Genomic DNA, 144,179 nt, shown 5'->3' on the forward strand with positions numbered 1-144,179 from the left:
GAGTTGCCTATCTATAGAGGAAATGGCCATCTTTGTTCCTGCATTAGTTTCCTGATTCGTACCTCCTGATTAGAGAAAGGCAAGCCATGGCCAAGGGATAAGGACAACTGAAAAGCAGTATACGTGGGGTTGCCTTTTTCTGGAGACTCCTCTTGGTTCAAAATGCAGGCACTGGAATGCTGGTGGGGTTGTTCTGTAGCACTCAGGCTTCTGAATTCAGATGGGATGCAGAAAGCAAGAGACGCATCTGCTATTTGGGCAATGCATTGGAAGACAAGGCAGAGCAAAGTCCAGCCATGTCAGGTCACAGTTGGCAGGACAGTCGTCAACAAGGTGAGGCAGAGTCAAGGCAGATATGACGTCGTCTATCAGAACCTTGGACTCGCCACTACAGGAAAGCTGATTGTAGGACTTCCAGTTCCGGTTTCGTCGCAGTGATACTGCTCCCGTTTGGGGCTCTGAGCGGTGAGGGGTATCCCATGCTCGGAGGTGTCCGTAGGAGACATGGGGGGGCCTGGAGGGTCCTACGAGGACAGATGCAATCGCAATCGCAGCGGCGACTCATGAGGGACCCAGTAGCCTCTTTCTACCCCATGGTGGTGAAGAGGAGGAGCTAAATAAATCCCTTCTGAAAAGCGGCCAACTCCGGAAGACCGCAATCTAGCGAAAAATAAGTGTAACCCTCTCTAGTGAGACCTTTGTTGGCTTTGTCTTCTCTGTTTTCTTCTATGCAGATCAAGAGGGACGAATTCTAATGGTGGAAACAGAAGTCAACAATAGAAAAGCATTGTTAGTTGCTATATATGCCCCAAATGAAGCACAAGAAACATTCTATAAAAGACTTTATAATCTTTTGATGGAGAAAAACTATCAAAGTATTTGCCTAATTGGAGATTTTAATGCTATAGTGGATCAAACAAAGGATTATAAAAAGAACCACAAAGGGAAAAGCAAAAGAAGGATATTGCCTAAAATATTTTTCCAAATGGCAGAAGAGTTGGGGTTGGAAGATACATGGCGCGGACATAATGGAGAAAAAGTACAGTATACATTTTACTCAAACCAACATAGATCTTGATCTAGAATCAACATGATATGGACGACGATGGATTTGAGGTCAGGAATTGACGAATTGAATATACAAACAAGCACATGGGCAGATCAAAATGCGCTTAAAGTCATTTGGAAAGAAAGGATAAAACAAAAGGGAAGATAGAACCTTAACATGGCAATTTTGAAAGAACAAGAATTGATAGATAAAGCTAAAAAAGAAATGCAATGTTACTTTAAAGAAAACAAAATACAGCATTCTAAATTACAGGGCATATGGGACACAGCTAAGGTAGTATTCCTTGGCTTTGTGATTTCATATATAATTAAAAGAATTAAAAAGAGAAAACAAGGATATGATAAGATGAAAGAAGAAAATAAAAGATTGGAATTAGAACTTCAAAACAACCCTAATAACAAAGTGGTGAAAAAGGAAATGGACGTGTTGAAACATAAACTGAACCTTATGGATACAGAAAAAATGACACAACAGATAAAAGCTACAAAACAAAAAAAAATTGAAAATGCAAACAAGCCAGGAAGATAGCTACCTTATAAACTGAAGAAACAGAGAGAAAAAAGACAAATAAATAGATTAAAAGATATAAAGGGTAGTTTACAAACTCAAAAAAGTCAAATGCATAGTATAATAGTTACACCAACCTCTATAAAACACAAGCAACAGACAGGAATAAGATAAAGGACTATTTGGAAAATGCAAACCTTCCCAAACTACTTGAAGAAGTTTAAAAAATAATAAATGCAGAAATAACATTGCTGGAAATTATGGAAAGTATAAATAAATAGAAAAATGAGAAAACCCCAGGCCCAGATGGACTCCCCACCGAATATTATAAAACATTTTGAGATGAATTTGCGGGACCTCTGAAAAATGTTTGCAACCAAACACTTAAAGAAGCAAAGATTCTGTCACGTTCCCAGGGGGTTTCAACAGGCAAAAGTCCAATAAGCCAATCCAATATCAGAAGTCCAGAAAATGCAAAGCAGTTACCAAAATGCCAAAGCCAAAACACAAACCGTAGTCAGAAGTCAGAGTCCAAAGCCAATGGTCCAGAGAACAAGGTCCAAGATAAGCAAGAGCATGGATGCAAGCCAGAGTGTGGACTTGTTGCTTCCACAAGCTTCCAAGCCTTCTAGGTGAGATTATATAGCAAAAACAGTCATCAAACTCCTAGAAGCCTTCCATCCTGTTAAAATGCAAGACTGGTTGACCTGATGTTCCTGTGGGAAGCATACATGCAATCCTCTGACCTTCGTATCATGAGTCTTTGCTGAAACTTAGGCCTCACTCTGGCTACTGGGGCAGGAGAATCTGGTGATGATTCAGCTGTCTGTGCTTCTAATTGCCCAGCATTTTCCTCAGCTGTAATTAATCCCTCAGATTCCAAAATCTTGGTCAGAGGCAAATATTACACTCTGCAGTGATCATGGAGCGCAAGAATGGAAGTGTTTACATAACGAAGTTTGCTAAACTTCGAAAAAATAACTACTTATAATGAGCTTTTGAATTCGCATGGACTTTTGAAGACAAAAAATCAATTAGAGAACCAAGGACTAGTCTTTTCATGGTGTCCTCAAATGCAAATACAATCAATTTATAATCAAGATAAGAAGGTTTAAGGCTTTTATAATGAATATTCAACATGTGACAAAATATTACTTACTATAGAAGAAAAACAAATTCAAAAATTGTATAAATGTTTACTGCAATGGGATACACAAGATGAAGAATTTAAAGTTACAATGTTAAAATAGTCCAAAAACGTTGCCTATAATATAGAATTAGAAAAATGGCAACAACTTTGGACAAAAAAATTATAAGTTAACATTAGCAACTTCCTACAAAGAAAATTTATATAAAATGTTTTATAGTTTGCATTTGTCGCCAGCTAGACTTGCAAAAATGTTCCCAAATATGTCAAATAAGTGTTGGAAATGTAAAAATAATGAAAGGAAGTTATTGCCACGTATGGTGGACTTCTGATAAAGGAAAAAATTATTGGGCTAAAATCCACATGTTGAATATACGAACATTCACATGTGGATTAAGCAAATGTCAAAATAGACAATAGAATTCAAATTTAATTATGTTCAGAACAAAAAACAAAAACAAAAACAAAAACATAAAATAGTTTTTTAGGATTACTACCAAATATTGTAAATATACAAAGCTATTATTTAATACTACGTATTTTGACAGCAGCTCGGTTATTATGGGCACAGTTTTGGAAAGATGAAAGTCCACCAAATGATGATATGATCATTAAAAAAATATTAGAAAGTGCAGAAATGGATAGATTAACTAAGAGGCTAAAGGGACAAGAAGAATCATCTTTTCATTTAAACTGGAATTTATTTTATAATTGGCGGAAAGTAAAAATCCCGCTGTAAAGGAACAGAAAATGAATTTAAAAATGGGATGTCATGTACAAGATCTCATCAGAAGAATTATTCCAATATACAAGATTGTTTCTATGTTGAGCCTTAGGCTTTTTTTTTCTTTTTTGCATTTAGATTACCTTTGTTTATGGTTCGACGATTAGAGATTCTTACACTTTATGTTTACTGTTTAAATGTGCATTGTGCTATATATCTATGTTTTAAAATCTTCTGTTGGAGAAAAAAAAGGTGAGTGTAGTGCCCTTGCTTCAGCAAACCTGCAGATACCTTCTGAGGCCTAGTGATCATTTCCCATATGATGTCTGAAGGCAGAGATGGAGTTGCTCTCCTGGATTTTCTGAGGGAAAACGGTGCATGCTATAATTGAGAAAGAGATTTTGTGGCCAAGCTGGCAGAGGGATTCTGAGAGTTCTTAACCAGACAAACAGATAAACAAACAAACTTTTCCAAGTTCTGTTCCAGGAAGGATAACTTTATTCCAGCTGATTCACCTCAGAATGCAGGGGGACATATGGAATCCATTGCATTCCAGCTCTCCCTGAGGAGCTACCCATGCCCTTAGAGTGCTTTGTTGTTCAGTCGTTAAGTCATGCCCAACTCTTCATGACCCCATGGACCAGAGCACGCCAGGACCTCCTGTCTTCCACTCCCTCCCAGAGTTGGGTCAAAGTCATGTTGGTTGCTTCGATGACACTGTCCAACCATCTCGTTAGAGTGCTATCTTCTGTATTTTTGGCACATGTCTCTCTTTCTGTGAGAGAGTGAGTCAGAGAATATGAGATATAAATAGGGATTGTTCTGGGAGTACTATTCTAAAGTGCACTCTATCTTGCTTCATCTGGTAGAGCAACATCATCCATCTTGAAATGCCTTAGAGTGAGATACAGAGACTTTTAAAGATATTTCTAGGAAGACCTTACATTGAGGGGTAGGACATTCTCCTTATCCCAATACTTTCCGTATTCGTTATCATTATTATTTGCTTTTTGAGCCGTGAACAGTTGGGGACCCAGATAGCTAAGAGGCCTTGAGATCTCTTTGCATGCATTAAATGTTCTCTATATTTGAATAATTTACTGTTTTGTACTTGTAAAATTGAGTTTTTGATTATGTAAGTCTTTTTAAGGAAAAAGGTGGGGTAAAATATTTTAAATAAAATACATTTATCATAGAAGGAAGCTCAGATTTGTCCCACTTCCTTCTGAGCTGAATCCTCTGGAATAGTGTTTTCCTTCCTGGGACAGAGCTTAGAAAAGTTTGTTTGTTTACTTGTTTGTTTGTCTGGATGACATCTCTCAGAATCCCTCTGCCAGTTTTGCCACAAAATCTTCTTCTAAGCGATTGTTGTTGTTTAGTCGCGTCCGACTCTTCAAGACCCCATGGACCAGAGAACACCAGGCCCTCCTGTCTTCCACTGCCTCCCGGAGTTGGGTCAAATTCATGTTCGTTGCTTCAATGACACTGTCCAACCATCTCATTATCTGTCGTCCCCTTCTCCTCTTGCCTTCACACTTTCCCAACATCAGGGTCTTTTCCAGGGAGTCTTCTCTTCTCATGAGATGGCCAAAAATACTGGAGTCTCAGCTTCAGGATCTGTCCTTCCAGTGAGCACTCAGGGTTGATTTCCTTCAAAATCGATAGGTTTGTTCTCCTTGCAGTCCAGGGGACTCTCAAGAGCCTCCTCCAGCACCACAATTCAAAAGCATCAATTCTTCAATGGTTAGCCTTCTTGGTGGTCCAGCTCTCACTTCCATACATCACTACTGGAAAAACCATAGCTTTGACTATCGCTTTCCTCTCAAGAAGCAGGCGTCTTTTAATTTCGTGGCTGCTGTCACCATCTGCAGTGATCATGGGGCCCAAGAAGGTAAACTCCGTCACTGCCTCCATATCTTCCCCTTCTATTTGCCAGGAGGTGATGGGACCAGCGGCCATGATCTTAGCTTTTTTTATGTTGAGCTTCAGACCATTTTTGCACTCTTTAAGCGATAGCATTCACAATTTTCCATCAGAAAATCCAGTAGAGCATCTCCATCTCTGCCTTCAGACATCAAAAGAAAACAATCTTGTTCCCAAATTCACCAGATTTTATCTTACCCATTTTGTTCTTTCTATTTTAATCCTTGTGTTGTTGTTTTCACGGTAACTTTTTGTTTTTTCTGGCCTGAGCTTTCATAATGCTAAATGTCTGCCTCAAAATCTGGAGAGATAAACAGGAACAGAGTGGGCAAAACAGCTTCTTTTCCTTAGGATGGAATAAACCCCTCTGTTTTTCACATTGTTGAAGGCTCAGATGCAAATTTTCAAAAGGAAATTTTAAGTGTCAACATTTCATCGCCATGAAATGGGCCATGTTATACTTCCCAGAATGCCCCACTCCGGGGGTTGTTTGGAAAAGGGTGTATAGAGGCTACCCCCTTCCAAAAACAGAGGAGGGTAACTTTGTAGTGATTGGCTGTCGCATGTCCCTTACAATAGTGTATCTCGTTGCCTCTTGAAGGAATTGTCAAATGCTCACAAGGCGGCCTTGTCAAGTCCAAGACCATCAGATCATGTACAATCCCCAGAACAGCAAGATTTAAAACAACAACCTGGCAACTGATTGGAGAATAAGGACTCTAAAAATCTTGTCAAAAAGACAAACCTGTAACAACAGTGCAGGTGCAATGTTTTTTAAGTTCTATGGGTTGTTTGTTGATTTAGATATCTAGCGATGAACCTTGTAAACACAATTTCACAAAATGCGTCTCTTCTGATTCACCGTTCACAATAGACAACTTGAGCAAGTATAACAACAAAATGCACCCAAGGCCTAGGCAACAGGAGCAAAAGAGAAGTTGCTTGCAGATTTACGAAGTCCAAGTATCCCTTCGAATTCAGACTCAAACAAAATTCCAACATATTTTCCCCAACTGGGTTGGGTGTCCATAACATATAGAACATTCATCTCTAGAGATGAGCAAGAACCAAACCACGAACCAGAAAAACCAACAAACTGTGCTGGTTCGTGGTTTGGTTCATGGCACGGTTTGTGGATCCTGTTTTGCCAAATGGTGCTGGATCAGGTTCATGCTTGTCTCTAATCAACTCCGCATTCAGAACCCAGAATAAAATATTGATATCAATGAATTCACCATGTGGATTACAACACATCATACAGGAATTATACCTAGACCATGTTGGCAAAGGCCAAAGCAGTCTAAATGACCACAGTGGCTCCAACCTCTTCAGGTCTCCTGCTCTTTCTGATTCAAATCTCTTACTCACAGCCCCACTCTTTCTTATTCTTTGGGCTGAACCAATACAAGCCTTTGATGCTGTACCTCAAAGTTGCCCTACAACTTAAGTCTGTGGTTGCAGAGTGTTTGAGCCTGAAAGACTACATGATGCTGAGTCACAATATGACACAGTCACAGATGAGAAACCTCTGGTACCGTCTTTTCTTATGTGCCAGCTTTATTTCCCTCCTCTTTGTCAGCTCAAGCATCACCACCTCTGTTTTATTCAGAAGACAACCTGCGGGCAGAACAAAGGTGGAAGAGAGAAGAAAATATAAAACTGATTGCTCCTGCAAACAGATAGCAGTACCATATTTATTATTATTCATTATTTTAAGGGATGAGAAACCTTAACTTTCATGATGTTCAAAGCAGACAGAGGCAATTTATTTCCTATGTTACCTGCATTCTTTATTTAACAATGGTTGTAGATTAAAGCCTATTTACTGGCTCAGAATATATCGCAGACGTTGCTGGGAAAAAGGAGTCTGGGAATAAATTATAGGCTACTGTGAATTGCAGGGAAACTGGCTTTCTTGTGTTTAAGATCATCATTTCTTTCAGAATAGCCTTCAGGGAATGGAGCAGTAAAAAGACTGGGTATCAGATCACCTCTTGAGGTAGAGATTTACAAGGCCAGGAAAAAGGGATTGCCATCTTTTCTATCCTTTGGCGGAAGTCTTGAGCCTCTAAACGCCTTTGACCAACCAAGATTGAGTGAGAATTCAGCCTGGAGATAGAATCATGGGGACAGCTTCCCCTGATGAATTACAACTTATGCATTTTCGTATGTGAAGCTGGAAAGATGCATTAACTTCCATCGGCATCAACGCATCTGTAAAAATCTGAATTGGCCAAAACATCTGCATACATTACGTTTTCTGTTTCTGGAAACTAATGCTCAGATCATATAAACAAACAGCATGTTTATTTATGTCTAGGGCCCAAATCCTGTTGCTTAGTGTAGTAAATCACACTAGAGTAGGCCCATTGAATCACTGGAGATTTGGTGAGTCAAGTCCTCCTTAAGCTCCATTGATTCAAATGGGCCTACTCTAACTGCAACTTACTTTAGTAAGCCAGAGTAGGCCCTTTTAAATCAATGGAGCTTATGGAGGAGCTGACTCACTAAATCCTCATAGATTCAGTGGATGTGCTTTAATATGATTTATTATGCTATGCAACAGGGTTTGGGCCTTTTTTTCCTGTTTCTTGGAAAGAGTCAGTGCTGCTCAGTGGGTTGGAGTGCCTGGTTCCTGAGCCACGGGAAGGGCTACGGTTCAGTGGATATGGAACAGAATGTACCCCATTTAGAAGAATTCATGTTCAGTTCCTGGCACCTCCAGATGAGGCTGAGAAAGACTCCAGTCTGAAAGCCACTTACTGTTATTTTATTTACTTATCTAGAGAGGCCAATGATGTGCCTACAGTATGGGTGCACAACTTCCAGGGGTCAGAGGGCAGCATATGCCCACCTTGGAAGGCTGTACTAGCTCCTGCACCACTATCTGCACATTTAATTCTCTTAAAAAGCAACAGCTGTGTAATGGAGAAGACCCTGGGTATAACAAGCCCAACGGAGGAGTCCTCCAACAAAGAGGAACCAGAATCCCCGTGACTTGACAGTGGGAGAGAACTGCCAGGTTCTTCACACTCTGGACTTAGTCCTCAAGGCTTAGCCTGTAGCTGATGGTGGCCATAACTCAGACTAAAGCAGATGGAGACCCAGTCCACAGGAGTGACACAAGCTGATGGCACAAGATCAGTGCCTCAGCAAACAGTGCAACTATGAGGAAGGATTCCTCAGGACTAAAAGCCTTTTGTAGAGCAAGCAGTCTCCTTATGAGAAAGCTGTTCATCCCTGGAAAACCAGGAGTCCAGTCATGCCTACATTTCCAAGATGGCCAAATATCTGCAGCTGAGCACCGAGTGGAATCCTGGCAGCCTAGTTATGTCAACCCTCATTTGGAGATGATGTTTCTCTGGTTTCTCCTTGTGCCTCAGACTATGGATGCCTTTTTGGCTTTGGCTGTGGTAACTATTAAACTCGCTTGACTTGGACTCTTTTTGACTCTGGAATTCTCACTCCTGTACCTGGTTTACATTATTCTCTAGTAGGCGCTGTTTATTGATCAAAGGGGCCAGCCATAATGGAGAGTAGAACTTCAAGTTGGTTATGAGGTGCAAGGCAGAATGCAGCAGGGCTGTGGCCTTTTAAGACAGTCTTTGTTCACAACCAGAAGGTGAGTATTGATCAAGCTGTTAGTTCATTCTGAAGAGACCAGTCACCTTCACAGCACGGAACCAGTAGCATGTCTGTCAAACTTTCCAGGAACTGCACAGATAGCACAGAATAGCAGTTAAAAGATAAAGTTCTAGGTTGCCTTCCACAAAGGTTCTGCTGATGGCACACATAGAATTTATTTATTTATTGGACTTATATACTGCCCCATAGCGCTACAAGCACTCTCCGGGCGGTTTACAATTTAATTATACAGGCTACACATTGCCCCCCCACCCCAGCAAGCTGGGTACTTATTTTACCAACCTCGGAAGGATGGAAGGCTGAATCAACCTTGAGCCGGCTACCTGGGATTTGAACCCCAGGTCGTGAGCACAGTTTTAGCTGCAGTACAGCATTTTAACCACTGCGCCACGAGGCTCATTACCACTCCCAGTGAGCTTCTTCCTGGTGTCCTGCTATTTCCAATTAGCATTCAGCCTCAAAATGCTAGCTATGTTTTTTCTCAGATCTTTTCAACTTGCACCTCTTCCTGGGACAAATGGGCCTCATATCTACTGCACTCTCTTCATCCTCTGATACTACCTTTTCAATTGTGCTGTTTCTGGAACAACAGTAGCTGTTGAAGCCCTGAATTCCCCTTCCACACCACCCTCCGTTGGATGCATGATGTTGACCTTCTCTTCTGAAACCGACTCAGCAAGGTAAGGCATGACACTGGGAAGGCTCTGCCTACAGCTCTGGGGTGTTGACCACTTGTCTCCTGTCAAAGGACGAGCCTAACCAAGTATGGAAAAGCTTGTGATGAGAAGGACAGTTACTAGGTGATAATTGGCCATACCAACTATGTATGTAATAGTTGCTCTGGTGGAGGGACTACTTATATCATTTATTTATTTAATTTATAAAATGTTATTAACAATTTATAACTTATAATTAACAATTAATAATTCACTATCATGTAATTTATATTTCATTTTGTACTTAACATTTTAATTTACTTTATACTGAATTTTACACTTGAAATTCTAACTAATAATGCAAACCTAGTATCTAATTATATGCTGATACATAATGTATAATAAGTGGGGGGGGGAGGAGAGCCAAAGCAATCCAAAGCATAGCGAACCATTTTACATGCAGAAGCTAATTGAGTTCACTTTGACATGGTAGCATCGGGCTAAATCTTCCCAATGAATGAACAGAGCTTGTGAAGTCAATTCTTACATCAGTCCTACTAATTCCATGGGTCTACTCTAGTTGGGACCAGCAGTTGGACTTCACCCATGTTAGAGCTATGCATAGGTCCCCTCAATAGGATATGAACACTGATCTGGAGATTCTGAAGAAATCCTAATTCAGTCTAGATCTGTGATTCCCAACTTTGAGTTCATAAATGTTCTTAGACTACAAGTGCCAGAAACCTTGGCTAGCACAGCTAGTGGTGAACACTTATGGGAGTTGTAGTCCAAGAACATCTGGGGACCCAAGATTGGGAACCACTGGTCTAGACTCTAGACTAGTTTGTGCACCATCCAATTCTATACATGCCTCAGGTCTGAAAAAAAAATCTGTGAATCTCTAAACTACAATACATTTGGAAAAATTAAAATGATATAACTTTTTTTCTTTTTGAATGACTCACTTGACATTTGAAGACTCTTTCTTTCTTTCTTTCTTTTTTTTTTACAGAGGGGAGCATAGCTGCCGAATTTCAGATATGAAGCTCCAAGGATTTGTCTACTAGGACAAATCATTTAAAGTTTGCTTTTTTCAAAATAATTTTAAGAACTGGCCAGCTGAGGAGATTTGGGTTTCAAATAAATCAACTGGTGAACTCGCTTTTCTTTGTTCTAGAATGAGAACTCGTCGTTCTACTTCAATGTGGACTTCAGTCAAATCTGTCCAAATTAGCCTGATACAGTATGGAATTTGTGATTTCCCCATATCTAGTGCACAGGCCCTCCCCATATTGTCTGCCTCTCTGAATCACTGTTTTGCACCTGACTGTTAGCAGATACTGGGGAATCGCCTTCCTTCCTACCTTCCTTCCTCAAAGTACCTAGACTTTCTCCCTTTATTATGATAACACTGCTGGGCTGGTTATCTCGCCGCCCTGTACAGCTGTGTACAAATGCCTCCTTTCTTAGTGCCTGCATTTTTGAACACTTTCAATTTAGTTTTGGAGCTTATATAGACCAAAGAAAGGTGCAGAAAGTATAAAGAAGCTCAGTATGTGTTTGATATTCTAATATATTTTATCATGCCTAATGTGCTCAGTATAAATGCATGCATTTATATAATGTTGAGAGTCCCAAGCCAGGTGTATATATTGCATTGAGCCAGAACTTTTTAACAACTCATTTAAAGAAATATAGAATAAAGAACTTGATTCTGTTTTCTACCTCCTGAGGCTTTGTCTCTCATTTATAATCTGGACTTCCGTGGATGTACCAGTTTCTTTTGTTTTGTCTTGTCCATAACTGTCTTGTCTGGAGTTTCTGGGTTGATTTTTTTTCTCCAAACATTCAACAGTAACTTTTTTATTCCAAGTGGCATGGTGCTGCATCAATGCTACAGATAGTGTATTTTTCTCTAGTTGACCACCTTCTATTAACAATAGTCCTTCCTGTGCAATAGGCCGGTAAAGATTGCAAATACAACAATAATGAACAGGAAAAAAAACCCAGCCTACAATAATGCAGATGTGAAGAAGAAGAAGAAGAAGAAGAAGAAGAAGAAGAAGAAGAAGAAGAAGAAGAAGAAGAAGAAGAAGAAGAAGAAGAAGAAGAAGAAGAAGAAGAAGAAGAAAGGACCTGGCATAATGTTTGTATGGAGAAGCTAAAGGCACTGGATGGAAGGTAAACCACATGTCAATAACAAGCCAGACTCCAGCGCCTATGTGATGTAGCGCTATAAGGTTTGGGTATCTTGCTGTGGCTAATTGTGGTGTGTGTGGGGAGTTATTCCTCATTTGTGTAACTGCATACATGACCTAATTTACAAATAAGACACATCCTGGTACCTTGACAATCAGCTGTACTGAGTTATGCAAACCCTATGGAAAGATCAATAGGATTGTGGCCTGTGTATCCTTCCTTCCTTCCTTCCTTCCTTCCTTCCTTCCTTCCTTCCTTCCCTCCCTCCCTCCCTCCCTCCCTCCCCAGTATACTGTCTGGGACAAAAGTAAGTGCCCCAAATGGCAAAAAACAAAACAAAACAAAAAACAGTAGAATTCTTTGGACATTTCTTGTCTGTTAAAAAAACCTGTATATGTTCAGAGGACAAACCTCAGTACATTCTTTACTCTTTTTTTCTCTCTAAGCGAAAAAGGTTATACGTTTCCCTTTAGTTCTGTGTGAATTCTGCAACAAAACACGAGTCTGGGGGGCTCAAATGTCCTGTCCTAATGAAGGACAGTTAAACAGAAAACTCAGTTCACACCGCCCGAGAACCCCAACCATTTTTCAAAACAGCAGGCCACAGATCTAATTCAGTGCTTTGAAACGGCAGTCGCTGGCTATCCATTTGCTAATCTCAATTTCCAAACCAGCGAGATGGCTAAATCCCCTATCATCTCTGACAAAGATGTTCAGACCCGATTAAATCTGACAGGTCAGCGTGAGGCAATTTGCGCCAGCTTCAAATATGGCACTCCCGGATCTTTTTTTCCCCCTTCCAAAGATAAATGCTCGTTCCTAGGGTCTTCCTGACACTTAGTTTTCAAATGCAGATAGCTAAGGTGTGTGTGTGTGTGTGGGGTGCATTTAGTGTTTGCTACTCTTTTCCTCTCCCCCCTTTGCCGTTTTCCCTCCTGAAGAACAAAAGGAAGGCATTGTGAGAGTGCCATCTCTTGGCTGATAAAAGCCACTCCAAATATAAGAACAGTTTTTCAGGATTCTGTGGGCATTTCACATAAATATACTTTAATATATGCATGCACCTTGATGCATGTATTGCTGTTAAAACATATATCTCTTTGATTTTGTTCCCTCTCACCAATTCCAATTAAACGACATTCTAGTAGAAAACTGCATGAGTAGATTGCTGCAAACAATTGATGGTACACTGGACATGCAATTAGAAAGAAGATGACATGTTTTTCAAGAAAAGGCAGCTCTGGTGTTGAGTTCTTGGAGTAAAACCAGTTGATTTTTTTTTTCCATTCAAGCCCACTGAATGTGTTCTGGTTTTGAATTTCCAGTTAAATTCCACTAGCTGCACAGCAGAAATGCAAGAATTCACAGAGCAAAATAGCTTTAAGTTTCCCAGAATAGGCCACCCCTTTTTCTTATCAACTGGGCTTCTTGCTTTCTGTGGTGCTTCTCCACCCCACCCCCTTTTTTGGACTCTTGAGCTAGCAAAACATAATCAGCAGAGCAGTTCTGTGGATGTATTTATTCACTGGCAGATCTCTACATTTGGCATTTTACTGCCCTCAGAAGAAGTTTAAAGGTAAAGTTTCCCCTTGACATTTAGTCCAGTCGTGTCCGACTCTAGGGCATGGTGCTCATCCCTGTCTCCAAGCCGTAGAGCCAACGTTTGCCCAAAAACAGTTTCCATGGTCACGTGGCTCATGCGTGGGCACTCGAGCACATGCATGAAGGGGTGGGGGAGCGCTCATGCTGGTGCGCGTGCACAAGGCTGCTGTGCGGAGGGGAGTGTGTGTTGGGGGGCGGGAGGTCTGTCTCTGCGGCCTGGTCTGGTTCAGGCCACGAACCGGCACTGGGCCACGGACCGGGGGTTAATGACCTCTGGACTAGGGCACACCAGGCCCTCCTGTCTTCCACTGCCTCCTGGAGTTGGGTCAAATTCATGTTGGTGGCTTCAGACACCTTAATGTGGCTCACCTGGGAGAAAAGGCCTATTGAGGCTTAGCTAGGCCTAGCTCTGCCCAAATTTCCTGTTCCTGCCCAAGTGGTAGCTGGGAGCTTTCTTTCTGAATCAAAAGCCAGGTGAAGCTGAGCTACCTGAGGCTCAAAGCCTCCCAGTTTAGGCCTTTTTGCCCAGCTGAGCCACATTTAGGCATATGCAAGTGAAGCAGAACTCCCAGAATGGGGAATTATAGGATATGTGGTCCGATAATTTTTTAAATATCTCATCCTTAGTGTCTGTCGTACAACTGGTTAAACATCAGACACATTTCCAAATTGCTTGCGCAGAGATAGCTAATTGGGCAGAAATCTCAAATAGGATATTGGCCACAGTCTTTAGCTGTGGGTGATTTTGAATTATTCCCTCCTGGAAATATTATAGGACAGCCTTGAATTTTGTTGCAGTGAAGGAAATTGGCTTACTAAGTAGTTAGCTGGTGCAGCACAGTGGCTGAAATCATATCAGTTAGCATAACAAACATTCGTAGCATTCATTCCGGTCCTAGCTGTCAAAAATGTGCCATGCCGTAATTTATGAGTGTATACCAAGCCAGTGTGCACACGCACCCTCAAGAAACACAGCAGAATCTCTCTTTTTTTGCTAGATAGGAAGATACTGATTGCCACACATAGTATTATAGGATTTCAGCCACTTAGTCATATTGTCCATATTCATCCATAATCAGGATTCCATATAAATCTCAGTTCTGCAGAAAATCCAGAAACTATGGGATTGCGCAGTGAAAGCTGGGCATAAAGTGCATGTATGTGCATACACAGAGTGGCTGATATATTTCTTGAAAAGTAAAATAGTGTTCATTCACAAGACAACAACATTCACCAGTGGACAATCATCCAGGCAAAGTTCAAAGATTTTATGGAGCAATCCTAAGGGTGTTTACTTGGAATCAAGAAGACCCAAAGAATTTAGGAAGGCACAGTGGCTGAAATCACGTTGCTTAACATAGCAAGTCTCAAGTAGAGGAGGCCTATTGAATCTGTGAAAACATACCACGGAGTCGACTCCCCAACTCCCCGCTGATTCCATGGCCTTGCTCTATTTGCAAGTTTTATCATTCAGCTGCTATAGGAATATCTTTCCATCTTTCCATACTGCCCACTGGCTCTGAGTAAACAGCAACTCCACAACCTTGTAAATTATTTTCATTCTAATAAAAGAAATCCCTCTTTAGTTTTGACAAGTGGATATGGAACCAGAGACACTTTTTATTCAGATTCTGGTAATAATGCATGTTCTGCTCCCTCAGGCATACGTTACAATGAGAGCCTAATTGGCATGTAGATATCTTTATTTTTTATTGCTCATTATTTTGTCGCCTCTCTATAAGAAGTGCCATTATAAAAAATGCAGAAGCCCTGCATTCTGTTTGGGTAGGATAAGCCGCTATTGTTATGTTCCAGTACAACAAAATGAAAGAGGTTCCCAGAAAATAGTTCTGTTCTTACTGTCTGCAGAAAAATGTCCTACTGGATTTGACTGTGGTTTCGATATATTCAAATTAGTTTATAAAGTGATCCACTTTAATAAGCATAACTGTGCTATTAAGCTGATACTAATTTAAGTCGGGACTTGGTGGTTGTGTGGGTTAAACCACAGAAGCCTCTGTGCTGCAGGGTCAGAATACCAGCAGTCGTAAGATCGAACCCACGCGATGGAGGAAGCTCCCGTCATTGTCCCAGCTCCTGCCAACCTACCAGTTCGAAAGCATGTAAATGTGAGTAGATGAATAGGTACCACCTCAGTGGGAAGGTAACGGCATTTCATGTCTAGTCGTCTTGGCCACGTGACCATGGAAACTGTCTTCGGACAAACGCTGGCTCTATGGCTTGGAAACGGGGATGAGCACCGTGCCCTAGAGTCGGACACGACTGGACTAAATGTCAAGGGGAACCTTTACCTTTAAACTTCTTCTGTGGGCAGCAAAATGCCAACTGTAGAGATCTGCCAGTGAATAAATACATCCACAGAACTGCTCTGCTGACTATATTTTGCTAGCTCAAGAGTCAAAAAAAGGGGTGGGGTGGGGTGGGGAAGCACCACAGAAAGCAAGAAGCCCAGTTATCCAAATCTCTTCCAGCCCGGGGGCATGGGCACTTTGCTAGTACAAGATTAGGCCTAGGTCACGGCAGTCCTGGGTAATATCCAGCATCATTAGGCTGAGGGGCTTGGATTCATTGACATTGGCTCAGCTGGTCCTTGACCATTTGCCCCAATTAGGACTGCCGTGTAAGTCATGCTCAGCATAGATCCATTTGAAAACAACAGAATCTAACTTAGTAACAAAGGCTACTTTATTTGAGTGCAACCGAATCTGGATCCAACTACTTGAGTACACACTTGCATTGACAGGTCAAGGTGTTGTCCACTGTAGTTTCCTCAGTGAAATTTATGAGTAGCATCTAAAACAAAATGTTGCAGTGTGGCGTGTTCTTAATCCACGTTACAGTCAGCTGTGCCTCTTCCTCGGATGTTTCATTCTCTCCGACCCTTGTTTGCTCATTCTTCTTCGCCAACGCTTGGTATTCTGTGAACTCTTCAGAGTTACGGAAATAGTATTCAGCTAGCATTCTCAGTGTTTATCATTCTGTTGTTCCTGCTTTTATTAACATATCCTTATAACCTTGTTTTTTTCATTCTTGAAAATCCTATTCCAATTCTGAAAACCATCTTTTAGTGAAATAAATATTAGAAGTTTTTCTTCCTTAATCTGGTGTACAGTTTATTCCCAAAATTAACTTTTTTTGTGATGGCATAAGTTCTCATGGACTACAAAGATAATGTGTGATATGGGGGTATTTAATATAGGATAAATTATCCTAGGCAGGGATGGATGAAAATCTTGGTTTCGATAAGAGTATGCCAACATGTTCAGACTTCTTCATATTCAAGAGGGAAAGACTTGAAATATTTGGTCTGGGAGAAACAGAAACTGAAGGATTTGTCCATCTAGCCTTTGAATGCTTAACAGTTAAGAGTCTTAAAGGTTTTAATTAAAATGGGTATTAATCAGCAAAATGGTGATTCATTTTGATTTGTCATTCATTCAAATTTTCTCTTTTTTTCTGAGTCAATTTGTCAATTCATTTTTTAAACTTTAAAACCCTCTAAAATGCCTGCCGACAAACCTAGCAACACCAAATTTACAGACAAGCTTCCCCTCACGTTCCTCTACAAGCCCTACATGTTTGGTGAAGTTTAGGTTTTGGACATCTGAGTTATACACTCCGAAAGAAGGCCCCCCAGGAAAGTTTTCCCCAGGCACCTAGAGATACCAAAATTACAGAGAAGTCTCCACTGACTCTCCTGTACAATCCCTCCAAGCTTGGTGAAGAAGTGGGGGCCCCCAGGAAAGTTCCCTTTAGTAGGTGGCTTGGGTAAACCCAATCGTCACCAAATTTGGAGAGACTGTAGAGGAGAGTCATGGGATGTTTCTCTGTAATTTTGGTGTCTCCATGTTCCTGGGGGGAGGGGAACTTTCCTGGAAGGGCCCTCCTTGTGGGTCTATAACGTGGACATCTGAAACCCAGTCTTCACCAAACTTGGATGGACTGTAGAGGAGAGTCAATGAATTCGAGATTTGTTTTAACAAATTTGGTGATTCGTTTTTGAACTCATGCCTGCCTCTAGTTTCAATCTCTGGTGCTCAGCAACATTCATGCTGATTTCAACATCTTTCACATGATTCGGAAATTAAAATACTACACCTCCAGTAGGAGGGCTGATTTAGATGAGTTCCTATATGCCAACAAATCGCCCTTGACATATGCCGACCTTATATAAGCAATCTCCAAACTGTCCTATCCTTAACCTCCCTGCTCAGATTTTGCAGACTCAGGCCTGTGGCTTCCTTTAGGAAGTCTGTACATCTCACATTCAATCTTCCTCTTTTCCTCCTGCCTTCCACCTTTCCCAGCATTATTGTCTTTTCTAGAGAATCCTGCCTTCTCATGATTTGCCCGAAGGAGGACAGTCCCAGCTTCAACATTTTTCATTCCAGAAATAGTTCAGGCTTAATTTGATATACGACCCATTTGTTTGTCTTTCTGGCAGCCCAGAGTATCTACAAACCTCTCCTCCAGCACTACATTTCAAAGAAATTGGTTTGTTTGTTTTTCTAGTCAGCTTTCTTAATTGTGTAGCTTTCACACCCATATGTGATGACTGGAAATACAAGTGTGATACTGGTCTGGTCTCCAGCAACACATCCTTAACTAGACAATCTTCTCTAATTCCTTCTTTGCTACCCTCCCTAGTCTTGGTCTTCTGATTTCTTGGCTGCAATCTCCATTTGGAGTACCAATTGAGTTAGAATAGGCACCTCTTTTTTCAGACATCATTAGCCACAAAACAGACAGGTACAACCTGGTCCTTCCACGCTGGGGAATTGCTATTATCTCTTTGATTTGGCCAGTGTAAGTGACTGAGTCTTTCATTACTGTTTGGTTTTCGAAGAATGTATCTGACTTCACAAATTTCTTCATAAACAGGATAGAAAGATCCTTAAATAACACCAGTAGGAATGTAGGAGACATTTAAAAAGGATAGATCTCACCATCTCTTGATTTTTTAAGCCTTACAAATTTGAATGTTGATATGAAATCCTGACCCACATTTTTGAATGCCGACATACACTAGGCAACACAGAAGCAAAAATACACAATATAAAGAATAATGCCTCCAAATTGGGTGTTAAACTGGCTAGCATTTTCTTTATTTAGTCTGAGAGTGCCATCTTGTGGTAACGTTTTGAATGATCAAATCACACAGCCACCAAAGATTGAGCAAACGCATGGCGGCTTTTCAGAGGCTGGGATTTAACAGAGAGAGGTATCACCATCATCTTAGAACTACGGAGCTGGAAGGGATCCTATGGATATTTGAGTCCAGCCCCTGTCAAGGAGACAATTTTGAGGCTCTGAAGAATTGATGCTTTAGAATTGTGGTGCTGGAGGAAGTTCTTGAGAGTCCCCTCAACTGCAAGGAGAACAAACCTATCCATTCTGAAGGAAATCAACCCTGAGTGCTCGCTGGAAGGACAGATCCTGAAGCTGAGGCTCCAATATTTTGGTCATCTCATGAGAAGAGAAGACTCCCTGGAAAAGACCCTGATGTTGGGAAAGTGTGAGGGCAAGAGGAGAAGGGGACGACAGAGGATGAGATGGTTTGACAGTGTCATCGAAGCGACCAACATGAATCTGACCAAACTCCGGGAGGCAGTGGAAGACAGGAGGGCCTGGCGTGCTCTGGCCCATGAGGTCACAAAGAGTTGAATATGACTAAACAACAACAAAAGCACTGTAGGTGGACTGCCCTGGGATACAGCCAGCGCCCCTGTGTTAGTAAGAAGTTACTTTTTTAAATCTACAACTCCCTCTGAGCACCACTTCTGGGAAAGGCAAGTACCCCAAACTCAGTGTGTGTAGACGGTGTGTGTGTGAAAGAAACAGAAAGACGAAAGCTGTGAAAAATAACACATTCCCAGGATATAATTCTATCAAAATCTACAGATTCCGAGGTTTCTTTTATTAAGATTCCAGACATATGGGTTTCTGACTCATACTGGGATTGGGTTCATGTGGCTACTTTCTTTATGCCAAGGAGATTCCATGCTGCCCTTCCATGATTATCGAGGGCCATCTCTGCTTCTCTAAATAAATGTAGACCCTTTTGGTCAGTTGGTTTGGTATGTTCACACACCAGGCAACCTCTGCAAGTCACCCTGCATGTCGGGGCTAGCCCAATCCTTTAGGAATTGGGGTTGAACTGGACGGGTCCCAGAGGACAGGAAGTGGGGTAGTAGTGTTGGAAGGTCCTAGTCACATTTCCGCCTGTTCCTTGGTTGTTTCACCAAGCAAAGGCACAGGCTACGTGTCGTTCAGTTGCCACCAGATGATTAGGTAAAGGTCCCCCTTGACAATTTTCATCCAGTCGTGTTCAACTCTAGGGGGTGGTGCTCATCTCCATTTCCTACCCATAGAGCAAGTGTTTGTCCAAAGACAATCTTCCGTGGTCACATGACGAGCGCAACTAGACACAGAACACAGTTTCCTTCCCACCGTGGTGGTACCTGTTTATCTACTCGCATTTTTGCATTATGCATGCTTTCAAACCGCTACAGTAGGTTGGCGGGAGTTGGGACAAGCGACGGGACCTCCCTCCAACACGTGGATTTGATCTTCTGACTGCAGGTGGTTTAACCCCCCTTCTGTGGTTTAACCCACAGCGCCACCGCTATTAATGACAAAGAGGTCCAGGCAATGTATCCTTTAAGAAACAAGCAGAAATTGTTTATTGTTACAGTTGATAATAGTCCAGTCAATATCATTGACTCTCAACCAAACAACCTTCTCTCTTCACTCTCAACCGCCTACTCTCACTCCCCCACCTCTCCTTTTCTTTTCCTCCACTGAACTCCACCCCTCACCAACTCCTATTGGTGCATGCAAATCTCAACATAAATATTAATGAGCAGGGCGAATGCTACCGTCCTCTTGCTGGGGTCCACAGTTACCGTGGCGGGGGTCCCATCTGCTGCTAGCAGAGCCTCCTGGGCTCCGCAGAGATGGTTCTGCAATCCTCCTGGTTTTTCCTTTCTCACTGTTTCCACCAGCTCTCGTCTGCATCTCAGCTCCATGGGTTTGCGTTGCCTCAGTTCTACACCCCAATGGACATCCAGCTGGGGCCCCGTGATTTGTAGAGGGGAAGACCAGCAGTCGTAAGATCGAATCCATGTGACGGAGTGAGCCCCCGTCGCTTGTCCCAGCTCTTGCCAACCTAGCAGTTCGAAAGCATGTAAAAATGCGAGCAGATAAATAGGTACCACCATGGTGGGAAGGTAATGCCGTTCCGTGCCTAGTCACGCTGGCCATGTGACCATGGAAGATTGTCTTCAGACAAACGCTGGCTCTACGGCTTGGAAACGGGGATGAGCACCGCCCCCTAGAGTCGAACACGACTGGACTAAATGACAAGGGGAACATTTATTTATTTATTTATTTATTTATTTAATTATTTATTTATTTATTTATTTATTTATTTGACTTATATACCGCCCCATAGCGCTACAAGCACTCTCCAGGCGATTTACAATTTTTAATTATACAGGCTACACATTGCCCCCCCCCAGCAAGCTGGGTACTCATTTTACCGACCTCGGAAGGATGGAAGGCTGAGTCAACCTTGAGCCGGCTACGTGGGATTTGAACCCCAGGTCGTGAGCACAGTTTTAGCTTGCAGTACAGCGTTTTAACCACTGCGCCATGAGGCTCCTTACCTACAGTATGTCCACATAATTCCTGTTTCTCACTCTGGCCATTTTTTTCAGTTGTAGCTGAGGTTCTGCAGTGGCTTCCAATGGCTCTTCACAGACAGCCATTAGTATAAATGGCAGCTGTCAATACTGGTTATCATGTGTCATTAAACTGCTCCTCATGTAAGCATTTTTACTTGATGTTCATACCACCGCTGCCATCCCTTTCGGTCCAACTAAACTTGATAGAATTTCTGACTCAGCAAGTCAGAGTTTAGAAATGTGAATTTTTGGAGTACATATCCTAGACGTTGACAGTAGCCATGCTGGCTGTGGGGATTTTAGGCACTGTTGCAAGAATAAATAAGTGTTCAAGTTATGCAACAAAAAAAGGCTAGATAAACCTGCTGTTTTATGTATAAAACCTGTTTTGGGCACGAGTGGCCATTAGGAATCGGAATTTCAGTTGTTTCAGAGTATAACCCCAAGAATTCCGCAGGCAGAATTCTACAACTCGAAACCACAAATCTACAGACCACCTGTATCTGTGTCTTCTTCAGCCTGTTTCTACTTTCAACAGCCGGGAACCTGTCATAGAACCACTTGGGAGTCCTAAATCTTCCTGGAAGGTGTAGTTCTTTGGGAAGTATCCTCTCTAGATCCTTAAGAACAGGCACCGTACACCTCCCAGAAAGACTCCCCAGTAGCCCCAAGATACCTTCCTTGTTGAAAGTAGGAAAAGGGTTTTAAAAGCTGCCAAAAGAGGGAAATACAGCTGGTCTGTAGGCTTCTGTTTCTGGGCTTCCTTACCTGGGAAATTATTCAAAATATTCAGGGAGTAGCAGGCCAAACACACTCCCCAAACATTGTATACCTAGCAGGCATCTTCTGGCCTGGAAGCCTTATTCAGCTCCCCTGGAGCATCCCATGTGCACTCCTGCCCCCTCAAGCTCTCCAGGTACCTCTGGATCCTCCTACACCTTCTACATATGAACCTCGTGGTGCAGCGGTGAAACTGCTGTACTGCCGCCAAAATTGTGCTCATGAACCAAGATTCAATCCCAGGTAGCTGACTCAAGGTTGACATAGCCTTCCATCCTTTTGAAGTTGGTAAACTGAGTACCCAGCTTGCTGAGGATGGGCACAATGTGTAGCCTGCATAAATGTAAACCACCCAGAGTACAGTCGTGCCCTGCTTAAAGATTACCCCGCATTACGACGAATCCGCTTAACGACGATGTTTTAAATAGGGTTTTTTCGCTTCCCAATGATCACTCCCCTGCTTCGGGAATCGATTTTTTGCTTAACGACGATCAAAACAGCTGATTGTTGGGTTTTCAAAATGTCCACCGGGTGCTTAAAATGGCTCCCCGCTGTGCTTAGGGACGGATTCCTCGCTATAGAGGCACTGAAAATGGCCGCCGCATGGAGGATCCTTGCTGGATGGTGAGTTTTTAGCCCATTGGAACGCATTGAAGGGTTTTCAATGTGTTTCAATGGTTCTTTTATTTTCACTTTACGACGTTTTTGCTTAACAGCGATTTTCCTGGAACGGATTATCGCCGTTAAGTGAAGCACCACTGTATGCTTTAAGTGCTATGCGGTGGTATCTAACAAGCACACTTTGCTTTTTTGCTTCTGCATGGGAATATCATCTCCCTTTACTTTTATACACATAAACACACACACACACACACACACACACAACACCCTATGAAAATTATTTTTTAAATGCTGACCACTAGCAGGACCAAGAAGCTTTTCGTGTTCTTGTTTTTAAAAAGCTCTTTTTGGTCTGTTTTGTTTTTAAACTACGTTTATATGAAAATTAGGGGGAGGGAAGAGGAGGGGGTGCAGCCCTCTAAGGTTCTGAGACAGGCATGTCCAGCCCTGGGGAATCGCCCATCCCTGCTTTACAATTTGGGAGCTGGATGTTTTGCTTCACCACCCCAAATTACTTATCCAGGGGAACATAAAAGATGGGTTGTTTTGTAGGCAGTCGGGCACATCCAACATGAATGCAGTGGCAAATTATAATGGGTGTCATGTCCTCTAAAGTCAGGTTGTGCATTCCTTCAGTGTCACCCTGCCATCGGAAATGGTAGCTGTTCAATTTACTAGACTGCCACCATTCATTAACGGTGTCACTGAAGGGAGCCTGAAAGAGGAGTAAAAGTGAAGTTAATGAGCAATCGCTGCTTCTAAATAGGGGGTCTTTTAACATCTTTGTGACGATGGGAACATCTAATGGGCTCTGACAGATCAGAGCTTTTTTTTCCTAGTGGGACTCATAATTCATATTGCAATGGACATATAAGGGGGGAAATGCTGAGGTTACCACCTAAGCGCAAGAATTACCGAAGTGGAAAAATAAAGGCCATTTAATAATCATCACCATCTAGAGATGGAGAGACAAATGGCTCAGTTCTGTGCTTGTATCAGGTTAGATCAATGGTTCCCAACCTTGGGTAAGTCAGATGTTCTTGGACTGCAATTCCCAGAAACCCCAGCTGGCACAGCCAGTGGTGAAGGCTGCTGGGAATTGCAGTCCAAGAGCACCTGGCTCAGATTGTTCACGTGGCACTTCAATGAGAAATTTGGAAGAACCCCCAAATTCCTTGCTATCAGTCAAGAACGAGTCAAATAGCTCTTTTTTTTTTCTTTTCAAGGCTCCGTAATTTGTTCAAAATATCTTTAGTGTCCTTTTCTCTTGAGAAACAATGCGCATTCACATGTGTAAACACACACAGGAGACAAAAAAAGGACTGGCTGATTGTTGTGGAAAATGTTAACAATTCATTTAGTCCCTTAGATTCTTGAATTTAAAAAAGCAATGATCCTTTTTTTTTTTAGCAATTTCCACAATTCACACATTGTGAAATTTTGTGCAAAATGCCCCCAAACAACTACAGGCACCCCTCCTTTTTTGTACAAAATACCTTTCACAGCAATAAGAGAATTCAAATTTCAGAAAATGCCTCCCACCAATGTGGGTAAGAAAGAAAAGGATGCAATTCCCTAACTTTTCCAGCAAGGACAAGATCTATGAAACTTTATTGTGCGCCAGATCTGAGATAAGCCTCTGCAAAGGCTGGGATTCAGCTGTCATGGGCTGTTCTGTTGCAGAATTCTGAAATTCTGTGCTTAATTGTGCATAAACTCTACTGGGTCCTTGGGAAGACAGATTTGGCAATAGTTATCTATGTTTTACCTGCCTCCTAATTAATTAGTCTAATCAGGCTGCCTTTGAAAACTGTTCTGAGGCTACCACTGTTGCAAAATGCAGTGGCCAAAGTATTGTCCGACGTGTGTAAAGACCATATATCAAAGGGATGTTCGTTATCCTTGGACAAATGAGCAAACTGAGGCCAAGTCAGGTTCTGAGGAAACTACTGTTGAGGGGAAATCAAGGATCATAGCGGCCATCTTCAAGATAGGGCAAGTCTACAATGAAACTTTCGTATAACAGCCATAAAGTTTAAAAGATGAGCAATGATTCAAATTGAGGAAAGGGGAAATGAAAAGTAATACAGTGGTGCCCTGCAAGACGGGCGCTCTGTTTAATGATGAAACCGCTTGACGTTGATGTTTTTGCGATCTCAAAATGATGTTCCCTATGGGGGAATTTCGCTTTGCAATGATCGGTTCCCTGCTTCGGGAACCGATTCTCGCAAAGCGATGATTTTTTAACAGCTGATCGGCGGTTTCAAAATGGCCGCTGGGTAAACAAAATGGCCACCTGCTGTTTTCTGGGACGGATTCCTCGCTGCACAAGCAGCGAAAATGGCCACGCTATGGAGGATCTTCGCTGGAAGGTGAGTTTCCAGCCCATAGGAACGCATTAACTGGGTTTTAATGCATTTCTATGGGCTTTTTAAAATCACTTTATGACGTTTTCATTCTACAGCAATTTCACTGGAATGAATTAACGTCGTAGTGCGAGGCACCACTGTATTCTAGATTGAGCTGCTGGTATTGTACCTAAACCAAGTGTGCAACCTACACTCAACAGCATTCTTGCGGTTCCACAATGCATTAAAACATGGATCACAGATTATGCACTATCTCTTTGGAAAACACGTCTTCTTATTGATCTTCTCTTCTGAGGTGCTCCCAAACTGGAGCACTTTGAAAGACATTTATATAAACTTATCACAACCCTTCCAGCTTCACAATAGTTCAACAGGCCACCATCTGGCTTCTCCAAAACAAAACATGTGTTTGCCCATCTATCGGCACAAAGGCTTCCACAAGCTATTTAAGCATCCAAATCCTCTTGTAACAAAGTTGTGTGTTGTGTGCACAAAATACAAGGTGACCATTTAATAAAGCCATTCCTAAGAAAATAAAACCTCCTTTGAAGCAGGTGAATGTCTTGACCGTACTATATGAAAGATTAATTTTTAAAAAACCCAATAACTTCAAGACAATTTAACATCACAGATGGTTCTCTGCAGGAAACTGGAGCTCAGAAATTCTCTTTGTGCTAAGCAGTCATGAAAAATAAGTGTCTAAGATTTTCTGCATGCATTTCAAAACACACGGTGGGCCATTCTGCTTATTGGAGCAATCAGACTGTTTGCCTTTCTTTTTCCTCCATTAAGTTTTGAAAACTTTGATTCCGAACATCACTTTGTGTGCAAGAAGGAATAAGAGAGAGAGAGGTTTTTCTTTTAGGAAGTATCTAGCTGAGGATTTGCTTTGTTCTTTTACTCCTCTGATCATTCAACAACTTGACCTAAGGTGGGCTGCAGGAAGTAAAATCATATTTTTCTTTCCCTTAAGGCTTCTCATGCCCCAGCTTTTATAAAAATAGCAGAGAATGACCAGCCATAGAGCAGGATAGGATGCTCTTAGGAGAATGTTCTTCTTCTAAGAGTCAATTTTCACGGACCATCAGTCTAACTGGGAACCTCTCTCCTCCGATTTTGAGTATGCCCTGCTTGAACTGCCATTCCAGAATCTTCTGCACCTTACGGGACAGCAACTGCCAATGCATCTTCTAAAATACTTTTACTTACTGTGAAGGACAGGATGATAGGAGTGTGCCGTCTCCTCCAGAAAACAAGGACGTAAAAGGGGAGAGGGATAAGAGGGAAGTGCTAAAGGTGAAGGAAGACGAAGAAAGGGTTATAGTGGAGGTGTGTCTGTCAGAGGAAGGGAAAAGGAATGAGGAGGAGCAGTGGATAGACGTGTGGGAGGAAGACATAAAAGCTGGGGCAGGAGCGCGAGATTTTCGAATTGAGACAAGAAAGAGGGAGAAGAAGGATGTGGGTAACCTGCTGAAAGACTTCCGCTTTACGATTGCCCCGCATTATGATGAATCCGCTTTATGACGATCTTTTTGAGATCACAATTGCGATCGCAAAACAATGGTCTAAAAGGGGGAATTTCACTTTGCAATGATCGGTTCCCTGCTTCTGGAACCGATTCTTCGCAAAATGTTTTTCTAACAGCTAATCGGCGGTTTCAAAATGGCCACCGGATAATTGAAATGGCTCCCCGCTGTGTTTAGGGACGGATTCCTCGCTATACAGGCAGCGAAAATGGCCGCCATATGGAGGATCTTCGCTGGACAGTGAGTTTTTACCCCATTGGAATGCATTGAACGGGTTTCAATGCGTTCAATTGGGTTTTTTATTTCACTTTACGATGTTTTCGCTTAACGGCAATTTTCCTGGAACAGATTATCGTTGTTAAGCGAGGCACCAGTGTAACTATAAGAGAAACCTCAGAATGGACTGTGGTGGTATACCGGAGGGGATGCGGCCCCTGGGAGAAGGTGGTGCGACCGGACTCCACCTTCAACAAACCACCCCCAGAGGGGGATTGGGCCCAACCCGGCACTATATGCGCAGTAAGGAGTGCACCTCTGAGAAAACCCAACGACAAGGAGTGCTTTGGTCCAGCACCCCAGATTTAAGGAGAGACTTTAGTTATGACAAGCATGATAGATTCTTTGATGGACAGTTAAACAAATGGGATTCATTCGTCCCCACAGAGGTTGTTATTAATACACTGTTGTTGAATTTGAATAAGGATAGTTATGGTTGTTGTGGGTTTTTCGGGCTCTTTGGCCGTGTTCTGAAGGTTGTTCTTCCTAACATTTCGCCAGTCTTTGTGGCTGGCATCTTCAGAGGACAGCACTCTGTGCTCTGGTGTAGTTAGCTTGGGAGTGCTGTACTCTGAAGATGCCGGCCACAGAGACTGGCGAAATGTCAGGAAGAACAACCTTCAGAACACGGCCAAAGAGCCCGAAAAACCCACAACAACCATTAGATCCCGGCCATGAAAGCCTTCACGAATACAAAGATAGTTATAGTTTAAACAACTCGACTCTGTTTCCGCGCCAAATTCAGGACCGCCTAAAACTTCTAACGAACCCTCTGACACTTACTTGTTTACTTACTAAGTTATATACTGTACTGCCCAATCTAGTGAATACTCTGGGCAGTTTAACAAAGGAAATCAAAGGGAAAAAAATTCCAACCAATAAATGTAAGCCTAACAATTAAGTCAACAATAAATTAGAGAACAAGAGAAAAGGAAAAAAGGAAAAAGGAAAACCAAAATCTAGTCCAGTAAAGACCTAACCTAAAACCTAAAGGATGGTGGAATCAGTGGCTGAAATACATTGTGATTCAAGAGAAGATGCCCTTAAAAGCTTCTTTAAACAGCGTCGTTGTGAGCCTCCTCACTCAGAAGGACGGAGGGTGCTTGGCGATGCACATTTCGATTAGCCAAAAAGACAGCACAGATGGGCTGTAGTGTGCATATACAAGCTATTGAAACAGTTCTGAAAAATGGGCACAGAGATGTGCATGTTTTTTTTTTAAAAAAAGACCAAAAATACAAACATACATTTAAAGATACATTTAGTGAATAAAGTTATCTTGTTAGGACCTGGGGTAACTAACAAGGACGGAGTTATGTCCTATGAGAAATCCAGGTCTGCTCAAGTCTGGTCAGTGATGATTTTCTTTGTTTCCCCTACCCCATTTGCTGCCAAACATGTAATTGCCAATAATGAATTTAAAGCACCTACCTTCCTTTCTGAAAAAAGTTTCTTCTACTATTTTGTCTTTATTTCAGCTAATCCTTCCTTTAGTTTTAAACATATAAGCCATCGACAACACTTGGAAAGAGGAACCATTCATCAAATGGTCACACTCAGTCCGCATTTATGTGGGAGGTGCCAAAGTCACTGTTAGTAGGTGCCGTTAAAGAAACCACGAATCAATACTACGATCAGGGAGAGTGTGGGGAGAGTCTTAGCAGTGGTGAGTTTCCAGTTTTAACTAATCCTCATTGAAGCTTTAAAGTCTGCAGAACAGTCAAATCAAGAGAAAAAGGAGGTTGGCACAGCAAATCAAGATGGAAAAGCATACAGAAACAGTGGCATGAATTGTGATAAAATCTGACCCCCTTTTTCTGTTCTGGTTCCAGTTACATTTTATTGATCATCCTTTCTCCTGTGGGTTCAAAATAGTATTTTTAACTCGCCCTATTTCTCTTCACAAACCTAGACAGCATCTTGACAAACGTAGGCAGCATCTTAAAAAGCAGAGACATCACCTTCCCGACAAAGGTCTGCATAGTCAAAGCTATGGCTTTTCCAGTAGTGATGTATCGAAGTGAGAGTTGGACCATAAAGAAGGCTAGCTGCCGAAGAATTGATGCTTTTGAATTGTGGTGCTGGAGGAGGCTCTTGAGAGTTCCCTGGACTGCAAGGAGGACAAACCCATCCATTTTGAAAGAAATCAACTCTGAGTGCTCAATGGAAGGACAGATCCTGAAGCTGAGGCTCCAATATTTTGACCATCTCATGCGAAGACTCCCTGGAAAAGACCCTGATGATAGGAAAGTGTGAAGGCAAGAGGAGAAGGGGACTACAGAGGACGAGATGGCTAGACAGTATCACCGAAGCGACCAACATGAATTTGACCCAATTCTGGGAGATAATGGAAGATAGGAGGGCCTGGCGTGCTCTGGTTCATGGGGTCATGAAGAGTCGGACACGCCTAAACAACAACAAATTTCTCTTCACAGTAGCCCTGTGAAGAACTAATGGAGTTGGAAGGGGTCTATAAGGTCTTCAAGTCCAAATCCTGCTCAGTACAGGAATCCAAATCAAAGCAGACCTGACAAGATGGTTATGTAATGCCTCCTGTGTTGGAACTCACCACCTTCCAAGGTCACTGGTTCCACTGTTGTACTGCTCTAACTAAGTTAGGAGCTTTTTCCTGATATTCAACCTAAATCTGGTTCCCTGTAATTTGAGACTGTTATTCTGTGTCCTGCTCTCTGCCATGACTGGGAACATTCAGAAGCAACATCCCACGTTCATAAACCAGAGGTTTTTCTGAAGGACTGAACAATACTTGTGAATCACTTTTCTAAAAGTGATGCAGAAAAACAAGAAAACATTACTTCAAGGCAAGATTCTATAAAAGTTTCTTTTTAAAATCAATTGTTAGAAAGCAATTCTAAACACCAACTTAAAATCCAAAAGCAAGCCTTGCCAGTTTTAATAAATAAATAAATATTAATATTAATAATAATAACCCACAAAAATAATCAGTTAAGAAAAATTCATTAAATAAGCCCAAGAAACGTAGTTTTTCAGACCACAGTTCCCAAAATCTCTACAATTTTAATGCACTATAGGTGGTGCTGAGCCTGAAGAAGTGGAATTTTCTCCACGAAAGCTTGCAATCTGATGCTTTAAGAATCCAATTAAAAGGTATCACCAGCTTCCTACACGTGCAAAACCCGTACATAAAACCATGCTGGTTTAAATTCTGGGAGTTGTAATTTCTCTAACCCCCGAGTCTACAATATGGGACTCTGCTTGCCCCAGAACTAGCAAGCCTCGTGCCCGCCTGCACCACGCTCCGCGTGGAGGGGGGAGGAGAGAGAACAACCCTCATGCCCTTCCCACTCTCACTGCATTGCGCAATGGTTCAGTCCGTCTTCAATCAAGCCCAAGCACTGGTTCCTCCTCCTCTCTCTGCCCCTCACATTAAACCAGTTGGTCTCTCCGCAGCGGCGCATGCGCAACGCTTCTTTCCCCGCCCTTCTCCCCCTACCTCTCCTTCTCTGTATCTGGCTGGCTCTCCGCGGGGCCAATAGCTTCGCGCTTGCGTTCTAACGCCCCTTCCCCGCCTCTCTCTCTCTCTCTCTCTCTCTCGTTCGCTTCATGAACGTTCCGGAAGCTTCCGTTCGGCTTTTTCCGGAAAAAGGGGGGGAGCCGGCGCGCGTGCGCAGGAGCGAGCGAGCGAGCGAGCGAGGCGGCTCCTTGCCTTCTTTCCTTCCTGTCAGTGAGGGAAGCGACGGGAGCGTCTTTTCGCCGGCTTTTTCTCTCTCTCCCTCACGCGGCTCCGGCGCTGCTTTCCGGCCTCCTTTTTTTTCTCCTCATGGCTCAGCTGTGCTACAACCGGGGCTGCGGGCAGCGCTTCGACCCCGAGAACAACCGGGAAGGTGAGGCCGAGACCGAGGCCGGGAGGTGGCGGGACGAAGTAGCCCGGACGGTGTGAGGGAAGGGGAAAGGGCCTGAGAAGAAGGGAGAGGAGAGGGACCTTCTTGGCCTGAGGGGAGATGGGGGGGCAAAAGCAGACGGAGGGCTGAGAGAGGGGGGGGAGGGAGCTGCCTTTATCTATCTCCCCCTCCTTTTGGGGCGAGTTGGAGGCCCGGCAAAGCCCGAGCCGAAGCCTTTCTTTTCGACCCGATGGTCTTCGGGGTGACCTTGGGACTCGTTTCCCCCTCATGCACCTGCTTTCAGACACTGGCCTACCTCGCCGGGATGTTGTGAGTACAAAAAAGGGGGGAAGGGGAGGAAGAGATCTATATAGGTTGAATAAGGTCTCTTTCTCTGGCATGGGTGAGGGAGACTTAAAGGATGCTGTACTGTGAGATCCACCCCACCTGACTCTTAAAAACATGAGTTTTTAGTCGCTGGGGCAAGTGACATCTCCTCTGTATGAAATAAAAACTATATTGGTATGACTCTGAAATCTATGTGGCCCTATTATGTTAGGTCTCATTTATTTCTGGCAAGTCATCACCTTATTCTGCATTTCTTTTATGATTTGATTCTAAGCTATGCCTCCTCTTGACCCTTTGCCTCCCACTGGTTTGAGAGGTGAAGGATTGTTAGCTTCCTTTCTTCTCTCCAGTTTTATACAGTAGTTTTCTTTAGGGTGACAGAGAAACCATTTCCTTTCAAACCTTTAATCCTGGTCCTTTCTTATCTCCTGAACTTTTGGGAATTGGTGAGGCCTGATTTCTGCAAGAAAGATCTGTGGCTGACCTGAATAGACAGACAGAGGTGAATCCTTGGAATATTCCTTATGCAGAGTATTTGGCTGATGTGATGCCTCAGCCATTCATTCTCTGCTTTTCTGACCCTTGTCTCCTTCATCTCATTAAGTGCTCTCCCTTGGCACATTTCTTGGCTTGCTTTGTGGAAAATTGGATCAAATTTGGATATTTATGCCCCAGTAAAAAAAAATTAGTGAATGTAGTCTTTGATTGTGTTATGACTGTCCTGCTAACTTGCAGTGAATCATAAAGCTAGAATACTTTACTATGGTCCCTTCTAGTTCAACTTATGTTTAAATATCATACAGGAAATATCCTCTAATTTTTAATACCCAAATATTTGTAGGGGAAACAGATTTTCTTCTGCCAACTTCATATCTGAATGAATAACAATGGACAACTGTTATTTTGTCACTCCATAGCACCCGTAATATTTCAGGCTTACTTTGGGAACATTTTGTTTTGTTGCAGCAAGCTGATAATAGTCTTGAATTACAAATGACATTTAAGTTATTTTAGGAGGTGAGCCAGAGTGGTTCATGTGATACAGTTGTACAGAATACAGAGTAGTAACTGTAGGCTTTGGTCAATGGGGACTGGAAGATAGAAGACAAGAGAATGAAAGTCAAGAATAACAAGTTAAGAGAAAAGGAGGGATAGAGTACAAAATTGAATAAGAAGGCTACTTCAAGCTTATCATTTGCTGAGAGGACCAGGCTGTTCAGTGGCTACTAGTCGTAACAGTTACATACTTTCCCCAGTACTGCAGGTTCCATTTCTCTGTTTATTAGTTGCTGGGAAACATAAGCAGAAGGCTGCTTTTGCACTCATGTTCTCCTAGTGAGCTTTCCATCTGGTGCAGATGAAGCGCTGGTGCAGTTGGGCTTCTGATCTGATGGAGAATGGCTCATTTTAGATTGAGAGCTCTGTTTGAAATGTAGTTCACAGCATATGTGATAGTAGGGGAGAGTAGGTGTGCCACTGCAGAAGCAAGGCGACCATATGGCATCTTACAGACGTATCTAATTGTGACACAATTGAAGCAGTGCCTCAAGAGCAACTGCATGTGTTAATATAGATACCGTGTCTCACTCCTGAATACTTTTTCAAAATAATAATTTCCTTAGATTTGTACTCTGCAATCTGATGGCTAGATCTGTTTTAGTATTCTTGTGGTTCTGTGTACTAATGTGTTGTGTTCACCCCCTATAAAACAGGGGATGAACACAATTGATTGTATGAATAATAGACTATTCATTAGTTAATTTTTCAGAAGCTTGTGTATGAATAAATAGAATTCTGGATGAAAATGCAGAATTGCCTTGTTCTTAATTGATGTACGTATCATATTGTTGCAAGCACTATAGAAGAGTCATTCCCTAATACAGTATACAAGATGGAAAGAGTATGCCATTGTGTGTAGATGATACTCACCAAATGCAGGTTTTGTGAGTTCTGTCTTGCTTTTTAAATTATCCAGTTAGTCTCAGACATTTTTAGTGGAGGACATTTTAACTGATTACTTGTCACAAACTTGCCATGGAGAAACATGTTAATTAAATAATTATGGTTTCATATGAAATATGTCATTTCGTATTTATGATTCACAAAATACTTGAGACCATGATTGGTCATTAGAACAGAATTAACATATGGGGCATCAGTTATCTGTGTATGTGTTTTCCTTGGTAGATGTGTTCACAGTATTTCACATGGTCTAAGAAGTGCTGAATAGTGTGCAGCATAATAGTTAACAGTGCAGTCATCACAGAATCTAGTGTTCAGTACTAATATCTGGACTACTGTTCAGGGCTGTTTTTAAAGTCTATGATTTGCTTCATATCACATTTAATTCTTTATGTTACAACTGAGTCAGACATTGCCCTTGAAAAAGTGAGAAATTGAAGTATTCTTGAACTCCAGAACAATTTAGCTTATATTAAATGTGATAGAGCAAATAGTATTCTTTTTGGTTTTAAGAAACTTCTCACTTGTATAAACTTTTTAAATGTATGTATAATTTAAAATGTGGGATTGGGTTGTGTAAGTGGCTTGAAAAAAACTTGTTCGGGAAAATATTTTATTTTCCCCCCTATTGGAATAGGATTTTATGGTTTCTTTGATGCTGCCTTGCGATAAGTCCTCCAGCAGCTACAGACAACCATGAATTTCATGCTTAGAATATCTTCACATACTTAGTTACAGCAGCTGGATGTAAGAAAGAAGATCTCAGTATTCTGCCCCTTGAATGCCCTTCATACAGTACTCAGTTTCTTCTCTCTTTTGGCAGAAGGGATAATGTTATTTTCAGAGGGTTGTCCAGTTGTAGACTAACACTCCCCTCTTCCATAGGTAGTCCATAAATAAGGCGGACCCTATATTTCTGAAGACGTTTAGGATTTATCTCCAGTTTAAATTCATTTCTTATAGCTCCTTTGTTTGGTAATTTATCCTAGAAGAGATTTGGTATACTTCTCAGGGTATCCTCACAAAACTTTATGTTGATATTGTACATCTGAAAATTAGGGTTCTTTGACCTACCCTACACATGTCAGATAATGTTTACCTAGATTCTGGTCTATTTTGAGTGGTGTTCCCTATTGTAGTATTGAAGAAACGCAAATCTAAAAGCCTTTTTAGGCATGCAGACTTAAAATGCTATCTTTTAGATCTGAGCCTTTGTAGCGGACCACTCAAGCCTCTGTCAACTCAGGCCTCCCAGCGTGCTCACTACTCTTCTTCAAACTGCTGCCACTAAAGTTTATTCAGTATTCAAAAGGACAAGTGTTTCTTCTAAACAAAACCATTGTTTATTGATTTGACAAAATAAAAATGGTGAATCACAGGTAGTAAATCAAGTTGTAAATCACGTTTCTCAATTACTAAATCACACAGACTTTTCCCTCACTGACTAGCTCTCACAAATCTATCTCACTCTCTCAAACAACTCTCATCTTCCAAAACTCTCATAAACTCTCTCTCTAACACATCACACACACCCCTTATATAATCCAGCTCCTCCCCCTTCTGCACCACCCTCCGTCCTCTCATTGGCTGATGTTCCCCTGCCCAACTGTGACGGACAGGTGAGAGCAGAGCTGTTATGTTACAGCCTTAAACTCTTTGATTGTAGGATTACTTCCTGTATACGTACTAGTTGTCTTAGTACATGGTTCACATGACTGTACTGACAGGCATAGTGGTGGAAGGAGTAAAATAATCTTCCACTTTCCGCCTTTTGTTGTTCAGTGGTTACATTACAAGAGAAATGAGGGTAAAACACTGTATGATGGCACTCAACTTCAATTTAATTTGATCTATATACAGATTTCTCAGGGACGTGGTGGCGCTGCGGGCTAAACCGCAGAAGCCTGTGCTGCAGGGTCAGAAGACCAAGCAGCCGTAAGATCGAATCCACGCGACGGAGTGAGCTCCCGTCGCTTGTCCCAGCTCCCGCCAACCTAGCGGTTCGAAAGCATGCAAATGCAAGTAGATAAATAGGGACCACTTCGGTGGGAAGGTAACAGCGTTCCGTGTCTAAGTCGCACTGGCCATGTGACCACGGAAGATTGTCTTCGGACAAACGCTGGCTCTATGGCTTGGAAACGGGGATGAGCACCGCCCCCTAGAGTCGAACACGACTGGACACAAATTGTCAAGGGGAACCTTAACCTTTACCTTTATATACAGATTTACATTTTTCCCCTTGCTGTTGGGTTTTAAAGAGCAAATGGCAGCAAGAAAAATGTTGTACAGAGTAACACAGTGGCTTAAAAAGGTGTTCTTATGCCTCCTGAATCCCAAGATTTCCAAACAGAGAAGAACATCTAGTGTGTTTTTAGATGGGCTTGTTGTATTTAGATAATGTGGCAAACATGTGAAGGTAAGTACAATTCAGCTTTGTTTGCTACTGTCCTTGACTAATTTGTGTTTCTTTCTCATTTTTAGACTCATGCACATATCACCCAGGAGTACCCGTATTTCATGATGCTCTTAAAGTAGGTGTGCAGGTTTAATTATTTCAAAGTAATGGTATTTGCAATCAGTGTAGATCACTGTTCTTATCGGAAGTACTTGCTTATTTCTATATATTTTGTTCTAACGAGAAACATTGCTAAATGTGTTTACAGTTAAAACAGGACATAGCTCCTATATCTGCAGGTGGTAGTGAAGAGATAGATGTGATGGAACTGAGATACAAAAAAGAAGGATTCTTATCGTAATAACTTAGTTAAGATTAAAATATTAGGCTCTGGCTTTGTTTTTATTTCCTGCTCTTAGCAGTTGTTAAGAGAAATGAAATATTTCATGTGGTGTGTATTTTACAGGGGTGGTCATGCTGTAAAAGAAGAACCACAGATTTCTCTGACTTTCTAAGCATTGTGGTATGTATTGATAATATAAGGGTTTTGAATTACAGAACAGACTTGATGCTTGAATGGTACATCATGACTGAGATAGCCAGGGTTCTTTTTTTTTTCTAGTGCAATGTTTGGCAACCTCGTTTAACTCATTCACTCATCAATAGACATGAAAACTGATATTCCCAATAACTTTATTTGAAATATTATAACTTAAAACCATTTGTAAAATTAGGGGAAAGTAGTTATCTGCCTTTTCAGTTTATTTTATATTAGCTAAAGTGATGGCATTAAATGTTTTCTTCCCAAATTAGCTATGCCTTTCCCAATATCCCGATAAGCGCTGAGGAGAGGGCTATGCCTTACCGGCTATTTCAGTAGCTGTTTAGCTGAGCATGTTTCAGAGGATAAGGGCTTTGCACAATCTCCCTGTGAAGGAATTTCCTTTTTGCCAAATTGTTGAGAGTACGGGAGTCCTAATTGTCTTTGCATTCAAGTATACTGCTCAACATTATGAAAACCAGGATGCATTTTTTAAAATTGATACTAATTTGCAATATTCTTTAACTGTAATGTGATACTTTCTGTGATAGTGCAGTTTTTGCTACATAAAAATAGCACTTAGAGAGCTGAGATTGCTACCCTGTTTCCCCCAAAATAAGACGGGGTTCTTATATTACTTTTTTCTCCAAAAATGCCTTAGGGCTTATTTTCAGGGGATATTTTATTTTTTCATGTACTATAATCTATATTTATTCAAATACAGTCATGTCATCTTCTGGTTGCTGCACAATGGTGGAGGGCAGGGTTTCACTTAACTAGGGCTTATTTTTGAGGTAAGGCTTATATTATGAGCATCCTGAAAAATCGTACTAGGGCTTATTTTCAGGTTAGGTCTAATTTTGGGGGAAACATGGTATTAGTGTAACAGTAGTAACTCTAATAAAATATAGAACTCGTTTTAAATCACATAAGTTAAAATCATAAGAATGTAGATCTCTGTATGTGAGATAAAGATAGAGATATAATAGGTTTAAATGTGTAGTGTTACATAGTATTGAATGACAAATGGTTGAGAAGAAGCAAAAGCTTAAAATTTACATTGATGGAATAAAACCAATTTACTTGTATTAATACTTTTGCATTTTACAACAGGGTTGCACCAAGGGTTTCCATAACAGTGAGAAGCCACCTGAACCTGTCAAACCTGAAGTTAAAACTACCTCTGAGCGGAAAGAGTTAGCTGACTTGAAACCGAAATTTCAGGAGCACATAATTCAGGCACCAAAGCCAGTGGAAGCCATTCAGAGGCCAAGGTATTAGACTTAGGTTGGACATTTATGCCGAAGTTATGTTCAGTTGGTAGTGTTCTTTTTTGTAGTTTATATAACCTTTTTTCAGCCTTTGGGTTCGCATGTAATGTTAATGTTGAAAGCCAAGCTGCATGTACACATTTTAAGGCTGAGTAACCACATAAGTAGAAGGACTATAGCATGGACAGCCCTGATCAATGGCTTTGTTACCTGGAGCAGATAACATTTGGAATCTAACATCTGGAAGTCTACCACTGGTAATTAGGGTATAGTCAGTGAATATGTAGTCCTATGACCAAATGATGAGGCAAAGGTTCTGAAACCTTATTCCTAGGGTAAAAGCATGCATCCAGATGAGTTGTAGCAATGAAAGCTTCATGTCTGCTTTATCCCTGCAATAGCAGACTTTCCAATGGAGATACATACAAAGGAAACAGGCCTTGTAGCAAAACTGAATGAAAGCTCTCTTCTCATGTTCACAAGAAAAAGAAACACTATTAAAAAACTAATAATGTAATGCACAACACTAGGGTTTCTGTATGTGCTCATTTTGTAATTTGAAATAGGTCATCTTCCAAAAATGTCCTACATCATTTTATGTAGGACGGTTGAGCCAATTTTTACACAGAAGAATAAATGGACATAAATCTGACATTATAATTTCTCAAAAAGCAGTGGGAAAACAATGCAGTGTCCCTAGGTGTGTGGTCTCCAACCTCCCATCTATAACTAATCTATATCTCCATCTTCAATTGTATTAATGTTATTTTATTTTATTATTACTTGAAGTGTTGTTAGCCACCCAGAGTAGACTTCGGTCTAGATGGGTGGGGTATAAATTAAATAAATAAATAAATAGCTGAGGAGAAAGAGAGAGTGAGAGAGAGAAAGAAAGTAAGTAAGAAAGAAAAATTCTAAAATGAAACAGGTGAGCAAGAATATATGAAGTTCAGTTTATTTGCCTTGATTTGAACAGGGTCAGGAGCTTTTTAGCTCACTACATGTATTAATCAATTCAGTCAAAAGCAAATTAAAAGTCTTTGAAGTACTACAAAACTTGTTATTTGATAAAATAAAATTAAGTACCCCTCCTCCAGGCTCAAGATAGGCGCTTTAGCAGACTTCATAAAATATGGAAACTAACACTTTTTTTCAGATTAAAATCAATGCTAACTTTTCTCTCTATTTTCTTTAGCCCAGATGAGCCAATGAGTTATTTGCAGCTGAAAGTATCAGCATCCTTGAAGCAAGCATTAGAAAAGTTGAAATTGTCATCTAGTAATGAAATTAAAAATGGTATGTAACTTAGATTCCATGTGTTTATGTAAATAAATGTGCTAAAATGTTACTTTTAATATTTTATCTTCCCAAGGTCATTCATGTTGAATTGTATCTAATTGTCACTGTATCTAAATGTCAGTTATTTGCCAAATACAGAGTTCTTTATTTAAAAAAAGCTAGGCTAAAAGTTCCTCCAACATATTATCGTCTTGTACACAGTCTTATACACAGAAAAATACGGTACTCTGGTTGGCATTAGATTGGATCCCTTTAATTGAGCATTTATTAGACCCCTAGGGAAGTACAGGCAGAGTATATGAAAGTGTTATATCAGTGGAATTCTCACTAAGGTGAGGGGGGAAACCCACAACTCAAAGCAATGTTTTAGAATCTTGGTACATGATTAACTGATATATAAATCTGGGGTAGAAAATTCTCAGAATATCTACTTTTCTTTGGTGTATACCTTGTAAATACAAGTTTTAAAACAGAATCTTAAGATTGTTATAACGCACAGCATTATTATTTTACAGAAGATGATACAGATGAGATAAAGATTGGTACTCCATGTAAAAATGCGGGCTGTACTAAGGTAAAGATCTCAGATTTCACATGCATGCAGAAATGCCACTGATGTAAAAGTTCCCCCTTTGATGGAAGTTGTAATTCCATTATTGATGGAAGTTGTAATTCCATTATTGTCAGTTAAGTGAACACTTGACCGTTTACTTCACTTTTGTAATTTTCTATATGACATATCAAATACACTGTAAAATGAAAATTGCTTGCAAATTTAATGGCATGCTTGATTATTTATGCTGTAAATTGTTATTATGGAGGTGTAAGAGATTACACTTATTTTAGAACTGCTTTATCAAACCTGGTGCTCCTTAGATGTTTGGAAGTAGATCTCCCATCACCTCAGCCACTATGAGCAGTGGTCAGGGATGATGGGAGTGGTACTTCTCATAAAAAGCCCATCCAGAGTAGACTTCGGTCCAGGTGGGTGGGGTATAATTTAAATAAATAAATAAATAAATAAATAAATAATCCAACCCCACACAAACAAACTTGGAAAGCACAGTGTTGAGGGAATGGTGTTTTTTATTTAAGTATTTTTCATTTTCTATAACTGTAACATGAACAAAAACATATACATATAACATATAAACTCAAGTACAATGACTGTGTTCCCCACCACCATGTATGGGACCTTCTTCTTCTTCTTCTTCTTCTTCTTCTTCGTCTCTCCTTTCTTAATCTTTAAATTACAAGTTAATTTATCATCTATTGCTATATTCCATATTTCTTTGTACCATTCTTCAATTTGCAATTCAGTTTTTAATTTCCATTGCCTAGCAATAATCAGTCTAGCTGCTGTTAATAAATTAGATATCAGTTCTTTAGTCATTTTGTCATATTCCACATTCTCATATATTGATAACAAAACAATCTGAGGTAATGGTGTTTTAAGAAAGGTGCATGTTACCTTTTCCTTCCCGTCGGCTGGGCAGTTGGAGGGAAGAACAAGTCTGCTAACGAAGCTGCTGTCTCAACTGATGGTGGGTGGGAATTATAATCTTAGATAACAATAATCTTAGAACTGCCGAACTGGAAACCCTGTGGATCATTGATTCCAGCATATGTCAAAAGAGGCACAGGGGGGAATCGAACTCCCAACCTCTGGCTCCACAGCCAGAGACTTACACCATTGAGCTAATAAAAGTTACAGGGCTTTCCTCCTTCCAGATACAGAAATGTTACTATGTACTATAATGTTACACATTGGTTAGTAAGAAATTAATGTTGTTAATATTTCTCCTAGACATTTGAAGGACCACACAGCATGGAAGAAATGTGTACATACCACGCTGGTGTGCCTATATTTCATGAAGGGTCAGTATCATTTGAATACCACATAGTGACCTTAAATTCCCTATGACTCTTTGGCTCACTTAGAATAGTGTCTCTTAATAGGAGCCATGTAATGAAACTTGAGGCTGGTGCTATTGTGATTTCATTTGGCTTCCTTAACATTTGAATGCATAGGATGAAGTACTGGAGCTGTTGCAAGAGGAAAACCTCAGACTTCAATACTTTCTTGTCTCAAGAGGGTTGTACAACAGGAACCCATGTATGGATTAAGAAGGATGCTGTGAGTAGCTGGAAATCTCTTGACACTTGGCTTCCTTATCTGTTTTGGATGTGCATGTTTGGATGGTGTGTGAGACTTCCACCCAACACACACATTGGTTTTCCTCCCACTTGCACTTTAACGCACTGAAACATTTAGAAGAAATAAGTAACCTGTTTGAGCATGGTGTTCAAGGAAATTGTATATATTGAGGAAAATTAAAATTTAAAAACTGTCACAGCAAATTAAATGAGGCTTCCTGGATCAAGAGAGCCTCCAAGAGCCTTCTGGTTATCCTTCAGGTAGCATAATCCACAAACCAGGTAGATTCCCTGGTATGTTAATAAAGAACACCACACACTTTTGTTCTTATTCTTTCATTTAATTATTTCAGTGGCACATCTTATCAGTGTCTTCTCCAAACTGCTACTGTCTAGCTATGCTCAGCAATAAATTGCATAGCTAAATGTGAGGGATCTCATCAGCTTTGGACGTTCCATGAACTTGTCTGTATTCAAACTTTTCTCCTGAGAGTAGTTTTTATTTTTATAATGCCTCAGGGTACAAAACCTACCTGTTTTGAGCAGTGTCTACCATTGTCAGTATTTTGCTTCCTGAAAAGAATTAGTAGCAGTAAAGTGTTTTAAATCAGATTAAAATGATATTTTGAGCATTTAACTTTCCACCTACAGGGGAAAAAAGTGGTTCCATGCAGGCACGATTGGCATCAAACTGGAGGGGAAGTGATCATTTCAATCTATGCTAAGAATTCCATTCCTGAGCTCAGCCAAGTAGAAGCAAATAGCACCAGGGTGAGTTACTGTTTGAATTTGTTCTCATCTTGGAAATTCTTGCTATGTCTCTAAAAAAGAGTTAAGCCTACGTTTGTTCCTCTTTAAAATTAAGGGTTAATTTACATATCTGAAAAAAGCAGTGGTGAGGTCTTACTTTTGGGATGGTAGTTGTACAGTATGTTAGCATGTAGAGTACAAAAGCCCATGCTGCGGACATCTGGCATTTATTACCTGTTTGGAGATACATGTTTGAACGTAATGGCTGATGTGTGAAACTTCCATCACCCACAGCCGAACACCCACATTGTTTTCCATCTAACTTGGTGTTCACTTAAGGTTTGTATAATTTACTGTTGCTAATTATGAGAAACTGACAAGGTGCCAAAGCATATCTTGGTCACATTGCCTCATCACATACTCTGTTATGGAAAGAAAATGGGGCTGCCACCTTGTCAGCTACAATTAGCTGCTCAAAGCGATGCAGATTGTATACAGAAACTAATAGAACTCTAGACACTGGAATAAATCTGTTTGTCTTTTAGGTGCCATGGCTTTTTGTTGTTACACATGCTGAAATGGGTTAACATGGCATCTTGGTGCTCTCAACATATCACATTAACATAGGATAGGTGGCATTTCCAAGAAGCAGTGTCTGTCAAGTGTCTTAGAGCAAGCAGGAGCTAAATTAATTTGTGATTTCAGCCCCCGGATATTGGAATAGTTGTTTCTTTTTTGAACTAAATCACAACTGCAGCTCTTATTCTAAAAATATTGTAACAGGATTGATAAGAAGGAGACCAAGATGGAGTTATTGGGAGCTGTGGCCTTCACCTCTCCAGAGCAAAGGCAACGTATCTCCTCTGTACTCTCTCAAAGAGGGACAAGAAAAAAATGAGGGAAGGAATGATGTAACATCAGCAACCATAGAAATATAAGTCAAAGTTGAAGGAAAGTCTGTGTAGGTCAGGGAAGGTAAAGGCAAACCAGTAGTGCCACAGGCCAGGGGGTAAAGGTCATCAGCTAGTTTAATTTGAGGACATTTTCTTTTGTGATGCTGAAATACAGGGATATATCAAAGCCTGTGCGAAACATTCTTTGCAAAGGAAATTCTGTAGAAGGTCATATACTGTGTATGTATTACGCTTTGTCCCAGATTTATTGGGGACTGGGAATCTGAACCTTGGGAGAGGAGTGCATGTCCTTATTCAGACACACCACCCCTCAGGGCACTGGGTAGCTTAACCCTGTCAAGCAGAGTATTCCTGGTGGTGTCTGTTTTTCCTCTCATGTTCTTCAGCTTCCAGTTCTTATGTTCCATCCAGAAAGTGATAGGACATTCAAAGCTTTAGTGATGTAATTATTTGTTAAATGCAGTGTGCTTCTCAACATGCTAAGTCAAAACTAGTTTTATTTTCTAATAAGCATTCACAGGTTGGATGAATATAAAAATGCCACACATAAAAATACTGAATAATAGCCTACTGTTGCATATTTCCCATTTCCTTTCGCAGGTAAATATCCATATTGTATTTGAACATGATAAGGAGTTTAATCAGCATCTGAATTTATGGGGTGTAAGTATTCACATACTTCTCAAGAAAATTTCAGATAATATTGTAATGATGTCTGGCTTAGTTTTTGGCAGTTTTGATAATCTTGTGAAGTGATGGAGATTATGTGCCAGAAGAAATATATAATAAAAGATTAGTTTCCATGTCTGTATATATGACTTGGTATACGTTCGTGTTTAAAGGAGCTGTTAAGTAGCTTAATAAGAATGAATATAGCTATTGAACTATTCAGTTTCTCTTCTCGTTCATCATTTTGTGTTCTGGCAACTTAATGGTTTTTCAGCAAGATGGGTGCAGCTTGTACCTTGAGACATGTTTCAGTGTGGCAGAGCTTGACAGTTTCCCTGTATTTAACCACTCTGTGAAATGACACTTCTCAGTGGTTATATTATTCCAGTAGGTTCAATAAATTCTGTTTTGTGGTGGTTGTCTGACATACAGTTTTCTTCTGAAATTGAGTGTTCATGTTCACTTGCAGGTAATCGACGTGAAAAGGAGTTATGTAAATATGACGGCTACGAAGATTGAGCTCACGATGAGGAAAGCGGAGCCCATGCTGTGGGCAGGCTTGGAACTCCCCAAATCCAAAGTACAACAGAAAGAGCAGGAAGACATTGCAGAGCAAAACTGAATGCAAGTAACAGTGGTTGCCTCTGAAGTGGTGACTTGTTGTTGTAATAGGAATTGATTTTATGTACAACCACTTTTTTTAAAAAAAAAATCCATTCTAACTTAGGGAAAGTGCTAGGCTTTTCAGTAATGTAACAGATCAATTTTTCTGTTACACAAACCCTTATGTCCACACTTGATGCTGGTGCTCATGGGATGATTAGAAATGTCAGTTTCTGCCCTGTCATTTTTAAAAAAATTAATGTGATGCATAGTTTCCAGTAGGTCATATGAGACAGACTTCAGCCACAATTCCAAGATATCCTATGAGGTGGCATTAAAGAAGTTTGTTTAGTTGACCCTCTGCTTCAGGAACAGCTATTATTTTCTGCCCTAGGCTCCCCAAGTCTTCACCTTCTCACTAATACTGTATAATAAACCTGTGCCTGTCTGGTGCCACTTCAGACTGCAAAAGGGCAGTCATATGTAGTGACTTAAGCTTACTGAAGATGGAGATCAGTAGAGGCACTCGTATCACTGAAGCATGTGCTCCAATTGCACAAAGAAACTGGTCTTCAGTTTTTGAAGGAAAAGACCATCTATGGCTTTTCTTAATACTCCAGTTTTGTAATAACGTGGAGATTGTAATCTGCTACAGTTTTATCAGGGAGAATGATATCATCTGAATACACGCAGTAAATTCTTCTGAGGCATTAAGCAGGGTTTAACAGTATTCTTCTCTGCAAATCTGAACTCCAGATCTAGCCAGCCGTTGTTGGTCTTGCATCTTGATGTCCTAGTTATTTGTGTGCAGCTGCTTTAGCTGCTTTGCCTTAAGGATAACTTGACATTTTTCTTTCTTTGCTGGCATTCCTGGGTCTTGAGTGTGTACATGTGCAATTTTACAAATGTAGTTATCATCTCTATTTTTAAAGCCATTCTGACATTCTTCACAAGCCAGTGTAAGTTTCTTCTCCTCAAATGCCCTGAAAGTGACTGAAGATCACACCAAAAGCATTTCATTTAAAACTGGCAGAGTAGTTCATTGAGTTCTATAGTTTTATTAGCTATGCCCACCACATAAGCACAGCAGCATACCAAGAACACAGATACTCTTTTTGCCCCTTTTAGTGAAAGTATAGATGTGGTACTTGATTATGACCCGTGGTTAGTCTGGCACAGAAGCATGCCAATTTTAAACTTTGTGCAACAGAAATTGTGGGGCAAAATAAATAAAAATTATTTATCAATTAGAATCAAGAGTCCAGCATCCAGAATGGGAACTAGATTGGATGGGTACAAATTCTGCTCTAGATTGTGCAAGGGTAACATAATTGTTCATGGCAACAGCATTACTGCTTTGGTCAGATTCTGCACCTGATTCATTCATGCCATGTGCCCCAAAACAGTCTAAAGTGCAGGCTGAAATCAAGGATTGTGGACACTGCGGGAGGGGGGGGTCAGTTGTGCAGTGCTTCCTGTGCATTTGTCTGCTGCCTTCAAAGTCCCTGCTAGAGATGTTGTTGTTAAAATTCCTGTAGTCTCCCTGGCAATGGGGTAGATGAGGAGCATTTTCCTTTTTTCTAGTAGAGCTCCTGCCTTCGGGGAGTGAAGGAACCTGCATCAGTGTTGAGGATAGTTTTTTTGGGTTCCCCGGTAATAACGTTTTCACCATGGTCGACAAATGTTACCAATCTCAGGAAAACTTGATCAGAAAATTTTATTTATCTTGCTGTCCTACACAAATTGAAAGATGGTTATTGGCTATGATTCTCCATGCTTTAAGTGCCAGTCATCAAGTGTTACCAAAAGTACTTTAGTCGGTTAGAGATGCTGGTGGGTTTTTTCAGTGGCACCCTTAACATGATGCTGAATTTTACTACCAAATCAAGATGAAGTTGCCACTTATGTTAATTAACTATTCATATGAGAATAGTGATTAAAGTTAGCTTTACTGCAGTTACAATTGTCAACTTCTATGAAATACATGCAAATATTTGTGTACAAAGTACAGTGAAACAAATTAGATGTAGATTGACCCCCTCACTTCCCTTTGGGGGGGTCTTGTATCAAATGAGAGACCAAATTGTTTTAAAATATTTTAAATGCTTGCTTTTAATAACATATCCTTACCTAGCACTTGATGTGGCAGGCACATTGTTAACCACAAAAACTAGTTCCAGCCTGCAAACCATCCCACCATTCGTTCAGAGGCCTTCAACTGTTAGGTGACTAACAGTTGTCGTAAGCAGTGGCTACAGATCCTTGCAAGAGAACATTCTTTTCTGTCCCTCTCAAGCTGGCCTTGGTCACTCATGCTTCTAACAGCAAAAATGGGTATGGAGGCTGCTGTCACTTCGTCATCTGTCTCTGCTGTTGGAATAAGGCAGCTGTTCTTGCGGGATAAGCAAGCGATAGCATTAAGAGAGCTCTCCACAGACATGTGCAGTTCAGGCTTTTGCAGTTCCTATTTTCATTAAACTCAACACAATCTGCTGTCATATACAGGGAGCCTGCCTGGGCTTGACCAGCTTTCCCGTTTCTCTAGTCTCAAGCAGGTGACGAAAACAAGAAACTGAGCTTTCCACAAACTCCGTAGGCTTGGGGCAGCTATTCTGATAGGTGATGCCACGTAGAGTAATAATTTCCCAGGCTGCACGGCAAACCAGAGCATTCGCATTTAGAGGTGCAAAATTGTCTTTTCCAGGACAGTATAACTTTAGTCAGCTTGCAGTGGGCTTGCATGTGCATCTGTCTGGTTCACAACACATATTCATATTGGGGTCCACTTTGTGCTGAAGCTTCCTATTAGAAATGTTACATATCAAAGTCACCACTTCAGAAGGCAGGACTTCAGTTGTTTTTGCCTTCAAAAGAAGAAACCATTTTATCCTGTGTAATACTGCAACTATTTGCTTTAAATTATAGCATGAGACTGTAAGAACTTCAATAGTGGTAAGTTAATTTTGAGTTTTCTCTGTATTGAAACCAGGAACTTCATTTATATATGCAAAATTGAAGAAAAAAAATAGGTGTCTGGAACACTTGATGTTTTTTAATTGACTGTTTTTTTATTGTTCTTTTTCCTCCTGCATGAATGTTTATTTTAATTTTTGTTGAATGTTAGCAGTCTCATGCCTTCAGACCTTTTTATAAATTTATGAAATAAACAGTGAACATGAAACGGTTTAATTCTGCTTCTGATTTCTACAGTACTGGCAGAATATTGCAGCATTAGGGAAGGATTTGCCTGGGTTTTTTACAACTGTGGTGAAGGGAGGTGGTTTCTACTACACCATGAAAACTAATTTCTAATATTTCTCCTTGTGTTCAGCCCAAAAAATTATTTCTGACTTCCATTTTCCTGTCATGTATATGAAGAAACACAATAGACTCTATCCACACCCATAATGAAAATTTAACCCTGCCCATAATACTTTTTCCTTACATCTCACTGTTCTCATTCTGCTTTGGTGAACCCTCTCCCAAAAGCTCCTAAATGTGATTTTAAAAAAATCTGTGGAAGCAACTGTGACTTACTTCATACGACATTATGGAACAGAGGTAGAGTTTATGAACTCAGAAGAGTCAAGGAGCATTAAACAATGGCATTAAACAAATATTTAGTCAGAAAGGTGGTAAAATGAATGTAGGGGAAAGTATACTTTACTCTTGGCTGGAATTCTGATAAAATCCTTTTGGATAGATTCATTTATAAATAGTAGAGCCCTGCAGAAAGCAGATTTATCTCTTCTATCTTAGCAGTCTAAAATGGCGATAGCTTTACAAACATGCTATGAAGAGAGAACCTCAGAACTGGTCTGAGGCAGATTAGCAGTGTGCGCTACCCAGCAAAAGTAGTACGTGTGCTGAAAGATCACCTTTTTAACATGAACAGAGGTGTCGAGGACCAAAAATCTGATGAAGGGAAAATAATTTGCATGCCAGAGATCAGTGCCCTCTCTCTGACATGGTGGTGAACTGCCTGGAAAAGTAGACAGTACTAGACTCCACGATAATCATTTAGTCTGACCCACTGCAAGCCGATCCCTTTAGTACGTGAGATCCCTTTAGCATCTGAACACACAACTACATGGCGAAGCTGGGCTTCCAATGAGAGTCTCAATCTATCCATTAAATTTCACCTGGAACCAAGCTCCTGGCCAATGAAGCTCTCTAAAACATTTCTTACTACCTTCAGCCTCAACATTTCTCAGCCCAGCCTAATTCTCCTGGTGTTTTTTTTTTGGGGGGGGTCATCTAACAATAATCTGTAAGGCAGGTTGGGCTAAAAGGGGATGGTTACTGTCTCCGTCATGCTTCATGGGTGAATATGGGTTTGGACAGCCTGGCATCCCCACCCTAGTATAACATTCCCAGTATAACATTCAATATTGGCAGGACCAAAGCAGCATTTGAGCAGCTATAGCATCTGTCGGTGGATCTTTTCTAAGTAGGGATAAATGTATTGCTTCACCCTAACCCTCAAGCAATGCTGCAAAGATGCTGTGTCAATTCTGGCCTACCCTTGTTCTGTCAAAGAGTCATACATCAATAAATGAAGACCAGGTGTCCTATCTCCTCCTCGCAGAATGAGTAACACAGTGGCCTAGCAGTACTCAACTCTCCAATACAGAGTGGTGCAAGAATGGCCAAAATCCTGTTGCTTCGCATAGTAAATTGCACTAGAGTAGGCTCATTGAATCAATGGGATTTGATGAGCCAACCTTTCCATAAGTTTCATTGATTCAAATGGGTTTACTCTAGCTGCAACTTTAGCATAATAAGTCACAGTTAGAATACAGTGGTGCCTTGCAAGACAAATGCCTTGCAGGACAAAAAACTTGCAAGACATATGGTTTTGGCAATGGGGTTGATGACTCGCAAGACAAATGTTCCTATGGCCATGCTTTGCAAGACGAATATTTTCCGTTTTTTGTTTCTGCCTCATGTTTGCTGATTTTTTAAATGTTTTTCTGTGATGTTTAAAAAGTTAAAGGTTTTTGATCAAAAAATTTTAAATCATCTGCACAATATGTATGGTTTTAAAGAGCACTTAATAATCCCTTTGTAAAACAAATTTGACTTTGTTCTGACTTTTTTTGCCCATAGGAATGCATTAATTAGATTTCAATGCATTCCTATGGGAAAAAGCATTTCGCAAGATGAATTTTTCGCAAGACAACATTAACTGCAGAACGAATTAAATTCGTCTTGCGAGGCACCACTGTAGTCCCATTTGAATCAATAGAACTTTCATCCCCATTGATTCCATGGAACTATTTTAGTGTGATTTACTACGCTAAGTAATAGGATTTTGGCCAGTAATGACTACGCTGCCAGATCAGCTGTCTGATCCAAGACAGGGAACGGCACAAAGTAGCCTTGCACCCTCGCCTGACCAGCCATTTCCAGCAAAAAGAGAATATTGAAGTGACTTTACCTTCTAAATAAAATGCAAGCTCTCCCTGAATAGTTTTTATTACGTACCATCAAGTCAGAACCAACTTATAGAAACCCTAAGAGGACTTTCAAAGTAAACAATGTATCTCAGGAGTGGCTTTACCAGTTCCACACACACATCCCAGTGAATTTCCATGGCTGAGCAGAGGTTGCCTGAGTCTAGTCTGTTTCACTATCCATTACAACACAATGGATATCATGTTTGTTGACAGCCTAAAATATCCATATTTGAACACTTTCACATTTGGGAAGTCTGTAAAGCTTGCAGACAGTCCCAGGAGCAGAAAATGTTTAAGTCATTTTGATGAGCAACTGTGACCACTGAAACTGAAAAGAAAGAGAAAGAGGGGATGCTGCCCTCATAGGTGGGTCTTTCTGCTCACCTCTCCTGAAAACACAAAGGAAAAAGAAGGAATATATGAGTCTCCAGATGTCGTATTTCAGTCCGTATCAATAGCAGCCAAAATAAAAGGAAACTGGCAGTTTTCAGTCTGGCAGTATCTTACAGGGACACATAGTCGCCATCTCTGGCACAGAAAACCACATCATCCTGGCACTACTACTGTTGGAAATTCCATCTGCTTGGAGGGTGCTCATTGCCATCGGCAATGTGGTGTCATTGCCCTAGATCGCATCTTTCAGTGTTCCCGCGGCAGCCTGCACTGTGAAAGCAGCAATGGAGATCTGCCTCTTGACTTCCTCCCAAGCTTGGTGTTGATCTCTTTTGTTGTCAATGTCAAACAAGGCGTCGTAGATCCCAGGGAAGGAGACTCCGGCATACTTGTTGTGACGGCTTGGGGCAAAGATGATGTGTCTGTAGGGCAATAAAATCATCAACGAATAGCAAATCTGAGTATATTTACGGGCACTGTACCCTTGAACAAAAGATTCCAGGATGGTTTTTACAGATGTGTATAAAAACAAAATATACCAGCAGAAATTGCAGTTCAGTCAGAGAGTATTCATAAAGCAATTTACCGTATTTTTCTGTTTATAACACACCCCCATTTATAAACCACTCCCTCCCATTTTCTAACCCCAAAATTAAGAAAACTTAGCTTCGAGGATTCAGCCTCTGGGCTCAGAACGTCAGACATTTTATCTCTGTTGAATCTTAAGCCTACAAGCTCCACCTCCAAGGAGGTGTGTTCCAATTGGTTTGTTTAGGATCAGCTGACGTCGGTTCCATAAGGCTCATGATTGGAGGAAGCTAAGTCTCCTCACTGTAGGAAACTAAGCCTTGTGGATGAAGGAAGCCTGTTTACAGAGGTAAGATACGTGCCATTTTGTTCTCTCCTCAGCTATCTCAGCTTACTTCCATGTAAAAGACACGCCTCAATTTTTAGGGTAATGATTTTAGGGAAATGTAGCATCTTATATACAGAAAAATACAGTAAAACAGTACTGAAATAATAGTTTTCTTTAAACAAAGTTTTTTTTTTAAAAAAAAAATCTTCATTTGTCACCAGAAAAGATAATATTGTAGCTACTACACAAGCCATGCAGTAACATGATATATTGGCTTATTGAATTTATATCCTGCTTTTTGACCAAAAAAGCATGGTGGATAACAGGGATGAATGTAAAAGCAAATGCAATTACAGTGGAGTCTCGACTTACGGACGGCTCCACTTACGTACTTTTCGACCTATGGACGTCCCCGGCCGCAAAGTTTCATTTCAACTTGCGGCTGGAGAATCGAGCTACGGACCAGAAGGGGGAGGCGAGGAAAGCGGCAAATTCGAACTTGGCGCTTTCCCCACCTCCCCCTTCCGGTCCATAGGCCGTAGGTCGTGCCTCCGGATGCCTTCCAGGGCTTCTCCGCCGCCATAGGAGGCATCTCGGAGGTCCCCACCACCACTGATAGTGCTTCGGAGGCATTATTGGCAGCGGGGAGGGGGACCTCTGAGATACCACCCATGGCGGCGGAGAAGCCCTGGAAGGCCTCCGGAGGTCCCCACCCCCCGCCGACACAGGCTTTCCCAGGGTGGACCGGGCCTACCAGGGGAGGGTTTCCCCCGGTAGGCCCGGTCTACTCCCTGGGAAAGCCTGCATCGGTGGGGGGGAGGGACCTCCGAGAGGCCTCCGGCAGCGGTGGAGAAGCCCTCAGAGGCCATGGGCAGCGGTGACGGCAGCAACAGAAGACCCCGGAAGGCTTCAGAAAGGTAAGTTTAATTTTTATTAAAAAAAATTTTGGGGGAGGGGGTTCTTGGGCCGGGTACAGATTAAGTGGTTTTCAATGCATTTCTATGGGGAATGCATTTTCGACCTGAGGACTTTTCGACCTATGGACCCCATTCAAATACGAATTAATTCCGTAGGTCAAGACCCCACTGTAAAACTTTCAAAAGGCTCAATAAAGGAGAACCTCCAGCATCCGAGTAGTGTTAAGTGTGCATCATGCCAATATGAATAAAAATGTATTTGCGTGGTAGGAGTGGTCGTATAGACCAGATGGGCGGGATACAAATCAAATCAAATCAATCAATCAAATCAATCAAATCAAATCAAATCAATCAATCAATCAATCAATCAATCAATCAATCAATCAATCAATCAATAGGAGAAAGAAGATACCACATGTGTGGGAATCAAAACAAAGAATATACCGTATTTTTCCATGTATGAGATGCTATTTTTTCCTAAAATTATTACTCTAAAAATTGAGGGGCTTACACTATTTGGCTGCTAGAGACTTAGCTTCCTCCAATCATGAGCCTATAGGCAGTGCTCAGATTCAACAGGGACTTGTAATGTCCGAGCGCTCTGACCCCAAAGACTGAATACTCAAAGCTATGTTTTCTTAATTTGGGGGTTAGAAAAGTGGGGGGGGGTGTCTTATAAATGGGGGTGTCTTATAAATGGAAAAATATGCTTTGTCCTTCTTCTGCTTGACTAAGGACCAGAAAGGAAAAGAGGAAGCATTTCTTATGGAGATTACAGGAAGTGGGAAAGAGAAATTATCATGAGGAGGCTCTTTTTGAAGGATACCAGTGCAACCTCAAATGTGTTGGCATCTTCCAGGTATATTTAATGGCTTTGAAAAATAAGCCTCTCAGTACTGCAAGGATGGGTGATTTGGGGAAAGCTGAGGGCATTTTTGCAGATTGGTTGCCCATGCAAAGGTTGGGCTTCTAAGGGGGTAGAGCCGAATTTGCACGTTTTTCAGAATGCAGTAGTTATGTAAAGTAAATATAGCTAGTAAAGATTTCCATGACATGTTTTTATTTAATCCCTTTGCACCCTGCAGTGACCAAAAACACATTTAAAACAGAGTAGGAAAAGGTATGAGGGCCTCAGGGGTTCCCAGAGCCCCTCAAAACGGGGTAAAAAAAATCTCCTATACCTCCTATGGGATTCTTCTGAACACCTTCCCTCTTAAAAAATAATAGGGGGTGTTTTTGGAACAGAGATGCTGGGGAGTGCAGAAATGAGCCAGTGGGGTTGCATGCAGCCTATGGGTCAATATTACCCACACCTGTTATATTAGGACAGTTTACCTGTAAAAGGGCCTGCCTGGTAGACCAAGAGGATCAATAAAGGCTCTCTCTAGAAGCATCAGCTGATCATTCGTTCGCCGCAGGGCCATGGAACTGTGCAGGACGAAGAGAACATGAAGATGTCGGAAATGTTGTAGGGCGGACACATTCGACTTTCTGTTCTGTTTTCCATAGACTCTCTTAAACTAAGGGATGATATGTTCCAACCTGCCTGCTGTTCCTATATATTTAGTATTCATGCTCCTTAGGAGATTGAAGGAATTTTTCACTTCCTATTTTTTTGGGCCATCTCAACAGCCTGGTCCCCTTCATCATCCCTCTACTATAAATGGACTTGAACAGGCAGTACCATTCTGTGGTTTCCGTTTCAATGTGCAGTGAAGCCAGCTGGACAGCCCTGAAGTATATGAAAGCACCCTGGCTAGAATCCTGTCGCTCAACTGTGCATGTGCAAAGGCTGATGACATCATCCGCTGTGAATTTTAATATTTAAATTAAAGTTTCCTAAACAACCCAGCCCACTACCACCAAGTTCTAAGGTTCCCTGGGAATCCCCTTCAACCTTTGAGAGCCTCAGCATGGAGAGGCGGGGGAATCCTTTAATATCTGAAAATAATTGGTCCTGATCCTGGCAAATATGATGCTTACTCATTCGGATCAAGCTGTGCCAGTTTGTGGTGAAAGTCTGTTGCTTCTTTTGTGAAATTTGTCACCGCAGAAAAGAGGGAATCTGCAAATGAAGAGTTACAAACTCAGCGACAAGAGAACGGAAAGTATGGTTGGAGGTGGCAGGACTATGATTGGCATACAGATGGTCCCAAGAGGAAGCCTGTGTCCCTCCATTTTTTTTAAAGAGGCAAGAAATGGAAGTACCTTATCTACCTGAGACACACAGGGCCCCTGTTACTGAGAGCAGACGGTAGTAGTCCCAGTCCAGAGCGGACATGCAGGGTGCATGTAGAAAGTTTCATTTTCACTAGCCCTAGGCTAGTGAATAACTTCTGATGTAAAACATCTGGAGGGGCTCATGTGGCCTCCTCCATACTGTAGACCAGTGGTTTCCAACCTTGGGTCCCCAGATGTTCTTGGACTACAACTCCCAGAAATCCTAGGCAGCACACCTAGTGGTGAAGGCTTCTGAGAGTTTTAGTCCAAGAACATCTGCTGTAGAACAACTGGAACAAAATTAGATGATGTTAATGCATGGAAAACATTACGATAAGATGAAGAAACTATTTAGATTGAAGAAGAGAAGATTGAAGGGAAAAGAGGTGATAGGTTACAAACACTTGACATTCTTCCATAAAGATGGCAAAATAGATGCTCTCTAGGACAGCGATCAATCTAAGAGTTACAAGAGGCTAAGTTGGTTGATTATTAAGGGGAAATGCTTGAGGAGTTTGATAGCGGAGTCAAATCACAACACTGGGCATCTAGACATTTTGGATTTCAAATCCCAGAATTCTTAACCATTGGCCATGCTGGCTAGACTTTCGGGAGCTGAATTCCAAGATATTTAGAAGACCAAAATTTAAGAACCCTTGGAGATATGGTGGCACACTGTCACTTGACAGAGGCCAGGGCTGATCTCTTGATCTAAGCAGGAGGTTAGACAGGATGATCTCCTCCAATGATATGTTCCCTTACCTATTAGTTACAGAGAGAAGCCCTTGGTAGTTAGGGCTGCCAGCTCTGAGGGCACCACATGAAGTAATACGGCGTTGCTACACTTCCACAAATGTCTATGCAAGTGGCATGGGAGGAACCAAAGTCTGAGTTTGGAACACAAGATTGTTTGAAAGCCTAGGTTCCCGTTTCATAGAAACATAGATCGGTAGAACTGGAAGGCCCTTCTAGGCTTATTGAGTCCAATAATGGGAAATCTACACCCAAAGCACCCCTGACAGACGGCCATCCACATTCTCATTTAAGAATATCCAGTGAAAGAGGATCCACCACTAGAGATGGGGGGTATTCGTATACAAATACCCCCCATCTCTATCCACCACCTTCTGAGGCAGACCACACCATTGTCAAGTATCTCTTAGAGCAGTGGTCACCAACCTTGGGCCTCTAGATGTTCTTGGACTACAACTCCCAGAAGCCTGCACCACTGCCTTTTCTGGCCAGGATTTCTGGGAGTTGAAGTCCAAGAACATCTGGAGTCCCAAGGTTGAGGACCACTGTCTTACAGCCAGGAAGTTCAATCAGAATCTCCTTTCTTGTCATTTGAACCCATGAGCATAGATCCTACGTACACTCCTGAACTGCAAAAAAACAAACTTGCTCCATTTTTGTGTGTGACAACCCTTAAAATATCTGAAGCCAGGTATCCTATCACCTCTCAGTTTTCTGTTCTCCAGGCTAAACATACCCAGTTCCCTCGTCTGTTCCTCATAGAGCTTGGTTTCCAGACCTTTTTGCATCTTGATGACCCTCCTCTGGATGCTACCCAGCTTGTCAATATCCTTCTCAAACCATTGTGCTCAGAACTGGACACAGGATTCCAGATGGCACCTGACCAGCACAGATTAGACCACCTGACTATTGATCTGGACAGTATATTTTCTCGATGCAGACTAGTGCCACGTTATTGGTTTTCTATACATTCTTGGCAACAATTCTTGACAGAACGCCTGCTTCCACCTAGATCTACTCGGATCACCCGCACGAGCCAGGGGGTGAGGCTGAGGAGCCTAACGACGAGGGAGGCCCGGAAAGAAAGGACACGAAACCAGGCCTTCTCGGCGGTGGCTCCTCGCCTCTGGAACAATCTCCCTCCTGAGATCCGCGTGGCCCCCACTTTGGACACTTTTAAAAGTCAATTAAAAACATGGCTATATATTCAGGCCTTCCCTCCAGTTAATATCTGACTTTTCTGTTTATTCTCTCCTTATGTATTTTCTATTCTATTGTTGTATTCTGTTTATTACAATATGATTTATGTAACTGTTTGTGTTTTTTTTATTATTTCACTGTTTTTACTATATTGGAAGCCACCTAGAGTGGTCTTTTAGACCAGATAGGCAGGGTATAAATCAAATCAAATCAAATCAAATCAAATCAAATAAATATATACAGCTAACACTCTAGCACACTGGTTCTTAACCTTGGGTTACTCAGGAGTTTTGGGCTGCAACTCCCAGAAGCCTTCACCACCAACTGTGCTGGCTGGGGTTTCTGGGAGTTGCAGTTCAAAAACATCCAAGTAACAAAGGTTAAGAACCACTGCTCTAGCACAACGCCTCAAAGAGCTTCAGATTCTTACATAGGGCTTTAGACACCACATGAAAATACTGTATTTTTTCGTATATAAGACGCCCCCCCCCATTTTAAATCCAAAATTAAGAAATCTAAGTGGGACTTAGCAAGGGTGGGGGGAAAGAGATCAAAGCGCTGCAGGATCGCTTTGATCCCTGCTTTCCCCTCCACTTGTTTTTGTTCTCTCCTCAGCTTACTTCCGCGTGTAAGACGACCCTCAATTTTTAGTCTAAAGATTTTAGACAAAAGTATAGTCTTATACATAGAAAAATATGGTATCTGCATGTGTGTTGCACTTGTGCAGTGTCGGGACCCTTAAAGGGCTGGTGTGAGTGGAAGCAAAATTGAAGAGAGAGCCGAAGGATGCATGAACTTGAGCCATTCATATCAGTCAGGGAAAGGGAAGGAATGGAGCACTGTCACTGAGACTCATAAGCTTCTTTCTTGCACACTGTGGGTATTTTGGACTGTTAAATAAAGACTCATCCCTGTTCACTGTTTTGACACGAAGGTTTCAGGATATGGGAAGCTGGGGATTTAGCAGTCCTAAACAGAGGGGTGGCAGAAGTGTTAAGAGTAGTAAGACAATGGAACCAATTACTTAGCACTCCAACGCTGGAGGCCTTCGAGAGAAAACTGGACATCTGTCAGATCTGCTTTGATTTGGATTCCTGCACTGAGTAGGAGGTTGGACTCGATGGCCTTATAGGCGCCTTCCAACACAATTATCCTATGAGTCTATTGCACAGCTCTATGAAAGCACCGCTGTATGGATCCAGAATGGCACTAAAGTCATGCTCACCAAATGAGACTCCGTACATCTCAAGTTGTGTTTTGTGTTTTTGGGCCAAATCATAGATTCCATTTGCATAAATTCTTAGCGCTTCCGCATAATCCTGGCAATGAAGAGGAAGGACGAGGGAACTGGCAAGTTCATAGACCAACCCTGCCCGTAGCTGAGCCACCGCAAGCTGCTTCTTGAAGGTGGGGTCGTAAAAGCGCTCGACCAGCTCAAAGGTCTCATATATGGTGTGGTAAACAGGATAGTTGCTGAATTTGTCCACTTTCTGCCAGGGAGATCAAACAAACAGGTCAAAAGACAGCAGCACCCACAGCATGCCAACAACGTACAAGCTACCTTAGTATTGCATCACTTCTGCATCAGAAGGGCAATGTGGTATAGCGGTTACAGTGTTCGGCTGGGACTTGGGAGATCCATGTTCATGTATCTATTAAGCCACAGAATTTAGGGTTGTGAGAGGTTACAGAGAAAAGCCACAAAGGTCTTTCGAAGAATATATAAAGATAACCTCTCCTGCTGCTGCTACTACTACTACTACTACTACTACTAATAATAATAATAATACAGGAGGACCTCCATATCCACAGGGGATACATTCCAAGACCGATTGCAGATGCCAGAAACCACAGATAATAGCGAACCCTATTTATAGCATAGTCTCTGGTTCTCTCTAGTGGCCAGTTCATGTAATACACCTTGAAAACACATATTTCTGCTGCTGCTGCTGCTGCTGCTGCTGCTGCTGCTGCTGCTGCTGCTGCTGTTGTTGTTGTTGTTGTTGTTGTTGTTGTTGTTGTTGTTGTTGTTAGTAGTAGTAGTAGTAGTAGTAGTAGTAGTAGTAGTATTACTATTAGTATTAGTATTAGTATTAGTATAATAATAATAATAATAATAATAATAATAATAATAATAATAATAATAATAATAATAATAATAATAATAATAATAATCAGCATAGATTTCAGTGGTTAATTGAGCTGAAACTGATTTGCATATTTGTTATGTGTATGCTTTGGGAAACCAAAACTAGCTATGACATTTTATGATTTTGCACTGATGTATATGAAATTTTGGTGATGCCCTAGGTAAAGGTAAAGGTTCCCCTTGACAATTTTTGTCCAGTCGTGTTCGACTCTAGGGGGCGGTGCTCATCCCCGTTTCCAAGCCATAGAGCCAGTGTTTTGTCCGAAGACAATCGTCCGTGGTCACATGGCCAGTGCGACTTAGACACGGAACGCTGTTACCTTCCCACTGAGGTGGTCCCTATTTATCTACTTGCATTTGCATGCTTTCGAACCGCTAGGTTGGCGGGAGTTGGGACAAGCGACGGGCGCTCACTCCGTCGCGTGGATTCGATCTTACGACTGCTTGGTCTTCTGACCCTGCAGCACAGGCTTCTGCAGTTTAGCCCGCAGCACCACCACGTCCCCCAAATTTTGGTGATGCCCTAGACTGGAGCCTAAAAAGGGAGTAAATCTGCCACATTTCAGATAGCTAGTTCCACAGGTTCGTGCTCTAGACACCTTTAAAGTTGAACTTTTTCAACAACAATCAGTTTGTAAATACATTTCACTTTGGCGTAGAATCTGGCCATTCAGCTTTGATCTGTATCTCATACAGATCAGTCTGAATTGGGCTGCTTTGGTTTGGAACCCAACGCACAGCACTATTACTGTAGAAACAAAGACTGATGCTTCTATAGCCATAAAGGCATTTCTCTCAGCCTTTTTTGTGGGGCTGGTGCCTGTCTCGAAAAGAAAGCAGGCTGTAGTAAAGAGAGAGAAGGAGTCCCATTTCAGTGGTGCATTCACAGCCTTCCAGAAATAATCTCACAAACAACAATATCAGCTGTCACACAAATTGATCAGCTTACCCTATTCTTAGTATACCGCGCTCTGCCCGAAACAATTCCCAGCCGCTGGAAATAAGCTTCAAAATCACTCCCTGAGCCCAGTTTGTTTATCCTGCCCAAAAGGGGACAAAAAGATGGTATAGTTAGACCACTTGTCATGTCACCACTGAATCGCTGTCATGCAAAGGATAGGTCCTGTGAAAGCATGGAAATTTATTGAAAAGAAGTCCTGAAATGGGGTACTGATATACACTTCCAAAATTTGCCACACCTAACGTGTGTGTTGTGAAAGTTCTCTCTGTCTGTGGCGTGCACACTTTGATGGCTCACTCATTCATGTTGATGATCAACATGAAAAGCCCAACCTTGGGCCTCCAGATGTTCTTGGACTTCAACTCCCAGATATCCTGGCCAGCAGAGATGGTGGTGAAGGCTTCTGGGAGTTGCAGTCCAAGAACATCTGGAGGCCCAAGGTTGGGGACCACTAACTTAGACAACAGTCCAGTGGAACCAACATTCTCGCAGTCAAAATGAAGGATTGTTTCATCGTCATGGATGTCACTTGCCACAACCTGTCCTAGGTTTTCTTGATCTTCAGCCTCAGTGTGTCTGTGATCCTTACATTGACTTGAGGGACAAAAACTTCTTCCTAGAAACAATATGTAGTTGTGAGCAATCCTTCTTCCACCATGTAAAGTATTGGGGGGACAGCTCCATCAAGAACGGGCAATTAAGAGCCATTGCCATTAAAAAAGGCCTGTTCCTGATGCAGATTAAAAACAGTCAGAATGATTTAGTTGGTACAAACAGCTGCCTGCATCTCTGGACTCTTCTTGGGGGACATGGCTAATGGATGCCTACACTCATAAGATTTGCCACCAGAAAAAAAGACAAGGAAGAATTTTTCACCTGGGAAGGTTCTCATGTTCTGGGGAAGGATCCTTTGCAAACCAGCTCTCATAGAGAGATCTGCCTTCATATTCTTCATCAGGACTTGTGATCTAGAGTAGGTAAAAGAAAGGGGGGAAATGTGCCCAGATCATTATCACTGTCTTTATCATTTTAAGCAGTTGAAGATACAGTAGGACTGTGGTATCTGCAGGGGACTGTTTTCAAGCTCCCTTCCCCACGGATGCTGAAAAACGCAGATATATTGAGCCCTATAGTCTATTGCCTCTGTCTCCCTCTGTTGGCTAGTTCTGGTAAATACACCCTAGGTAAAGGTAAAGGTTCCCCTTGACATTTAGTCCAGTCATGTCTGACTCTGGGGCGCGGTGTTCATCCCTGTTTCCAAGCCGTAGAGCCAGCATTTGTCCATAGACAGTTTCCGTGGTCACGTGGCCAGCGTGACTAGACACGGAACGCCGTTACCTTCCCACCAAGGTGGTACCTATTTATGCTTTCGAACCGCTAAGTTGGCAGGAGCTGGGACAAGCAATGGGAGCTCCCTCTGTCACGCAGATTCGATCTTACGATGGCTGGTCTTCCAACCTTGCAGCACAGAGGCTTCTGCGGTTTAGCCCGCAATGCCACCATGTCCCTAAAATACACACTAGAAATGCATATAAATACGTACTTCTATTGGTTTTTATTTAGTATTTTCAGACAGCAGATAAGTGAATCAGTGGACAGGAGGGTCCGACTATATTGCAAATACATCAAAAACAGGTTTAAGAGGACAGATCCCAAATGCAATCAATAAAATGGGATGAGTTTTAGGACTGAGCTGTTTGAAAGCCAACATTATCTTACAAAAGCCTGCCCTAGTTTTGCGATCTTTAGGGCAGTCTTTCTCCAGGTCTTGCCACCATCAAAGGCATGTCTAGGGCAGGATGAGAAACAGAATCTTTTCAGTAGCTGCTCCCAGAACCTAGCAATTCTTTGCCAGTGGAGATCCTCCTTAGGATCTAGAAACGTGACATTGAAGTCTTAGATTCTTAAGTAGCTTTCTTTGTATTCGATTGGAGTAACCAAGCCCATACGGACAGAGGAAGGCCAGAAAGAGAGGTAGAAGCAAGTGGAAGTGGAGACAGCTAAAAAAAATAAAAACGAAGTGTCTGTACCTGTTTTGTCAGATTATATACCAACTGATTGAGAAGGGGTGAGCAGTCAACTCTTAATGTGTAGTTGCCTGAAAAATCAAACCGTAGACAGGAGTTGCTTTCTTTCAGAGCTAATGGGCCTCCCTCTTGAAAAACGAATCATTAAAAAGGTGGCTTTAAAAGGAAGCCATGGAAACGGTCTCAACCCAGTTAGACAATTTGCCCATCCTTCAAATTATTATTTATTCTGACTTAAAGCCTGTAAAAGTTACATTTTGGGGACAAGAGGTCCAAAATTCACATAGACAACTGGGCTGGGTCAGCGTCTCACCATGAGGCAGCTCTTACTCACCACCACAGGTGAGCAGGTATGGAATGCTAAGAAGCCTTCAGAATTAGACCATGCTTGTGAGTCTTAGTCAAAGCATCATGAGAACTGGGAGAGAACAAGGAACTGGGGGCTCTCTGACTGTAACTGGGGGGCCTCTCTGGTGTCTCATGGAGCTGAAACCCAAAGGGATCCATTCACCTTCTATGGATGAATCCGTGTTGATGTAAGCGACGGCTCGGGCCTGCAGTATCTTGACATTCTCCTGCGGTTGCAAGAAGGCAAAAGTGTTACCAGGCAAGGCTACTGGTTAACTGGGGGCTCAACCCTAGAATGCATGAAACAATTTTGCTTAAAACACAAATGCTTCTGGGCTAACTTCGAAGGTCATAAAAGGGCAAGCGAATTGACAATTGCTTTCTTTGTTATCCATTATATTTTTACTGCGAGGGATGAAAGGCAGACATTTATGGAATTTTCTGACTCGTGGGCCAAAATAAGTTCCCCAGCTTCGGGTTCTAAGCCTTTCCTTTTGGGCAACAAGTTATTTAATCTCCATAGCTTTATTCTTTCAATAGTTTTGGTCCGGAACCAATTTGTGATGCAGGCCAGTTTATTAAACTCAGTTACAGACATGGAGCTAACCTAAGCTTTTTGAAATGGAAGACGACATGGGATGTGCATGCCACCGTTTGCTTTACAGAAGCCAATGAGAGTTGATTCAAATAGTGTATGTAAATATATAAACTTAGAAACGTAAAGCTGGCCCCTATGGATCATCCAGTCCAGAGACTGATGAAAAAGTACCGGGGTGGGGGTGGGGGCAGGAATCGAACTCCCAACCTCTGGCTCAGCAGCCAGAGACCTAAACCACTGAGCCATCCTGCAGTTCTGACTTCAATGCTAACTGCCTCTGTTTCATCTGAAAACGGTGGGATAGTTTTCAGGGGCGCAGAGCACGCTGGGTGTGGCACATATACACCCCTGTCCTTCATTAACCTTCCGCCACTATTTGCCCCACACATCCTGCTGCCTGAGGCACCCACATCACTCTATCCGATGGTAGCGCCGGCTCTAATCTTAGGACAAGCGGCACTCCCAAGGTTCAGCATTACTGTTCACGGCGGTGTGCTCACCTCTGCCCACTCTGTGGAACCTAATAACCCAAATTCCTCAGCATCCCAGCTGGCAAAAACGATGGTTCTTCTAGGCCTCCAACCTGCACGTGCAAAATTGAAATTTGACAGGCCATTTTTTTCCTGTGAGGATGTCCAACAGTACAAACATACCACCACATCTAATCAGAATTCCACTGAGTTCCACGTGGCTTACTCACAGTTCAGCAGGTGCACATTTATTTCATTTATTGGTTATCTTTTACTGAGCAAAAACTGAATAAGCCAACTCAAAATACAACCAGCTTCATAAGAATCACACACTGAAAAATTCAACCAGCACCTCAAATATTGAGAAAAATAAAAACAAGTACGTAAATACAGCATCACTAAAATTACAGTGGTGCCCCGCATGACGACGATAATCCATACCGGGAAAATTGCTGTTTATGCGTCGTCATGCGAACATTCTTTCCCCATTGGAATGCATTGAAACCCAGTTTAATGCGTTCCAAAGGGGAAAATACCTCATCGTCCAGCGAAGATCGCCCATAGGGAAGCCATTTTTTGAGTGCCAATCAGCTGTAAAAATGGCTGCCCTGCAAAGCATGGGTCCGGAAAAGACAGGGCAGCCATTTTGCGGAGCCGGAAAAAATGTCATATTGCGAACAAACAGTTTGCGAAACACAGACCAAATCGTCGTTAAGTGAAAATTGCACATTCGAATGACTGTTTTGTGAATCACTATAGTGATCTCAAAAAGTCATTGTCATGCAATTTAGTCATTTAGCAGGATCATTGTTTAGCGAGGTACCACTGTAGAATGTTGCTTTTGGGAAAGTAATTCCACACTAAACAGAACATTTTGCTACCACTTGAACGGCTATGCCTGTATCCCAAAGAATCCTGTGATTTGCAGTGTGCTGAGGTATTCTCAAGTTATACTTCAAGAGATTGGACTTGATCTCTCTAGCTGAAAATCCTAAGCACATCAGCAAACTACAAAGCCCACAATTCCTTGGGAATCAGCCATAGTCATTAAAGCAACATCAAACCGCTTTACCTGTTCAGTGTAGATGCATTCATGACTTTAGTCATATCAAGATGAAAATGTTTTGGAAATAAGACATACAAATCAGTGTCTTATGAAATCTGGAAAGGATGCAATAGGTCTCTGAGGCCTAATTCAGCACTGAGGGGGAGAAGCAAAGTTAGATTTCCAGAAAAAACCCTCCTTGGAGAAATCTCCACTTGGGTTACAACTGGCCAGAGCCTGAAAATGTATTTATAAATCCCACTGGCCATTTTGGCAAAGTGATCCTCGTCACACACACCCAGTTCCCCTGTTTGCTCTTCCACACAACCCAGGTTCACTTTCGGGCATGACATTTACTTTTCACCTTTTTCGCTGCCACCAGAGGATTTATTCCTCACTCTATCAAATATGACTCTTAGATCAGTGTTATTCAATAAAACAATGTTTATTTAAGTGTTTATAAGTAAATCATATAAAGTAAATCATCGACGGTCTTATTTATTCAATAAACTGTGCTTTGATAACATTTGTATTTGCTTATGTATAATCATATTAATCAAGGTATTTATTCATTTCTTATCTTGTTCTCTATCTCTCTATTCTTCTCTAACACAATACTGGTCCTAACTGCCTAAACTGCTTCTCTCAAGCTGATATCCTTAACTGAAGTCCCTGACTCTAACTCATATCTCTAACTGATATTTAACTGTCTTCCATTCCTCTTATATTTCCTTCGTTCCGCCTCTTCTGTTCAACCATTGGTTAATATATCAAGGTTCCATGGTGATGGACAGGAGTGGTTACTGACCTGTCTGTCACAATCCTGGAAGCTGAAGGACCTGAGGTAACTTTCCCAAGCTCTAGATGCAATAATGATAATAATAACCTTTGAACTGCAGAGTTGGAAGGGAGCCTATGGATCATCGAGTCCAACCCCACTCAAGGAGGCTTAGTGGGGAATCGAACTCCCAACTTCCACAGTCAGATGCTTCAAACCACCAAACTATCCAGCAGTTCAACGATTTCATGGGATGCAGCTAGATCCTCTGATGGCCCTTGGGCTCACAGAAGACTGCATCGTGGGAAATGCCCATCTTGTTGTGTGTATACCATACAAACCTTGGGAAGATTCACTAGGAAGTTCCAATTTACAGCATCCCTCCCAACTGCTCTTTATCATTTCTGCTACTCACTTACCTTCCGTCACCATCCTGCCGAAACTCCGAGCAACTTCTTGAAGGACAGCTGCCCCTGTAGTTGGGTCAATGCCACCAAACACCCAGGAGTCTCTGTGGCCTCCAAAGATAACATACCTATCTAAGGAAGAGGTTCAGGGGTGAGGGTACAAGAGATGCCAAGAATTAGATCCAGACTCAGAATTACCTGCCATAATTTACCTTCCTGGTTCTGACAAGAAGGGTTTTTCAGCAAACTTTGGGGTGGAGGGTCATGGGGCAGTTGTCATTCCAGAAGTATTAATCAAACGACTCTCGTTTTATACAAAAGTTCTTTTGTTAGAACCAATGCATAGATCGATAATAAAATACAGTAGGACCCCTGTATCTGCGGGTTCAATATCCACAACTTCACTTATCCAGAGTCAGAAAATATTTAAAATATTAAAAGGAAAAATAAATTAGAAATACACATCTTCATGAAATATTTATCAGAACTAGCCACTAGAGGGAGTCAGAGACTATGCTACGTATTCCTGTTGTTAAAGAATACATAGGATGGTCCCTGACTCCCTCTAGTTACCAGTTCTGGTAATACAACGTTTGTATTTTGTACTGTATTAATATATATTTTAGGATTTTTTTTTTCTTTACCATGCTATGTATAATGTCTGCAAATTTCTCCAGTTTTTAGCATCCATGGAGGCAATCCCCAACGAATACAGGAGTTATAATAAGTTGATTATAGATCTACAATATGCATTATTAATATATTGAAGATTTATATTGGGACAGGAGTAATGCTGAATTGTATTTCCAAATTTCCACATCAATGGGAAAACCACAGATTTTTCTCAGCAAGGGACTTATAATCTGTTCTGTCCTGTTCCAAAACATTTATTGAAATTCATGGGACTTATAACCTTAAAACTGCAGTTGACTTTAAAAGATTATGAAGTGTAGGTTTTATTATCATTGTCTTTATCATTATCAGTTTCTCTTCAGCTATGACAGCTCTTCAAATGGAAGCTTTTGCTATTTTTCTCCAATTCAGATAAGTGCTGGTTTGGTATGGTGATTGGATAACTGGATTCAGTCTTGAGAAACCCAGTTTCTATCCCAAAGGAAGCCCTAAAAACTCACTAAATGACCTTGGATCATTCACTCTTTGTCAAGCATAGCTTACGTTGCCAAGCTGTCCTCTAGTACAGTAGCTGAAATCCAGTAGTAAACCCACTTAATCAATGGAACCTATAGAGGAGTCGATTCACCAAATCCCCACTGATTCAGTCAGCCTACAGCCAACCCTCGATTTACGAACTTAATCCGTTCCGGAAGTCAGTTCGTAAATTGGAAAGTTCGTAAATCGAGCCAGCATTCCCCATAGGAATGCACTGCATACCAATTAATCCGTTCTGGCCGAAGTCCTCCCATGGAAAAGCTCGTTTGGAAAAGCAAGCTGGGCGGCCGGGGAGAAAATGGCTCCCTCCTTTCATCCGATGCTGAGTCCCCTTTGCGCTGGCTGAGCTCTGCCTGGCACGAAGGGGACTCAGCATCGGTGTGAAAGGAGGGAGCCGATTTCTCCCCGGCCGCTCGGCTTGCTTTCAAAGCCAAAAAGGCAGGGAGAAAGGGCGGGAAGTTCAAACTTCCCGCCCTTTCTCCCTGCCTTTTTGGCTTCGGAGGTTTCAACGGGCTTCCTCTGACGTCGGAGGAAGCCTTCTGAAAGCTCCAAAGGCAGGGAGGAAGGGCAGGAAATTCGAATTTCCCGCCCTTTCTCCCTGCCTTTTGGGTTCATAATTCGATCTGCGTTCGCAAGTAGGGTCTGCTACTTGCGATGAGATCGGGTTCGTAACCCAAAACGTTCACAACTAGGGCCGTTCGTAAGTCGAGGGCCCATTGTACTTGAGTTGCAACTTATGACCAAGTTTCAGCCATTTCTATTTAACATACTCTCTAGGGTTTCTGGGAGTTAACGTTAAAAGAAGTGTGGATGACTTAAAGTTGAACACCAGTATTTTAGAGGGACACTGCTAAACTGGCCACTTTTGTACAGTGGGGTCTTGACTTAAGAACGGCTCAAGTTAAGAACATTTTGACTTAAGAACCACTCTCATAGGAAAATATTGACTTGACTTACATACTTAGATTTGAGTTAAGAACTGAAAAAAACCCACGTGGGAGGTAGGAAAAGTGCAAAATGTGAACTTTCAGTTAACTGTTGGCCAGTGAAAAGGGTGCCTGTCTGCTTCCTCACTCCTCCCAGCGTTTAGAGAGTGGATTGGGAGACAGTCTTCAGACTGCCTGGTCCTGGACTGCCTGGACTGTATTTTCCCTGCCTTCCCTGAACCTTTCTTGACCTAAGAAAAAAAGAAACAAAATATCCCCCTTTAGTGGTCGAAGGCAGAATAGCAGCTTCCCATTAGTTTCTATGGACGGAAAAGAGCAGATACGGATCAAATGGTTTTCAATGCATTCCTATGGGAAATGCAGATATTACCTGAGAACTTTTTGACTTGAGAACCTCCTTCCAATATGGATTAAGTTCTCAAGTCAAGACCCCACTGTATTAGGCACATCAAGAAGATATTAAGCTCAACAAGCATGAAGGGGTTTGCTCACCTGGTTCCACTGCACCCTTGATAGTCCCAATAACGTTGTATATTCGGGTCACCTGGTTGACTGTGTGTACGTGCATTCGGACCTTTCTAAAGAAAAGGGGCATTAAGACATCCTGTAACAGAGCTTGTCTGTTGAAGTCAGCAGGTTAGTTTGCTGTTGATCTGATCACAACCGTAAGGAATGAGACGTTTTTATTCTTTCTCCTACAAATGTCTGAGAGGGAGTTACTGAGACCTTTTATGTGCCAGTTCATGAGAAAGGGATGAACTCTGGACAAACTGTGGCTACTTTCCTCTGTGAATATCTGTACTTTCTACTGCATAGTAAAACTTTAAAACAAAAAAAAATATTCTGTTGATATGGGGATGCACATATAAGGATAATCTAGTCAAATCTGCAAGAAAACCATCAGAATGAGCCAAAACAACTGCAGAACTAATCAAAACAGTAACACTCTGTGAATAAGCACTCGGTCTCCAGTGAGCGGGAGAAGCAGACTTTTCAGGAGCCAGGAAGCCACGAGATGTGGCAACGAGATGGCAGAAGAGAGAAAACTAACCTTGTGGAGTTCATGCCTGAAAATCCGGGCCCAATATTATAGGGCACATTGAGTTTTCCCTTCCACGCCTCACTGGGAGCCGCAGGGCCTCCCATGTACCTGCGCAGTAGTAAAATCCAAGCCAACAATATCAGTGAGGTCTCTCAATATAACCATCATCAACTTTTTAATTCAGGGATTCCTAGATAAGACGTTGGGAGGAAGTCATTCATTCATTCATTCATTCATTCATTCATTCATTCATTCATTCATTCATTCATTAAATTTATACCCCGCCCCTCTAGACCATGTCTACTCGGGGCGGCTTACAACATAAAATGGACAATATAAAATATAGATAATCATAAAATACAATTAAAATATTAATACAATTAGATTAAAAGTTAGCAAAATGGAATAAGAAGGAAGAAATAAAAAATAAAAAACTTAGCTGACTGGAGAGAAGGCCTGCTTAAATAGCCAAGTTTTTAACTGTTTTTTAAAAACACCCAGTGAGGGTGCCAGCCAAATTTCTGCTGGAAGGGCATTCCACAGCCGAGGGGCCACCGCCGAGAAGGCCCGGTTTCTAGTTTTTTGCTTCCGAGCCTCTCTCGGCGTCAGACCCCTCAGCCGGTCCCTGCTGGCAATGACGGGTGATTCGGGTAGATCTGGGTGGGAGAAGACGGCCTGCCAAATATTGAGGTCCCAAACCGTTTAGGGCTTTATAAGTGATCATTAGCACTTTGAAGTTGACGTGGAAACGGATGGGCAACCAGTGTAGTGCAGCCAGAGTGGGGGAGATATGCTGATGTTTTCTCACACCACTAAGTAACCTGGCTGCCGCATTCTGGACCATCTGAAGTTTCTGCATCAACCTCAAAGGCAGCCCCACGTAGAGTGTGTTACAATTGTCTAATCTCGAGATTACGAGCGTATGTACTAGAGTAGTGAGAGCCCCCCGATCAAGATATGGATGCAGCTGGGCAATCCGCCATAGATGGAAATAGGCGGAGCGGGCCACGGACGCCACCTGGGTTTCCATGGTAAGCGCGGGGTCCAGATGTACCCCCAAGCTGCGGACCTCATTCTTTGCAGTAAGGGTCATCCCCCCAAAAGAAAGGGAGTTGCCTATACCGCTGACGGGAGGACCACCCACCCTCAAGACCTCCGTCTTGTCCGGGTTCAGCCTCAACCCATTTGACTGCATCCATTCCAGTACAGTCTCCAGGCAGCGCTGAAGGGACGGAACGGCATCCACTGAGGTAGATGAAAAAGAAATGTAGAGCTGCGTGTCATCAGTGTACTGGTGACACGAAGCTCCACACCCCCTGATGACCCCTCCCAGTGGCCTCATGTAGATGTTAAACAGCATTGGAAAGATGATCGACCCCTGTGGAACCCCATAATTGAGGCTTCACGGGGTCGAGACCCTCTCTCCAAGTTGTACTCTCTGGGGACGGTCCTCCAAGAAGGAACGGAGCCAAGCAAGTGCTAGGCCACCTATTCCTAACTCAGAGAGCCTCCCCAGGAGGATACCGTGGTCAATGGTATCAAAGGCCGCTGAGATGTCAAGGAGGACCAACAAGGACATATTGCCCCCCCATCGGCCTCCCTCAACAGGTCATCCATCAGTGCAACCAGTGCTGTTTCCATATCATAGCACAGCCTGAAGCCTGACTGGAATGGGTCCAGAGCATTGGTTTCGTCCAATAGTGCCTGGAGCTGATCTGCCACCACCCTCTCGACCACCTTGCTAAGGAAAGAAACGTTGGCGACGGGCCTATAGTTTCCAATGTCGTCCGTCGCCTAATTTGGTTTCTTCCTAATGGGCCTAATGAGTGTCTCCTTGAGGGCAAGGGGAACCTTGCCTTCCTGGAGAGACCCATTAATTATTGTGGTGGCCCATTCAGTTGTTACAGGCCTGGCTGCTTTGATTAGCCAGGCTGGGCAAGGGTCAAGAGAAGAGGTGGAGGCCCGACAGCGATCAAGCACCTTGTCCACCAAATCTGGCGTCACAGGCTGAAAGGAATCGAGAATATCATAATCATATCATTATGATAACTTCTGGACAGATCACAAGCTTGCACTTAAAAATCACTCCATTTCGTTTTGATATTCAGGTGTGAGGGCCAGCTGCTTAGGCAGCCCAAAGTTTTAAGATTTGTTGATGTTTTACAGAAGAAAATGAGGATGGGAAAGGGAGGGGGGAAATCCCATAAAGAAGCCCAAGGAGGACTGAAGATCATCCGTCCCATGGAAGGTTGAGTGATTCTTCACAGATAGAGGACAGAATGGAATGTCATGGAGAAGGGTCGGCTGGCTGATGTGATGCTTCTGGGATTTCAGCCAGCCAGTTAAGTCAAGGTGTTCCACTCTAAACTTAATCCCCTTTCACGTTTCCCTTCATCCTGCAATAATAATCTAGTAGCATTCTGGGCATGCCGAGCCCTTACACAGCTGCTTTGAAAGCAGGGCTCCTTCGGTTGGTTGGTTGGTTTTTACATTTTTGTGAATCTTGAGTTGCCCTGAACCCTGTGACCTATTTAGGTGTGAATGACACTACAGTGGGGTCTTGACTTAAGAACGGCTCGAGTTAAGAACATTTTGACTTAAGAACCACTCTCATAGGAAAATATTGACTTGACTTACATACTTAGATTTGAGTTAAGAACTGAAAAAGACCCACGTGGGAGGCAGGGAAAGTGCAAAATGTGAACTTTCAGTTAACTGTTGGCCAGTGAAAAGGGTGCCTGTCTGCTTCCTCACTCCTCCCAGCGTTTAGAGAGTGGATTGGGAGACAGTCTTCGGAATGCCTGGTACTGTACTGCCTGGACTGTATTTTCCCTGCCTTCCCTGAACCTTTCTTGACCTAAGAAAAAAAGAAACAAAATATCCCCCTCTAGTGGCCGAAGGCAGAATAGCAGCTTCCCATTAGTTTCTATGGACGGAAAAGAGCAGATACGGATCAAATAGTTTTCAATGTATTCCTATGGGAAATGCAGATTTGACCTGAGAACTTTTTGACTTGAGAACCGCTTTCCAATACGGATTAAGTTCTCAAGTCAAGACCCCACTGTATTTTGGCTGCACACGAACCCACAATACAAGAAATGTTCTTGATCAGTGTGTAAGCCACTACCATCCTACCATGTTCATAATAAATCTTAGATCATAATACATTTTACAACTGCAGAACTGGGAAGGGGTCCTATCGATCATCCAGTCCAGTTCCTGTCAAAGACAGAATCGATCTCCCGGACTCCGGCTCCCTAGCCAGAGACCTAAACCACTGAGCAGGTTATGAGTTCTTAATGAGATCTACCTGCTTACTCCTGGATATGAAATATTAGACTGAATAAAAAAAACAAATGGACAAAATGAAGCAAAGCAAGTGCACTTCAGCTGAAATCCTGTTGCTTAGTGTAGTAACTCACCACTTGAGTAGGCCCACTGAATCAATGGAACATACGTAGGTGTCGACAGAGCAACCCCCCCCCCCCATTCAATAGACCTCCTCTTGTTCCAACTTATTATTGTGCTAAACAACAGGATTTGGGGCTGATCCAGGAAGGCAGTTCTTAAATGTCATTCATTAAATCAAATCAATTAGCTTTGACGACTTCCACCCAGACCTCTTGTGATTTGTTTTGCCGTGCCAATTTCTGGATTTGTTTTGCCATGCCGATATATTTTCAAGAAAAAAAAAACACCCATGATTAAATTATGTTACAATAATAACACTGAACAACTGTCCTGTAAAGACAAGCGCCGGAGGTTAAGCGGACTCAACCTACCGTAAGAGTATTTCTGCATCGTGGTAACCAATGGGATGAACTGGGATTTGGGGAAGACCTACACCATCGTCCACCTTATACCTGAAGGTGTATTCTGAAAAAGCAAGGAGGATTGAGATAACCAAGATAAGATTTAGGCAGAAGCCTAGGACCTTACATGGCCTTTTGGTCACCCACCTTTGGCAGGATACCCAGGAGTAAGTGGGTCTCCTGCACCATTGAGATGTAGCACGTTCCCTCGCTGAGCGCCTCCTCCAGGAAGATTCCATCCATCTGGATAGGGATGGACTCCGGGTGCACAGTAATCCGCAGGGTCCGAATACAGGATAATCCCTTTCGCTCCAGCTAACATGCTGTTTTTCACCTGCAGAGCGGTCAGACATTAAGAAGCTCTTTTCAAAATGGCTTTTGTCAAACCCAAAGGAGTAGCCTCTTATCGTTCTCTTGCTGCGAAATTCAAGGTGATTCCCAGTGTGGTTGACTGGGTAGACTGATGGATTAGGACTCTGGAGAATGGGGTTCAAATCCCCACTTGGCCCTGGAAACTCATTGGGAAAGTGGAGCTGGTAAAACCATTCCTTAAACATCTCCTTTACTTTGAAATCCCTATCAGGGTCACTATAAGTCAGTTCCGACTTGACAGCACACACCACACACACACAGACACACACACACACACATACAAAAGTATCAAAGCATACAACTAGAGCTGGGCATGAACTGTTGGTTCATCATGGTTCATTCTCCCGATGCACAGGTGTTCCATGGGCATCCCCTGGCGACCCTTCTCCACCTCCTCTGGTAGGAGGTGGAACAGAGGCGGAGGTGGAACAGAGAAGCCTGGTACACTGATACGAGGCGGGGGGAGGAAGTCGGGGTGCCCACAGAATGCCTCTGTGTCCAAAGAGCAAACCATTAAAAACCGCCAAATGGACAGGGCATGTCCATCTCTGCATACAACCCAAGATTTGGTCAAGGAAAGCATCCTTTTGGAAGTTGTTGTTGTTGTTTAGTCATTAAGTCATGTCCAACTCTTCATGACCCCATGGACCAGAGCACTCCAGGCCCTCCTGTCTTCCACTGCCTCCCGGAGTTGTCTCAAATTCATGTTGGTTGCCTTGCAGGCACTGTCCAACCATCTCATCCTCTGCCGTCCCCTTCTCCTCTTGCCTTCACACTTTCCCAACATCAGGGTGTTTTCCAGGGAGTCTTCTCTTCTCATGAGATGGCCAAAGTGTTGGAGCCTCAGCTTCAGGATCTGTCCTTCCAGTGAGCACTCAGGGCTGATTTCCTTCAGAATTAGATCGTTACCTATCAACGGTTGAGTACTTCTTATATAAAGGTACTGACTAGAATTCTATTGGGATTTTACTCTGGAGTAAATATGAAATCCTGTAAAGCATGGTGGCAAATCACAGCTAATTAATGAGATGCCAGTCACGGCCTGTTACATGACTGGATGTGTGAGTGGATATGTGACCACCACTTCATTAAGAAGTTGCTATTTGCCAGTTTAACTTCTGCAGTATCACTTACTCTGAAGTAAAATCGCAATAGGAGTCCAGCCAATGGGTTTTAGTTGCCCATCCAAAGCCAAACCACTGTTTGCATTCCACCAGGGTTAGCTTGCGATCCTGCACTCTTCCTAGAGCACTCTGTATTTCTTTCCGTGACAGGGAAGATAAGATTGCAACAGAGCTCAGAGAGACCATGGAAGCTGGAGGGAGGTGGCCGATGACATCATAATCTCTACCATGCAGAAAGTCCCAGAGCTTTGAACCCACAAACCCGGGCTTCATTACATCGCTGATTGTGTACTAGAGTTCTAGAGAAATGCAAAGCCAGAACAGAAGTCACAAAAAACAGGCATGGATTTTGGGCCATGTGCTGGTCATATGCATTGTTGCATGACTGGGATGTTGCCCAAAAGCTGAAACCACTTCTACAACCTATGCTGAAGATGTTTACTATATTGCATCCTCATATCATGCCTTTGAGAGGTTTTGGCTGGGGGGAGCTGCAGTGAATGTCAACCAACCCAAGAGCAGGCAGTTGTTCTACTTCAGATTTCCTCCCCCCCCGCCGCCTTTTTCCAGTCAAGGTTCAGTTAATGTTTGGTCAGTTCATTTAGAGTTACGGAGTCAGAGGTGAACAGTCCGAGTGAAGTGTTCTGTCAGCAATGCAACCTTTAAGTTAATTAATAATGATGTAAATTAAGCAGTTAAGCTCAGTAATGTAAGAAGTTAACATTTCCATAAAATATGATGCTTTATATAAGAACTCCTCTGAGTAAAGTGAAGCCTTGTATCCTTAAATCATGCCAGAGTCTTTGAATAAATGTATTGAAACAAATACATGCCAGCTGAAGTAAACTAACATGTAAGGGGTGGTCTACCAAGGGAGAGTACAATTCAATCTGCTCTGTCAGGTTCAAAAGTTTTAAAACATTGACTGGTATTCTATAACAGATACAAGTTTTAACCAAAAACCTAAGTATCTGTTAAATATTGGCATAGTATGTATGCTGTTCCTAATATTGCTGGGGTTTTTTTTAAGCTCTGATGGTACGATTTCTGAAATCTGCAACTGCTTATAGTACTGGGTGAATTTTTTTGATATTGTTCCCAAAGCCCCAATGACTAAGGGAACCACTGAAGTGTGTTTCTTCCAGAGGCATGATGATTCGATTGCCAGGTCTCAGTACTTTGTTAGATTTTCCAATTCTTTATTTTCAACTCTGGCATCCCCTGGAATTGCAATGTCAATGATCCAGACTTTTCTTCATTCTATGTTTTATGTTCAAGGTGTCTATCAGTTTGGATCCAGAAATCCCACAAGATCTTGACTTCCTCATTTTCTGACCCCTTTTCTCTCTGATGTTCCCATGGGTTTTTGGAGGCTGGCAAGTTATATTTTTTGCATAATGACCAGTGCACTAATTTTGCCACTCTATCATGTCTAACTTTGTAATCTGTGCAGTCTTTGGACATTCACGGATGAGGTATGACACAGTGTCATCTTTTGGCGGAGTCAACATTTGCTATTAGCACTAGTTCCTTGGATCTTAGCTTTCATCACATTCCAGCTGGGTATCTATCTAATCACTGGAACCGCCCACGTTTTTTGGCTTTGATTGCATTTCCATTGTTTAATTTTGATTTAAAGATTTTCCCCAGTCTTTTGATATATTCCCTTTCTGTCAGCTATTTAACTTTTGTGTGCATGATGTTATCTACTTCTAGAATTCCAAGGTATTTATGATTTTTATCGCTTGAGAGTGATTTATTTTATTGTCATTTTTAAACTTTTCCATCCAGTTTTTGGATCTTGCCACAGTGTATAGACAGAGTTGCACATTTGTCCATTCCAAATTTCATTTGGATACATTCACTAAATATTTGTACTGTGTTTAGCAGTAATTCTATCTCTGTGAAACTTTTTGCATATAGTTTTAGATTGTCCACATAACAGATGACTGGTTGTTGTTGTTGTTGTTGTTAAGGGCTACACTCAATTCCTCACATTAGTTCTACTAAACTCCAACATAGGTATCCAACAGGATATTGGCCTAAAGGTTTATTAAGATGTTCTTAATAAAGGTATTGACAATCTCAGACATGCACACACACACAAACACACACACAAACACACACACAAACACACACACACACACACAAGCAAGCAAACAGCAGCAGCAACAACAGCAGCAGCAAAATTTTATATATATATATTAATTGTATTTTAATTGTTATGAATTTTTATTGTATTTTAAATGTTGTAAGCTGCCCAGAGACCTTTGGGTAGTGGGGGGGGCATATAAATTAAATAAATAAAAACAACAGCACCACCAGCAGCAGCAGCAGCAGCAACAGCAACAACAACAACAACAACAACATAAAATAAAATAAAAATATTAATATTAATATTAATATTAATATTACTAATACTAATACTAATACTAATAATAATAATAATAATAATAATAATAATAATAATAATAATAATAATAATAATAATAATAATAATAATAATAATAATAATAATAATAATAATAATAATAATAATAATAATAATAATAATAATAGAGATGCTACTGACTTACTTTGTTTCCTCTGAATATTTTCCCATATCGGGCAATGACAATCTTTCCTGTACAGTTAATTCCCATCTCCCTTTCCAGTTTGAAAAAGTCTTCAGTGCGCCCATAGTTTACATACACCAGATCTGCCTTTTCAAGAGAAGAAACAAACAAACAAAAATATTTTGTATTCAGAATTCTTACCATCTCCAGTGTTTCTATACTGAGAGCATTATTCGTTTGCTGGAAAAAAACCATCTGCAGTCCACATTTCTTGGACTGCAGAAACCATGCACTGATGATCATCCAATAAGACTACTGTATCATGATAGTACCTGAGACTGCCCTCAAAAATGACCTAAAAATAGCACTACATTGAAAAGTCCTTCACCATTTTTAAAATTTGGTATACAAAGGGTATAACAATGTAGTCATATTTAGTTATTTAGTGAAATATACCTTATGGCTATTGAAGGGTTTTATATTTCTGGCAAAATTAAAAATAAAAATAAAACACATTTCTTTACTTGCAGTTGCTAAAATATTACTATCGTGTAAGCAATCAGCTCAGAAATTACTGATTCTTTACAGCATGCATACTTAGCAACCAACCGAATTGATCAACAGCAAACTAACAACCACTTCCCCATTCACACAGATAGCGTGCAAGGCTGAAAACAAAACTCCAACTGTAGCTGCCTATTGCGGCAACAGATAATAATAATAAATAGGTGCAAAAGCTTTTCAAGCAGCACACAGGTCTTTGGTTTAAGATTCTTTATAGTAGTTTGGATTTTCTTTCTATACGTTGTCCTAAAATGCCAGGATTCACATAAGGAGCTTTCCCTAGTACTTACCACTGGTGTTCCTTGTGCTGAAAAAGCATTATAGGGTGGCAGCACTCCCGTGACATTCTCATACCCGGGAGGAGGCTGCTCGTACAACGATGTATTGAAAACCTGCCCAGAATAAAATACATTAAAAACACCACTAGAGGCTGCCGAAGTGGTTTTCATATATGTTTAAAAAGCTGGCTGAGTTTCCTTATTGGAATGCCACTCTTTGAATTTCAAGCAGGCATAAGTTTGGGTTTTGGAGTTAAATTTAGACATACTTTTAAAAAAAAACACTTGGCCACAGTCCAGCCACAGTTAAAGTACCTGCAACACCCCATATTTATAGGCTAATCCAACAAATATTTATAGGCTAATCCCAAACACTTCTGAAGAACAAACTGTGGCATTCAATGGGGCTTGTTCCATTGTGCACAAGATTGCAGCCACCAGAATTTAACATACAGTACTTACCTCTGGCTACACCATGTCAAGTTAGTTAGTTAGTTAGTTAGCTAGTTAGTTAGTTAGCTAATTAGCTAGCTAGCTGGCTGATAATTTGCCATCTTGCTCTGGGCACTGGGGCCTAACAAAAGAATTCTATAAGATACAACATAATTATCTGACAATATGAGACAACTGTATCTTATAATTCTGTCTCATTGATCCTTTAAAAAGGAAATCATGACAATTATCAGTCATCCCAAACCAATGTTTTTTCACCTACTTTTCTTCTGGTTAGAAGAACTGTTAAGAATTCCTAAATACAAGCACATTTATGATGGATTAAGTTGTGGGGGAACACATCACAGAAAGGGTACCCAAGAACACGACCACCACCTTGCTAACAACAAGTGACTGTATGGAACTAAGACTCCCTCCCTTTCCGTTAGGTAAAGGTAAAAGTTCCCCTTGACAATTTTGTCCAGTCGTGTCCGACTCTAGGAGGTGGTGCTTGTGATGAGATGGGTTTTTAAGTTAAAATCTTTTAAAGGCATATGGGTTTTGTAATTATGAAGTGAGCCAGAGAGGTTCCATTTTGGTTTCTTTGTATATAATATCTGTGCTATGCTGACAAGTTGTTTTCTAGGCGAGCAGAGAAATGTTTTTCGGAAGGCCTGAGAAAAAGGACTCGGTGCGATTAGATGGGAATTGTTGTGACTCTTTGATAAACCACCGTAACCCAAATAACATCTGTTGTGTATGAGAAAGAATTCATGTGATGTAACAGGACTGTTTGCCTAGTAACGAACTCTAATTGGATGACATCGTGGGAAGGTGCATTAGGCCCTTGCCAGTTACTCTTGAAAAAGGAACTTTTTACCTATGGACATTGTCTTTCCAAGACCGACCTTTCAGTGATTCGTGACCTACATTTCAGCCATATGGGACTTACCCTGATGTCTTGAGAGAGAGTGTGGTGGCCTACCTACATGGACTGGTTTCTATGCTTTGCTGGTTTACTTATAGACTTATGGGATTTTACCTAAGGACTGTGCATGGACTATTCTCTATGGACTGTTACCTATGGAATATTCTTTATGGACTTCTTTTCTTGGAATACTCCATATGGACTATGCTCTTGTAATTTTGTAAGGACTATGGTATATTTACTAGATTTTTCTTTTCTAAGGACTATGGGACATATAATGGATTTTTACTTTTGTTTAGGGATTTTTATTCTATAGTATCATTGAGGACTATAGCCTTGCTATGACCTACATGGATTATTTTTGTCTTTTGTAAGATTTTTGAACTCTTTTATATTTTTCATGTTTTCTTTGCCTCACTACATCTGTGTAACTAAACAGCACAATGCTAGTTTATTTGTTTTGGTTTAATTTGGCTTTGAATATTTAGTAACATGCTTTTTCTTTAATAAAATAAAGATTATAAAACTCATTTGGTTTCCTGAACAGTACACTTGCCATAGGGTCATCTGAGAGTGCTGCCTCGGCCTAGCTTACTTAGAGTCCTGTCAGTGGTGCAAGTTAAGTCTAAGGACTACAAAGCCCACTTGACTTTTTCACAATAATATCTGAGAGTACCAGGGTGTTCTTATGTGGGCAGACTTGTGAGAAGGAGTTTTGTAGCATGGCTGGCTGAATTGGACTCTTCAGCCCATTTTAGCATGTGCAAATTCCTGATTGCTCTCTGTCCAAGCGTACACGTGTGTTTTCGAACCCGTGTTCGTCACATGGTGGCAGCTGCGCGATGGACCACGTGCTGGGTTTTGTAGAACCTCAGGATGACCAATTTTTGTTCTATCTAACAGCTTGAGTGACTCTGATCCACAAGCTAAGTTTTGATTGCAGTGGGACACTGAGGCTTCAAGGAGCTAGGTGCTTCCCTGAGTGTAAACAGTAATTTCCTAGGAAACGCTGTTTGCCAGCAGTTAGATCTAAAGGCTGTGGTGAGAGGTGTTAAATCTTCAGGCTGTGGTAATGTGTGTTAGAATCTGGGGTGCTCTTTTAAGAAAGAGATTCCCAGTGGGACAAGCAAACTGTTAGGAAACAATTGAATTTAAGCAGTAGGCATGTGCAGGTTGTTACAACGTTGTAGTGAAGAAATTCCAAGATGCATGTCCTTTATTTTTGGAGTGCTTGCACCCAAGTTGAGCAGGTCATTTCATAATCTTAGGATTGCATAAATGACTCTGACTGCCTTGTTCTGAAACTTGCATCCAGGTTTTTTCTTTTTTTGTTTTGGCCTAAGCGTACTCCTATAATCTTAGGATTTGCCGGAGCACCTGGCTGTGTTCCAGACTAGCTCTGGGTCTCCCCACTACGATCTTAGGATCTGGCAGGAGTACCTAGTTGCATCTGGCTTGGCCTAGAGTCATGCCCTATGATCTTAGAGGTATCTATCTGCACCCAGTTCAGTCATTGATCATCTCTGTAATTCTAGGGTTCACAGAGTGATCACGGTTTTTCTTTTCTCTTCCTTTTGGATTTTTCAGTATTTTGGTTTTGGCAGCTGTCTGGCCTCTCACAGACCTTAGGGTCACCGAAGGGACAGCAGTTGGTCAGAAGTGCAGAAGAGATTTTTAATTTTATTTTGGTTTGGCAGCTGTTTGTTCTCTCGCCTATCTTAGGATAACAGAAGGGACAGCAGTTGGTCAGAAGTGCAGAGGAGATTTTTAAATTTTCATTTCTATTATTAGAAGTTTTGTTTGCTAACCTAGCCAAGGCTAGAGGGCCAGCAGATATGGAGGAACATCAGTCTAAAACCGTGGATTTACTCTTAGAAATGGCTTCAGGATTTTTCGAGGAAGCCAAGCAGAAAATTAGGGAAAGAGATTTCCTGATACGTGAGCTTTATCAGGAAAACATCCTTTTAAAACGTTTTCTTAGCACAGAACCTGGCTTGATGCAAAGGTTTCTCCAAGTTCAGCAGGGTTCCTTTGGGGATTACTGCAACGAGACGCTCGAAAAAATTGGGAGCAACCCGGAGATGCAAGATGTTTGTGTGGAAAGAGTTAACGAGGCCCAGTGGAATGCTAAGGAGCATTCCAGAGAAGACAGCGATTCGTCGTCCGTCCAAACAGAGGATTTACAGGCCCTGGAGACGCGCGCAGAGAGAGGAATGCAGGAAAAAGTTTCCCGAGACGCTGTGTCCTTGAGGAAATTAACATCGGGCGACCCAAGGGAGAATTGCAGTGCATTGGAATTCAGCTCAGAACCATCTTCAGCTCCTTTTCAGAGCACAGGACAGGTGAGAAGTTCTGAAATAATTCGGGAGGAGACTATGGGTTTGCTAGAAGAAGGAGAGCAAGGGATTTTCCAAAGTAATAAAGCAATTGCTGGGACTGAGAGCTTAGAAGCAACAGCAGTTCATGAGGGAGTGGAATACCGGGATGGTGGAATAGAGACTCAGCTTAATTCTTTGCCAGGACTTGTGTCAGCAGATCTCGATGCATGTCAGTTCTCAAACAACCCCCCCTTCTCTTAGCCCAGAGGGAACAACGAAAGCAGACCCTGTTAGGTTGGCAGAGACCCCATGTAATTCATGGCAGTTCGGAAGTAAAGAAAAATACCAAGGGGGTGGGCTACTCAAGGTACCGGAGAAGTCAGCTGAGGAAGCTGGAGGAGTGAAGGTTTTCTCAGAGTCTTTGCCCAGTGCCATAGGAGTTATTTGTACAGAGACCTTGCAGCATGGACTTTCACATTGTGAGACTGTTTATAACACAACCAATGATGGGGGAAGCGCTAACTATTTGGGATTACAAAGTATTGATGTTTCTACAGAGACGGAAATCATATCTGAAAAATTTGGCCCAGTACCACAGTTAATCTTCTCAGAAAGATCTTCAGAAAGAAAAGCAGAGGTTTGGGACAATACTTATTTTCAACAGCCTATTTTCCAAGGAAGTGGTGAGAATGCTGATACTGTTTCTGAGGCTATGCAGAGTACTCCCGAGGGAACTTTGTTGCAACAGCGGCCTCTTGTGACCAAACCTGATAGCACAGCTAATTCAGCAATACATGTGTCCAGAGGTGTGACATTTCTGGACCAAGGCATGGAAGGCATTGATCAATTCAACCCAGGACAGATATTGGAGCCTGTGTTAGCTAAACCCCAAAACGTCTTCTCGAATTCACCGGGAGAAACTGATGTGGTGAAACTTTTTATTACAGTCAATGAAGGATTTACTGCTGATTTTGATGTTGAACATCTACCAGTAAAAGAGGCGTTAATTCCCCATTGCTTAACTCGAGTGTTTAGTGCAGATGCAAGGGGAGAAAATGGCTAGAATTGATAAAGCTCTGATGTTTAATTTTCTTGGTATTCTGTATGACAATGTTCCTGAGCATACATAGAGTGTTTTCACTATTATTACTACATATCAGTATATTAGATTGTCAAGTTATTATTTTACTGTTTGATGACTAGAGTATTATCTGAGCATATGCAGAATGTATTTGATTAAGTATACTAACTTGTTTATTCTTCTGTTTTTCAGACTAGTAGAAGTGTCTAACGCAATTTTCTCTCATGTATGGTAAATACTGTAATTATGATAGTTCTCATGTATCAATTGTTTTGCTATTTTAGAATCATATTTGAAATGCATTACTTTATGCTCATGTTAATATCTTTCTCTATTTTGTTAATGCTTCATTATGACATCTCATCTTATTCAGTTATCAAAATTAAAACTTAAATTGTTTAGGAATTTTGTTAATCTTCAGGGGGCTTGTGATGAGATGGGTTTTTAAGTTAAAATCTTTTAAAGGCATATGGGTTTTGTAATTATGAAGTGAGCCAGAGAGGTTCCATTTTGGTTTCTTTGTATATAATATCTGTGCTATGCTGACAAGTTGTTTTCTAGGCGAGCAGAGAAATGTTTTTCGGAAGGCCTGAGAAAAAGGACTCGGTGCGATTAGATGGGAATTGTTGTGACTCTTTGATAAACCACCGTAACCCAAATAACATCTGTTGTGTATGAGAAAGAATTCATGTGATGTAACAGGACTGTTTGCCTAGTAACGAACTCTAATTGGATGACATCGTGGGAAGGTGCATTAGGCCCTTGCCAGTTACTCTTGAAAAAGGAACTTTTTACCTATGGACATTGTCTTTCCAAGACCGACCTTTCAGTGATTCGTGACCTACATTTCAGCCATATGGGACTTACCCTGATGTCTTGAGAGAGAGTGTGGTGGCCTACCTACATGGACTGGTTTCTATGCTTTGCTGGTTTACTTATAGACTTATGGGATTTTACCTAAGGACTGTGCATGGACTATTCTCTATGGACTGTTACCTATGGAATATTCTTTATGGACTTCTTTTCTTGGAATACTCCATATGGACTATGCTCTTGTAATTTTGTAAGGACTATGGTATATTTACTAGATTTTTCTTTTCTAAGGACTATGGGACATATAATGGATTTTTACTTTTGTTTAGGGATTTTTATTCTATAGTATCATTGAGGACTATAGCCTTGCTATGACCTACATGGATTATTTTTGTCTTTTGTAAGATTTTTGAACTCTTTTATATTTTTCATGTTTTCTTTGCCTCACTACATCTGTGTAACTAAACAGCACAATGCTAGTTTATTTGTTTTGGTTTAATTTGGCTTTGAATATTTAGTAACATGCTTTTTCTTTAATAAAATAAAGATTATAAAACTCATTTGGTTTCCTGAACAGTACACTTGCCATAGGGTCATCTGAGAGTGCTGCCTCGGCCTAGCTTACTTAGAGTCCTGTCAGTGGTGCAAGTTAAGTCTAAGGACTACAAAGCCCACTTGACTTTTTCACAATAATATCTGAGAGTACCAGGGTGTTCTTATGTGGGCAGACTTGTGAGAAGGAGTTTTGTAGCATGGCTGGCTGAATTGGACTCTTCAGCCCATTTTAGCATGTGCAAATTCCTGATTGCTCTCTGTCCAAGCGTACACGTGTGTTTTCGAACCCGTGTTCGTCACAGTGCTCATCTCCGTTTCCAACCCATAGAGCTAGCATTTGTTAGCAGACAATTCTCCGTGGTCACGTGGCCAGGGTGACTAGACATGGAACGCCGTTTACCTTCCCACCAAGGTGGTCCCTAGTTATCTACTCGCATTTTTGCTTTTTGCATGCTTGCGAACCGCTAGGTTGGTGGAAGCTGAGACAAGCGACGGGAACTCATTCCGTCGTGTGGATTCGATCTTACGACTGCAGATCTTCTGACCTTGCAGCACAGAGGCTTCAGCGGTTTAACCCACAGCGCCTCATAAACCAGTCCTCATAGCCTATGTGGCTCTCCTCTTTGGAGAAATCCAAAGAGTTCAGTGACCCTCCACACATCAACCCTCCAAGGTTGGTCAGTCTGAGGGAGGATAACTAACCCAAGATCATCCAGAGAGTATCATAGTTTAATGCAAATAAGAACCTGGATCTTCATACTTGGCTCTCCAGTGTATCATCCACCTCCAACTTCGCATGACAAAACAGTCATTTAAGTCTAATAGGTCATTACTTTCATTGGGGTTTAGTCCCACTCACAATTCTTTCCCCTTGGCCTCTTTTCATTCATCTGGCTCACATACATCCCTTTTTTTTACCTCGTTTCCATGTTCATCAGTAATAGCAACATAGTTGGGGGTGCTTTGCTTCGGGTAGGAGAGGAGGACGTCGTAATGCACCAGCTCGGCTGTATCCAAGCCAAATTCCTTCCACTGGGATTGTATCTGTCTCGCCAGGTGAAAATTCTGTTCTGTCCCGGCCACATGTGGGAGCTTGGTAAAAGAGCTAGAATGAGCGTCAAGAAATGGGTAAGCAACACAATCTTACACAAGGTTAAGTCAACGAGCCTTTCCCCAGAAAGATTTTCTACCCTGATCTTGTCTTCGTGCATTACCAGTAGAGATGGGCACAAACCAGTTCATCCCAATTCGTCCAGGTTTGTAAAGGCGGGAGCACCACCTCCTCTGGCTCAACCAGCCACTCACAAGCTAGCTTCCTGCACTTCCTCAACTGATCATCCAGTCCCAGCAAGAGCTCAGGCTTCTTCTGCCCCGCCCCCTTGGCTGATCTCCCACTCAGACAAAAGGAAGGGGCAGAGAAGTCTGTGCTCTTGCTCATGACTAGGAGATCAGCTCAGGAAGTGGAAAAGGCAAGCAAGCTAGATCTGTTGAGTGGCTGAATCAGCTGAGGAGGTGGGCGAGGGGAGCAGCAGCACCTCTGCTGCCGCCTTTATGAATGGGACAAACTGGGACAAATCTGTTCATACCCATCTCTAGTTGCCAGGTCTCAGAACACCAGCGGAAGTCACAGGGAATCACTTATACGTCCCTGGTCTCCAGAGAGAAGACAAATCTCAAAGCCAGGAGCACCAGAAGAGAAGACCCACTCTTGTGTCTTAGGAACCTTTGAAGCCTGGGTGCCTAACTCTGTACCTCGAACCAGGGCTCACTGGTTAGGGAAAAGTTGTCTGTATGTGTGTTATACATGCAGAAGATCAATAAAACAAAAAGCCAAGATAGAGGAGAGAGGAGGTGGTTGGAAAGGGTGATTTATGAACCTTCTTGTTCTACAAGCTCTAGGAAAACTGATAGTGAGCCTGGTGGTGAAGCATCTTCAGCAGCGTATGACCTGTGAAAACACCCCATGTGTCATGTGTGCAGTAGGCGGGGCCATATGGAATGCAAGCCCTAGTGGAAATGGTGCCCCCTCCCACTGCAGATGCCAGGTGCATTTGTGAATTTGTCCACCTTTCAAAAAATTGGGTCACTATATCATCTGCATAGCCAGGTTTTACCCAGGTTCTAAGCCTTCACATCTTCATTTCCTTTGTGCCTGTTGCACAATCAATTAGCTGGCTGAGAAATGGGTCTGCCTCCATCCAAATGCTTGCCTGTCCCATCTATGTGACATCACAAGGGCCCGCCTCCAGGTCTAAGGTTTTAACCCTGAAATCTCAGGGAACTGGTTGCTATTGACCTAGAAACCTTATAATTATTGTAGCCCACCTGGAATCTCATCCTTCTGGGAGTATCTACTGGGGGAGGGAGGTGAAAACAGAGTTTGGAAAAGTGATATTTTTGGACTACAGCACCCAGAATTCCATAGCCAGTGTGCCTTCCCCCAGGTTCTCCCCTAGCAAGGGGCTCCAGAACCACTTTGTCTACTGCTTCTCCCTCCATGCCTTCCTAGTTCCATCTGCCTTCTCTTTTCTTCTGCTGGACCTCTGTGTACCTTTCCTATTTCCAGAACGGGGCTTTAGAAATGTGGGTAGAAACAAATGGTATAGTGTCTAGATCAAGGAAAGTGATAGTACCACTCTATTCTGCTTTGGCCAGACTTCACCTGGAGCACTGTGCCTGGTTCTGCGCACCTCAATTCAAAAAGGATGTTGACAACCTAGAACGTGTCCAGAGGAGGGCGACTAAAACGGTCAAAGGTCTGGAAGCCATGTCCTACAAGGAGTGGCTTAGGGAGCTGGGAATGTTTACCCTTACAAAAAGAAGGTTGAGAGGGGACATGATAGCCATGTTTAAAGATCTGAAAGGATGTCATGTTGAAGAGGGGACAGGTTTGTTTTCCAGGGCTCCAGAGACTAGGACACAGAGCAATGGTTTCAAACTACAGGAAAAGAGGTTCCATCTGAACATTAGGAAGAATTTCCTGACCATCAGAGCTGTCCGGCAGTGGAATAGGCTGCCTCGAAGGCTGGTGGAGTCTCCTCCTTTGGAGGTTTTTAAGCTGAGGCTGGATGGCCATCTGTCGGGAGTGCTTTGATGGATGTTCCCGCATGGCAGGGGGTTAGACTCAATGGCCCCTGTGGTCTCTTCCAACTCTATGACTCCATGACCAGCGGACTCTGGAAGTATGGCACATCTACTTGAGTGAAATGACAGGCGTTCTCCAAGGACTGTTTTACTTTATCACAAAAGTGACATTTGATATGACAACACTTTTCAAATACTTGAAAAGTAGTCATCCAGAGGAGGGGCAGGATCTCTCCTCAATCATCCCAGAGTGCAGGACATGCAACAATGGGCTCAAGTTACAGGAAGCCAGATTTAGGTTGAATATCAGGAAAAACATCTTAACCATTAAGAGTAGTGGTTTGATCCTGCACTGAGCAGGGGGTTGGACTCGATGGCCTTATAGACCCCTTCCAACTCCATATTTTATGATTATATGCCCTTGCTTACATTCTTGAATGCCTGCAAACATTATTGTGCCCTGATGCCATTGTACATGGGTACACTGCTTTGTACAACAGCAAACTGCAGTGTAGATGTTTGTACAACAGCAAAATGCAATTGCAAGATCAATTGAGCAGGCAAGTCGATGGCAAGTTGCAGCACATCAAACACCTTTCTTCCCTTCTCACCCCCCATTGCCTTTTTGATGTATCTGGACTGGATTTTCAAGCGGGTTAAAGTTTAAATGAGACGACCAGCAAGTCTTTTATGGGAACTGATAGAGTTGTGGACATCAAGGGGTGGAGGATGGGAAAACAGAGGATCAGTTCAGGAAGATTGAAGCACATGACTGTTCCCTACCCAAGTCAGACACAGAGAGACGCCAACCCAGCTTCAGTGCTTCAATGATTAATCAATGGTTTTAGGTAAAACAGTAATTTTCAGCCTTCGGTCCTCCAGATATTTTGGACTTTTATCTTCCAGAATCACAGATTATGGGTTGTGCTGGCTAGAGATTCTGAGACTCAAATGACTTGGACACCAAAAGCCCTGTTTCCCCGAAAATAAGACCTAACCTGAAAATAAGCCCTAGGATGATTTTTTCAGGATGCTCAGAATATAAGCCCTACCCCCAAAATAAGCCCCTGTTAAGTGAAACCCCGCTCTCCACCCTTGTGCAGCAACCAGAAGAAGATGACATGACTGTCTTTGAATAAATGTAGATTGTTGTACATGAATAAAATAAAATATCCCCTGAAAAATAAGCCCTAATACATTTTTGGAGCAAAAATGAATATAAGACCCTGTCTTATTTTTGGGGAAACACGGTACTATTTCCCACACAATATGGTGCTTGTTTTTATCTATAAGTAAACTTGGTGCACAGTTTGATTTTTTTTATGGTCCAATAAGGGTACCACCTGTTCCTGCATTTGTATTGTTTTGAGGACGGTGCAGCTTTGTCCTGAATTTTCTCTAAGTTAATGGAATGTTTTTATTTTTTTTCCTCATGACCAGTGGCTCTGAATGAATGACTGAGAAAGTAAGTGCCAGATGAGGTAAACTAGTAAAATAAGGGAGGTCTAATGAGGAAGACTTGAAGTGGATCTGCTCTCTAGGTCCCTACCTGTACTTTTTTCCACTGTGCAATTAGGAGGATTTTAAGTCACTAAATTTCTCACACTCTGTGCAACAGTTTGCACTGGATTTTCCCACCTTAAACAGCTGTTGGGGAAAAAAAATCAAACTTACCGGAGAAACTCCCGAATGTTTTCTTCTTTCATTTCTGCTAAAAGGTGCCTTCTCACATTTTGAAATACCTCAGTTGGGCTGGTGGACTGACTACTTCGTTTCATACACCAGCCTGTAATATAACAAGAGAAACATCATTTCTGACCCCTGCATCTTTTCATACAATGGTGTTACAGAACCTGTGACCATCAACTGATTTGGTCAAGCTTTCATCCATGTGGGTTTTTTTCAGCCCACCTGGACAAAGATCTGAGTGCAGGCTTAACCATCTCCTGGCCCAAAGTTCTAACCTCAAGGGTCGGCAACATACAGCTGTTCTTTTGTTGATGGACAATAACTCCCATCAAACCCTTGACCACCGATGATCAGGGCTCGTGGATGCTGGAGTCCAAAACATCTGGATTGTATAGGTTCTCTGCTCCTGTGCTAATCCCTACAACAGTGGTTCCAAACCTTGGGTCACCAGATGTTCTTGGACTAAAACTCTTAGAAGCCTCCTGTCCAGCATTTCTAGGGATTGTAGTCCAAGAACATCTGGGGACCCAAGGTTTGTAACCACTGTCCTATACCATATATTCCTGCAGAGAAGAAAAGTCCATCACCTTCATATGGGACTGCCTAGGGCTCAACACCTCCTCTCTTTTTTACAGTCCCAAGGTAGCCTGGGAAGTCCATTAACCTCCTTAACTGTCAGCTAAGCTACAAAGCCGGACTCAGCTTTGGTGAGTCAGAGGTTATGCAAGCCTTTCAACGCAGAGAAAACCAGGCATTTAAATTGTTCCTGGAAAGAGCAGTTTCCTTCCACGGGGAACTGGCGTAACACAATGTCTCTGACCTGCTGCTATAGGGGAATAAAAGGTTACCACCTTCCTTTCACGATGCCACCTGTTTTTTTCCCCACCGTTCCGGCAAAAACACTTCCCAATTGCTCCCTTTGTGTATCTGCACACAAAGGCGCATGCAGAAATAAAAATGCCACCGCCATGCTTTGACAAATGGGCCACCCTCTGAGTGAATCAGAAGGGTTATGTAACGTCCAGTGCTCAGCAGAGTCTGCCCTGTTCTGAACTGAACAGAAGCTTCAAAACTTCTTTTTTCTTCTGCTGGTGACAACGCGTGGCAGAAACGACTGCGCTCGTATAGATGCAACAGTATGCAATGCGCTCTGCAGGGTGCAGGACGCTAGCTGATATTCAGCGCTGGGCCAAAAATCTCCTGCTTTGGGGATACTGAGAGTTAGTGGCAAAAAAAGGTAACTCGGACATCTTCTGCTTATAATAGGTCACAATCATTTCTCATTCTAATCCGACTCCTACAATAGGGGTAGGAAATGTTTTTGTCATGCCTAGGGACCAGATTTTCATCTCAGACATAGTCTGCCAGCTGAATCAGGCCTGGAAATGGCTAGATATGGGGGAATTTTGCAAATAATTAACAAGCAAGCAAGCAAGCAAGCAAGCAAGCAAGCAAGCAAGCAAGCAAGCAAGCAAGCAAGCAAGCAAGCAAGCAAGGAAGGATGAGGCCTCCAGTTGCAGGACTCAAGTGAGACTTAAGTTGCCCGGTGCCTTAACTTGGAATCAACTTGTTTTTTTTGGTTAAGAGCTTCGTGCAGACCTGGGGACTCCAAAAATTGAACTGGGGACCATATCTGGCCCACGAGATGTACTTCCTCCATCTGAGAAGCTTTCCAGTTTACGCTGTAACTTTGATAACCGATTCAGGTATTGACCATTGACATCTGAACAGGAACACTGAGAACTGGGAGGGAGGGAGCCACCTGCTCACAACACCCCACAAAGTTTGCAGAACTACAGTCTACTCTTTTTAAAATAAAGCGTAAAGGGGGGCATGCATGCAGACATTCTTGGAAGATAACACACTCAAGAAGCATTCAGAATGTTGAGTAACAATCAGGAAAATGCAAGGGTCAAATTGCTTGTTTCATTTCAATCCGAACAAGGAATGTGCTTTTGATAGGCGTGATACTCCGCAACATTCTGCTACAGACCTCACTTGCAGAATTTAGATTCATTGCCCAGATAGGCAGGGTCCCGGCTCTCTTGGCCAAGCTACCATGGGGACATTGGGAGCTGTAGTCCAAAAAGTAAATTGGGCAAGTTGCAAGCAGTCCAAGCCAATTCTGCAGTGGTCACTTGCTAACTAAAGCACTATTCCCCAGCGTTCACAGTACACTTACATGTACGTAGAAGAAACTGACCCCAAGAAAGCAAGCTTATCTGCTTCAGCAGCTACTCCCCTGCTCCCAGCTGGGCTGGTTGGCTCTACCTAAGCATTACAGTCACCTGATCCTATGACACCACTAGGACAAGACTCTAGCTGGACCATCTGGAAGTCACTTAATAGACATCGAAGAGAAGTAGGAAGATCAAAGAATAATCAAGCAAATGGGGCTACTTGGGTAAAGGACAAATCTTCTGGGACTGTGGAGAAATTCAATCAATGCAACCCTTACGTCCATGCAATTTATGCCCCACCTTGTGTACAAAACAAGATCTAGCAAACAGCCAGTATAATGCTAATTATCTATTGAAGCAGCCTGCTTCTGGTCAAAAACAGTCTAATTGTCTTAATATTATAGTTTGTTATCAAGTTTACCTGTATTTCATATGTGTCCATAATTTTAAATTATGGAAAACAATGAATAAAGAAAGATTGGGCATTAGCTTGTTTCAAGTCCTAGTATTTCCCCTGCCTCTTTCTTTTAGATTTTTTTTTCCAATCCTACTTAAAGGGTGAGGAGAAAACTCAGATACGAAAAGGAATTGGAAACCCGCCATACAACTGGTTTCCTACAGATGAGTGGGATCGGCAACAGAAAGTTGCAGCATAGTGTGCATCTATTTGGGATACCAGCCAGCCATTTCCTTTTTAAAGAAGATACGCCCTTATCTTCCTGACCTCCATTGTCTTGCCCATTTTGCAACTTTCTGTGGCCCCTAAGAAGGCTGACAGCTTCTCTAAGGGTTTTGCCCATTTCCTGGAAGATCTGCAGTTTCCAAAACTCTGCAGATCAAACCTTCCGCTCGTTCCTTGACATTGCCAGTTAGCTACATAATATCTACAGGCAGAGAACAATCCTTCAGTTAGTATGCAGGCCATTTCGAAGTCCAGGCTGTAAGGAGATCTTGCCTCATCATCTTACACTCCAGAGCTTTTTTTTGGGGGGGGGGGGGGATTTATTCCAGGAAAATGTTTGCTAAAAGTGGTACAGAGAATTGAGCAGGTCATTGATCAGGCAAAAAGACCTATTAGCAGCATGAAACTTTCTTTTAAGAGTACACCTTAACTTGATACCATGTCAGTGGTAAGAACCATATCATGATTACTGCTTTATTCTTTAAAAACTGATGGCATCATTAGTGTACAGTATCTGATAATGTTTCTTTAAAAATTAAAAAAGGTAATTATTGGGATTTGTAGTCCCGGAGTAACATTCCCAGATTCCACCATTTTCTGTTTAAAATATAAATCACAGTGGGTCTTCAGGTGGGGCGGGGTACCTACTCACTGTCTGGATAGCTCAGTGATTTAGATCTCTGGCTGCAGAGCCAGAGGTTGGGAGTTTGATTCCCCCACCCGGCCTTCTGTGGAGAAGAGCCAGCCTATGTGGCCTTGGGCAAGCTGCACACTCCCTGAGCACCCCCGGAAGAAGGGAACTCCAAAAACCACTTCTGATAGTTTTCACCTAGGAAACCCTGGAAAGGGACACCATAAGTCAGAATTGACTTCACAGCCCATGATTATTATTTATCTTTATAATACAACTTTAACAGCAAACTGAATACCATATAATGATTTCAGTTGAGAACGTTCTTATTCTCATGCCTTCTTTCTAAAGTAACCCTTCGTATAAGCAGCCCCAATGTCTAAATGAGCTGCCTGGATAGCTCAGGGTTTTAGAAATCTGGCTGTTCGATCCCCCATTTGGGCCTCCCTGAAGAGCCAGCCTGTGTGAACCTGGGCCAGCTGCACCGTCCCAGGGCACCCCCCCCCCAAGAAGAAAGAAATGGTGGACCACTTCGGAGTATCCTTTACCTGGGAAACCCTGGAAAAGGTCGCCATAACTCGGAATTGACTGGGCGACGCGCCCGCACGCACCGATTTTACACCTCGTGCCGATCGGTGATCTAAGGTGCCAGGGAATGCTGCCCCGTTTCCCGTGGCAAGGAGTTCCGCATACTCACCCGCCAAGATGCCCAGCAGGAAAAGCGCCAGGAGAGCGAGGCCGCTCAGCCAGCTGCAGAGAGACACCTTCCGCCGCGCCATGGTGTGCTCTGGCTCCAGGACTGGGAGGTGCGCTCGGGGGGGGGGGACCACCTTGCCAGCCCTCCTGCTCCGGCTGGGGGTGGGATGGGTGGGAGGCTGGGGGTCCCACCCACGTTTCTCCTCCAGCCGCCGCCGCCCTCCTCCTCCTCCTCCTCCTCCTCCCGGGAGCTCGAGGAGCGGAGGGGCGGCTCGGAGCCAGGCGCGCGGCCAAACCGGTCCGGGCACTGGACGTCCCCTGGCGCGATCGCCGCGGTTTACCTCCCAAGGAGACCCCAGGATAACACTGGAGGCGGGGGAGAGAGAGTATAAGGGCGTCGAGGGGTGAAAGAAGTCAGTTGTGGGGGGGGGGGACTGCTTCATGGAAGCGTCGGACTCGGAATCCGTCTGTAGGCTTTAGGGCGGAAGGCTTTTAAAAATTTTAAAAACTTTTAAAACCGTAACACCTGCGAAGGAGGCTGTGCGCGCGCTTGCTTGCTTGTTTGCATATGTGTGCGTGGAAAGATGGGGCACATCTGTCCTGAATGATCAAGGAGATGCGCCAGGGTCGACCCAAGACATTCCTCTGCCTGAGGCACAGCCATGACCGCAGGCACCCTGCCCCGCCCCCCACTTCACAAAGGCGCCTCGTACTTTTGATGGGGGCGGGGGTCACATTAGTTCAAGGCTTTTAAACAGAACATCCTGTGCCTAGTGCTTACCTCTGCTTACTTACTTCTTCTGATCTAAAAAAGTCAATTAAGGTAAGATTTGGAGATCCTTTTGGGAGATGGAGGATCTGCATTGTTTAGGGTTTTTTTGGCCTCAGCTTCCTCCCTCTGCCCATCCTTAGGTACAGCCTGTCTAATTTGAGTGGAGAGGCTGTACATACAGAAAATCTGTCACTGCCTCCATATATTCCACTTCTATTTGCCAGGAGGTGATGGGGCCAGTGGCAGTGCAATTGTACGGTATTGTAGTTGGAGCATTCTTTGGCACTGCCCTTCTTTGGGATTGGGATGCAGACTGATCTTTTCCAGTCCTCTGGCCACTGCTGAGTTTTCCAAACTCCCAGGCATATTGAATGTAGCACCTTAACAGCATCATCTTTTAAGCTTTTAAATTGTTCACCTGGTAATGCCATCACCTCCACTGGCCTTGTTGTTAGCTATGCTTTCTAAGGCTTACTTGACTTCACTCTCCAGGACGTCTGGCTCAAGGTCAGCAACCACACTATCTGGCATGGAAGGCTTTTAAAAATCCTTGGAGATTTGTACAGCTCTTCTAAATCAGATGCCTTTTCATTCATATTAATCTGGGAAGGCAGAACAGCCAGAGAATCTCTTTTACAATATTGCAGAGGTTGCAATAGAGGAAAAGTTGCTTGCCTCCCACATGGGAGAAGATATATTGGCTGGAAAACAAAAAAGTAACATGCACCCAGAATGCTACAAACATGTGTTTCTTTCGCAAGCAGGGAAAATATTTCAGGTGTGTCCCATCTGCCACTGTGGTCTTCATCCTTGTCTGGTCATAACCATGGCAAATGAGTGTTGTTGAGTTTTGCCTGATATGCTTGCACAGACTTAATCTCTTCTGGAGGCTACTTGTGTTTTTGCTTCCACTGTAGTCCAAAAATATTTTCCCCCAATGTCCTTTTAGTCTCATTATTGCCTCTCTTAATAATGAATACTTGCCATTAAATCATGTGCTGGAAATAGGTTTCTGCTTAATAACTGCAGTAACTGCTAAGAGGTGGGTGAGGCAAAGCCAGGTAGCAATTTCCTCCCAGGATGATCTGTCCTCTGCCTACAAACACAACCCAATGTTCCCCATCAGCAAAAGACAGATCATCCGGAGAGAAAGCTGCTTGGTGGCTTTCCCTCCACCCAACTCTGCTGTATTTAGCAGTTAGTTATTAAGCAGAACTGGTTCTGTTTCAACATGTAATTGAATAGCAAGTATTTATAGAATCATAGAAGAGTGAAGTTGGAAGGGGCCTACAAGGCCATCAAATCCAACCCCCTGCTCGATGCAGGAATACAATCAAAGCATATCTGCCAGGTGCTTATCTAAGTTTTTCTTGAATGCCTCCAAGGTTGGAGCACTCACCAACTCCCGAGGCAACTGGTTCCACTGTCATACTGCTCTAACAGTTAGGATGTTTTTCCTGATATTCAACCAAAATCTGGCTTCCTGTAACATGATCCCATTCTTGTGTGTTCTGCTCTCCGGGATGATGGAGAACAGATCTTCCCCCTCCTCTTTATGACAGCCTTTCAAATATTTGAAAAGTGCTGTCCTATCACACCTCAGTCTTCTTTTCTCAAGGCTAAACATGCCCAGTTCTTTCAGTCTTTCTTCATAAGGCTTAGTTTCCAGCCCCCTAACAATCCTTGTTACCCTCCTCTGCTATGAAAGGCAATAATGGGAACCATAATCGGTATGTAGCTGGCTGAATAGATCAGTGAGATGGATCCCTGGCTATGGGAGCCAAAGGTTGAGAATTTGATTCCCCACTGCAGCTCCTGCGAGCAGAGCCAGCCTGTGTGGCCTTGGGCAAGGTGCAGAGTCTCAGGATGCTCCCAGAATAAGGGAATGGTAGAAACCCGGGGTCCCCAACCCCCGGTACCCCCTGGTACTAGGCTATGGTCTTGGCAGGACCGGGCCACAGAGACAGATCTCCCAACATCCCCCACGCACTCCCCCCCATGCAAACCCGCCTCCCTGCATGGCCCACCCATCCACGCATGCGCGAGCGTGTGCTCCGCCCACCTGTGAGTGCACTCCACCCACCTGCAAGCACGGGAGATGTCCCCCCCGGTGCACAGACCCCATTCCCCCCAACCGGTTCATGGTTTGGAAAAGGTTGGGGACCACTGGTGTAAACCACTTCTGAATACTTTCTACCTAGAAAACCCTGAAAAGGGCCACCATTCGTCAGAACTGATTTGACTGCAATAATAATAATAATAATAATAATAATAATAATAATAATAATAATAATAATAATAATAATAATAATAATAATAATAATAATAGGGACGTGGTGGCGCTGTGGGCTAAACCACAGAAGCCTGTGCTGCAGGGTCAGAAGGCCAAGCAGTCGTAAGATCGAATCCACGCAACGGAGTGAGCGCCCGTCGCTTGTCCCAGCTCCCGCCAACCTAGCGGTTCGAAAGCATGCAAATGCAAGTAGATAAATAGGGACCACCTCGGTGGGAAGGTAATGCCGTTCCGTGTCTAAGTCGCACTGGCCATGTGACCACGGAAGATTGTCTTCAGACAAAACGCTGGCTCTATGGCTTGGAAACGGGGATGAGCACCACCCCCTAGAGTCGGACACGACTGGACAAAAATTGTCAAGGGGAACCTTTACCTTTTTATTATTATTATTAATTATTATTAATTATTATTAATTATTATTAATTATTAATTATTAATTATTAATTATTATTATTATTATTATTATTATTATTATTATTATTATTATTATTATTATTATTATTATTATTATTATTATTAACTGGCATGTAAGCATGCCTTCTTCGCCAAAACCCACATTTGAGAAGAAGATCAAGTCTCATTCCTTTTCAACTATGAAAGCTAGAGTTTTACGTAAGCACAACACATGGCACAGCAGCAATAACTGAACAAATCCGTTGTTTTCTTTTCCTTGTCTTGTAAAAGACCATGTAACGTTGAAGGCATTTCTTCTGTAAATCAACTGTCAAGAAGGAGAACGTGGACCAGCAGTTTTTGTCAGTATGTAATGGAGGCATTCTAATTTTTATGGGTAAGAATGCACAACGAGGGAGGCCAGTTTCTTTTAAGGCACAATTTAATAGGGGAAAGGAATAGCATTGAGTACACTTGGAATATTTGCTGCCTGTCCATCAGGCCAGTTGCTTTTCACGACTGGCTGTGGGGCTTTGGGCAGGTTGAGGGGCTCACTGGCGTATTGCTCTCCATGAATCAGGGACGGGAACTTGACTTGGGCTTAACTCCCAACTTGGATCCCTCCCTTTCTCCCTTTTTTCTGGGAGAAAAAAGCTTGTTTCGAACAGAGAGTCAGACTTGGGACTTGGGACCAAAGACTTGTACTTGGATTTGGGAGTCGGACCCAAAGGTTTGCCAGAATCCCTGCTATGAACTCACCCCTCCCCATTGATTTGCCCCCTGGGTTACCCACAGGTAATGTCCCCAAGTACCGCTGCATACTAGACATAGCATTGTTTTGAGACTTTATGGGAAATGTAGTACTGATTCCCGGAGAAGTGACCTGCTGCGATCATCCGGAGTGGGTGTGGATGATGGAGGGATGTGCCCTTATGTGTGTGCCTCAGACAAGCAGCACGGTTCCAGAGCACCACCAGAAGGAGAGAGTGGCGAACCCCGTCAGAGTATTTTATAGCTAGAAAACACAAGTTGGAATCAACTTGGTAGCACATAATTACTGCTTGCCCATGACTAGTGAGACCTGCTAGGGCATTGGAAGTCCAGGATCTCCTTATATTGGCCATGCATCCTTCAGCTTGTAAATTAGGCAGAGCTGTATCTCATGTTTATTTTTTTAAAAACTTCTTTATATACTGCTTTCTACCAATGAAGGGATGCAAGCCTAGTGACTCACAACTGATTAATATTATATAATCATACATACCATATTTTTCCGTGTATAAGACACCCCAGGTATAAGACTTTTCTAATCCAAAATTAAGAAATCTAAGTGGGGCTTAGCAAGTGTAGGGGGAAAGGGATCGAAGCGCTGCAGGATCGCTTTGATCCCTGCTTTCCCCTCCATTTGTTTTCGTTCTCTCCTTAGTTTGCTTCCATGTATAAGATGACCCTCAATTTTTTCTCTAAAGATTTTAGACAAAAGTATAGTCTTATACATGGGAAAATACGGTCTCGTTCTCTTTTTCTTGTGTCCTTGTTGGTGTTTCATGTTCTTTAAAGATGCATCCAAAGCATATTATGGGTCTATAAGAAAACCTCTTGTTAAAGCCTGAAAGTATGAAGGACTCAAAGGGCGGTGGGCATAGGTGATGCACACAGGCCCCACCCCGCCTGGAAATCATGCATACCTTCAACACAAAACTCGACATAGGTGTTTGTAAGAATGTTGCTCTGCATGCACTACAGTGTTTCTACAAGCGGCAGTGTTTGCTTAACAGGAAACGTGCAAGGGTGTTCAGACGAAGGTGCTTACAAACACTCACACAGGCTTTCACATGGACCATGTAAAAGTCTGTGCAATACTCTTGTGGGTTTAGGATGCCAGGATGGGGTTTACCTGCATCCCCATGCCATTTGAATCTACACACTTTCAAGATTAACACCTAAATAGACCTAAGGATTAAGAAACAACAATAAGATTTAAAGTCACTTGGGCTAAAGCTTCACACTCAAGAAAAGCCAAGTGGAATTTGCAGCATTGTACAGGACACAAGCCTTACTGTGGTTTTAAAATGTCAACCAATCTGCATTTTTTAAAACTGCAGTCTGGCTTGTGTCCTCATTTTATTCCCACTTAGAAGGCTCCTGGGAAATCCATAAACTTAGTGAGACAGAGGTTCTGGAGCCACCCAAAGGATGGGAGCTTTCCCTCACCATCTCTGAAGCTTGGTGCTGTCCGTTGCTTTAATGTGTACTAACGTGAGCAATCACATCAAAACAAGATGTGGGTTGCAAGTGGGTTGTGCCAGTTTCCAGTTTTCCGCAGTAAATATCTTTGCTGAGGATTATTGCAAATATGTAGCTCCAGCCTTCAATAAAACTGCAGGAATGTCAGTGGGATTCACTTATGGGGAAAACCACTCAAGGTCTTCAATCCAGAAACTGAACGCCAATGAGGAATCTCGTGTCTTAATAGCAAGATGGCTCATTCACCGTATCTCTTGTCTCAGAAGAGTCCTGGGTATTGGAAGGTATCAAAGCCAATTTGGTAATAGACAAAGGAAGCAAGACTTTAAGAACTTCAGGTCTTCTTGACATTGGAGAATGCCAGGCATCCATCTCCCCAAAGATGGGATCTAATGGATTTTCATCTTCTAGAACGCACAAGGCAAACAAAGATAGTCTGTGGTGCCACCAAGTTCCAAAATGAGTAGGGCTTCATTCACTACAGCCAGTAGTTTTTCAGCGCATCATATCAGAGCTTCTTCCAGAGTCCCAGCTGCAGCTGCCACTGTGAAGGCTGCAATGGAGATCTGCCTCTTGACTTCTTCCCAGGCCTTGGCTTGGTCTGCTTTATGGGCGATATCAAACAGAGCATCATAGATCCCAGGGAAGGATACCCCAGCATACTTGTTGTGCTTGTTTGGGGCAAAGATGATGTGTCTGAAAGAAGTTTACAAAGGAAGACACCACTCAGTTTATAGCAAAGAAAAGAAGAGAGGAAAGCTTTGGGTTTTTGGAGAGGAGAGGGCTGGGGAAGAGAGGAAGGGTCAAGGAAGGGTCCAGCCGGATGAGATGCTCTACTCACATCCAGAAGCTGAAAGAGAGCAACCAATGTTCCTCAAGCCTGTGTGCCTGAGCAATTTTAGCCATGCAAATTAAGCTTGTGTTTACCTTACAAGGACCAATCACAAAAGAAAACAAACTAATTTGGAAGATATAGAGGTGGGAGAGGCTATGCCGGAGGACATAGATATCTTCAACTTCCAGGCATAGGCTATGGACCACAGCTAGTTCAACAATACGGCACAATCTTCCTTACCTGTAGAACGGCCTGCCAGGTAATCCAAGGGGGTCAATGAAGGCTCGTTCCAAAAACATCAGCTGATCGTTCCGAGACCTCACTTCAATTGGGCTGAAAATTAGATCATGGGAACAAATCATGTTTAAGAGGCTGTCCCCCTGCATCCTTATGTATCACCCATAACCACTTTTCAGCGGCCATTCTCATGGTGCATAGGTCTTTCATTAACCCCTCAGAAGGGGTGTGAAGGGCTGCCTTAGCCAGACAAACTCAGACCACAGATGGCATGCCATAGTTTACATCCCTCTATAGCCCTCCATGTGAAGAAGGGCTCAGCATGAAGCCTGCCGCATAAAGCCTGGGGACTGAACCATCAAGATGGAAGACTTACTTATTGGTGTCTAGTAGCTGCAGTCTCCTGTGGAAGTCCTTAGCAGCTTCTGAAAAATTCTTCACTGCGTCAAAAAGAGAATCTGCAGAAAGGAAGTGAGACCATGTTTACTGATGGATTCTGGGAATTTCATCCCAAATGTATGTCATATTTGGTGCTAAAGCAGTGGTCCCCAACCTTTTCTGAACCACGGACCAGTTGGGGGGCAGGGTGCGTGGATGGGCTCGGCACCCATGCATGCATGCGTGGGTGAGCGGGACACCATGCAGACATGTGCGGGTGGGCAGGGCACCCATGCATGCGCATGGGGTGTGCATGCTGTGTGTGCATGTGTGCATGCATGGGGTTGTGCGTGGGGGGGGCGGGAGATCTGTCTCTGCAGCCTGGTCCTGTCAAGGCCACAGTCTGGTACAGGTTGTGGACAGGGGGTTAGGGACCCCATGTGTGGGTGGGGTTATTTATTTATTTATTTATTTATTTATTTATTTATTTATTTATTTATTTATTTATTTATTTATTTATTTATTTATTTATTTAACCCTGGCTCTCTCCTTTAAAAGGATCCAAGGTGGCTTACATCATTAAAAGACAATATTTAAAACTAAAAATGATAAGCATACAAATATGAACAAAGGATCAAGTACCAGACGAAAAAGCGGTAAACAAAACCAACACCAAATCCACATTCAAAGCAGTATGGCATTTAACGACCCCACACAGGCAGCCAGTTACTAAGGGAAAGCCTGACTGAAGAGAAAGGCCTTTGACCGCTTGTAGAAAGACAGCAAAGATGGGGTCAGTTTGGCCTCCTGTGGGAGGGAGTTCCAAAGTCTGGGAGCAGAGAAGGAACCTTCATGTGTCCCCATCAAACACACCTGTGAAGGCAGTGAGATCAAGAGAATATGAGTTCTGTAACTTCCTCCCTCACAAATACTTAAAGCTCAAAGTCTATTTTTATAGAGGACAGGAGAAGGTGGATAAGTGAATCAGTGGATACTGGTCCCGTGGAGAAGGGGGTCCTACTGTATAACGCTGCTGTACTTTTAAAAATAAACACGAAAGAGATAATAGCTGGAGCAAAAAAATAAACAAACTCACAAACGGACCTACTTGGTGCCCCACCTTGGATGTGGCAATACTTACCAAAGGATACCTTGTAGGTTTTTAGTGCTTCCTGGTGTTCCAGGGACATGTTGTAAATGATGTTCGCATAGCGGCTCAGCGCCTGGGCGTAATCTCGGCAGTCAAAGGGAAGAACAGCCGCGTTTGCCAGCTCAAACACCATCCCTCCTCGCACTTGGGCCACAGCCAGGTGGTTCTTAAAAGTGGGGTCGTAAAACTTCTCCACGAGTTCGTACGTCTCATAGGCGCTGTGATACAGTGGGTAGCTGCTGTATTTGTCCACCTTCTGGGAAACAAAAATGGAATGGGCGCCGACGGCGCTTTCATAGCTTGCTGATTTCCACACATAGCAAATGCTGGCGTCTTGCACTGGATAAAAGACTTGGTTATCCAGAAACTAAGCAATCACTTCAAGGAAAGGAGCAGACTCTGGAGACTGCCTACTGGGGCCTGGTGTCCTCCAGATAGGTTGGGCTTGAATACCTATCGGCTCTACCCAGCATGCTCTGCCTGGCTGGCCATCCTGGTTTGCAGGGACTGACTTCACCTACCACTCCCCTCTGCCAGGCTATCCAGTTTCCTTTGAGGTTATCTGCAATATTCACAATAAATGGAGGAGAAATGGGTTTTCCCAGGAAGAATATGTTGTTGCTCACACTATCTCTGTGGCAGCATCAACCCTTTGAGGGTTTCGAATGGGCAATCGAGAGCTATTAGCTCTACAAAAGACCTACGTCTCATGTGTTGATAACGACTGTTCCAGCTACTTGTATTTTTGGGATCCTGTTTGTGTGTGGAGGGGTGCACTTCCAAATTTACTACTGCGCCACTATGGCCACAACCTGTATTAAACACATACCAATGAACCAAACTGATTGTTGAATTTCACTTCAACAAAGATGATCCAATGGCAGAGTAGTCTAGAGGACACAAGGCACAAACACCTTGTACATATTCTGGCCTCCAACAAAGAAGAATGATGAGGCCAGAGCAGGGAGAGCTGTCATTGCAGCCATCGAACATCTGACGCCCGAGGCAGCTGCTTCATTCCATCTAATAAAATCTTTGGCTCCCACCCTTCTTTATTTCAGCGAAATGCCCGCAGTCCCTTTTGTCAAATCAACTTGGCACGAGCTAATTACGACAAAGGAGAAGGCACGCTTTTTAATGGATGGATTCCAAGTTCCTCACGAGGCATCATTGTAACTCTACAAAGCATCAGAAAAGAGGCTCACCCAATTTTTCGTGTAACGGGCTCTGCCGGAAGCGATGCCCAGCCTCTGGAAGAAGACCTCAAAATCGTTGCCGGAGCCCAGCTTGTTGATTCTGCAGGTGGGGAAACGGAAGGCGGGTGAGAGAAACCACCCATACGTTCTTGCTTCAAAGCAACCCACGGCCTAGTTCTGCCATCACAACGTGGAAGCAGGATGAAAAGGAGGGAGGGAAGGCTCAGCGGCTCCAAGGTTGCCCAGCCCTTTCAGCGGAATATTTTGCTTTCGATTAGACTCTTCAGTTTCAACGCGTTGGCAAAAGAAAGAGCCAAAATATTGTAGCACTTTACAGACAGAGTGTTATATTGGTGTGAGTGACTGAGGATCAAAACCCACTTCTTCAGACGCAAAGGCTGCAAGGGCGATGTCCTCCATGTTTATCTCTCTCCATGATTATAGATGGATACAGAGAGCAAAGCGGCAACGGTTTTTTAGCAGGTCCTGTTCAGGGTGAGGAACTTGCCTGTCACAGGAATGCTAAGATGATGTTTCTGGGACACAGGCCAGAGTCTGTCAAGGGAGGCAACTGCTTTCTACCCATAAAATATTACAGAAAGTTGGGTGTTAACATGTGTAAGTATGTCAAGAAGCTTTGACCGTGTTCCAAGGCCCTTAGAGATGAACTGGGACTTGTTTTCTGTAGCCAGTTCAGTGAAGTCATTTTCGAACCTTCTCGTGGTTTTGTGTCACTTCAATATTTCTGAAGAAGTGGATATACCCATGAACGCTTAGCAGGCAAAAACGAATTTTAAAAAAAACAAAAACCTTTTTTCAGACTTGTCCATGAATAGCCCACATTAAAACACAACCGTTTGTGTTTAACACGCCACAACATGTTTCTCTTCTTTATTGTTTCTTTTACTTTTGTTTTTGCCTGGTACTCTAGCACAGACCACAATATCGCTTGGTCTTCTAAAACTCACGCAAGCTTGCACTGAAATATAACATTTAGTCTTTAAGGTGCTACAATGCTTCTGGTTTAGTTCGTTTTTTATTTTCGTCTGGATGCCCAAACATTCTAGCATCTCTCACACACACCCTTTCCCCCCTGAGAAAAAGTCTCTTATTCGAACTTTCCCGTCATGCAGTCAACTCATAACTTAAAATTAAAACCTAATGGTGTTGGGTTCCTACTGATGTCTTTTCCCCTCCCTTGGGGACCCCCCCCCCCAGACTGGGAATGAATGGTTGAGGAGATGTACTCAGTGGTGGGATTCAAATAAATCAACAACAGGTTCTATGTCCTAATGATAAATAAATAAATAAATATAAATGAATGAATGAATGAATGAATGCCCAGGACATTTTTTTAAAAAAGGTACCACATAAGCAACAGTCTTATGTGGTACCTTTAACTTGAAAAAAATCATAGTAAAATGAGGATGGTTGGGTGTTTGACTGAAGCGATCTCACCCCAAAACTTTTTCCCTCTGTGTCCTGCCCTCATGCCTTGTCAATCCCCCCCCCTCTGCCTCGAGGCCATGAGCTTTCCTCCAGTGACGTCAAGGACTCATCCTCCCCCCGCTTTCCCCCATTGATGCCTCTGCTCTTTCCAGGGCTTTATCTCTCTCACCCATATCCCACCTCAGACGGCTCAGTGTGGAGTGGGAAGGGAGGCAGCTAATTGCGCCCCCCTCCCCCCGCTCGTAGCTGGTCACCTGGCCCCTCCTCCTTCATTCATCTCAGGCCAGCAAACGGTTCTAAGAACCAATAGTACATTTAGGAATCGGTTCTATAGAATAGGTGCGAACCTGCTGAATCCCACCTCTGGATTTACTGTCCAAGCTACAGGAAGAATGTCCACCTTTCTCTCTCTGAGGAACCACAATAGTTTGTTTTCTCTCCTTCCCTCCTTGGCATTTACCTGGGGACGCCTTTGTGTTCTGTTGAAGGGTTTTTCGCATACCAGCTTTCATAAAGAGATTTGCCTTCAAACCCTTCATCAGGGCTTGGTATCTGTAAAAACATAAAGACGACATGTTGCATTCATGAGAAAGGAAGGCAGTGTGCCTATTCATCACTGGAAGGACAGATCCTGAAGCTGAGGCTCCAGTGCTTTGGCCATCTCATGAGAAGAGAAGACTCCCTGGAAAAGACCCTGATATTGGGAAAGTGTGATGGCAAGAGGAGAAGGGGACGACAGAGGACGAGATGGTTGGAGAGGGTCATTGAAGCGACCAACATGAATTTGACCCAACTCCGGGAGGCAGTGGAAGACAGGAGGGCCTGGCGTGCTCTGGTCCATGGGGTCACGAAGAGTTGGACATGACTTAACGACTAAACAACAACATGCTCTTCCTACTGGAGGCAACCTATCGGTACAATCTTTACAAGAACTCTTGTAAAGGAGAACTCCTGTCAAATATGGAAAAATTTTCACTTCTTAACATCTGTTACACATAGGCTGAAGATAAAGTGAATGGCCGATCACTCCAATGGCTTCTATATTCCCACAAAGCAAGAATCTGTTCTCGTTCTTCCCATATTTGCCCCCAAAAGACTGAATCTTGAGATCTCAACAGAGCAAACGGGAGATATCACATGTTTCCTTTCCTTTCCTATGTAAACTAAGGATAAGAAATGTGTTTGAGTCTATTTTTTATAAGATTAGGTTCATATTTGTCCACGTTTTGGATGGGAAGAACATGAGCTTTCTTTTTTTAAAATGGCATTGGGGAGCAACCAACATGAACAGATTTACCCATCTAGGTTTGAGGCTTTGAATCACATATTCAGTCATGTTAACACTGAAACACAACTGCAATTTTTCTTTCTTTCTTTCTTTCTTTCTTTCTTTCTTTCTTTCTTTTTTCTTTCTTTCTTTCTAGGAGCCCCTTCTCTGTCAATGCAGCAAAGCTTTGTTATTTTTGTTACCTACACCGCAGGCATTTTTGATCACTTTTATCCAAAATGGACCGAAACAGAGTTCCTGTCCACCTTAGAAACAGCTCTACCTGTTGAATTTGCATTCAATTTGGTTTTTTTTTTTTTAAAGAAGGAGCGACATTTTACAATTTCTTCACGTGTGGGATGCAAACAATATAGACATGGGAGGAAGCTCCCATTGCTTGTCACAGCTCCTGCCAACCTAGTAGTTCGAAAGCATGTAAAAATGCAAGGAGATAAATAGGCACCACCACAGTGGGAAGATAACGGCATTCCATGTCTAGTCGCGCTGACCACGGAAACTGTCTATGGACAAACGCTGGCTCTACGGCTTGGAAACGGGGTTGAGCACTGCCCCCTTGAGTCGGACACGACTGGATTAAATGTCAAGGGGAACCCTTCCCTTTACCTTATAACAAATAACACACCTGAACAGAGCTGAAGACTTGCTGCCAGAGCTATTAAATTTCCTGCTACACTACACTGGCATTATTATTCAAGACATGTTATCCCTGTGTTTCAGGGTACCGTATTATTTATATACCTACGTGGGATGTGGTTGGTTTTAATTATTGTTTTCCAGTGGATTTTTAATTCTCTGATGAAATCCGAGATAGATTGAAGACTTCAGTCAGCTTTATGGTTTGGCTCTCTACGTGTCTGCTACTTTTCACAATAGTCTTTAACATGATCACAGAGTGCGGGTTTTATATTCATGGAATTTTAGTTGGGAGGGTGAAGGATTCAAATTTTCATTTGGGCGTGGAATTCACTGGATCATCTGGGGTAGCCCGTCTTCCCTTAGTGTACCCTATTTCACAGGGTTGTGATCATGTAAGTGGGGAGGAAGGCACTGCACATTGTTTTGAATTCCTTGGAGAAAGACAACATATAAACATAACGAAGAAATAAAATATTTATTTTTCTATTTATTACTTCTTCATAAGTTTTTTTTTACCTCTTTGGTAAGATTATATGCCAGGCTGTACATGAGCGGTGTGCAATCAACTCGAAGGGTATAGTTCCCTGTAAGAAAATAATGAAATTACATTTTAACTGTTGTTGAGATAGAAATGATATTCTTCAGCAATGTACAGTGGTGTCTCGCTAGACAGTTACCCCTCATGATAGTTTTTTTTGCTAGACATTGACTTTTTGCTATCGCTATAGTGATTTGCAAAACAGTGATTCCTATGGGGGAATTTTGCTGGACAATGTTTGGTCCCTGCTTCACAAACTGATTTTCGCTAGACAGCGATATTGACAGTTCCCTCCCGCTAGCAAAACAGGTGTTTTCGGTACCTAAGCTTCGCAAGACAGCTATTTAAACAGCTGATCGGTGGTTCGCAAAGTGGCTTTCCTATGGCCGATCTTCGCTAGACAACAACGATTCTTCCCCACTGGAACGCATTAAACAGGTTTCAATGCATTCCAATGGGGAAATGCTTTTCACTAGACAATGATTTCGCTAAACAGTGATTTCAGTGGAACGGATTATCATTGTCTAGCAAGGCACCACTGTATATGTAATTTGTATATGCAGTTCTGCTGGCATTTTAAACTGTTGCTCTGTGTATGTGTGTGTGTATGAGTGTGTGTGTTGTGTATGTGTGTGTTGTGTATGTGTAGAACTGTGGGGTTAGAGGGAAAAACCCACATTGTCCCCATCTTGTATTTCTATACAAAGAGATGACAAGTGGGTTAGTGGGACATGTTTAGACTGGCAGATCACTTACACGCTTGTATTCCCAACCGCTATCAATGAGTGTGAAGGCTGGGCAGTAAAGAAAGCTGACAGGAAAACAATATGGTATTGGCAAAGAGCTTTGTGGATGTCTAGCACTGCCAGAAAAACAAACAAGTGGGTCCTAAATCAAATCAAGCCTAAACAATCCCTGGAGGGGAAAAGGTTGAAACTGGGTTCTCCTACTTTGGGCACATCAGGAGAAGGCAAGATTTGCAGGAAAAGACAATAACGCTAGGAAAAGTTGCAGGGGGTAAGAAAAAAGGAAGACCAAATACAAGAGGGACTGTATTTGCAAGGGAGGAGCAAACTAAAAACAAACAGGAGGAACTGTTGATCCCTATGAGAATGTAAAGGTGCTCCTGTTTCCCTAGAAATCCAGTCCGGCAATGAACTTCTAGGTACTAAACCATAAACCTACAATTAATATCCAGGCTTTCTGCCTGCAAAGAAAACAAAAAATGCTATAAACTCTTCAGTGACCTCATTTCACAGAAATCCAGACATGCATACCTGCTGGACCCCATGAAACCTCTCATCAGTCACTGCAGTATGACTGCTAGATTTTTGTTAATTTTCTTTAGGAGCTACTACATTTTTTAGCTCTTTATGTAAGCTGCACCAAAGGCTGCCAAGCTTCAGGTGTCTTGGTTTCCTGGTCCTGCAGCTCAGGCATGCTTTTCTCCTTCATTAAGACAATTAAGACAATATTTTGCTTTGATTTCTCTGAGCTACTAATTGTTTTGAACTCTGGATGTAGTCTCACGTGCCAGAATAACCTCAGATGTATTGATTCTGCTGTTATTTAACTAGGTTTATACAAGTGGTGCCTCACTAGACGATGATAATCCGTTCTACTGAAATCGCTGTTTAGTGAAATCATTGTCTAGCGAAAAGCATTTCCCCACTGGAATGTATTAAAACCTGTTTAATGTGTTCCAATGGGGGAAGAATCGTCATTGTCTAGCGAAGATCGGCCGTAGGAAAGCCACTTTGCGAACTGCCGATCAGCTGTTTAAATCGCTGTCTTGCGAAGCTTAGGTCCCAAAAACATGTTTTGCGAGCACAGAGGGAGCTGTCAAAATGACTGTCTAGCAAAAATCGGTTTGCAAAGCAGGGACCAAACATTGTCCAGCGAAATTCCCCCATAGGAATCACTGTTTTGCGAATCACTATAGCGATCGCAAAAAGCCAATGTCTAGCGAAAAAACTGTCATGCGGGGTAACTGTCTAGTGAGGCACCACTGTATAGTAAAAAGCAAAACAATCATGCTGCTTATATACCACCCCATAGCACTTAAAGCAGTCTCTGAGCTGTTCAGTAGTTAATTATGCACATTCTCCCCCCCCCCTCGGCAAGTGGGGTACTCATTTTGCCAACCTTGGGAGTCTGAGTGAATCTTGAGCCGGCTACCTGGGATTGAACCTGGATCGTGAGCAGAGTTTTGGGTGCAGCACAGCAGTTTAACCACCGCACCATGAGGCTCTTTATACATTTCTGTTCACATGACACATGGGTAACATCAGTTCATTTGGCCACCTTGCTGGCATGGCCTTTAAAAATGATCCATTTCCAGCGGACAACAATTCAAGTTCTTTTTAATGCTGGCCTACATTTACCCAGTGACATAGCCCACCAGGTGGTGCATCAAAGTGGAAGTGCCAGGAAAATGGCATGTTGATTTTAGTGATATAACACTTAAGCTTTTTTTTTTTTTAAATAAAATTTGAGGGCAGTGGGGACCCAGAAACAGGATGGGAAATGAATCAATTTATATGAAATGGCAAGCATAGCCTTACAGAAGTAGCACAAACAGCAAGAGATGTACCAGTTGAACTGACAGCCGTGTGATACATACCATATGACTATACATACAAATATATCAATATTAAAAAAGGAGGAATCAGAAACGATTCAAAGGGTCTGCGTGATTGGGCCCTCTGTCTCATATTTTATTATGGTAGCTTTTATTAAGTCATTTTGCCATTTAACAGGGTTTGTAAAGTGTTTCAGGATTCATGTAAAGTGAGAAGTGGTATAAAAAGGTAAAGGTAAAGGTTCCCCTTGACAATTTTTGTCCAGTCGTGTTCGACTCTAGGGTGTGGTGCTCATCCCCATTTCCAAGCCATAGAGCCAGCGTTTGCCCGAAGACAATCTTCCGTGGTCACATGGCCAGTGTGACTTAGACACGGAATGCTGTTACAGAAGTGGTATAGAAATATTTTAATAATAATAACAACAGTACCAGTAACAACAGCAAGGTGCTGTCAGCTTGTCTGCCAAGTCCCATTTGTTTGGTGCTGATTTTGTACTAAAGTAAATTCTTAAATTCTATTATAGCTATGTAAGTAATTAGAAATTATAATAGCCAAAGTGAACTCCCAAGCTTCATCTCGATCTACTCCTGCCAATCACGTATTAGGGACAAAGAATAAAGGAAATTTGTTTCCCTCATGGCTTTATTTCTCTTTCCAGAAATAGCCACCTCCCTTGGATACAATGAAAATCAAGAATACAACTGCAAAACAATTTTGGCAAAATCCAACAAGGTTCTTCACCAATTCTGTGGCACCCACACCCCTGAAATCCAGTTCCTGACTTAAGGATGGGGGAACGATGGTCCCTCAGACATCCCTTCCCCAGCTAGTCAATGGCAAGGGATTGTGGGAGATGTACTCAAAAACATAAGGAGGATCAATGCTCTCCACACCCACCCTAAATATAATGGCAAGGGTGTGTGTGTAATATGGCATAGTCAACATTTAACCATTTGCAACATAAACCATCATTATCACAACTTATTTATCATGCCTTCCTTTCTCAGTCCAACTGTTTGTATGTTTTACCTTCGATGGAGGAATCCGCATTGATATAGGCCACTGCACGTTCTTGGAGTAATTTGACATTTTCCTGCAAAAGAGAAGACGGGAAGGCTCATTCATGTTCGTGCCTCAAACACTTGGTGACAAGCGACTTCACATGCAGAGGTTTGTAGTTTGCTCACCACGATGGTCAGCAAATGTGGATAATCATGCGTCGGATCTGCTTTGCTTTGGATCCCGGCCTTGAGCATTGCTTCACAATGGTGGAGGGTGGGGTTTCACTTAACTTGGGCTTATTTTGGGGGTAGGGCTTATTTTTGAGAAAACAGGGTATTAGTGCATACACCGCTCTGGGCAGTTTAAAAATTAAAATATACATATCTTGAAGACCTCACATGGCTCTCTCTCTCTCTCTCTCTCGCTCTCTCGCTCGCTCTGTGTGTGTGTGTGTGTGTGTGTGTGTGAGAGAGAGAGAATATATGTGTGACATTTAAAAGGGGGAGAAATCATTAAAAAAGAAAAGAGAAAACAAGAGATGTTTTGCTTTGAATAGCAAAGGTAATCAGCTTTGAATAATTATGTTTTTAACTGTTTAAAGACATCACTCTTCTTCCAGGAGCTTATTAGACAGCTTTGCACAAATTTTATGAAATTATTCCCATCTCAAATAGAAGTGGAATTTGCTTGCCTTGTGGGATTGTTTTAAAGATTGCAACCAGATGATGTACGTGAACCTTCTGGACATATACCTTTGCAATAAATGCCAATACCTAGTATAGTGTAGTGGATAGAGTGATAGATTAGAACTGAGGAGGTCTGGTTTCGAATTCCCACTCAGCCATGGAAGCTCACAGGGGGAGTGTGGAACTGATAAAATCACTACTTAAACACCTCACTTACCTTGAAAGCCCTATTATGGTCATGATAAATTGGTCCCAGCTTGATGGCACATCACACACACACACAGACATACAGACACACACACACACACACACAAATGCTAAGGATTAGTATTAACTTACTATTTATTTACCTCAGCCCACTCTGTGGAGCCTATTAAGCCAAACTCCTCAGCATCCCAGCTGGCAAATATCACTGTTCTTCTAGGTCGCTGTCCTGCGGGCATGACATTTAGAGTGCCATTAATATGACAGTACCCAGGAAAAAAAAATAGCCATCACAGAACGAAGTTGTCAGCGAATAACATTAAGCTGGAACCCCTTTGGTTTGAGATTGAATTCAGAGCCAGCATTCTGCAGTCAACCGCAACTGGAGGTCAGGATTCTAATAAGTAATTAAGGAACAAAGTTGTCGCTTAAAGCTTCCATCTGCTCATGCCAACCAAAGCTTGCGTTCAGATATAACGTGAAACCACAGTCACTGGTATTGAAAGCCACTGAAAGGTCCAGCAGAAGCAATAGGGACACGCTCCTCCTTTCCAGTTCTCAGCATAGGTTCTCCACCAAGGTGACCAAAGCCATCTCTGTCCCATAATGAGGCCAGAAGCCTGACTGAAATAGATCTAGGTAATCCATCTCATATAGGAATTGCTGGATCCCTTTTTTCCCTCCCTCATTCCACACACATAAACTAATTGGATTGGCAGTGTTCAGACTTCAACACTGGTGATGGGACAGGACCTGCCATTGCATCTGGGGAAAACAGGCAAGCTGAGTGTGAAGTTGGTTTGTTTCAGTTAATTATTGTTAAAGCTAACCATAGTTCCTAGTTTGAACATAGTGGTCAACTGTGGTTCACATTATGTCCAGAAGAGACCTTAGACTTGTTTATAATTAAATCAGTGGGAACTCCCCATTTGTTATGGGCATTTGATTTTTTTTTATGACACCTATACTGCTTTTTAATGAGATGATTGTGCTGCTTTTCTTGATGTTTTTACAGCTGTGTTGTCTGATTGCTTAGTTTATTGTTAATGAGTATGAAGTCTTTGTGGGAAGGCATGATACAAAACACCAAGGAAAGAAATAAAACTTCGTATTTTGAAATATCTCAACCTCACCTCGTTGTTTCAGCTTTCCAAAGCTTCTAACGATCTCATGGACGACAGCAGCCCCACTTTGAGGGTCAATCCCACCGAATACCCAAGAGTCCCGGTGGCCACCCAGGATGACATATCTATCTGGAACAAAGGAGATGAAAATTTACATTCAAGTGAGGTATTATTATTATTATTATTATTATTATTATTATTATTATTATTATTATTATTATTATTATTAGTATTAGTATTAGTATTAGTATTAGTATTAGTATTAGTATTAGTATTAGTATTAGTATTAGTATTAGTATTAGTATTATTAGTATTATTAGTATTATTAGTATTATTAGTATTATTAGTATTAGTATTAGTATTAGTATTAGTATTAGTATTATTAGTATTATTATTAGTAGTAGTATTAGTAGTAGTAGTAGTAGTAGTATTATTAGTATTAGTAGTATTAGTATTAGTATTAGTATTAGTATTATTAGTATTATTAGTATTATTAGTATTAGTATTATTAGTATTATTAGTATTAGTATTATTAGTATTAGTATTAGTATTAGTATTAGTATTATTAGTATTATTAGTATTATTATTATTAGTAGTAGTAGTATAATCATCATCATCATCATTATTATTATTATTATTGGTAATGATTAAGCAGGCACTCAAAGACAATGTGGGGTTAGAGAAGACAGATCATTCATTCATTCATTCATTCATTCATTCATTCATTCATTCATTCATTCATTCATTCATTCATTCATTCATTCATTCATTCATTCATTCTATTTGTACCCCACTTATCTGGTCAATACGACCACTCTAGGCAGCTTCCAGACAGGTAAAAATACAATAACATATACATATAACAAAAAATAAAAATATACAGGAATAAACATTAAAAAATAAACAATGAACAATAAAGAATAAACAATAAGCAAATTCTTCAACATGGCAAAAATAACAAAGAATAGATAAAGAAAAAAAGATTAAGTGTTATCTGGAGGGAAGGCCTACTTAAACATCCACGTTTTTAGATGGGTCTTAAAAATACCCAGTGACGGGGCCTCACGAATCTCTGGAGGCAAGTTGTTCCAGAGGTTGTTCCTGAACATCTTCTCATTTCTTACAAAACACAACTTTTCCAGAGGAATGTAGCAATAATGGTGCCAAGTCTGAAGAACAAGCCCTACAAGGAAAGGCGCTCTCCTGCTTTAGCCTGGTAAGAAGCAATATGGCAGCCATTTTGAAATATTGGAAGGGCAATGACATTCACACTGAAATAAATATTGTCCTCTTATGTTTTTGAGGTTAGGTTAGGAGCTCAAACAATGGGGTCAAATGACAAGAAATGGAAATCTGATTAGGACTGAGCCTCAGATTCAGACAACTCCTGAACTGCTAAACTAATTGGTCTGATTTAGGTCAATTTAGATGAGGTCTAGATGAAAAGGGAATGGCCAGGTTTGATTCTGGAGCATACTGAAGGAAATCTGCAAATTGTCTGAAGGATAAATTGCACTGGGTATGGCGCAAATTGCCCCAATGTCCTCATAAAAGTACTCCTTGAAGAAGCCTGGTACACAAATCCTTGATGCTCCCTGTTTGAAATTCAGCTCAGCGGCCTCTCCCTTTCAAGTCTATCTTGTTTCCAGATTTCATGTTGCACAGTATTTTATGAAAATCAGTGCAAAACCAAAACAGATCTAGCCATCAGGAGCTAGCTTATAAAGAGTCAGTGCGACTCATCCATCTTAATGCATCATCAACGCAAGAGAAGAGCTTTACCTGGTTCTACTGCACCTTGGATGGTACCGATCACATTGTAAATTCTTCTCACTTCCTTGAAGCTGTGGATATGCATTCTCACCTTGCTGGTGCAATTTTTTTTAAAAAAAAATCAAAAAGTAAATATGAATATTCAAAGGAAAAATATCCATTAAAGGTTGAGTAGTTTAAGGAAAAGGATAGGCCTAACATTCTACATTTATTCATGCTTATATAAATGATGCCCCAGGAATGAGAACTTAAATTGTGCAACTTGCTGTCAAGTCAGACTCAAGTCATAGTGGTGACTTGACTCATTTTTTTCCATTTATTCGGACTCAACTAAAGAGTAGGAATCCACCCATCCACTCCTTTATTTCTGAGGAAAAGAATAGAGACTTGGGACTTGGGACTTGGTACCGAAGACTTGGATGTGGGACTTGGACTCAAAGACTTGCCAACATCCCTGATGATGACCTATCCTGAGGGAGTCGTCTTTCTAGAATCCTTTTCAGGACAAAAACGTGCTTTAATTCCAACATGGAACCTATTTATTTGGGGGAGACGGGAGGAGCCTTCCCAGAGAATATGAAGTGGGAACATATTTCAGACGTCTCCTGGGCAACAGCAGCTCTCCACTGGCCAATGCTTGCCCTCGCAAAGCACCACAAGTTTGCCTCAGAAATGAATGACAAGGATCTATTTATTTGATCACCTTTCTGTTGGGCAGGAAAACCCAACCTGGTGATCACAACTGGTATATTGTTAAAGTGTTATAAGAAAATGGGTTCCATGAAGGATATGCCAATTCCAAAGATGGCTACCAGGATGGAGGTCATACAACAGAGAAACAAGAACATCAAATTACAAGCCTTTTAAAAGTCATGAGCGGTGCAAATTATTCAAGCTCCAGAGGTGGGTGGAAATATAATGTCTCTCGCTCACCTCTCTTTTCCAGAAACAGAAACAGAAACCTTTATTGGCATGCTGCATAAATAACATAATAACACAATAAAATACTGGGGAAAGATTCATTACAGGCAAGAGGAGGTGCCAGGAAATCGTAATTGGAGCCCCTCGTTTTGGGGGAGCATATTGCGGCGTCTCTGAATAATGTCCTGGACGTATCTAGCAGTGGATAGAGTGACTTCCTTACTAAGGTCACATAGAAGGTATTGTATTTTCCTCAGGTCTGCCCATCCGGAATGAGAGAGGAGAAAAACCGTCAGATGTGACAGACGGATGTCCTTGTACAATGTGCAGTAAAATAGCATGTGTTGCAGGGATTCAGTCTTTCCCTGGCCACATGGGCAAACTCTCAGTTCTGTTGGTAAGCCACCTCTCTTTTCCTCCCCTCCAGCTCTCCCTTAGTTCTTCCCCACCCTTCTGTTCATGCAACCAGGGTACACAAGCTCCATGTTGAGAAGTCCTTTCTTAGAAGGAGGTATTGTGGTTGTGTCCCAGGTCCTCCTCATGGCCAATCTGCCTCACACGCTTTACTCAGGACTGAGGAACACACAGAGCAAAGCACTGGGGGCTTCAATAAAATCCGCCATTGCCACACTCTTCAGGGAAAGTTTACTCAGAAGATATCATTTCCTTCAAAGAACAAGGTTAGCCTAACGCATTGCTTTGAAGGCCTCACAGAGCAAGGCAGGGCAGGCTCTACGTTTGTGAGGTACTGTGCGGGTCTCCAGAGGGCCAGTTTGGCTTGATGCCTTATTCTGAGGTCTCCTCAGAGCAAAAGCATTTGAAGCCTCAAGAGAACCTGTCCATGTCTCACCCTAAGGGGCAAGGAGTTCTCAGAGTAGAGCGTTGTGACATTTTCCATAAAGACAGCTTGGCCTGATGCCTCAGTTTGTGTTGGAGTTTTATTTGCAATCTTGCATGCTATCTGTGGTTTCTGTAACCAGGAAGGACTTTTCTGGCCTGGAGTAATTGTCTGTCTGTCCAGCCCTAACTAATTCAAAGGCAGCCAGACCTCTCTGCTTAGTTTTCTTTTCCTCTCTTTTGTCTGCTGTTGGCCGTTTGTTTGCTGTTGATCTACTCATTTGGTTGCCAGAAAAGCAAACAAGTAGGACCCCCGTATATGAGGGGGATTGGTTCCACCCCCATGGATGCTCAAAACTGCAGACAATAGTGAATGCTATAAATAGCATGGTAAAAAAAATCAAGAAAAAAGTATTTTCACCGTGTATTACCAGAGTTGAGAACTAGAGAGAGCCAGAAACCATGCTATGTATTTTTCACGAACCAGAATACATAGCATGGTCTCTGGATCCCTCTAGTGCCCAGTTCTGGTAATACGTGGTGAAAATATGTACTGTTAGTTCTTTTTAAAAATATAAATATTTGTAACATTTTCAGACCACAGATAAGTGAAGTTGTGGCTACTGATGCTGGATATATGAGGATCCTACTGTATGTGTGCAGCAAAAATGCAGCATATATAAGTCTATAATTTCAATCAACTGTAAGTAAAGAAATGGTTTTGTGGAGTTATTGAAATTTTAAGTGCTGATTAATGAGATAGGGGTGGACTCCGGGGAACTTGTAGCTATTCTCTTCTGTGAGTTTCTGTACTTACTTAGCAAAAGAAATTTTACCAGAATTCAAAACTCTGCAACTTTGCAGCCTCTTAGAGCAAGGCAAAGACACATCTCAATTTTTGAGACATTAGGAGCCTCTCAGGACAGCCAACGTGGCTCAATGAAATTTCCTACTACCACTCACCTTTTTGAAGAATTCCCTTGAAAGCCTGGCCCAATATTGTACGGCACAGACAGATTTCCCTTCCAACTTCCATCTGGTGGAGGAGGTCCTCCCATTTCCCTGTTGGGTGAGAGGGGAAAGAGAAGAACATATGGCAGTCTTCGTCATAGAGCTGAAAAATATAAGTAAATTTTGTTCTACCACTAGCACTGAGTAGACAAGGGGAGCTCCTATCACAGTGGCAGAATGAGTCCCCCCCCCAAAAAAAGTCGTACAGTGCATGCACCACTAGTTAGTATTAACCCTGGGAGGGATTGTATTTAGAGATGGGCATGAACCTTGGTTCGGAGGTTCGTGCCAGTTCGCATGCACAAAACCAGCATTGCCACTCGTTCCCTTCTCCTACCTCCTCGGCCAATGACCCACTCACCAATCAGAACATGTTCCTCTCCTCCTTCTGTTCAGCTGTTTGACCAATCGCCAGGTTTGCCCCTCCTGCCTCTTTGTCTGAGTGGGTGATCAACCAAGTAGGTGGGGCAGGAAAGCCTGTGCTCCTGCTGGGGACTCGTCAAGCAGCTCAAGAGGGAGAGGATAGGAGCCAGCGCCAGCTGGCGAGTGGAGGGGGGATCAAGCGAAGGAGGTGGGGAAGGGAGATTCCTGCCAATCCTTAATTGTATTCTTACTCGAAGGATTGTCAGAAGGAAGCAATGTCCCAAACATGGGCTTCCCAGATATTTATTTTAGCATTTCAATGTTCAAGCTTTGTGGCCCCATAATCCTTACATGGGAAGGCCAACAACAAACAAATAAACAGGAAGACCAAAATGATCCAGAGTAATTCAGTTTTCGGACTTTCTCATGGGTCAACTTGTTTTTCATTCCATACCATTCAAATGAAGAACCATAAAAAATATTTAAAAAATAAAATAATAATAAAAATGGCCCCAAGGCCAACCCCAGTTCCAGAGCTATCCCAGAATTTTGACCTCCATTCCCATATACATCATTTTGTGTATGGGAAAGTGGTTCATGGCCATATCCACAAGTTGCCTTCTTCTTAGCAGCTGCTCTTCCACATGTAGAGGACAATAGAGTGCAATAATAGTTTGTGTGTTTTTGATGATACTGGCCCAAATACCTGGGGGATTCTGAACGTTGTCATCCAGAAAAGATACATTTCAATAATGTATCTGTGCACTACTGCTGGAAAAGAGACCGGCTAGATCAGTGATGGCAAAAAATTTTGAGCCTAAGTGTCCAAAATGCAATACAAAACCTACTGATTTATTTCAAAGTGCCAACAAAGCAATTAAACCTGAATACTGAGGTTTTAGTGTAGAAAAAAACAATTTTCCTGCACTGCAAGGGTTAAATACCTGTGGGTTTTTTTTCCCTTGGGGGCAGTGTTAACAGAGAAATACTTACTGGTCTTCCAATCCCCCACTGGGCTAGACCAGTAATGGTCGCCATTACACCCCTCCGCTGGATCACTGCACCAGCAGAGGGGAGTGCCGAAATCTGGGATCAGAAGATGGGTAAGTATTTCTTGATGGCAACTTATGGCTCACATGCCCACAGAAAGGGCTGTGGCACACATGCCAAAGGTTCGCCATCACTGAGCTAGATCATCCACTGTAAGGATGTGTCATTGGAGACCAAGCACATCCACACTGTTGTATTTCTGATCACTGTATATGGGTGAGAAAGCTGGACGGCGAAGAAAGCTGACAGGGAAATAATTGATTTTTTTGAAAGGTAGTGCTTTGGCCATCTCATGAGAGGAGAAGACTCCCTGGAAAAGAGGCTGATGTTGGGAAAGTGTGAAGGCAAGAGGAGAAGGGGACGACAGAGGATGAGATGGTTGGACAGGGTCATCGAAGCAACCAACATGAAATTGACTGAACTCTGGGAGGCAGTGGAAGGCAGGAGGGCCTGGCGTGCTCTGGTCCATGGGGTCACGAAGAGTCGGACACGACTAAACGACTAAACAAAAAAATAGTGCTGGGGAAGAGCTCTATGGATACCTTGGACTGCCAGAAAAGCAAACAAGTAGATCCCAGATCAAATCAAGCATGAACTATATCTGAAGGCAAAAATGTGGAAATTCTGGTTGTCCTACTTTGGACACATCATGAGAAGGCAGGGTTCTCTGCAAAAGCAATGATGCTGAGGAAAACAGGAAAGCCAAACACTAGATGGATTGACTCACTAGGAAGCCATGGGTTTGCAAGTGCTGAGCAGGGCTGTTGAGGACAGGACATTTTGGAGATTTTTCTCATTCATGGGGTGCCGTAAGTGAGAGGCAACTTGACAGCACGTGACAGCAACAGATCAGCCCTCAAGGAAAGAATAAACAAATGGATGGCCCTTTTAAAACAATGTACGGCCCCACAGCCATACAGTAAATTGAGAGTTGCAACCTGAAATTTCTTTCCCTGGATTGAAGTGCCAATGTGATCACGAGAAATTATAAACATACTTCAGACTTCAGCCTAAAAGAAGTATCTTTTGAGTGGCTGCCTTTTGAGTCTTCATAAGAAAGAGAGTGAAAGCACGACACAACTAAACAACTTGAGGAGCTCCAGATCTCTCTCTCCCTCTCTCTCTCTCTCTCTGTGTAATGCTCCAATTAAAAAGAGACAGGCAGGTCCTCAGAAATAACATTTGAGAACATGATGTTTACCACTGCCTCCTTCCCCCATCTCCACAACACTTGGCTGGCCCAAATCAAAAGTTCCTGCAAGGATTTGGTCAAAGAAGGAAAAAGAAGGAAAAAGTCCGAAGAACATGTACCAGCACATGATGTTCTTTAACCCCTGTTTTCTGCAAAAGAGCTGTCCAAGAAATATTGTTTGAAGACAAAGAATATCTTGTCATTTTTCTTTCTATGGGTGGATCTACAGTGGCACTTTTTCAGGAAAAATTCCCATCCCCTCTTTAATTCAGGCTCATCCCGGCATGAGTTTAAGGCCACCGTTTAAAAACATCTCAGACCGGGGGAAAACATAACTAGCCTCTCAAATACAACCCCCCCTCCCGACTATAACTAGAGATAAACTTCCCAAGATTCTCAGCTTTCTTTCTTTCCGTCATACTGTATATGTGAAAAAGGAAAACTCCCCAGTGTATTCCCCTCTTTATTGCACAGGAAATGAAACTGGAAAGCTGGAATGGCAAGGATGAGATCTGTCCCCTTTTGCAGGGTATATTAAGCCTGGTTCCTTTCATTCTCCGACTCACACTTTCTTCAAGGCATATACTGTAGATGAGGTATGGTCTATTGGCCACATTGGGGTGGTGGTGGTTTTTGGCACCAGGCCCAACCTAGAATCCCAGAAATTCAGAGCACTACTAGGGGCAAAAAAGGTCTATTTTAGCCTCTGGAAGCCACAGTTTTCTGCTCCTGGGTCTTGGAAGCATTTCCTCAAGACTCCCTCATTCCACCCCAGAAGAAACAAGTGATCATATATAGCTTTCCATCATCATCATCATCATCATCATCATCATCATCATCATCATCATCATCATCATCATCATCATCATCGTTGTTGTTGTTGTTGTTGTTGTTGTTGATGTTGATGATGATGATGATGATGATGATGATGATGTTGATGTTTGTGCAAAGTCTGCATCACAGGCTGGGGCTAATTGCAACTAACAAATGGAGTGACAGGACAGTTGAGCAGTTGGGCACATGACCAGACAGGGGACGAAGATGTGCACCTTGCTTCTCCGTTGCAATTAGCCACAGCAAGTTATGCAAACTCTATGCAGACACCAGAAGATTCTGGCCACTGTTATACTGCAGAGAAGAGAAGAGAGGAGAGGAGAGGAAAAGAAAGGAAAAGGAAAGTTGTCTCCCTTTTGAGCTAGAACTGTAATATGAGTCCTACACTGACTGGTTGTTGTGAGTTTTTCGGACTTCTTGGCCGTGTTCTGAAGGTGGTTCTACCACCTTCAGAACACGGCCAAGAAGCCCGAAAAACCCACAACAACCATTAGATCCCGGCCGTGAAAGCCTTCGCGAATACATTGAACACCTACACTGACTATTATAAAAAGCAAACCAATTACAAGTAATGAGCAGTGTAAATCAGACGGAAGGATTTCCTTACCTAAGCAGCCTTTCAGCATCATGGTAACCAATGGGGTGGACAGGAATATTTAACTTGGCTGCTGCTTGGTCTTCATCATAGCGGTAGACGTACTCTGCGTGTGTGTTTTTTAAAAAGAGACACCCACCATTAGGGTAAATAATAATTCTAATAACTTTCTTTTAACCCACCATCCATTGGAATTAACCCATGCCATCTTCCTGCACCAGGAAGGGATGGCGCAGATGATTGCCCAAGTCACTGCTTCCATAGGACTTCTGGGTGTGTGGGTATGGGGATAGCTTCCTTCTCTTCCATGGCTGCTTCTGCTTCTTTTGAGGGGAGGGGGGAGGGGAGAGGAAGGGGCAGGTACCAGGAGCGGGCAGGGTCGCCAGGCTGTGATAAAACCTGATTCTGCTGTGATCCAGATAGCAAGGTGACTTGGGGAGTGGAGAATTTGCACACACCCCCAACATACCTTTGGAGACCACCTTATCCAGACTAAGGGTAGGACCAGCCCTTTGAGGGGGTCAGCAGCTCTGTGTTGCTGCCCTCGGACCCACGTCCCATAGAATCACAGAGCTGGAAGGAGCCTATAAGGCCATGGAGTCCAATCCCCTGCTCAAGGCAAGGATCCAAGTGAAAAGCAGGTCTGACAGAGGGCGATCCAGTGTGTTGTCTTAAATACCTCCGGCACTTGGAGCACTCACCACCTCCCAAGAGAATTGACTCTTTGCATACAAGGCTTCTTGCTTGTAAGCTTGTAGTGACTGAAAGCAGCCACAGAGCTGGTAGCTGCTAGCCCTCGTCTCATGAGTAAGAGTTGAAAGAACAGGAAGAATCAACAGTGACTTTGATAGGTGGGAAAGAAAATGGGATGAAGTTTGGGTTTTAAGGCTACTGATCTAAACAGTCTGAAGCATTTCCAAGGGTCCTTAGTGTTTCTGGATCTTTGTTTGACTGCAGTCCTGTGCTGTGCTCCTAGCCCATGGTTCGAGGGCTCGGGATTACTCCTAAGAGGGTCGCTGGCTGGAGGCAGGGCTTCCGACTCCCAGCACGATGGCTGCTTTCAGTCACTACAAGGTAAGGAGCAAGAAAACTTCTAAGCAAAGAGTCAATGGGGGCATCGTTTTTGTGGGACTGGTGTAACAAGCAGAATGGTAAGCTTTGCCTGGGCTGTGCAATGGTTCTTTTCCAACGCCACTTACCTTTCGCTGGATACCCTGGAGTAAGTGGATCCCCAGCCCCGTCCAGGATCAGCACATTGCCACGTTGGGCTCCATCTCCAGGAAGATTCCAACCATCTGGGTAAGGAGCGACTCCACGGGCACAAGAATTAGCAGGGTCAGAGTATAAAATAACCCCTTTGGCACCGGCCATCTCAGCATTCTTAACCTAGGAAGAGGGGAAAAAATTGAACTCAGATGCCCCTTGTCTCTAAAGCGGCTTCTTAAAATAGTAAGGCTCAGACAGATACGTACTATGGCAGGGCTGGGGAATATAGTGGAGCTGCTTTACCGTTGGTTTTACTGGTTAGGGCTGATGAAACACTCCCTTTTCTGCAGACATGAATGTCCAAACATGAATATTTGGACATTCGTGTGTCCAAACATGTCTTTTAAGGCTAATGATCTAAACAGTCTGAAGCATTTCCAAGGGTATTTAGTGTTTCTGGATCTTTGTTTGACTGCAGTCTTGACTGCAGTCCAAGCATTCCGTGACGGGACTTTGGAATTACCTTGTTTCCTCTGAAGATTTTCCCATATCTGGCGATGACAATTTTCCCAGAGCAGTTAATTCCCATCTCTCGCTCTAATCTCTGGAAGTCTTCAATGCTGCCATAGTTTACATACACCAGATCCCCCTAGAGCATAAAGAGCGAGGTTGAAAAAGGCACCCCAGAGAAGGAGAAAAGTCAGAGAGCATGCAATGTTGTGATACCACCAGCCTAGGACTTATTTTTTTTCATCAATTAACCACTTCTTTCACTCAAACACAAAGCAATTGCTCAACAGAATTGCCTTGTAGAATGTTGAGCCAGCCTCCCCATCTCTATCAGCCCCCTTTCCACCCCATGTTCCTTTCCCCTGATGAATACCAGCTTTCCTACATGATACAGTGGTGCCTCGCTAGACAGTTACCCGCATGACGGGGTTTTTTTTGCTAGACACTGACTTTTTGTGATCGCTATAGCAATTCGCAAAAACAGTGATTCCTATGGGGGAAATTTGCTGGACAATGTTTAGTCCCTGCTTTGCAAACCGATTTTCGCTAGACGACGATTTTGACAGCTCCCTCCGCGCTTGCAAAACAGGTGTTTTCGTGACCTAAGCTTCGCAAGACAGCGATTTAAACAGCTGATCGGCGGTTCACAAAGCGGCTTTCCTGTGGCCGATCTTTGCTAGACAACGATGATTCTTCCCCATTGGAACACATTAAACAGGTTTCAATGCATTCCAATGGGGAAATGCTTTTCGCTAGACAATGATTTCACTAAACAGCGATTTCAGTAGAATGGACTATCATCATCTAGCGAGGCACTACTGTAACTCAGTGGTTTAGGTCTCTGGCTGCAGAGTCAGAGGTTGGGCCTTCTTGGCAGGGCATGGACTTGATGTTCCATAGGGTCCCTTCCAGTTCTGCAGTTCCAAGATTGTTATTGTAATTATTCTAAGATTATTATATGGGCACCCACTTTTGCACCCAGCTCGGCCTGTTATCCCAACTCCAAACACCTCTGCTGTGCCTTTCACCTTGTCAACCCCAATGGGGACCAGTGGCCATTGAGTATGCACTTCCACCCAGCAATGCAAGCTTGGAACAGAAACCTGGGACTGAGATTGACATGACCTTTATCAAAAGACATACATTCCTGAATCAGCACGTACTGTATCTGATGTACAGAGAAACATGTCTGTTTTTGCAGAGACACAAAGTAAAGGACGGAGTGTGAAGAACAGCAATATGTTAGAAACCACTAGAGTGGATGGAGGACCGGAATGAGGGCATCTCATCTCCAAATTTCATGGGGAAGCCCCCCCCCCCACATCCCAGTCATAATGCCACCCACCAGCCCTTACCTCTGGCATGCCTTGGGCTGAGAAAGCACTATAAGGTGGGACAACCTCTTCCACCTCTTCATACCCTGGAGGAGGCGGCTCAGATAAGGAGGTGCTGTAAATCTAGACAGTAAAGCAAGGTGCAGAACATCAAAAAGCACAATCAAAATCACCGTTGTAACCAGCCATGATGCCCGTGAACCAGCTGGGCTGACATTAGGTCACCTGTGAAGCTGTGTCCATCCTAGACATTTGAAAAGAAACTAAGGACTGTCCTCACCTTATTTTGGTTGGCATATGGCTGTGTCCTTAAACTAGAGGAAATCTGTATCTGGCATAAAAGTGCCTTCCTCACCTGCCCTCCATTCCTTCCTTCCTTCCTCTTTTCTTTCTTTCTTTCTTTCTTTCTTTCTTTCTTTCTTTCTTTCTTTCTTTCTTTCTTTCTTTCTTTCTTTCTTTCTTTCTTTCTTTCTTTCTTTCTTTCTTTCTTTCTTTCTTTCTTTCTTTCTTTCTTCCTCCCTCCCTCCTTCCCTCCCTCCCTCTTCCTTCTTACTTCCTTTCTTTCTCTCCTTTCCTCCCTCCCTCCCTCCCTCCCTCCCTCCCTCCCTCCTTCCTTCCTTCCTTCCTTCCTTCCTTCCTTCCTTCCTTCCTTCCTTCCTTCCTTCCTTCCTTCCTTCCTTCCTTCCTTCCTTCCTTCCTTCCTTGCCTTCAGCTGACAGATCTTAGTCAGCAGAGAATCATCCCTCTATAATAAGTAGTCTGAACCAGAGAGAGGTGATACACAGAAGGGTAGCCAGGTAGATCCAGGCATCTTCCTCCTGCTCCTCGCCTTTCTTTGTGCAATTAATTGTGCATAAGTAGATTGAAATTCTGTGACATTACTTCCACTTCTATGATATCTGTGTGTCACAACATGTGTTTTTTCTCATTTATGTGAATTTAGCCTCCATGGTTTTGTGACAGATCTTTGGAAGGACTAATTTGAATCTGGGTTTAATCTGCATGTGCAGAGAAATCCCGTAGTGGGAGGAAAAACACAAATTGCTGGGAATGCACAGGCCGATAAATGTGTAATTTGACCCTTCTTATAATAAAATAGTCCAAATGAGTAATGGATTGTTGATTATAAATGGTAGAGAGGAAGCATCCTCTCTTTCTTACCTCTTGCCCGTGTTCATCAATAATCGAGACATAGTTAGGATTTGTCTTATTAGGGTACGATAGCAGAACATCGTAGGCAGCCAGCTGAACTGAATCCAGGCCAAATGTCTTCCACTGGGCTTGTATTTGTTCGGCTAGGCGTAGGTTCTCCCGCGTGCCAGCCAAGTGAGGTGGCCGAGTGAAGTTGCTGAATGAGACGGAAAAAAAGCAGGACATAACTAAGTGTGGCAATGAGCTTTGTTCTTTTCCTGGCCTTTTAAGCAAATAAGGGAGCAGCAGTTTGGAATGATCACTAAAGGCTGCGATCGGTGAAGAGACAGGAGATGTTTTATGGGTCTTAAACACCTCAAACTGTTGTGCACTGTTGCAAAATTGGTTGTGGCAATAGTTGTGTGCCTGGCCACGCAATGGGCTTCCTGCCTAAGAAGAGCTGTGTGTGCCTTTTTTCCCCTACAGGATTCTGGCCACAGTTTTTGAGCCTGAATACTGTTGCAAGAAAAGAAAACACACATCCACACACCCCATGGTCATCATATAACTGGTTTTCACCTTTCAGCAGCAGATTTGCGGTGTGATTGGCATGCAACCAATTTTGCAACCCGTGAGCAAGTGTTTGTGTAATGAACACACTGTAGGAGGGCACAAATTGTGTGTGCAATCTTGTGTGCACAATAGAGATGAGAGTCCACTCAAGCTCCACTCTCCCTTCCCATCGTTCTGGAGCTCCCTGTTGGCTATCCACTCGTCAGCCTGGCAGGGAGACTCGTCTTTCCTCCTTCTGCCAGGAGTGAATAGTCAATCAGAAGCTCCAGAGCAACTGAAAGGGAGAGCAGAGCTGCTCCCGCCAGTGGATCCATAAGTGGATGGTCCCGCCCCAGGGGGCTGGTCCCTCGTTACGTCCAGCTGTGTAGGGGTATTCATATATGAATACTCCCATCTCTACTGTGCACAATTATTCTTCCATGTATAATTCTTTTTAACAGGATTTGTGGTTAGCAAGCTTTGTCTGACATAAGCTTTCAGTTGGAGTTTTTTGCAACCACGTATGCTGCCTGGAGAAGGTGTGGCTGGGGAGAGACCTTTCGGAGCTGGGGTTATTGTCTATCTATCCAGCACTATCCAAACGTTCCTTGCTTGCTTCTGAACTCAAAGAGAGCCACACCACTCGGCTAAGATCTTTCTCCCTCTCCAGAGTCAGTTGGCAGTTTGTAGACTGTTGAGGCCCATGACTGAAATTCATTAGTGAGTCTGTTGAGGCCTGTTGCTGAAAATATTCATGTTTGTTCTTAGTTTGCAGTTGGATCTGTTCAATTGTAAGTAAAGAAAATGTTTATTTCATTTCTTCTTACAAATGCCTCGGAGTCAGTTATTGAGACTGTATGTGCCAGTTGATGAGAAAAAGGGGTGAACTTTTCTGCTGTATGTGTCCCTGCACTGAATAGCTCAGTGGTTTAGGCATCTGGCTGCAGAGCCAGACATTGGGAGTTCAATTCCCCACTGTGCCTCTTTAACAGGGGCCGGACTCACTGGTCTATAGGGTCCCTTCTGGAGCGCCAGTTTTAAGAGGAGTCTAAGATGATAATGATGATTATGATGAAGGGTTGGTTTTTAAAGCCAACCCTTCTGACCAGAATTGACTGCAGAATTTCTGCATTTGGTTTTCTATTTTGGAAGAGTTCATTTGCACTGACCAGCTCATTTTGTAGCATTCGCGAAACTATTTCCCATTATTTTCAGATGGTGATGCTTCTGAGATTGATCCAGCTACCCACACTGATTCTTAATTACAAAATCACGTGGCTGTTTCAGTCCACGGCAGTGTTAATATTCGCAAGTACAGCCCACTTTTCCAATGGTAAATACGTAACCGCTCAGAATCGTTAATGACTCAATGGAGCCAACGATCCCGTTTTAACTGATAATAAGTTGAAGTTGGTCTTTTCTGCCTCCCACTCTCTAGTTCCACAGCCAGATAACCTAAGCCGCTGAACTATCCAGCCAGCACATTTGACTTTAAAAACAACACAATGATTAGTTATTATTTACAGCCAGTGAGCCCAGTGCACCCAGCTGGGGGGCTGAAATAGATGCCTCCGTTTCAAAGGCAGCTCACCCAATAAAATCAATCATTTTTCTTTTTCCGCCTGGCCAGGAAACCCACAGAAACAGCTGTTTCCGGAGTCTTTGGCTGGTATCCAGCCACCCTACGTTTTCCCCCCTCTCTCAAAAGGTCTCAAGTCATTGCTTCTAAAAGATTTACAACATTAACTCAATTAAAAGTGTCATGCCTGTTTTAACTCATACAGTGCTTCGGGGGCTGAAGTATCATTCTTGGATACAAGATAACCCAGAAATCAAGCACCAGTGAGATGCAAGGACAGAGCACGTCCTTGTACCTGCATCATGGTTTCGTCACTCGAAAATGAAGCTTCTTCTGCTCCCCACCACTGTTTCACAACTGTGCATGTGTTAGCCTTGCTTTTTTAAAATTTTTTAAGGCTTGAGTAGGGATGATACCAAAGACAAAAGGATTCAGTGTGTACAGCCCAAAACAATGGGCTTTCAGACTGCTCTTCATGGCTCTCAAAAATGCTATTATCCATCGGGAGACACACAGCAAAGGAGCGAGACAGAGGGAGGAAGGGAAGCTTTAATCCATGTTCTTAAAAAGCAAAGGGAGGAAAACTCTACTATTCTAGGGCTGTAATCCTGTTGCTTAGTGTAAGAAGTCACAACTAGAGTTGGCCCATTTGAATCAAGGGAACCGACGGAGGGTTTGACTCACCCAATATCAGCTAGGCTGAATTACTGAGCTAAACAACAGGATTTCTACCAAAAACTTTGTGGGGAAAAAAATCTATATGCCTATTTCTGTCTGTCTGTCTGTCTGTCTGTCTGTCTCAAGAGGCGGGCAACTATATACCCTCCTAGAGACCCAAATGTGCCCAACAGAACCCCTGCTCTCACATACCCCAAACTGTTTTTTTAAAGAAGAAATTGGCTTAAAAAGTCACTTTTCTACCCTCTAGTGCAGTAGTTCCCAATCTTGGGTAACCCAGGTGTTCTCACACGGTGATTCCCAGAAACCCTGGGCAGCACCGCTGGTAGCAAAGGCTTCTGGGAAATGTAGTCCAAGAAAGAGACAGATTGCCTAAAGTTGGGAGGAAATTACTGGATAGGGGTAATTTTGCAAATTCATTGCAAAATTTGGGAGCCTCTGTCCCACTCACTCACTTTTTTTTAACTTTTAAAAAACTTTGTTCACTAGTGAATGCCAGAGGGCTTCTTCCACTTCAAACACTCCATTTGAAAATCCTGTTTTGGAGTGGGAGCAACAGGGGTCACAGCAGGTGTTGTGAAATCAAGGACAGATGTTGGTGGCCCCCAAAACTCTGGAAGGTCACCCATCTCTGTATGATAGGTATTCCAGCCAGCCCCTTATCATGTACGGTAAGTACAGTGGTGCCTCGCTAAACAGTTACCCCGCATGACAGTTTTTTCGCTAGATATTGACTTTTTGCAATCACTATAGTGATTCGCAAAACAGTGATTCCTATGGGGGAATTTCGCTGGACAATGTTTGGTCCCTGGTTCTCAAACTGATTTTCGCTAGATGACGATTTTGACAGCTTTCTCCACGCTCGCAAAACAGGTTCCAAAAATTTCGGGACCTAAGCTTCGCAAGACAGCGATTTAACAGCTGATCAGTGGTTCGCCAAGCGGCTTTCGTATGGCTGATCTTCACTAGACAACAACAGTTCTTCCCCATTTGAATACATTAAACAGGTTTCAATGCATTCCAATGGGGAAATGCTTTTCGCTAGACAATGATTTCGCTAAACAGCGATTTCAGTGGAACAAATTATCATCGTCTAGTGAGGCACCACTGTACTCATATCCTAGTCATGTGTACTTTCTCTGTCATATATTCTCTGAAATTTGACTGGTGCCATCAGCATGACTGTTGTTCAACCTCACATTACAGCTTTAATTCACACCCTTGCTATTTATATTTTTGATTTGTTTTATTAGGATATCATTTTTTAAAAGTGAAAAGGTATAGTATAAATGTATAATTACATTAATACCCCACCTTTCCAGTAAAAAAAAAAAAACACCCAGCGCTCAAGGTGGCTTGCAAACTTTTAAAAGAAAAAAATAGATCAATTCACATTTAGCTAAAAAAACCCATATAAACCAGCCTCACTGTAAAAGCCATTAAAATTAAGTATGTACATTTTTTAAAAAAACATGAAGATGAATAAAAGAGGCAGATTAAAAAGAACACATTAGATCAGGATGCATTTGTACTCCCTTCTTAATGACCACTTGGCCACCCCAAATTAGGGCACTGTGGCATTCTGTACAGCATTTAAAAAATGAATCTCTGCATTACTTATGGTTCCATTGACTATAGTATAATTGAAGCATGTGTTGTTGTTGCTATTAATTTTTTTTCTTGCACACTGCAGAGATATCCTAGGATGAAGGGTAAGTTAAAGACACTCTAAATAAATAAATAAGGCTTGTAATTAAACCAGGCTTTTAAATGACAAACGTTATTATCAACCTCAAGATGTTATTCTTTCCTTACTATAAAGAATGCTTGATGTTCTCTGGTTTCATTTCCATCATGAACTCCTTCTTCATCTTCTCATGAAGTTCTGCTGTTGATGATAGATCTGAAGGTCTGTTACTCACCCAGCCTGTGAGGTTGGAAACAATAATAAACCCCGATTATTCCCACAACCTGGTGTGTGCTTTGTAAACTATATATACATCCATTTGCAGACATTATTCTAACAAGATGGTCCGATTAGTCCCTGAAAACGCACAAATTGTGCATGGCGAGCCACAAAAATCTATGTGAAGAGTCCCTAACATGCTGTAAAAAATCAAGCATTTTTTTGAAAACAGTAACGCCAAAGTCTTCTCACAAAGAGAAGCCTTGGTGTGCGTACAAAGTAGCCCAGAATAGGCACATAAAGAGGACACCATGTGTCTATGCAACTCCACGTGGTCCGAGCATGATTCACACATTGGAACGTGGATCCTTCCATGCAGGGAGAAAAGGGTTAATGCAGAATTAGATAAGAAAAATGCTAGCTAGGCAAGGACTGCAAGGCAATTTGCTTAATTACCTGGTGCAGGAGATAAGATTGGATAACCCTTGATCTCCATCTAGGATGTCAAAATATAAGCCTTAAGTACAAATATTTTAAAAATGAGTGTGTTCCTTTTTTTTACTCACTATTGCACTTTCAGTTTCACAACTAAAGAAATGTTTTTCCACTTCTTTATTGTTTCTGTCTCCTCTCCCTCTGTCGTGTCCCTACTGTGAATTTGTTAAGCACCTACGGGGGTCTACAACCAAGCATTGCACTGTAGAAGAAGAATTGTGTGCTCTCAATTCTGACTTAGGATGACCCTTTTCAGGCTTTTCTAGGTAGGGAATACTCAAAAGTAGTTTACCATTCCCTTCACCTGTGCAGCTGGCCCAAAGTTACACAGGCTGGCTTGTCTGTGCTGCAGAGTGAGGAATCAAACTCCCAACCTCTGGCTCTGCAGACAGATACCTAAACCACTAAGCTGCAGTAAATGATCTGGAAAAGTCAGTAATGTCGGGAAAGGTTGAAGGCAGCAGGAAAAGAGGAAGACCAAATACGAGATGCACTGACTCCCTAAAGGAAGCCACAGGGTTGAGTTTTTAACACGTATTTTAGCCAAAATCTAGTACTCAGTGCAATAAAGCCTTGCATTTTGCAAAATGTCCCCTAATGCATATTCTCTCTCTCTCTCTCTTACACACACACACACACACACACACACACACACACACACACACACACACACACACACACACACACACACACACACACAAAATCTCCAAATATAACAAAATGCAGAAAAACATGATACTCAGGGGAAGAAGGAAGAATTTTTTCCTTTTCACCTGCAATAACAAAATACATGAATATTGTCATTTTTTTGCTCAGGATTTGACGTGCTGCTCTCTTTTATCTCTATATGAAGAGGGAGGATGCTGCGGGATGGATGTTTGCCCCCTTTTCCTCCCCTTTTCTACCTCTTCAGATTACCCCGAGTCTATCAGGACCACTCCCTTCTGTGTGTGCATGATGCTGTTTTTGTTCCCCCAAGCGACCATGCTCAACAACCTGAACACTGAAAGCAGAGGAGAAAACAACAGGAAAGTGAGAAAAGACGTGATCCTTTGTTTTGATCTCAGCAAAGAGGAGAGGTACTTGATTAGCATCTTTTTCTCTTCCAGGTCGGCAGAGCAGATCTGGCACCAAACAGCCAGAGGACAGATAGACATTTGACATAGCATCTGTTCAAAGTCCCAAAGGAAATCCAACTCTAGATGTCCTGCTGTATTCAATGGGAATTACTTCCACCGTGCAAAGGACTGGGGTTTTCATACAACATCCTCTGTTCCAAGGGTAACTAGGCAAACCACTCCAGCAAAAACCCACAATTCAGGACCAAATAGGATGGCCTCCCTTCCCTGTGTTTTTTTGTTTTGAATCCACACCTCCTACCCCACTGAAAGGCAACGTACCCCTGTACATGGAGGTTCCACCCACATGGCTCATAATCATTGCCAGATACTTCCACCATGAACGTTTCCGGTCCGAAAAGCCATCTAAGCTACTGACGCCCACATAATTTAGTAAATTCCATAAATACTTCCTTTTCCCTCTCTTAAAACATCTTTTGCTCTTGTACAAGAGCAAAAAAAAAATATCTTGCTGTAAACTGACTTTTTGCGTGTGTGACAAGAGAGGAAGGCAAGAGTTTTTCTGTCTTCCAAGCGAGCAAGAATCTGTGCTAGTTTTTAGCAAAGCAAAATGTTTACACTTCTTTGCTCCCGAGTGGAAAGGAAATGATATCATGCCTTCTTCTTCTGGACAAACCTCACGAGGAGAAATAACTCCCTAGCATGTCTGTACTATTTTCTTTCTGAGTGGCAGAAATCCATGCATGCCTTTTTACACACACACACAGACAGACACACAACACATTTCCCTCCCTCCCCTTTCCCTACAAGTCTTTCCTTTTCCATCAAAGGAGGAATTTGTTCAGCTGGCACAGTACCAAGAAGGAAACCGAGCAGGAACACGCCGATGGTCACTCCCACAGCCAGGACCCAGAACCGACTCTGGCTGGCACAGCGGCTGCCCTGGGAGAAGCTGGGCTCACTGATCGTCTCCACGGTAGACCACATATTTGGTGCTCCCGGCTGCCTGCAAACTTTTCCAGCCCGCTCTTCTACGGCCCCTGCCACCGCCGGCCCTCTGCGAGGGGGCGAAGTCCTTGCTCCATTGACCCAGATCTCAGCTCCTCCTGCAGGCGATGAGAAATGAAGCCGAGGGGAGGAGGCTGAGCTTCTTGGCACACCAGACTGTGAATCCTGCTTTGGAGCCAAGCTTCACGGCGTGGCACTGCCATGCCTTGGTGCAGAGTGGCTGGGAGGGGGGGCACAGCTGTCTTTCAGGAGGCAGGGACATGGCTCTGGAAGGTAACGTCTTTCCATTGGCACTCCAAGCCTCCGCCCGAGTAGTTAAGGACTTTCACAGTGGCAGGGATCCAGTGACAAAATAGTGTGAAGTGTCAAATGGAAAGCATGCAATACGGGTCCATGAGGGGTCTGGCTGGCCGTTGAGCACTGGGAAGTGCTCCAGCCGTGCACTTAATCCTGCACCTGGGGATGTGGCAGATAAGGACAGAAAGCATTTTCCTGATTCTCCGAATGGACATCGTATTTCATAACAGTCTTCTGTCCAAGTAGAGCAACAAACTCAATATAGCTGTAGAGTTGGAAAGCATCTCAAGGGGCATCTATTCTGCCAAGTCCAGAAAGCAGGGATTCTACGACGAAAGCATTCCCTGACAGCCATCCGTCCAACTGTTTGGAAACCTCCAGTGAAGGATAATCCCCTCACCCTCCAAGCTGTGCTTCATGTTTAGTTGAAATATCCCTGCTTATTATTTGAAATTTTTTTTTGAGGCCTGCCCTCTGGACGAACAGAAAACTGTTATAAAGACTGCATCCTCTTATGATGCCTTCAAGTGACCTTTCTGGACTGGAACAAATGTCACTCAACTCAGTCGCATCCAATTGTTCCCTGTTTGCCTCAGAGTTTGATGAAAGCCCCACCTCTCTTCCTAAGATTCTTTCCCCACCTTTTCCCCCCCAGTGAAATGTGTTCTGTCGGTCAGTTATAGAGTCTGGAAACAGAGTGATGTGTCCTGTCAGCAGGTTAGTCACCATGAAGGTAAGTAACCAGTTAAGCTCAACTACGTAACCAGTTAAATCTTCAACACAAAATGCTGTTTGTTTCTATCTATGAAGAACTGTAAGTAAATAGAAACATTTTTATTCTTTCTCATTACCAGTGTCTCCAAGTGAATGATTGAGACAAGAAGTGCCAGTTGAGGTCAACTAATCGAATAAGAGGTGGTTTGCTATGGAGAGACTTGAAGCCAATCTGATCTGTAGGTCCCTGAACTTATCCTCTGCATATAATTAGGAAGTTTTTTTTTAAAAAAAGCCATCAAAGTTCTGACCACTCCGCCCAAGAAAAACAAACTCACTCAGTCATCCACATGATTGCCCTTCAAGTCACTCTTTATTTTCCCATTCCAAAGAAGTGGCAAAAAATAATTACTATGCAAAGCCAAATAAAAATAAAATAGAAATCTGCATGCTAGAAATCACCAGCCCGTGGTACAAAACACATTCTTCTTTCATTCACCTTCTTTTCACCCCGATACATCTAACAGGAGCATGGACACTGAAACCATGTGATATTTCTCCATTGTTGTTTAGTGAGGCCATGGTCCAGTAGCTATAAAAGTTACTCAAAGTTAAGAGTTCTACCACAAAAGAGGTTTAAGTTATTCATTGTTCAGTTAGAATAAAAATGGAAGTTATGCCATTGTTACTGGAGAGATACGATGAATTAATTACAAGGAATACACTGGACTGAAATCCTGTTGCTTAATGTAGTAAGTCACAACTGGAGCAGATTCACTGAATGAATGGAACTTACAGAGGAACCGATTCATCAAATCCCCACTGATTCACTGGATCTACTCTAGTTGACTTAACTACACTAAGCAACAGGATTTGAGCCACTGTTTTTAAGTCCCAATGGCCATGCTGTTCTTCTGGAATACTCGCAGGGGGAAAGAAGCAAAGTGTTCTGCTTATATACCATCCTATAGAGAGCTTAAAGCACTTCCTTGGCACAATGGCAGGAATTTAATTGTGTAGGCTACACATTGCCTCTCCCCAGCAAGCTGGGTACTCAGTTTGCCAACCTTGGAAGGATGGAAGGTTGAGTGAACCTCAATCCGGTGACCTGAGATCGAACCTGGGTTGTGAGCAGAGTTTTGACTGCAATACTGCAGTTTAACCACTGCACCACAAGGTTCAGAATATGTATTTAAAGAGTGACTTCCTGGGCTTGACATTCTTGAAATCAGTCCCTGAGTTGATCCACAGACTTCCCTGCCTCCACACTTACTGGACATGCTGGCAGAACCTGCCCTTATCTGCTCTCTCCTTCTCTCTCATTTACCCCTTTTGCTTGAGAAGATTTTCCTGGTGGTCCGCACCCAGAGTTGGGGAAAGGAAAACCAGAAAATCATCAATCCAAAGGGAGACTGCAGCCAATAAATGAGAAAACTGAAATTAGGAAGGGCAGCAATGAAGGAATTAGAAAAGATCATCTAGTTTAAGGATGTGTCGTTGGAGACCAAGACCGAGATCATCCGCACTCTTGTAAATCCAGTTACCATGCATGGATGTGAAAGCTGGACAGTAAAGAAAGCTGACGGGGGGGGGGGTGGAATTGTTTGAAATGTTGGTGCTGGAGGAGAGCTTTGTGGATACCCTGGACTGCCAGAAAGATGAACCAGTGGGTCCTAGATCAAATCAAACCTGAACTATCTCCGGAGGCAAAAATGTGGAAACTGAGGCTGCCCTACTTTGGGCACATCATGAGAAGGCAGAATTCTCTGGAAAAAAAATAATAAGACTAGGAAAGTTGGAAGACAGCAGGAAAAGAGGAAGACCACATACTGGATGGATTGATTCTCTAAAGGAACCACAGGCTTGAGTCTACACGAGCTAAACAGGACAGTTGAGGACAGGACATTTTGGATACGGCTCATTCATAGGTCGCTTAATGGCACATAACAACCACCTAGATGACTCTCACAACAGTTATGCTTTGAATCTGTGTCTTACACCTTTATCCAAGTATTTATATTGAATTTTGAAATTATGAGCATTATGGTCAGCTGGAAAGGATTGGTTTGACAACAAAAACAGGCCAGTGGATTACATATAAAATGCGGGTTTTGCCTTGTAGGAAAATGGCAGTTTCATCTTAGAAGTGCAGAACTTGAAGGGACCCAATGGATGATTGAGTCCAGCCCCGTTCAAGGAGGCCCAGTGGGGGAATCGAACTCCCAACCTCTAGTTCTGCAACCAGAGGCCTCAACCATTGAACTATCCAGCAGTTTTGAGGGGCATATTTCCAAATATTTTTCTAAAAAAAAACCCTGACCAAAATCCTACTGGTATTCACCTAATGCACGTAACGACATGGTCCATCACTCAATTAATTACCCACAATTTCTCTCTCTTTCTCTGCACACTCATTTTTCCTGTTTGGAAAAATACATATACATCCTTCCAAATGTAAAAGAAAAGTGCACAACCAATTTTATTCCACTAAACATACAAGAAAACCAAGAGTTGCAGAAAGACAGAGTGAAATTCATGCTTTTAAGGTCAAATACTGGATTTTTGGCTATTTGAATCAAAACATTGTGATCAAAATCAATTTGAATTTTAAGAAATCATTGCTTTTTATCTGCTCTGGATTTTGTGCACAAGACAGCGTGAAAGAGAGAGAGGAACGTATGAGTTAAGTCATTATTATCTGTTTCCCACAATGTTACAATTCGACCACTAGGTGGCAGGACGACACCAGGAACATGGCAACCCAAGAAAAGGCTACACGACAGCCAGCTGGAAAATTAATCTTCCCCAATTTATTTTTCTCTCTTTTTGTTCAATTGCACTAAGGTGTGTGGTGCGCTGGGTGTGTGTGTTACAGATGAGATGGGACTGGTTGTATGCACGTTAAGGCTAGGTGTATGGGAGAGAAAACTTCTTGAGATTAATGTTTGTGTGTTTATATGATGTAGATGGGCTATGGGCTAGTGGGGTGGGTTTTTCCTTGTTTCCTTGTGGTGTTTTTATTTTATGTACACATTTTGTTGTAAGTTGCCCAGAGTAGATGGGTGAGGTAGGAATTTAACAAACAAACAAAAAACAAACAAACAAACAAGATGTCTGAACATCTTTTGTTCAGCGATAGCGTGCTTTCTTCTGTCCTCTTTCTATTGTAATTCGGTGGTTTCTGCTGGTTCGTGGTTTGGACGAACCAGTGTTCTGCACTTCAAAGGTCCACCTCCTTCGGTGGGCACCCACTCAGGGGCATCACCCAGAGGACGACGCTGTCTTGGAATGGGTGCCTGCTGGAGGAGGCAGCTCTGGAAACCACCAAACACCTGTTCGTCTGGAAGATGAACCAACACGAACCGCCAAAGCAGCAGTTCATGCCCATCCCTAGTTATGTACACACCCTGAGTTATGGTATATAAATCTTTTTGCAGGCTTGGTCAAAATCCACAATAAAGTTATATTCCTATATAATGCATTTTGGTGAGCTTTTAAGATGACGTTGAATTGTACTTCCTTTTTGTAGAGCTACAGAAAAACAGAAAAGATCTGACAGACGACCACACTATGCAGTTTCTAGCCAGACACAGTCCAGTTTGAAGACCTTTAGATTAGATTAAGCATCTAGTCTCGAGAGACGATGGTAACGTGCTCTGTATGGAGGACTTGGAACAGCGTCTAGTGTGGCTGAGAAGGCCAATACGAGACTGACAATCCCTTCCACACTGGGATATGAAGGCAGAACCAGGATGAGATGCAAACTCCCTTCCCACTTATATTGCTATTTAAGTAGAATTCCATGGGCAACAAACTCCGCTTTCTTGGGCACCCACGCCTCTTTGGAATGCGTTTTTGGAAAAATTGCTAGGGAAAAGTGTCCAGAGGAAGGAATGGTTGGATGGTGACTTGACTGTTCATCTTTTGTTTATCCTCCTTCTGAAGGCTCCCAAAGGCTTCCCCAGGGCAACTGTAAACTATTTGCTTTCAAGAATTACACCACTTGGGCCATGCCAGTGTAACTGGGTCAGAGGATTTGGGTCAATGTGTTGTCAAGAGAGTGATTGGCCATTTGTTTTAATGCATAATGGAAAGCTATCATTGTTGGAAATCCTGTTCCACCACTATGTCTGGGTAACTTGAAGTTACACAAGGGGTAGAAAAAAAAATAACACCCCTGCAGAAGTGATATTCACAAAGGACTGATTTTATTGACTGGTTGATTTGATTTGATTTTTATACCAACCATCTTACCAGTGGTCACTCTGGGTGGTTCACAGACAGAAACCATAGCAAAACAAATGTGACCTAATCAAGTGCATTAAATTAATGAATTAAACATGGATAATAAGCATTCAAAAACAAAGCTTAAAAACATGTTGCACTTGGGTAAAAGATCATGCTTGTAGGTTGGCAGATTTTTGAAAGGCCTGATGAAATAAACATGTTTTGAGAAGTTTCTTAAAGGACAACGGGGATTTTAAATGGTAATTCCTTCCAAAGGTGGGGTTTGACCACTAAGAAGGCCTGGCTCCTTGTTCTCTCCCTCTGGGCTTCCCTTTGGGTCAGCACCCTTAGGTGGCCAGTCTGGGAGATGTGGATAGAATGGGACAGTCCCTGTTGGGAGTAGGCATTCTGCCATGTATTCAGGTACCAAACCATCCAGGGCTTTATAGGTCAAGTCCATCACCTTGAAGCTGATACGGGAATGAACAGATAGCCAGTGCAATGCAGCCAGGATCGAAGAAATGTGATGGTACTGTATTTATTTGTTTCCTTCAATAACCTGGCCACAGTTTTCTGGACCTGTTGAAGTTTATGTATCCACCTCAGAGTGCACTTCCAAAAGTGTGTTGGGCCACAATCTCCCCGTCAATCACACAATTCATTGCACAATCAGATTGCACAATCCAGACAGCGTGAGCATAATGCCCAGTACAATTCCTTGGGCAAAACTTTACGTTACTCCAACTTCAACAGGATTTCAGCCATTATCTTACCATACGTTGTCAACAATGTAGTGTTCATGCCCAGAATCATAGAGTTAAATTATTTGAAAGGCCATCCATTCATGTGGAAGAAGGAGAGAGCTTGTTTTCTGTGAATTCACCAGGTAGGATATGATTCCTTTAATTGAACTGGACTACTTTGGGAAGTGGCGGACTCAGAAATGAGATGGTTGTCTGCCAAAGATGCTTTAGCGGTGGATTTCCTGCGTCATCAGGGGGCTAGACCTGAAGGCTTCAGGAGTTAACCTAGAGGCAAAATCCAGAGCTGGAGTCCCGAAGGCAGTTCGTGTCGTTCTGCCAACTCCTGCGACGTTGCTAGAACCAGTTGTATCGGCTCTTGCCTTTCCACTGGAACATTTCAGCAACGTGGAGAGGGGGGATCTGCTGCTTGGGTAACAGCCTATCCTCCATATTACTTTACCCAGGCTTCATGCTCTGGAGAGGACATTCCTCGATTCAGAGCATGTCACCATAGTCTCTCAAGACTGAAGGATGCCTAAGTATATGTATAGATGTGATGGCTCTTGCGGTCTTTTCCAGCTGTACAGTTCCATGGTTCTATCATCCAATCTCCTGTGGATGCAAAAATACCTTTCTGCAACATCCTGTAAGCACACCCTTAAAAAATTTTTTTAATGAGACAATCTCTTCCACTTCCACTGGACCATTCTTCCGAATGGTGTCCTGAAATTCCCATTTTGCCTCTCATATGTATCTTTTCCTAGCTAAACATGACCATGCTTGCTGGGAGATTCTGGAAATTATAAATTTTTTAAATGTAATTGTAATCAAAACGGTAACTGTTCCAAGTTCTGCAACATAGAAAGGCATCAGAGCCGTCCCTGTTATGTATCAACAGGAGAATGCAGTTACACTCAGTTGGCTTCTTATAGTTCTGTGCTTGGCCATTGTGTGAATACAGAATACAGAACACAGAATGCTCTTGTTGGTTGACACACAAGAGTACAGGCTGACTCATTCCTGTCTTTCTTCCTTTCCTGGATTATGGCTTACTTCGGGGGCGGCGTGGCATTTTGGGTCCTTCACTTCTTGTGGTTAATGTAAAAGAGAGGGCGTGGAAGCTGCTGTGGTGTTTCCTGGGAGTGGTAGTGTCACTGCCTTTTTGGCTCTATAGAAGGCACCTCCTGAAGAACTACAATTTCAGGAAGCATTGCGGCAACTTCCTTTTTATACATTGCCAGCAGGAAGTGAAGCTCTCGAAATGCTGTATAGCCTTCGATACAACGAGTGCCCACATTTTGCTCCGCTGGGCCAGGTAGGCCCTGGCCCGGGTGAGCAAAATGTGGGCAGTCTTTGGCATGGTTTTGTGGGCTAGAACACCCAGAATTCATCCTGGGAAATTCCGGAGGCTTGAGTCCAAAACGAATGGCTCATCCCTAGTGCAGTCTTAGACAAAAGTCCCTTCCAGCTCTGCAGTTCGATGAGGATGATGTTCATAAGGATGCAGACGTGAAACGTCTCTTGAAAATCCATCTTCACAGTCATAAAGGACCAGAAACTTGACATTTTTCACATAATAGATACTATGACCGTTTTTGCAGGCATGGAGACTTGAGCCTCAGGACATGTTGTCCAGTCGGACTAAAGTCACACCAGTGACTCAATTAGGACTTAACTCATATTTTCCCCCCATTGACTTGGACTCGAGTTGCAACTCAGGATCCATCCACCCACCCACTCCCTTTTTATCTGGGGAGAAAAGCTTGTATTTGATAGGGACTCAGACTTGGGACTTGCCACCAAAGACTTGGGACTTGGCACCATAACTCAGACTTGGACTTGGAACTCGGACACAAAGACATGCCACCATCCTTGGCCCTTTGGATGTGGGATTCTGAAGTGAGCATTTTGTAGTTGTTCTGTTCGTTATGTATAATCCAGGAGTGTACAGAACAATCTTGGAGTTAGCTTGAAGTTGTGTATGAGCAACAAGATAATATTTTGAGTTTAGGAGTTTACTCCAGTTTTCTTTTGATTTGACCTTGCGGTTGCAGCTAATGAATTGTGGAGACGGGTTTGAAGAAGAACTTCCAGAATACGGCAACTTACTTCAAAAAAAGAGGTCAAAAAAGGAATCTCACCCCTGTCACTGATAAACGGGGAGTTAGTACACAAGATAAAGTTAGTGGCCTTGCTTGTAACAATGCACCGCTATTTTTTCTTCTCTTTGTAGGAGAATCTTGCTGTCTTGCTTTCCAGGAGCTGTCATAAAAGAGGAGATATTTATAGCCTTTCCCCCATAATCTTGTGCACTCTGTAGTGAAAAAAAAAATTAAATGCCAAGCATCTGCTTGCGATTTATTGCACGGGTAGAAAAATCCTCCCTTGCTCGTGGGCTGCCCCATGTGCTTTCTTCCAGCAACGATAACCTCCTTTGTTTGTGTGGAATGCATCCACATCTTACTCAGTCTCCCCACCTGGTCTCCCACCTATCTTCCTACATCAAACCGTTAGCTTCTAAAGGGCCCTTCCAGGCAAAATCAAGGTGGGGATTCGCCCAACAAAGGCCCCATGAAAAAAAACGAAATCACAAGCGATTCCAGGTTCTCATTCATTCCCAAGGTACCTGTCCAGTCAGTACTGACTCTCTACTTTCCAGGTAAAATCCTTTTTTAGGAGGGCCTTTGGTAATCACTGACTGATGGATAACCGGATGTTAGTGGATTCTTACTGAACCTCTTCACTCAGCCACAGGTGCTTCTAAATGGTTTTTTTTTTTACTGAATAGTATTTGATGCTATAATCCAGTGGTTCTTAACCTTTGTTACTCGGATGCTTTTGAACTGCAACTCCCAGAAACCCCAGTCAGGACAGCTGGTGGTGAAGGCTTCTGGGAATTGCAGTCCAAAACTCCTGAGTAACCCAAGGTTAAGAACCAGTGCTATAATCGATTGAATCGTGTTTCATCTTTTCAGCTCCTTTCTCCTTTGTTTTGACTTCTGCCTCCCTTTCTTTGTTTTGGTGTTGCTTATGCTTTTTTTTGGTATTGCATTCATTGATCCTGTTAATATTGTGTACTCACTGTTTTTAGCTTAAATACTACATTTTAATTGTTGTTGCCACTTACCCTTTCATATCTTTACAACACTGGCACACCATCATCGCCACCACTTCTGAGGTTCAGGTGTTGACTGCCCAAGCCGATGGAGCCAAAAGGACGAAGGGGAGGAATCAAGAGGGCTTCCAGAGGCAGGGAGGACACGAAGGCTTCCAGAAATTACAAACATGGATGGGTGGGTAGATGACTCCAAGGTAGAACCCCCGAAAGACAGCTGAATATTCACTCTAGCGATTGAATGGGGAGCAGATGTTGCAGGGGAAAAGAAAGTGTGGTTGGAAAGCATATGCATTGGAATATCGTGAAGGAGTAATAAATGGTCAACAGGAAAAGTGACTGCCAGCACTACATGCTGCAACATTTTGTTGCAGTTCTTTTTTTACATTAGGCATCCTTCAGTCTTGAAAGACTATGGTAACGTGCTCTGTATGGAGGACTTGAATTGGCTGAGGAGGCCAATTCGAGAGTGACAGTCCGTTCCACACTGAAGACAAATACAATCTGTCCCCTGTCCAGCTCCCTGATTTTGCTGGTTTTGGGACTCCCTCTTTGCCTCAGCCTGCTGGACAAGGGTCTCTTCAAATTGGGAGAGGCCATGATGCACCGCCTGCCTCCAGGCTGAGCGCTCAGAGGTCAAGGTTTCTCATCTGTTGAGGTCCATTCCTAAGACCCTCAGATCCCGTTCGCAGATGTCCTTGTATCGCAGCTGTGGTCTCCCTCTGGGGCGATTTCCCTGCACTAATTCTCCATACAGGAGATCTTTTGGAATCCGACCATCAGCCATTCTTGCAACATGCCCAAGCCAACGTAGATGTCTCTGTTTCAGTAATGTATATATGCTAAAAATTCTAGCTCATTCTAGGACTACTCTATTTGGAACTTCTCCACAAAATAATTATCTGCCTGTGAAGCCACTACAATGTCTACAGGGGGTGCTGTAATGTAGGAGTGAGCAAAGCATGGTCCCTGGAACATATATAGCACCCTGGGGCATTTCTGTGTGACCTGCAAGTTCACCCTGAAGCCACCACAGTTAAAAAAAACAGCAAGTAAGTCCTGTGGCACAGTGGTTAAACTTAAGTACTGCAGTCCAGCATGTGCTCAGAACCAAAATTCAATCCTTATAATATTGACATTGATCAATGGTTGCAAATATGGAAAAATAACATAAAGCTCACAAAATTCTGTTTAAAATTCTATTTATATTACATTGGCTACCAGTTGCTGCCTGGGCCCAATTCAAAGTGCTTGTTTTGACATATAAAGCCCTAAACGGCTTGGGCCCTGGATACCTGAAGGACCGCCTCTTTCCATATGAACCTACTCGGCAGTTAAGATCTAGCCAGGGGGCCCTTTTGAAAGAGCCGTCCCTCAAGGAGGTAAGAGGAACGGCTTGTAGACAAAGGGCCTTTTCGGCAGCTGCCCCCAGACTATGGAATGCCCTCCCGACTGAAATTCGTCTGGCGCCGACGCTGATGACGTTTCAGCGCCAGGTCAAAACCTTCCTGTTCCAGAAGGCTTTTAATTGAAATAACATTGACTGTGGGTCCTGATGGCAATTGTAATTGTATTTTAATCAATTTATCTTTTATATATTTTAATTGAATTTAATTGTTGCAAGCCGCCCAGAGACCTTTGGGTAGAGTGGGCGGCATATAAGTTAAACAAACAAACAAACAAACAAACAAACAAACAAACAAACAAACAAACAAACAAATAAATAAAATCGGAAAATTTCAAGGACCACCTATATGAGATGTTTTATAGGTGGCATATGACTCCGGAAAAATTGTCAAAGATTTATACAAAGGTGTCAAATGTTTGTTGGAAGTGTGAAGCACAAGAGGGAAGCTTTTACCATACGTGGTGGACTTGTAGAGTAGCAAAACAGTATTGGATAGCAGTACCTACTCTGTTACAAAAAAGTACTGCTTTGCAATGTTCCACTAACCCCAGAATTGTTTTTACTGAGCATTATACCAGACAATATAGATAAGACAAAGATCTACCTAGTTATATATATGGTCACTGCAGCCAGAATTCTTTATGCTAAGAAATGAAAAAAATCAGAGAAAGCAAAACAAGAGGAACTCACTGAGAAGATATGAGAACCGGCAGAAATGGATATTCTATCAGAAGTGTTGAAAGACTGTCCAGTGCAAAAGGCAACTGAACGATGGGATTTATTATATAAATGGTTTGAGTCACCAGATAGTGCTTGAATAACATAGAATTAAACTAAGATGTAACTGTAAGTTGAATCCTGGAGGGCAATCAAATTGTAGAAAGGCGAAAAGTCGACTTGATATCGCAACATGAACAAACAGATTGGATGACAGTACATTTTGTGTTCTCCTTCCATGTCTTCTCCCCATATCACCTTCTATACTCCTTACCTGATCCCTAGTTATTAAAAATAAAAAGTACAATGGTGTCTCGCTAGACAGTTACCCCGCATGACAGTTTTTTCGCTAGATATTGACTTTTTGCAATCGCTATAGCGATTCACAAAACAGTGATTCTTATGGGGGAATTTTGCTGGACAATGTTTGGTCCCTGCTTCACAAACCAATTCTTGCTAGACGACGATTTTGACAGCTCCCTCCGCGTTAGCAAAACAGGTATTTTCAGGACCTAAGCTTCACAAGACAGCAATTTAAACAGCTGATGGGCGGTTCGCAAAGTGGCTTTCCTATGGCCGATCTTCGCTAGACAACAACAATTCTTCCCCATTGAAACGGATTAGACAGGTTTCAATGTATTCCAATGGGAAAATGCTTTTCACTAGACAATGATTTCGCTAAACAGCGATTTCAGTGGAACGGATTATCATCGTCTAGCGAGGCACCACTGTAAATTTTTTTTAAAAAAAACAGAGTTCAATCCTGATGTGTTCAGGTAGCTGGCTCAAGGTCAACTCAGCCTTCCGTCCTTCCAAGACTGGTAAAATGAGTACCCAGCTAAGAAGGAGGGAAGGGCCACAAATTATTGTTTGCATAATTATACAGTAAACCACCAGACAGTACTTTAGCATTATGGGTGGTATATAAATCAAAACAATGATAACCACTTAATACTATTTCCTTTTGTGGTTAGGATTAATCAGGTTATGTTGGCAATCATTTTTAAAAAGACTTTTAATGGTACTCTTTCACCAGGGTTGTATTCTGTTAAATATGAATTACTGTTTTTATTAACTTCATTTATATCCTGCTTTTCCTCCAGGGAGGGCCAGGTAGCATACATAGTTCTCTTCCTCCGTTCTCTCTATACCACACTGCTGGCACTGCTTAGACATATGTTTAAACAGCAATTGAATTTTGTAAGCTGTGTTGCAAATATATATATTTTCAACACAGCTTACAAAATTCAATTGCTGTTTAAACATATATATATGTTCAATAATGTGATGCACAAAGAAATAATTAGAGGTAAATCATCATGATAGGAACAATCTGAGACTTTTTGTTTGCTTTAGGCTTTGTTTAGCTTGGATTCAGTAGAGGCCTCAAACTGCCGTCCTTGGTGGCAAGTCTTGAATTACTGCAGATGAATGCATCTTAAAATCATAACCAGGATAAACTGCTGCTATGTTACCATGCAAATGACTCCCTTGTTTGGCATCTGTTGTGCAGTACAACTATTTCATGGGATAATTTGTACAACAATAGGCCGTGATTAATGAGCCAAATCAAAATGAAGAAGAAAATAAAGATGGCAAAAAACGGATTGTCTCCAAAAAGATCCATAACTTTTAAAAGCACGGATAATTGAAGAAGAGCGAAATGTTCTCATCTAAGAAGGAAGGAAGGAAGGAAGGAAGGAAGGAAGGAAGGAAGGAAGGAAGGAAGGAAGGAAGGAAGGAAGGAAGGAAGGAAGGAAGGAAGGAAGGAAGGAAGGAAGGAAGGAAGGAAGGAAGGAAGGAAGGAAGGAAGGAAATATTAGTTTTTGAAGACAACATACTGTAGCTCTCATGTTCCAACTTAATTTTTGCCTGTTTTAAAAGACACTGAATGAGTTATTTATTTATTATTTATTTAAAACATTTTTGCCCCATCTTTCTCTTCATGAAGGTCACAAAAAACATCACACTAAAAGACAGTTAACCAAAGCAACAACAAAAACACATGCAAATCAGTCAGGCACAGCCTTCCATTTGAAAACCCCACTCAGGCAGCCAGCCAGTCACTCATCGAAAGCCTGTCTAAAGAAAAGGGGTCTTTGCCTGCTTGTAGAAGGACAGCAAAGATAGGGCCTGGCTGTCCTCCTGTGGGAGGGAGTTCCAAAGTCTGTGAGCAGCAACAGAGAAGGCCCTCTCCTGTGTCCTCACCAAATGCACCTGTAATATGCTAAGCTTTGGCATAGTAAATGAACGTTTCACTTCTTTTTCTTTGTTTTTGAATTGGAACACATGGCTGGGATCCAGGCATTGAAAACCTTTTCCCTGCATGTGGCTCTAGTTTCAAAGATCTCCTGGTGATTGCCTTGTGCACAGACAAAGGACAGAGTGGACACCAGTGGCTCTGACATCTGAGAGGGGATATGTCCACTCCAGGATTCACCTGAACTTTATAGGAGCTGTCTGAGGTCCTGAACTGTTTCCCCAAACAGATGCCCCAGATAGCTTCTTTAATGTTTGTAGATAGCGTCTTTAAAGTTTGGACTAAAGTTCAGATGCCCTTCTGATATGGAACTCTGCAGGTAACAATTGCCAGACAGAAACGTCCATTATGGCCTTCATTCAAGGCCAAAAGCAGATATCGAATAGGTAACAGGGGGCACCGACTGTCATGAGTGCTTCTGAAGACCTGGACCCAGAAGGGTTAACTGTGGCTGAGGAGAATGTGGAGAGATCAGAAACACCTGAACCGCCTCCAGATTCTCCCTCCACAGCAGACAGGCTTCGGGGAAGACTTAGGACAAGAAGATCAGAGGATCACTCAAAGGCTTTCCACAGAGA

General features: G+C 42.5%; 3 protein-coding genes and 1 long non-coding RNA gene across 9 annotated transcripts in view; 2 read left to right on the top strand and 2 right to left on the bottom strand.

Moving 5' to 3' along the window:
• Window positions 1-30,396: 30,396 nt before the first annotated feature.
• CHORDC1 (cysteine and histidine rich domain containing 1) lies at window positions 30,397-46,711 on the top strand. Of its 2 annotated transcripts, none has more exons than XM_020809399.3 (11): window positions 30,397-30,616; window positions 35,405-35,454; window positions 35,785-35,841; window positions 36,973-37,133; window positions 38,326-38,426; window positions 38,945-39,003; window positions 40,237-40,307; window positions 40,461-40,566; window positions 41,238-41,357; window positions 42,851-42,913; window positions 43,389-46,711. In XM_020809399.3, the coding sequence occupies exons 1-11, from the start codon at window positions 30,553-30,555 to the stop codon at window positions 43,539-43,541; spliced, it is 1,005 nt and encodes a 334-aa protein (XP_020665058.2). In that variant the 5' UTR covers window positions 30,397-30,552; the 3' UTR covers window positions 43,542-46,711. The 2 variants fall into 2 exon arrangements, with proteins under 2 accessions (XP_020665058.2, XP_020665059.2); XM_020809400.3 differs by having other exon boundaries at window positions 30,398-30,616; window positions 38,948-39,003.
• A 1,062-nt stretch (window positions 46,712-47,773) lies between these two features.
• On the bottom strand, window positions 47,774-91,204 carry NAALAD2 (N-acetylated alpha-linked acidic dipeptidase 2). 4 transcript variants are annotated; one of them, XM_072993561.2, is made up of 19 exons: window positions 91,058-91,203; window positions 86,853-86,964; window positions 83,013-83,199; window positions 75,980-76,081; window positions 75,147-75,272; window positions 71,222-71,408; window positions 71,045-71,138; window positions 67,272-67,370; window positions 66,713-66,798; window positions 64,116-64,235; window positions 61,904-61,986; window positions 60,969-61,032; window positions 60,461-60,528; window positions 59,307-59,398; window positions 58,419-58,509; window positions 56,546-56,810; window positions 53,131-53,212; window positions 52,483-52,575; window positions 47,774-49,796 (listed from the first exon to the last, which is right to left on the bottom strand). In XM_072993561.2, the coding sequence occupies exons 1-19, from the start codon at window positions 91,137-91,139 to the stop codon at window positions 49,607-49,609; spliced, it is 2,223 nt and encodes a 740-aa protein (XP_072849662.2). In that variant the 5' UTR covers window positions 91,140-91,203; the 3' UTR covers window positions 47,774-49,606. The 4 variants fall into 4 exon arrangements, 2 of the variants coding, with proteins under 2 accessions (XP_072849662.2, XP_072849663.2); XR_012084969.2 differs by having other exon boundaries at window positions 48,985-49,796; window positions 56,689-56,810; window positions 91,058-91,204; XR_012084968.2 differs by lacking the exon at window positions 53,131-53,212 and having other exon boundaries at window positions 49,694-49,796; window positions 91,058-91,204.
• A 3,734-nt stretch (window positions 91,205-94,938) lies between these two features.
• On the bottom strand, window positions 94,939-130,230 carry LOC110087590 (putative N-acetylated-alpha-linked acidic dipeptidase). Of its 2 annotated transcripts, none has more exons than XM_072993559.2 (19): window positions 129,970-130,230; window positions 127,448-127,559; window positions 122,854-123,040; window positions 121,714-121,815; window positions 120,372-120,497; window positions 119,842-120,028; window positions 118,655-118,748; window positions 114,561-114,659; window positions 111,849-111,934; window positions 110,076-110,195; window positions 109,089-109,171; window positions 108,080-108,143; window positions 104,447-104,514; window positions 102,467-102,558; window positions 100,567-100,657; window positions 99,353-99,617; window positions 98,210-98,291; window positions 97,837-97,929; window positions 94,939-97,457 (listed from the first exon to the last, which is right to left on the bottom strand). In XM_072993559.2, the coding sequence occupies exons 1-19, from the start codon at window positions 130,097-130,099 to the stop codon at window positions 97,265-97,267; spliced, it is 2,274 nt and encodes a 757-aa protein (XP_072849660.2). In that variant the 5' UTR covers window positions 130,100-130,230; the 3' UTR covers window positions 94,939-97,264. The 2 variants fall into 2 exon arrangements, with proteins under 2 accessions (XP_072849660.2, XP_072849661.2); XM_072993560.2 differs by lacking the exon at window positions 129,970-130,230 and adding an exon at window positions 127,995-128,074.
• An 8,583-nt stretch (window positions 130,231-138,813) lies between these two features.
• LOC144588088 (uncharacterized) overlaps window positions 138,814-144,179 on the top strand; it is a 13,285-nt gene continuing 7,919 nt past the window's right edge. The window contains exon 1 of the long non-coding RNA XR_013543431.1: window positions 138,814-139,394. This is a non-coding gene — a long non-coding RNA (uncharacterized LOC144588088). The remainder of the gene's footprint in view (window positions 139,395-144,179) is intronic.

The sequence above is a fragment of the Pogona vitticeps genome, chromosome 3, assembly GCF_051106095.1.
Source record: "Pogona vitticeps strain Pit_001003342236 chromosome 3, PviZW2.1, whole genome shotgun sequence".
In the NCBI taxonomy this organism is placed as follows: Eukaryota; Metazoa; Chordata; class Lepidosauria; order Squamata; family Agamidae; genus Pogona; species Pogona vitticeps.

Excerpts from the sequence above, each read along its gene's own strand:
- CHORDC1 (XM_020809399.3), top strand. The coding sequence starts at position 30,553 with ATGGCTCAGCTGTGCTACAACCGGGGCTGCGGGCAGCGCTTCGACCCC. Across the intron at positions 40,567-41,237 it reads TATGGATTAAGAAGGATGCT|GGGAAAAAAGTGGTTCCATG; the intron begins GTGAGTAGCTGG and ends TTCCACCTACAG. Across the intron at positions 41,358-42,850 it reads TAGAAGCAAATAGCACCAGG|GTAAATATCCATATTGTATT; the intron begins GTGAGTTACTGT and ends TTCCTTTCGCAG.
- NAALAD2 (XM_072993561.2), bottom strand. The coding sequence starts at position 91,139 with ATGGCGCGGCGGAAGGTGTCTCTCTGCAGCTGGCTGAGCGGCCTCGCT. Across the intron at positions 83,200-86,852 it reads AACATTCGGGAGTTTCTCCG|CTCTTTTACCAAGCTCCCAC; the intron begins GTAAGTTTGATT and ends CGCTCATTCTAG. Across the intron at positions 66,799-67,271 it reads TCAGGCATGAACTCCACAAG|AAAGGTCCGAATGCACGTAC; the intron begins GTTAGTTTTCTC and ends CCTTTTCTTTAG.
- LOC110087590 (XM_072993559.2), bottom strand. The coding sequence starts at position 130,099 with ATGTGGTCTACCGTGGAGACGATCAGTGAGCCCAGCTTCTCCCAGGGC. Across the intron at positions 109,172-110,075 it reads TGGAAAGCTGAAACAACGAG|GACAGCGACCTAGAAGAACA; the intron begins GTGAGGTTGAGA and ends TCATGCCCGCAG. Across the intron at positions 100,658-102,466 it reads GAACACAAAGGCGTCCCCAG|AATCAACAAGCTGGGCTCCG; the intron begins GTAAATGCCAAG and ends CCCCACCTGCAG.